General features: G+C 51.7%; 5 protein-coding genes across 22 annotated transcripts; 1 reads left to right on the top strand and 4 right to left on the bottom strand.

Annotated features, from left to right (window-relative positions):
• Positions 1-9,955: 9,955 nt before the first annotated feature.
• On the bottom strand, positions 9,956-39,968 carry C12H19orf47 (chromosome 12 C19orf47 homolog). Of its 10 annotated transcripts, none has more exons than XM_010380861.2 (10): positions 39,771-39,803; positions 38,666-38,771; positions 33,162-33,213; positions 27,402-27,489; positions 27,192-27,306; positions 24,911-24,989; positions 19,147-19,284; positions 17,061-17,213; positions 14,419-14,489; positions 11,488-12,798 (listed from the first exon to the last, which is right to left on the bottom strand). In XM_010380861.2, the coding sequence occupies exons 3-10, from the start codon at positions 33,178-33,180 to the stop codon at positions 12,304-12,306; spliced, it is 1,158 nt and encodes a 385-aa protein (XP_010379163.1). In that variant the 5' UTR covers positions 33,181-33,213; positions 38,666-38,771; positions 39,771-39,803; the 3' UTR covers positions 11,488-12,303. The 10 variants fall into 10 exon arrangements, with proteins under 10 accessions (XP_010379161.1, XP_030769263.1, XP_010379162.1 ...); XM_030913401.1 differs by lacking the exons at positions 38,666-38,771; positions 39,771-39,803 and adding an exon at positions 39,884-39,956 and having other exon boundaries at positions 11,493-11,777; positions 12,450-12,798; XM_010380859.2 differs by lacking the exons at positions 38,666-38,771; positions 39,771-39,803 and adding an exon at positions 39,884-39,968 and having other exon boundaries at positions 9,956-12,798.
• Positions 39,969-40,065: 97 nt separating this feature from the next.
• Positions 40,066-72,065, top strand: PLD3 (phospholipase D family member 3). 9 transcript variants are annotated; one of them, XM_030942464.1, is made up of 14 exons: positions 40,066-40,211; positions 56,587-56,669; positions 59,805-59,837; positions 60,684-60,775; positions 60,875-60,949; positions 61,037-61,179; positions 61,961-62,144; positions 64,134-64,254; positions 64,336-64,463; positions 65,828-66,028; positions 68,445-68,584; positions 70,234-70,399; positions 71,369-71,468; positions 71,569-72,065. In XM_030942464.1, the coding sequence occupies exons 4-14, from the start codon at positions 60,749-60,751 to the stop codon at positions 71,754-71,756; spliced, it is 1,473 nt and encodes a 490-aa protein (XP_030798324.1). In that variant the 5' UTR covers positions 40,066-40,211; positions 56,587-56,669; positions 59,805-59,837; positions 60,684-60,748; the 3' UTR covers positions 71,757-72,065. The 9 variants fall into 9 exon arrangements, with proteins under 9 accessions (XP_030798324.1, XP_030798321.1, XP_030798323.1 ...); XM_030942461.1 differs by having other exon boundaries at positions 59,805-60,185; XM_030942463.1 differs by having other exon boundaries at positions 59,805-60,185; positions 60,649-60,775.
• A 786-nt stretch (positions 72,066-72,851) lies between these two features.
• Positions 72,852-85,996, bottom strand: HIPK4 (homeodomain interacting protein kinase 4). The gene is made up of 4 exons (XM_010380850.1): positions 85,253-85,996; positions 77,620-77,976; positions 74,138-74,983; positions 72,852-73,347 (listed from the first exon to the last, which is right to left on the bottom strand). The coding sequence occupies exons 1-4, from the start codon at positions 85,715-85,717 to the stop codon at positions 73,165-73,167; spliced, it is 1,851 nt and encodes a 616-aa protein (XP_010379152.1). The 5' UTR covers positions 85,718-85,996; the 3' UTR covers positions 72,852-73,164.
• Positions 85,997-89,710: 3,714 nt separating this feature from the next.
• Positions 89,711-109,909, bottom strand: PRX (periaxin). The gene is made up of 7 exons (XM_010380849.2): positions 109,787-109,909; positions 104,198-104,241; positions 104,016-104,114; positions 103,765-103,890; positions 99,575-99,731; positions 94,449-94,645; positions 89,711-93,801 (listed from the first exon to the last, which is right to left on the bottom strand). The coding sequence occupies exons 4-7, from the start codon at positions 103,789-103,791 to the stop codon at positions 89,911-89,913; spliced, it is 4,272 nt and encodes a 1,423-aa protein (XP_010379151.2). The 5' UTR covers positions 103,792-103,890; positions 104,016-104,114; positions 104,198-104,241; positions 109,787-109,909; the 3' UTR covers positions 89,711-89,910.
• An 8,592-nt stretch (positions 109,910-118,501) lies between these two features.
• SERTAD1 (SERTA domain containing 1) lies at positions 118,502-122,249 on the bottom strand. Its single transcript, XM_010380848.2, has 2 exons — positions 122,094-122,249; positions 118,502-119,547 (listed from the first exon to the last, which is right to left on the bottom strand). Exon 2 carries the CDS (start codon positions 119,545-119,547, stop codon positions 118,837-118,839), a length of 711 nt encoding a protein of 236 aa, XP_010379150.1. The 5' UTR covers positions 122,094-122,249; the 3' UTR covers positions 118,502-118,836.
• Positions 122,250-128,893: the final 6,644 nt, after the last annotated feature.

The raw sequence follows: 128,893 nt of genomic DNA, 5'->3' as shown, positions 1-128,893 counted from the left end.
CTCAACATTTTACAGAGTACTTGCTCCTCGGTGGCAGAGCGACCTTATCTCCAAAAACAAAAAAGAATATGCAACAAAATATGCAGTTATTTTCAAAGGGAGCTTTTTCCAATAAGGACACTAAATAAAATATGCTTAACATCATTAGCTATCAGGAAATGCAAGTTAACACCACAGTAAGATGACATTTAACACGCACTAGGACAACTATAATCAGAAAGTCAGATACCAGTTAAGTGTTGGTGAGGATGTGGAGAAAATGGGACCCTCATATACCGCTGGTGGAAATGAAAGACGATACAGCTGATGGAAAACGGTCTGGCAGTTCTTCAGATGGTTGAAAATAGAATTATCATATGACCCAACAATTCTACTCCTAGGGCATATACCCAAGAGATTTGAAAATATATGTCTATACAGAATACTTGTACATGAATGTTGATAGCAGCATTATTCACAATAGCCCAAAGTATAAACAACCCAAATGTCCATCCACTCATGGATAAACAAGTGTAATACCTCCATACAATGGAATATTATTTAGCCAATAAAGGAATGAAACTCTGATACATGCCTGGTGACAGAGCGAGACTCCGTCTCAAAAAAAAAAAGGAATACAGGCCAGGTGCAGTGCCTCACATGTATAATCCCAGCACTTTGGGATGCTGAGGCAGGAGGATCACTTGAGCACAGGAGTTCAAGACCAGCCTGGGCTGGAGTGCAGTGGCGCCATCTCAGGTTCAAGTGATTCTCGTGCCTCAGCCTCCCAAGTACCTGGGATCACAGGCGTGTGCCACCACACCCTACTAATTTTTGTATTTTTAGTACAGACAGAGTTTCACCATGTTGGCCAAGGTGGTCTCGAACTCCTGACCTGAGGTGATCCGCCCGCCTCGGCCTTCCAAAAGTGCTGGGATTAAATGCATGAGCCACCGTGCCCAGCGAATTGTCCACTTTAAATGGGTGAATTGTCTGACATATGAATTATATCTCAATAGAGCTGTTTTTCTAAAAGCTCTTTATGTACTAATATAAAACAATCTCCAAGGTATATGAAGTGAAAAAAGAAAAGTGTAAAACTATTAGATATGTAACCATCTGAGTAAGAAAATACAATTATGTTTGTAAATATATAGCATATTTCTGGAAGAACTCATAAACACGAGTAACACTGACTGCCTCTGGAGAGGGGAACTGGATGACTGAGGGACCCAGAGTAGAAGCAGAATTCTTATTTTTAAAATGAGATGCCCAAAAACACATAAAAAATAACACAATGAACACCATGTGCCCACCGCTCAGCTTTAAAAACCATTACACCAGATGCAGTGGCTCACACCTATAATCCCAGCACTTTGGGAGGCCGAGGTGAGTGGATTGCTTGAATCCAGGAGTTCAAGACTAGCCTGGGCAACATAGCAGACCCCTTCTCTACAAACAACTGCAAAAATTAGCCAAGCATGGTGGCACACAGCTGTAGTCCCAGACACTCAGGAGGCTGAGATGGGAGGATCACTTGAGCCCGAGAGGCAGAGAGTGCAGTGAGTTGAGATTGCAGCACTGCAGTCTAGCCTGGGCGACAGAGCAAAATCCTGTCTCAAAAAATAATAATAAATAAAAATAAACACAAGACGCCCCACTGTCTCGCCCCACACCTTGCTCTTTCACAGGCTCACACATCCTTCAGGTGGCAGAGTCCCTCACATGATATGATGAAGGGAGATGTGGAGTCTTGCTGGGTCACCCAGGCTGGAGCCCAGTGGCACGATCCTGGCTCACTGCAATGTCTGCCGCCCGGGCTCAAGCAACTCTCCTGCCTCAGCCTCCTGAGCAGCTGGGACTACAGACCTATACCATCACACCTGGTTAAGTTTTTGTATTTTTAGTAGAGATGGGGTTTCACCATGTTGGCCAGGCTAGTCTGGAACTCCTGACCTCAAGTGATCCACCTGCGTTGGCCTCCCAAAGCGCAAGGAGTACAGGCCTGAGCCACCATGCCCGGCCCAGTTTCCTTTTTTCACTCTGTGTTTAGGTTTATTCATATTGATATGTGCAGCATTAGTTCATTTTCATTCATGTACACTATCCCACATCCAATACGTAAAACATAATGCATCCAACGTTAGTGTCTTATTTTCCAAGATGACCACAATGCACGTTCTCATCCCACATGCTCTTCTTACAAGGAGATGTTGACTTCCTCTTATTGAAAAATGGGATCTATCATGCCTCCTCCTGAATCTGGTGAGCCAGCGACTGTGGCAGATATGAAGCCCTATGGCTTCCAATGCTAGGTTAGAAAAGGTCATACAGTTTCCTCTGGCTCTTGAGAAGCTCCTTCTTGAAACCCAGCTGCCATGTTGTAAGGAAGCACAGGCCACAGGCAGAAGTCATGTGTAGGCATTCTGGCTGGCAGCCCAAGCTGAGCCCCAGATAAGTGCCAGTACTGGTTAACCACCAGGTATCTGAGGAAGTTTTTTTTTTTTTGTTGTTGTTGTTGTTGTTGTTGTTTTTGAGATGGAGTCTCGCTCTGTCACCCAGGCTGGAGTGCAGTGGCCGGATCTCAGCTCACTGCAAGCTCCGCCTCCCGGGGTTACGCCATTCTCCCGCCTCAGCCTCCCGAGTAGCTGGGACTACAGGCGCCCGCCACCACGCCCGGCTAGTTTTTTGTATTTTTTAGTAGAGACGGGGTTTCACCGTGTTAGCCAGGATGGTTTGATCTCCTGACCTCGTGATCCGCCCGTCTCGGCCTCCCAAAGTGCTGGGATTACAGGCTTGAGCCACCGCGTCCGGCCTGAGGAAGTTTTAAGAGGACACCAACCTCAGCCAACATCTTACAAAAATCACATGAGTGCCCCCAAGTGATAACAGCCTAATTGAGTCCAGTCAACCCTTGGGACTATAAGAGATAATAAAATGATTGTTAATTTAAGCCACGAAGTTTTGGGGTGATTAATGATGCATTAGGTAACTGGAACAACTATGCCACAATCAGCCCATTCTCCAGTTGCTGGATATTTGTTTCCACGTTTATGCTATTACAAACAGCACTTCTATGAACATTCTCATACATGTCTTTTTGTGTGTACGTGGAAGTTTCTCCAGAGTATATTGCTAGAAGAGTAATTGCTGGGTTGGAAAGTGTGTCACCTTCAACTTTTACCACAATCTAACAAACTATTTTCCAAGATGGTGGGTACCAACTTACATTCCATCAGCAAAGTATATCTTCCCATTACTCCACATCTTCCCTAACACTTGAGACTTAAGGTTTTTGCCAGTCTACTGGGTGCACAATGGTCTTATTTCATATCCTTTTAAGGACTGGAATTTGGTACTGTTTACGTGAACTAATCCAAAATAAGCACTTAAACCTACAGTAATAAGTTGCTTTTTTTATTTTTAATTTTTTCGAGTCAGGGTCTCACTCTGTCACCCAGGCGAGAGTGCAGTGACATGATCATAGCTCACTGCAGCTTCTACCTGTCGTGCTCAAGTGATCCTCCCGCCTCAGCCACCGAAGCAGCTGGGACTATAGTCGTGCGCCACCATGCCTAGCTAATTTTTAAATTTTTTGTAGAGATGGAGTTTCACTATGTTGCCCAGGTTTGGAACTCCTGAGCTGAAGAGATCTGCCTGCCTGGGCCTCCCCAAGTGTTGGGATTACAGGCATGAGCCACCATGCCCAGCCCACTTTTCCTTTTTAAGGATGATTTACACGTTGGGGTTCCATATTAAGGCTTCATTTTCTAAAATGGAGTTGTCACTGGGTATGATGGCTCATGCCTGTAATTCCTACAATTACAGGCAAGAGGCAGGAGGATCATTTGAGCCCAGGAGTTCAAAGCTACAGTAAGCTATGATTGTGCCTCTGCAATCTGGCCTCAGTGACAGAGCAAGACCCTGTCTCTATAATCCCAGCTACTTGGGAGGCTGAGGCACGAGAATGACTTAAACCCAGGAGGCGGAGGCTGCAGTGAGCCGAGATTACAACAATGCACTCCAGCCTGGGCAACAGAGTAAGACTGTCTCAAAAAAAAAAAAAAAAAAAAGGTATGAAAGAAAAGAAGGGAGGCTTCAGTAGCAAACAAGCACATCTCATGCCTAGATCTTGGTTTCCACCACTGTTCTGCAATTAAAAGGACCAGGCTCCTTGGAAAAATGGTTGCCTCCAGGACTGGGGCAGGAAATATACAAGATGAGCCTGCAGCATCTCCAGAGCCTGAAAGTAAGGACACAGTAAAAACAAAAACAAAGCCGGGTGCGGTGGTTCAGCCTGTAATCCCGGCACTTTGGGAGGCCGAGGCAGGAAGAACAACTGAGGTCAGGAGTTCAAGATTAGCCTGAACAATATGATGAAACCCCATTTCTACTAAAAATACAGAAATTAGCCAGGCTTGGTTGTATGCACCTGTAATTCCAGCTACTTAGGAGGCTAAGGCACAGGAATCACTTGAACCCAGGAAGCGGAGGTTGTGGTGAGCCGAGATCGCTCCATTGCACTCCAGCCTGGGCAACAAGAGTGAAACTGTCTCAAACACAAAAACAAAAACAATGAGGGTATAACAAGTCAAAGGGGCTCTGGAACCAACTGAAAGAGCTCCCCAGGGCCAAAGTCAGACTAATGTGAGTGACAAAACAAAGAAAGTAACATTGGATGATAACCTCAAGTACAAAGTAAATATCCCTGAGGGCAAACTCATAAAAATAAATGACTGAATAAGTTACTAGATGAGAAGAGACACATTTCCTTTGCAGAACAATTTCAAATAATTTATGTAAATTCCTTGCCCCCAAGGAAGTGGATGGAGCATAAACCACCCAACTCCCTACATGCGGGGCTGTGCAGTGAATTCCTTCCAAAGAGGACAAGGTGTAAAGGGAGAAAGAAGAGTAGCTTTACAAAGTGGAGAAACTTGACAAACAGGTGACCAAGACGAACAAAAACAGCGGCAAATCATGTGAAGAGTGTGTACCCTCAGTATGTGATGAAATGACACTTCCCCTTTGAGGTCTTCCTCCAGAAAACACGTAACTCCAGTGTAATCATGAGAAAAATATCAGACAAATCCCAGCTGAGGGGCATCCTATGTCTGACCAGAACTCGTCAAAACTATCAAAGTAGGCATCAAAACCAAGGAAAGTCTGAGCAACTGCCCCAGCCAGGAGGAACCTAAGGAGACATGACAACTCCTTATTTGTCGATGTAAGTGTCTGGAGCTAGAATGTTATCAAATTTGACAACATAATGTTATATGAGATCCTGAAACAGTAAAATATATTAGGTAAAACTAAGGCAATCTGAATAAACTATAGACTTTAATTAATACTAATGGATCGATACTGTTTCATTAATTTGTGACAAATGTACCACTCAGGAGTAACTGAGTGTGGGGTATACGGCAGCTCTTTGCATTATCTTCTCAATTTTTTCTGCAACTCTAAAACTACTCTAAGGCCAGGTGCGGTGGCTCATGCCTGTAATCCCAACATTTTGGGAGGCTGAGGTGCGTACATCGCTTGAGCTCAGGAATATTGAGACCAGCTGGGGCAATATAGTGAGACCTCATCTCTACAAGTAAAAAAAAAAAAAAAAAAAAAAAAAAAACAATTGGCCGGGCACAGTGGCTCACACCTGTAAGCCCAGTACTTTGGGAGGCCGAGGTGAGCGAATCACCTGAGGTCAGGAATTCGAGACAGCCTGGTTAACACGGTGAAACCCCATTTCTACTAAAAATTAAAAAATCAGCTAGGCGTGGTGGCATGTGCCTGTAATCCCAGGTACTCAAGAGGCTGAGGCAGGAGAATCGCTTGAACCCGGGAGGCAGAGGTTGCAGTGAGCTGAGATCGCCCCACTGCACTCCAGCCTGGGCGAGAAAGTGAGACTCTATCTCAAAAAAGTTAAATTTTAAAAATTAGCTGAGCATGGTGGCGTGTGCCTGTAGCCCCAGCTACTCAGGAGGCTGAGGCAAGAGGATCACTTGAGCCTGGTAGGTGGAGGCTACAGTGAGCTGGGATCATACCACTGCACTCCAGTCTGGGTGACAGAGCAAGACCCTGTCTATAAATGAATAAATAAAGCTGTTCTAAAAATAAAGTCTATTACAAAAAAAAAGAGAGAGAGAGATTTATCCCTGATTTTGCAGAGAAATGTCTCCTCTGCTCCAGGACCCCGACAGGCCTTCAAAGTGAGGTCTATAGTTGGCGGCACTTACCAAACTAAGTTAGGTCAGATACCCAAAGGAGGAGTGGAGATGGCTGCAGCTCAATTCTTGGCTCATCTCAGCAGCAGGGGCTTGGGCACTGGAGAAAGGGGTACTGGGGCTGGCCCGGGCCTTGGCCACCTGCCACAGGTACTGTTAGTTTGCATCTGGCTTTAGTATCCACTGATGTGGGCTACCAGAGGAAGGGATGTGTCCAGAGGTGGCCTTGTCTCAGGACAACCATCCACACAGAATCACTCTGCTGGGCTGCTACAGGTCTGGTTCTGCAATTCAGCATGAGCCCTGGGCTCGCTGCACCACCATTTCCTCATCTGTTTATGAGACAAGAATGGCAAGACCCTGCCTTTCATGGTGTTGCCCTCAGGATTCGACAAGTCCAACAACTTGGCCAAGCGTTGATTTAGCACTTCCTGGCACACAGGTGGTAGTCAACGTTAGCTCTCAGCATCGTGACCCAGCAGTCTCCAACTGGAAGAGTCCAACTTCCTTTATGAAATGGGGTGGTCACTGTGTAAATAAATCACCTGAAGGATGCCAATCATCTTGGAGGAGAGGCTAGTTCAGATCTGCAATGGACTCATTATCAGTATTTGCACTTGAATAATGTAATATAATAATATGTTCTTCAAATTCACCCCTGAATTGATCCCATGTGTAAGGAAAGTTGCTCATTCTAAGACTACTTGTAATAGCACAAGGTTGGAAATAACCTGAATTTCCTTCAAACAGGAACTGGTTAAATAAATTAGACTGCTAAGACACGTGTATGCTTGTACATGGGTCCTACATGCTGTTCTGCTGTGTGTTTGTGTGTGTGTATGTGTGTGTGTACTTCACTGGAAAGATTACACAAGAAATTGGTAACACTGGCAGCCTCTGAGGAAGGGACTAGGGGGCTAGGAGAGGTGGGAAGATACTTTTCACTGTAGAGACTTTTGTATCTTTTGCATTTTGAACCATGTGAATGTATTCTTACTTTTTTTTTTTTTTTTCCTGAGACAGAGTCTTGCTCTGTTGCCCAGCTGGCATGCAGGGGTGCGATCACAGCTCACTACAGCCTCAGCCTCCTGGGCTCAAGGGATCCTTCCACCTCAGCCTTACAAGTAGCTGGGAATACACGCATGAGCTACCAAATGTGGCTGTGAATGTATTATTTATGCTCAAAAATGCCTAACAGGGCATGGTGGCTCATGCCTGTAATCCCAACACTTTGGAGGCTGAGATAGGAGAATCACTTCAGACCAGGAGTGTGAGACCGCCTGAGCACCATAGAAAGACCCTGTCTCTAAAAAACTAAAAGTAAAAAGTGCTTAATAGAGTCGGGGGGAAAAAAAATGTACCCCTGTGGGTCACAGCTGTTGGGGTGAGCGTGGGAGAACTGCCAAGTCAAATGTATAACGGGTGGGCCACTGTGACTCCGGAGCAGCTGGGAGGTGGAGGAGGCATCGGCTCAGGTCACAAGGATGTGGCTCTCAAGGCCTGCATCATCCGAGCTGCAAATGCTTCCTAGGACAAGCCAATAGGGTTGGTGCGGACATCTACACATGGACAACTCTAGAAAGTCCAAATCCACTGTCTTTTTTTTTTTTTTTTTTTTTTTGAGACAGTCTCACTCTGTCGCCCAGGCTGGAATGCAGTGGTATGATCTCTGCTCACTGCAACCTCCGCCTCCCGGGTTCAAGTGATTCTCGTGTCTCAGTCTCCCAAGTAGCTGGGGTTATAAGCGTACACAAACACACCGGCTAATTTTTGTATTTTTAGTAGAGATGGGGTTTTGTCATGTTGGCCAGGCTGGTCCCGAACTCCTGACTTCCAAGTGATCCGCCTGCCTCAGCCTCCCAAAGTGCTAGGATTACAGGCATAAGCCACCACTCTAGGTCCAAAATCACTGTCTTAAGACCCTGTCCTGCCCCTTCTCCAAAAGGGCTATGTTTCAAATCTGCAATCAAGGCAGCACAGGTGGCTGGGAGCAGTGGCTCATGCCTGTAATCCCAGCACTTTGGGAGGCCAGGGAGAGACGATCACTTGAGCCCAGGAATTCGAGACCAGCATGGGGTACATAGCGAGACCTCATCTCCATAAAATATAAAATAAAATAAAAAATTTTAAAAGGCAGCACAGGGTAGGGATTAAGGGGCATGGATCCTGAAGTCTGCTCCCTGGGGTCAAACCCAGTCCTGCCACCCGCCGGCTGGGTGAGGCCTTCAGTAGTTAACTCCCCTCTCTGTGCCTCTGTAAAGCACAACAATAAGAGAATCTCTCTGGCACAGCTAAGCCCTATGTGGTAAATGACCTATATATGTTTTTATATCATTGCAGTTCCTATTACACATTGAGAAATTACCATGGCTCTTAAATTTAGCAACTGGAACTCTTCCAGTTCACCCCAGCCGTCATTAAATTTTTTTTTTTTTTTTTTTTTGAGACGGAGTCTCGCTCTGTCACCCAGGCTGGAGTGCAATGGCCGGATCTCAGCTCACTGCAAGCTCCGCCTCCTGGGTTTACGCCATTCTCCTGCCTCAGCCTCCCGAGTAGCTGGGACTGCAGGCGCCCGCCACCTTGCCCGGCTAGTTTTTTGTATTTTTCAGTAGAGACGGGGTTTCACCATGTTAGCCAGGATGGTCTTGATCTCCTGACCTCGTGATCCGCCCGTCTCGGCCTCCCAAAGTGCTGGGATTACAGGCTTGAGCTACCGCGCCTGGCGCCGTTGTTAAAATTATGCATGAAGTGGAATCAGAGGAAATTATTAGGAAACAAAGAAGGCTGAAGCTCAGCAGGGAAAGTGTACATGTGTGAGCTCCTCCTGGTGGCAGTGACCTGAAGGGGTGGCCCCTGGAATCTGAGGGCCAGCATTTGCCATCCTTTGAGGTCAGGCCTCAGCCAGTCTCAGGAGGATCTAGCCTGGGACCCCACAGGGAAAGGGGTCTATCACTGCTCTCTACAGCTGTCCCTCATCCTGAAGTCCGGACCTTCATAACCCATCCCCAGTACCTGGGACGCTGCGTGACACACAGTCGGTCTCCAGTATGACATAACTGAAAAACTGAAAATATTGGATTTGGGGAAGATGAAAGAAGTTCTGGAGATGGATGGTGGTAATGGGTACACAACAGTGTAAATGTACTTAATGCCACTGAACGGTACAGTTTAAAATGGTTAAAATGGGCCAGGCGTGGTGGCTCACGCCTGTAATCCCAGCACTTTGGGAGGCTGAAGCGGTCGGATCACCTGAGGTCAGGAATTCGAGACCAGACTAGCCAACATGGTGAAACCCTATCTACTAAAAATATGAAAATTAGCTGGGAGTGGTGGCAGGTACCCGTAATCCCAGCTACCAGGGAGGCTGAGGCAGGTGAATCGCTTGAACCCAGGAGGTGGAGGTTTCAGTGAGCCAAGATCATGCCATTGCACTCCAGCCTAGGCAACAACAGAAAACTCTATCTCAAAAAAAATAAACAATAAAAATAAAATGGTAAAAATAGTAAATTTCACAAGATGTATATTTTCCCACAACGAAAATAAATAAACGGATGAGATCTAGTCTCATCTTTACCTGCTCTCTCATTAGTTCTCCTCCAAACCCCTGACCTTTCCTAGGCTGTCTCTTTTTGTCAGATCCTGTTCTCTAAACAGGGAAAGGGCCCCATATTCCATCCTGGGTCCCCTCCCATTTCTATGTTCCCTTTCCAGCTGGTATTACCAGGCCCTTGGCTTTTTTTTTTTTTTTTTTTAGATGGAGTCTCGCTCTTGTTGCCTAGGCTGGAGTGCAGTGGCACGATCTCAACTCATTGCAACCTCTGCCTCCCGAGTTCAAGCGATTCTCCTGCCTCAGCCTCCTAAGTAGCTGGGATTATAGGCATGTGCCACCACACCCGGCTAATTTTTGTATTTTTAGTAGAGACGGGGGTTTCACCATCTTGGCCAGGCTGGTCTCGAACTTCTGACCTCGTGATCCACCCGCCTCGGCCTCCCAAAGTCCTGGGATGACAAGCATGAGCCACTATGCTCAACCAAGGCCCTTGGCTTTGATTCCAGCTGTACCCTGCATACTGTCAGCAGCCATGAACCCCCAGTCCAGGTGTCCCCCTGAGTCCCAGCGTGGACCCTAAAAGGCACAATGTGGTCAGAACACAGCTCCCTCCTCCTTGACCTGCTCCTTCCTCCTGTCTCCCCTTCTCTGTTAGCAGCTGTTCCCCCAGATGCTCAGGTCTAATATCTAGGCAGGCCCTGTGATTCTCATCTTCTCTGGCCCCAACTTCCAACACATCAGCACATCCCACAGCTCTTCCTCCAAAGCACACCCTAAGCAGCCCAAGCAGCCCTCCTCCCTGGTCCCACTGCCACGCCCTCGCACAGCCGCCCTGGCTTCCTGCCCGGACTGCTGCAGTGGCAACCGCCCCAGCCCTCCCAGCCATTCCTTCTCCTCACAGAAGCCAGAGTGATGATCCTAAACGAAACTCAGCTCAGCACACCCCAGCTCCAAATCCTCCCGATCCAGCACTCCTGGGTCACTGTGCACATTCCTCCTCCTTGGTCACGATGTCCCCAGCCACCTAGCTCCTGCCCACCCACCTCTGCCTCGTGGTGGACACAGGACCCGCCATCACTCACAGCCATCAGCCTTCTTCCTGTTCATTTTCCCACCTCAGCACCTCTGCCCCTGGCTGTCCATCTGCCTGAAAGCTCTCCTCCTGAACTTCATGAAGCCACATTCCCAGCTCAGCCTCCACATCACCTCTTCTGAAAGGCCTTCCTGTCCCCAACCCCTGAAGTGCCCCTGGCCACTTTCTCCCCCTCCTCGGATTCCTTGGCCAGCACCACCGCTTTACCTACACCCCATCCCTGGAGAGGCCCTGCTCACTGCCTGCTACCAGCTCCTAGGACAGGCCTGGCTCAGGGGCGCTGTGCAGCAGGGAGGGGTGAGCGACCAAACCAGTGGATATTTGTGGTCTCACAAACGGAGCCCATCATTTGGAAAGATGCCAAAAGGCAGAGTGGCAGAGGCAGGTGAAATTCATGGGGGGAGGGGACAGAGTGAAGAAAGAACCACTACGGCTTACTGGGGTTGGGGGCGGCCTAACTGAATGGTGACTGTGGCCATTACTCCCCTCAACTCAGGGCTTGCAGCAGGGATATAGGCCACGTGTGTGCAGGAAGCCTGACCTTTAGAGACACAGCCCAACCCTTTGCCAGCACCCCCAGCCCACACTGCGCATAGTGTGAAACAGTCCTGCAACTCACCCTGAAGGAGGGGGGGAAATGATTTGAAAGTCACGAAAATATATTAAAACAGCAGCTGTCTTCACTCTAGGCACTGGCCGCCCTTCTCAGTGCCCCTTGCCCACCACCCGCCATAGACTTTCAGAGACAAAGACGCCCAGGGCAGGGAAACGGATGCGCCTCGGCCGCAGCCCAGGGTCTGGAGAGGTCCCTCCAGCCTGGGAGTGGAGGGCGGCTAACAGTCTCAACAGGCTCGACGCCACCGCCGACGAGGGGGCCGCTGGGAGGCCGGAGGTACAGGAGGGTCGGGCAGGACGCAGCGGACAGTCGGGCCTTGCCACAGGGACAGAAAACAGAAGAGAAATGAACAGAGTGAAGACAGGGAGAGAGAGAAGTCACAGCAGAGGCGCAGAGGAGTGAGGGAGGTCAGTGGGGAGTGGGGGAAGGGAGGCCCTCCAGGTGACACCCACTTAGTTGAGGGGGGATAGGGAGGGCTGATAAGCTGGGGTCTGAGGCAGCAGACCGTGCTCGGGGGAGGAAGGGGAATATAGGAGAGGAAGAGGCCCCCTGGCACTTGGGAGAGGTAGAAAAGTGGGTTCTGCCAAGGCCACAGCCAGAGAAGAAAGCAAAGAGGACATGAGAGAAGGGGAGTCCTGGAGCGGGCCAGGCCAGCTGCGACGACCATCCCAGGCTAGGAGAAATGGGGTGATCCCCCGAATGCTCGGGCCTAGCTCTAGAGCCCGAGGGAGACAAGCTGTGTCATCCAGGAGCTGGTGGGAGGCGTGATGAAGCCAGGAGCCTGGGGCGGCCAGGGCAGATGCCCACGGGCTCTGCTGCCTGCACCCCGCCCACACATGGGCTAGAAGGTCCTGCGGCCCAGTCTTTTGAACACGCTCACAGTGCCCGCGTGGTCCATCTGGGCACCAAGGCCCTCGCTGGAGCTGCTCCCCCGGGGCCCCACCAGAGTCCTCTTAATGGTGACCTTGACTTCGGCTGAGGACTTACTCTTGGTGCTGGTGACCTGGCTGTCCTGGGCCTCGGGCACAAGGGTAGCTGCGCCCAGTCTCTTGATGATGCTGACTTTAGACAAGGACTCCGGCTTCCTCTCAAGCCCGGACCGTGAGGAAAGCGCCAGGCGCCGCAGTGTCGGGGCAGCGGCCGTTGTCGCTGAGCTCGTGGCCTTGGCTTTGACAGTCAGTGCTGGCTGGGGACTGGCCTTGGCTGGGCCCCGTCCTAGCTTCTTCAGGACCCCGGCATACTGCAAGACAGAGCTGCTGCTGTCATTGTCGCTGTCCCAAGCCAGATCCTCGTCCGTTTCTGGGGTGGCCCCCAGGCGGCTGAAGACTCCTGTGGGCTGTGGAGGTCAGAGACAGGATGAATGAGTCACTGAGTCACTCAACACACATTCATGGAGAGCTGTTTCCTCTGTGCCTGGCCTCCTGGGACTCACAGTTGGGAGAAACACCCATCACTGACACCCCAGATAGTGGCGAGAGCCACGAAGTGGGGAGTCCAGGGGACTGGAGGAGCCCAGAGGAAGTACCTGACCTTCCTAGAAGTTCAGGGAGGACTCCCTGAGAGAGGGGACATCTGAGCTGGAAGTGGGTCTAATAAAGAGGGAAGAGGATGGGAATGCCGCACAAAGGGAAGGTCATTTGCAAGGTCAGTAGGTGGGCATGAGTGGAGATTAATCTGGTCATTCACTCCACAGATATTTTGAGTCCCAACTCTATATTGTACCTGGTCCTAGGCCGGCAGTGCTAGGGACACAGTGATGACCAAGACAGCCTCAGCTCTGCCCTCATGGGGCTCACAGTCCAGTGGGGAAGACAGGCTTGGCATCAGAAATGATACAAATAATTCTGCAAGAACAACAGTAACGCCTTCTAGACGGAGAAGGAGAGCTGGAGGGCAGAAGATAGGGGTAGCTCCTCATCAGTCCAGAGGAACTTTCCCTGAGGCACCAACTTTGAAGCCAGGCCCTCCAAGATGAATTAGCAAAGAAAAGAGCATGCGCTTTGCCCTGAAGGCAGGAAGCATAATCCTATGTATTGAGCACTCACTATGTGCCCAGTTCTTCATAGGGCTGGAACTTCCAGCCACATGATCCCGAGTGTTCTCATCCTCCTCATGGTAAGATTCTTGGAAGTGAGCAAGCCAGAGTTGCTGCACCCTGTGGAGCAGGGCACTGGCAGGCAGAAAACACAGCTGGGGAGCTCTGCAATAGTTCACCAACAGGCACCACACACCCCAGCACCATGCAGGGATGATCTTAACCCTACAGCCATCGTTGGAGGTGGGTCTATACAGATGAGGAGGCGGAAGTACAAAGGACCTAAGTGACATGGCCAAAGTCACGGAGTCAGGCCCCTGTGGGCTTCAGGGTGTACTCTGAACTACACACCATGCCTGGGGCCTGTGGAACTGCAGGCCGTGGCAGGAAGTGCAGGCTGCATCATGGGCACAGTGAAAAGCCTCTGCAGGGCTTCCAGTTGGGGGACAGGCCCTGTCCTGTGGGCTGCACACACTGCTGCTGTGGGGATAGGGGGCTGGGGTCCATGGTAGCTGTGCGAGACCATTCAGGAGGCTATCGTCCTATCCGGACAGGGAGAGGTGGCAGAGGAGGAAGAGTAGAGTCATCAGACTCACGGACAGACTGCAATGGGGAGGGCAGGCAGCCCTCAGATGGAGGCCCAGGAGAGGACTAACTTGGGGAAAGACGCTAAGACCAGTTGGGGACATGGTGGGTGGGAGGCATCCAGGAGTCACTGGACCCCCAGGGCAGGAAATTGGGAGAGAAGCCAGGGCAGAAGACAGATAGGAAAGCCGCCAGTGCAAAGCCAGGAACTGAGGCTGAAAAGGAAGGTTAGATGGCCCTGGGCTGAGTGAGGTCGAGATGTGTTAAGAGTCAGGAGCACCGCTCAGGGAAGACAAGAGCTCGCACGCCCAGGATCGCTCCCCCATCCCCACTCACTTTACTCCCCGTTGTAGTGTCTGCCTTGGTCTCAGCGCCGAGGCGGTCAAATACAGACGTCCTGTGGAGACCTGGGAGGGAAGTGAAGCCATCAGGGAGAGGCCCTGGTGGGCCAGGCCTAGGCTGAGCTCTGTACAGATACCAAGGCAGCCCAGACACCAGTAGCTCTGGGACAGGCAGGGCCAGACTGTGCTGAGTTGGGTGTTATGTCTACACTGTTGGCTCACACTGACCTTAACCCAGCCCTATCTGGCTCGAGTCAAATGTGGGAAAGACCAGCTACAACTGGCAGATTCCCTACACCTCAGCACTAGCTCATGAATTATGTGCACAGGAAGAGTTCTTAGTCCCTGCATGTTCCTTTCACTTCTTGGGGTCAGGGACCTCTGAGAGAATCCGATGAGCAGTAGTGCCTCCTCCCCTAAATTATAACCTAATAGCCATCAATAGAATGGTTACTAAATTATGGTATATAAATACTCTGGAAATAATAAACAACCATTAAAAAAAGAATGAAGAAGATCTACCTGCGTTAATATGAGAAGATCTCAACAAAAAAGTTACAGAACATGGGCCAGGTGTGGCAAGGTGCACCTGTAATCCCTTTGGGAGGCTGAGGCAGGTGGATCACCTGAGCCCAGGAGTTTGAGAACAACCTGGGTAATACAGTGAGACCCCATCTCTAAATATATATATATATATGAACAAAAATGTTATAGAACAGGTCAGGAGTGGTGGCTTATGTCTGTAATCCCAACACGGTGGGAGGCAGTGGTGGGCAGATCATATGAGCCTAAGAGTTAGAAACCAGAATTTAAAAATTAGCTGGGCATGGTGACCCAAATCTATAGTCCCTGCTACTGGGGAGGTAAGGTAGGAACCCAGGAGGTCGAGGCTGCGGTGAGCCGTGTTTGTATCACAGCACTCCAGCCCAGGCAACAGAGCAAGACTCTGTCTCAAAAAAAAAAAGAAAAGAAAAGTTAAGTCCAGGCACAGTGGCTCACGCCTGTAATTCCAGCACTTTGGGAGGCCAAGGCAGGTGGATCACCCAAGGTCAGGAGTTTGAGACCAGCCTGGCCAACATGATGAAACTCCATCTCTACTAAAAATATAAAAATTAGCCAGGCATGGTGGTGCGCACCTGTAATCCCAGCTTCTTGGGAGATTGAGGCAGGAGAATCGCTTGAATCCAGGAAGCGGAAGTTGCAGTGAGCCGAGATTGTGCCACTGCACTCCAGCCTGGGTAACAGAGCAAGACTCTGTTTCAAAAAAAAAAAAAAAGTTGTAAAACAATACTTAGATTTTAAACACAAATACTATTTGTGTTTAAAAAGGAAAAACTAGGCTGAGTGCAATGGCTCACACTTGTAATCCTAGCAATTTGGAAAGGTGAAGCAGGCAGATCACTTGAACTCAGGAGTTCGAGACCAGACTGGGCAACATAGCAAAATCCCGTCTCTACAAAAAATACAAAAATTAGGCGGGCGTGGTGGCCCGTGCCTGTAGTCCCAGCTACTCGGGAGGCTGAGGCAGGACTACTTGAACCTGGGAGGTTGAGGAGACTGGAGTGAGTCGACAAGGTGCCACTCACCGTAACCCAGCCTGGGTGATGAAGTGAGACTCTGTCTCAAGAAAATAAAAACTAAAACTAAAAAACAAAAAACTGCCTATATATGTGTATATGTACGTACATAGATGCTGGTCTGGAAAGGTTAACAAGAGACGGGGATATGGGAGTGAGGGAAAAGAGTTTGTTTTTACTGAATGTTTCTGCATCATCTGAAAGTGCTGGAGTTACAAGCATGGGCCACTGCGCCCAGCCTTTTTGATAGAGACAGGGGCTCACTATGTGACACGCTTGAACTCCTAGGCTCAAGCAATCTTCCCACCTCAGTCTCCCAAAGGGCTGGGATTACAGGTGTGCATCACCACGCCCAGCCAAGAGATTATCTCTGTACTCCAAGTCACAAGGCCTAGCTTTGGACTCTATCTCCACTCATCTCCTCTGGCTCATAGTAATGGTGCCACTTTGGGATAACTACCCTTGGCCAAGCACAGCCACTCATTTTACAGCAGGCTATCACTCCATCCTTGCTCCTGCCCCTTAGGGAAGAGGTGCCAAGGAGGCCAGCTACACTAACTGCAGGATCAGAGGGCAGAGGTGATATGTTTCCCTCCTCTGTGGCCACCATCACTATTCCCTTGGCCTATGGCTCCTGCATCCCCATTAAAGCCTGCTTCTCAGCCACTTTTTTTTTTTTTTTTTTGAGACGGAGTCTCGCTCTGTCGCCCAGGCTGGAGTGCAGTGGCCGGATCTCAGCTCACTGCAAGCTCCGCCTCCTGGGTTCACGCCATTCTCCTGCCTCAGCCTCCCATGTAGCTGGGACTACAGGCGCCCGCCACATCACCTGGCTAGTTTTTTGTATTTTTTAGTAGAGACGGGGTTTCACCCTGTTAGCCAGGATGGACTCGATCTCCTGACCTCGTGATCCGCCCGTCTCGGCCTCCCAAAGTGCTGGGATTACAGGCTTGAGCCACCGCGCCCGGCCCTCAGCCACTTTAAGATATGACGGGCCCTGTGTGATGCAGAGGGAGGGACATGGTCCCCACAGGGAAGTGTGCCCCTGATAGGCCAGCAGTACCTTTTGCAGCCTGCTGCTGCTCCAGGATCTTGCGGGTGCGGGGTGTGGTGCCTTTGGGCATGTTGATGACGTACTTCCCCTCCATCTCAGCAGTGACCCGGCGCCGCTTGGCAGGAACAGCCAGGCTCTCCTCCTCCCGGCAGGCCAGGGCTGCTGGGGGAATAAAGCAGGGGTATCAGCACTCTTTGAGATAAAACGTTCTCTCAGGATGGAGGCTGGACACTAGGTATCCTTTATCTCCACACATTCACGACTGGAATCCCTTATCTTCCCAACCACCCACATCACCACTGACCGAACCACTGAGAAACTCAGGTCTGCACAACATGAGGTCACAGAAGGTGCTCAGAATCCCCAGGTCCCCAGGCTGTGGCAGGCCTCCCAGGCTTTCTGTGGCTGTGTCCCTGTTCCAAGCAGGCTCCTGGCCCAGCCCAGCCCATGTCCCCTCGGATGGGGAACCTGCTAGGTGGTGGAAAGGTTCTAGAGCTCCAAGCAGGCAGTGCTTTATGGCTGCACTCACTTTTCAACAAGTACTTGAGCTGTGTGTAGACTTATGAGTGGTGGATTGTGCATAAGTTACACCTCAATTTAAAAAATGAATCCCCCCAAACGTGGTAAGGGTTAAAAGAGCCAATTGCTCCCAGTATCACCATCTTCGCAGTACTTTGTTACACTGATTTTAACTTTTTTTTTTTTTTAGACCGAGTTTTCGTTCTTGTTGCCCAGTCTGGAGTGCAATGGCACGATCTCAGCTCACTACAACCTCCACCTCCTAAGTTTGATTCTCCTGCCTCAGCCTCCCAAGTAGCTGGGATTACAGGCATGCGCCACCACGCCCAGCTAATTTTTGTATTTTTGGTACACATGGGGTTTCACCACATTGGTCAGGCTGCTCTCAAACTCCCGACCTCAGGTGATGCACCTGCCTTGGCCTTCCAAAGTTCTGGTTCTACAGGTGTGAGCCAATCACGTCCGGCCTATTTTTTTTTTTTTTTTTTTTTTTTTTAATGTAGAGACAGGGTTTCGTCATCTTGTGCAGGTTGGTCTTGAGTTCCTGGGTTCAAATGATTCTCCTGCCTCAGCCTCTCATAGTGCTGGGATTACAGGCGTGAGCCACCACACCAGCCTGATTTTAACTTTTTTGCTCATGGCACACAAATCAAAGGCCAGAAGAGGGTGAGGCATTTCCAAACCTGCAGGACAAAGGGGAGATTTTGTGATGGAGGTGCACGGGGCGCGATGGTAGTGGATGTCAGAAACATGAAGCGCCCTGGGCCTCAATTTCCACATTTGCCTTATGACACCATGAAGTCATTGTTGTGGGGATGGGTCCAGCAAAGGCATAAGAGCATGGTGGATGGAAAGGCCTGGGAGCCCAGGGACTGCAGGCCCATTCCCAGCTCTCTAGCTGAGACCTGGAGGAGGACAGAGGCCAACATGGAGCAGTCTGGGGAGGAAGAGTGCTCAGGCCAAGCGGTCACCAGGGGCAAAGGCCCCATGATGGGAAGGAGGCTGGAGGGGAGCAAGTGGGCATGCAAAGTGGGGCGATGCAAGAGATGAATCCACATGATGCAGGGCCCTACAGACCGTGTGCGGAAGATGCCCTTTATTACTGGAATAATGGGGAGCCCCAGAGAATTACAGCCCAGGGGGTTACAGGTTCAGACTGAAGGGTTTCAAGGATCCCTTGGCTGCTAAGAGGAAGCAAGAGGTTCTTTACCTTTGACCCCAGGCATCAAGCACAAAGCTGGGCACAAGCTGGGGGCTCGGTGAACACTTGTTCACAAATCCTGAACTCCTGAGTGAGAAGGCAATGCACACATGCCTCAACACACCAACTCAGGTGCTTCTGTCCATCCTCCTGGGTGGGGTATCACCACCCCCCATGCTACAGATGTAGAAAGTGAGGCTCACAGATGTATGGCAACTTGACCAAGTTTACAGAGGTGATTCAGGTTCAAATAAATGCTTTGTATACCTTGTGGCCTTCAAAGCACCTTACAATATTGGAAGCATGACCCCCAGCACCTCCTACCAATCCATGTTCCCTTCCAGCTCCTCCTACCATCTGCCCATGTTCCCTCACCAGTGGCCTTGGCACTCTTTGCTGCCATCTTGTTGGACACAGTGACCGAGATCTTGGAGGTGCTGGTGTCTGGGCGCCTGGGGGGTGTGCTGGGTGGGGAGTCATGGTTCAGGCTGTTGGTGATCATTCGGGAGGCAGCTGTGGGGAGAAAAGGAGAGTCCAGTGGGGTTGGGGCCTGGAAGACAGGCCTCAATCCAGCAATCTCAGGGTCAGGATGGAGAAGGTGAGGCTTGGGACTCAATGAGGTCAGCAGGTGTCACCTGTGGCTGCACGGTCCTCATGATGGGGGCATCCGCTTGGGGGCAGGGTGGGCTGCATCTCCCCAGGAACTAGCCCTTCCCTCCCTACCCTGGGAGTCTTTCCTGAGGCTCTAGACCACACTAGTTCCCATCACACCTCACCCATCAGTCACCCAGCCTCGTGCTGAGTTCACTTCGCCCCTCCCAGAGCTGCTTCAGCTATGCTGGTCTCCAGGATCTTCCTCACCCAGCAAGCAGGTGCCTCCTCAGGGACCCTGCTGTTCCTTCTGCCTGGCATGCAGTTCCCCGAGCACAGCAGGATTGCTGCGTCTCATCATTCAGGCCTCCTCTCTGATGGCAACTCCTCAGAGAAAACTTCCCTGACTACCCCATTAAAAACAGCACCTCCTCAACCTCTATCACCCTTACCCACTTTCATTTTCTTCACAGCCCTTACAACTGCTTGACATTAAACTCCATTGGTTTACTGGTAAACTCACTCACAAGAACGCAAGCTCCATGAGGAGGCCGTGTCTGTTTACTGCTGTATCCCAGTGCCTAAAGTGGTTTCTGGGGACAGGCACAAGGGCGCATGCCTGTAATCCCTGTACTTTGGGAGGCCAAGGTGGATGGATCACTTGAACCCAGTTCAAGACCAGCCTGGGCAACATGGCAAAATCCCCTCTCTACCAAAAATACAAAAAAATTAGCCAGGCACAGTGGCATGTGCCTGTAGTCCCAGCTACTCAGGAGGCTGAGGCAAGAAGATCACTTGAGCCCAGGAGGTCAAGGCTGCAGTGAGCTGTGATCGCACCACTGCACTCCAGCCTGGGCAACAGAGAGAAACCCAGTCTCAAAAAAAGGAGAGAAAAAAAAAAAAAAGAAAACTACATTAAACCATCACAGACCATTTAACAAAACGTGACCCCCAAGTACCCATCACCCAGGTCAGGCATCAGGATGTTATTGGAACCCAGAAGTCCCAGGACAGATCCCTCCCTATCAGACCTCCTCCCTCTCTACAGGAATAAATTCTTGGTGGTGTTTTTTGTTGTTGTTGTTGTTGTTGTTGTTGTTGTTGTTGTTGTTGTTTGAGATGGAGTCTCACTCTGTGACCCAAGCTGGAGTGCAGTGGCGCGATCTCGGCTCACTGCAAGCTCCGCCTCCCGGGTTCTCAGCACTCTCCTGCCTCAGTCTCCCAAATAGCTGGGACTACAGCTCCCCTCCACCATGCCCGGCTAATTTTTTGTATTTTTAGTAGAGATGGGGTTTCACTGTGTTAGCCAGGATGGTCTCGATCTCCCAACCTCATGATCCGCCCACCTCGGCCTCCCAAAGTGCTGGGATTACAGGCATGAGCCACCGCACCAGCCAGTTCTTGGTTTTCAGGCCTGTTCTTTCTCCTCTGTTAATGATATACCCCAGCGCTTCTTCAGACATCTCTCAGGTTGGATGGGAGGCTTTATGTCTAGTGGCTGCAAACTCTTTGGCTATGCAGAATCTGTCCTGTGAGAGCCTTCATTCGCAACACTCTTTACCTAGCTGAGTGCAGTAAGATCAGGATTTTCTGCTATAAAAAGCAAGCTGTTAAGAGGGCTCTGTCTCTTGTGCCGTACCCAGAGGAAAATGTGCAGCTGAAAAGATGTCAGGAATGTGATGCTTTATTGTCATGACAGGCAAGCCCCATTTGGGTGGCGGTTAAGCAACCAACTCTGTCTTTACTCTGCTGCATCTGAGTTGCAGTCAAGATATCAGAGTACAAAGAACTGTTCTCTTTCCCCCTCCTGACAGACACACATTCAATGTTCTAAAGTGTGTAAAAGTGATCTCAGGAATGTTGCTTTTGGAGTATTCTTCCCACCCCTTTCCTTCTTTGCCTGTTTCCCCTTCTCATTTACTTATTTTCATTTATTTTCTCTCGTCTTTTTTTTTTTTTTTTAGACGGAGTCTGGCTCTGTCGCTCCTGTCTGGAGTGCAGTGGCACGATCTCTGCTCACTGCAAGCTCTGCCTCCTGGGTTCACTTCACTTCATTCTCCTGCCTCAGCCTCCCGAGTAGCTGGGATTACAGGCGTCCGCCACCACGCCCGGCTAATTTTTTTGTGTATTTTTAGTAGAGACGGGGTTTCACCATGTTAGCCAGGATGGTCTCCATCTCCCAACCTCGTGATCCACCCTCCTCGGCCTCCCAAAGTGCTAGGATTACAGGCGTGAGCCACCGCGCCTGGCCCTCTTTTTTTTTTTTTTTTTTTTGAGACAGGGTTTCACTCCGTTGCCCAGGATGATGGAGTACAGTGTTGCCATCATAACTCACTGCAGCCTCAAAGTCCTGGGCTCAAGCAATCCTCCCACCTCAGCCTCCCAGGCCTCCCACAGCTAATTTACTAATTTTTGTAGAGACAGGGTCTCACTATATTGCCCAGGCTGGTCTCAAATGCCTAGCTTCAAGTGATCTTCCCATCTGGGCCTCCCAAAGTGCTGGGATTAAAGGCATGGGCCACCATACCCAGTTGAAAATTTCACTTACAAAGATTTGAAAGACTGGTAAAACTAATGTGTGCTGTTAGCGATCAGGGTAGTGGGTACCCTGGAGATGATGTGGTGGCTGGGAGAGGGTACGGGGGGATTCTGGCAGGCTAGTCATGTTTCTGTTGCTGGATGTGGGTGCTGGCTACATGAGTGTCCCGTCTGTGAAAGGTACCCACTGTACTATTATGATTGAACCCTTTTCTGAATGTATGTTACGGAGGAGCATTGCAGAAACGAACCCTAATTTGCTCAGCCTCTTTACATCTACATCTTTGGGTAGGCCCTGCCCACAATGACTCTGGACTTCTCCATGTAACTTGCTTTGGCCAACAGGATGAGAGCAAATGTTGTGCAAGCAGTGGCTTAAGAGGTGCTCTGCACACTGGGGCTAGCCCTCTTTTGCTGCTTTTAGGAACCCTGCAACCACCACTGTAAACAAGCCCAGGCTAGCCAGCTAGATAATTATGGACACAGCCAAGTCACCCTCTGGGCCCAGATAACATCAGGACAACCATCAGATATGTGAATACGGCCATCAACCTGGCTTCAACCTAGCTGCCAGGTGACCATTAAAATCAGCTGAGCTGGCCTAGAGCAGAACTGACCAGACAATCCATAAAATCATAAGAAATAAACACTCATGCTTTAGCAAGGCATAGTGGCTTGTGTGTGTAATCCCAGTTATTCAGGAGTCTGAGGCGGGAGGATCACTTGAGTCCAGGACTTTGAGGCTACAGTGAGCTATGATTGCACCACTACACTCCAGCCTGGGCAACACAGCGAGACTCCCATCTCAAAAAATGAAAATACATGTCTGTGTTTTAAAGTACAGTTTTGGGTGGCTTATTTATCAGCAAAGGAAAGCTAATGTGTATATTAAAATTTAAAAGTTTACTTTTAAAAAAGGTATTGGCCGGGTGCGGTGGCTAACAGCTGTAATCCCAACACTTTGGGGGACCAAGCCGGGTGGATCACCTACAGTCAAGAGTTCGAGACCAGCCTGGTCAACGTGGCAAAACCTAGTCTCTACTAAAAATAACAAAAATTGGCTGGGCATGGTGACAGGCATCTGTAATGCCAGCAACTCAGGAGGCTGGGGCAGGAGAGTCACCTGAACCCAGGAGGCGGAGGTTGCAGTGAGTAAAGATCATGCCATTGCACTCCAGCCTGAGCAACAAAAGGAAAATTCCGTCTCAAAAAAAAAAAAAAAAAAAAAATGGTATCATATGGCTTTTAAAAACCAAAAATAGCCAGGTGCAGTGGCTCATGCCTGCACTTTGGGAGGCTGAGGCGGGTGGATCGTTTGAAATCAAGAGTTCAAGACTAGCCTGGCAAATGAGGCAAAACCCTGTCTCTACTAAAAATATAAAAATTGGCTGGGCATAGTGGCACACACATGTTATCCCAGATACTTGGGTGACTGAGGCATAAGAATCACTTGAACCTGGGAGGCAGAGTTTGCAGTGAGCTGAGGGTGCCATAGCACTCCAACGTAAGCAACACAGCAAGACTCTGTCTCAAGAAAAAAAAAAAAGGTCAGGTACAGTGATGGCTCACGTCTATAAGCCCAGCACTTTGGGAGGCTGAGGCGGGTGGATCACCTGAGGTGTTCAAGACCAGCCTGGCCAACAGGGTGAAATTCTGTCTCTACCAAAAATACAAAAATTAGCCGGGCGTGGTGGCAGATCCCAGCTACTCAGGAGGTTGAGGCAGGAGAATCGCTTAAACTCAGGAGGCAGAGGTTGCAGTTAGTCGATATCGCGCCACTGTACTCCAGCCTGGGCAACAGAGTGAGACTCCATCTCAAAAAAAATAAAAAATAAAAAAATAAATACAGTCAATACTCATCATTCATAGATTCCATATTTGCAAATCTGCCTACTCATTCAAATGTATTTGTAACCCCAAAATCAATACAGGCAGTGCGTTCACTGTCATTCACAGACACACGCAGGGAACATTTTGAGTCGCTCCAGACATGTTCCCAAACGAGGACAAAGACGGCATTGTCACCCTCTTGTTTCAGGTCCCGCTCTATAAACAAGTTCCTTTGCCCAGTCTACTCGATGTCATGAATGTGAACATTTTTCACACTTTTGTTGGTGATTTTGCTGTTTAAAATAGCCCCCTGGACGGCAGCGGTGGCTCACGCCTGTAATCCCAGCACTTTGGGAGGCCAAGGCAGGCAGATCACTTGAAGTCAGAGGTTTGAGACCAGCCTAGCCAATATGGCGAAACCCCGTCTCTACTAAAAATAAAATTAGCCAGGCGTGGTGGCAGGCGCCTGTAATCCCAGTTACTAGAGAGACTGAGGCAAGACAACTGCTTGAACCCAGAAGGCGGAAGTTGCAGTGAGTCAAGATCATGCCACTATACTCCAGCCTGGGCAACAGAGACTCCATCTCAATCAATCAATCAATCAATCAATCAATCAATAAAATGGCCCTCAAAAAATATTTTACATCCACATCTTTGGGTAGGCCCTGCTGAAGTGCTGTCTGGGTTCCTAAATGCAAGAAGGGTATGATGTACCTGATCAAAAAAAATGTGTGTGTGAGATAAGCATCATGCAGGAATGAGTTACAGTGTTGCTGGCTATAAGTTCCCAGTTACTGAAATCAACATTATATATTAACTACAGTGCTTTTAAAAGGAGACACACATAAAATAAAGCTATATATTTGACTACAGGCTTGCAGGACCCTAACCTAGTATTTTCCATAGGAGCAAATTGCTCTGTATTTCGTCTAGGAGCTAAGAATTGACTAAGTGTACACGTTGACTTCACAGAACTTAACGACTACGGATGACAATTGACTGTGTGTATAGCCATTCACTACCCAGTTTATTTTTTCCCCTAAGAGAAGAGTAAGAGTGCCTCCGATGGCGTTGTTTCTACCTTTGCAAATTACGGGCAGGGATGGGATGGCCAGACGTGTCCCCTTCACTGACAGGGTAAAAGAATCAAGGAAAAGAGGCCAGAATAGTTAGGACTCACCACTAGTGCCACGGCGAATCTCGCCTGCAAGGGGGCTGGGGCTGCAGGGCACTGACTCAGTGGCAGCTTTGCACATGTCCTATAAAAAAAGAACAGGCACCTGGGTCACCACAGAAGAATCATGCATGGACCTAGAGATCTAAGCAACACCATAAGGATCAACACCTGACTGACAGAGAAGATTCTAACACATTTTACTCCTAACCATAAGAAAGCATCAGACACCTCCAAACTGAGGGACACTCTATAAAATATCTGACCAGTACACTGCAAAACTATCACGGTCATTGAAAAAATAGGCCAGGTGTGGTGATTCACGCCTGTAATCCCAGCACTTCGGGAGGCCAAGGCAGGTGGATCACCTGAGGTCAGGAGTTAAAGACCAGCCTGGCCAATAGTGAGACCCTGATCTCTAGAAAAATTAAAAAATTAGCCAAGCAGGGTGTCACGCACCTGTAGTCCCAGCTATTCAGGGCTAAGGTGGTAGGATCACTTGAGCTCAGGAGTTTGAGGCTGCAGTAAGCTATGATTGTACCACTGTACTCTACCCTGGGTGACAGAGTGAGACCCTGTCTCGAAAACAGATGAAAGATGGCCAGGTATGGTGGCTCACATTTGTAATCCCAGCCTTTTGGGAGGCCAGGGGAGGTGGATCACCTGAGGCCAGGAGTTCAAGACCAGCCTGGGCAACATGGCAAAACCCCATCTCTACTAAAATTACAAAAAATAGCTGGGCATGGTGGCGCATGCCTGTAATCCCAATCACTGTGGGGGCTGAGGTACGAGAATCTCTTGAACTCAGGAGGTGAACGCTGCAGTGAGCCAAGACAGCATCACTATACTCCAGCCTAGGCAACAGGGTGGAATTCTGTCTCAATAAAATAAAATATGAAATGAAATGAAATGAGAAATGAAAAATGAAAAGAAATGAAATGAAATGAAATACAATACAATAAAATAAAAGAGGCCAGGCACAGGGTCACATGCCTATAATCCTAGCTACTCAGGAGGCTGAGGTGGGAGAATCACTTGAACCCGGGAGGCAGAGGTTGCAGTGAGCCGAGATCATGCCACTGCACTCCAGCCTGGGCAATGGAGTGAGAACCTGTCTCAAAAATAAATAATAAACAAGTGAAGGAAGGGAGGAAGGAAGGAAGGAAGGAAGGGAGGGAGGGAGGGAGGGAGGGAGGGAGGGAGGGAGGGAGGGAGGAAAGAAAGGGAGGGAGGGAGGGATGGAGACAGTGCCTGGCAGGTCACAGCAAGTGCTTGGTGTTAGCTATTATATCAATCACTTAATGAGTCCAACACTCTAGGTCTGGTGCTCAGGGCCACGTATACTATCTGGTAGGTGGCCATAGCCACACTAGCAACAGGCTGTGTGAAAAGCCCATTTCAAAAAGATCCAGGAAGGTGGGTCACTATAAGTGGAGGTGTCAAGACTGGAACACCCAGGCTGTGAGCCAGGCTGCCATCTGGGTCCCACATAGGAAGCTGCTGTCCTGGAGATAATAATTATCACAAGGAAGTTGTGAAGCAGCAATAAGTTATCATAGAGGGACCCGAATACAGGCAGTTTCCACTGTGCTAGTACTTCACATAACTTAATACTCACAACCAGGGCTGGGCACAGTAGCTCATGCCTGAAATCCCAGTATTTTGGGAGACTGAGGCAGGAGGATGGCCTGAGCCCAGGAGTTCGAGACCAGCTTGGGCAACATGGCAAGACACTGTCTCAAAAAAAAAAAAAAAAAAAAAACCACCCTTCAAGATAGGTTTGTCTCTCTATTTTTTTTTTTCTTGAGACGGAGTCTCGCTCTGTCGCCCAGGCTGGAGTACAGTGGCACAATCTCAGCTCACTGCAAGCTCCACCTCTCGGGTTCACACCATTCTCCTTCCTCAGCCTTGCAAGTAACTGGGACTACAGGCGCCTGCCACCATGCCCAGCTAATTTTTTGTATTTTTAGTAGAGACGGGGTTTCACCATGTTAGCCAGGATGGTCTTGATCTCCTGACCTCGTGATCCGCCCGCCTCGGCCTCCTAAAGTGCTGGGATTACAGGCATGAGCCACTGCGTCTGGCCAGGTTTGCCTCTCTTTCACAGATGCAGAAAATACAACTCAGAGAGGTTGGGCCATGTGCCCAGTGTCACACAGCAAATGGCCAAACCAGCCCTGGAACCTGGATCGGCCTGCCTCTGCTTCCAGGCCTCCCATTGGCTCTGCAACTGACCCTCCACCGCCATGCCAAACCCAGAGACAGAGGGGCTGGGCACAGCACCCACCTGACGGTGCACCACTTTGGCATGCTTGAGAATGGCGATGATGTCGCCCACCACGGTCACGCCCAGCTCATTCATGATCTCCTTATTGAGATCCAGCAGCATGCTCTTCTGAATCCTACAGGGGAAGGTCAGTGGTGAGGCCCCAGGTGGGCCAGAGTGGGTGGGCCAGTCAGCTCCCCACCACCCCATCCCCAAGTTCTGCCTCCTCACCTATTATCCACAAACATCACGGCATAATTGACAGCAGGTCCTGGAGGAATGCCGGCTTCCTTAAAGAACTGGATCCACTCGGAAGTGGCTGTGGGGTTGGACAGGGCTCATTATTCACACCATCCTCTTTAGAGAATAGCATTAGCAAAACCACAATCACAGCAGCTCCCACAAATTAAATGCTCATCCCATGCCAGGCCCTGTGTGGAGTGCTCCACACACACATGAAGGAACTGAGCCTTCCTGACCCTATGAGTTAAGCAGTATTAAGACTCCCCTGAGTTGCCAAGGAAAATGAGGCAGGGAAAGGTTGGGCAACCCACCCCAAGCCACAATGCTAAACAAGGGACAGAGCTCCCAAACCCTTACCACAGCCTTTCTCCTTACAGCTCCACCCCGCCCCAGGGCTGGCTCTCTGCATCACTACACACGCTGGGCCCATGACTGATGTAGGGTAACTGGGACTCTGGGTTCCCTGCCCTAGTCCCCATCAGCCAGCCTAGGCCCAGAGGATGACAGGATCCACAGGTCATCCTCTGTGATGGAAAAGAAGCATCACAGAGCCACCCCATGAGCCTTGGCAAGCCCCCTACCCGCCACAGTAGCAAACCTCCCTCAGAGAGAGGCACAGAAGTTACTAACATGGACTTCGGAGCTTGGGTTCGAATCCTAACCCTGCGATTTCCCTATGGAGGGACTGTGGGTAAGTTAACTCTTGGTGCCTTGGTTTCCTCATCTGTAAACCCGGGATAACAGATTTGACAAGTGTTAACCCAGCATTTGGCAAAGGACAGGTCCTGTCCTATGCACTGGAGATACGACAAGGCACAAGATGAAGTCCCAGCCCTTGTGTAGCTGAGATTTTAGTGATAACAGCACCAGTGTCCTTGGGCCACTGTGCAGACTCAATGAGAAACTCCATATAAAAGGCTTTAAATGATGCGTAACCCAGAGGATATCCTCAAACCATGTCAGCTATTATTATTATTATTATTATTATTATTATTACTATTACTCCCATCACCACTAAACACAGAGCCACGGCCAAGACCAGGCAGACCCCACCTATGAATTTTATTCTTTCTAAATGTTCTTGGCTTCTTGGTGGGTTTGACCCTCAAACTGACCCCAGCCTGCCAGGCCAGGAGGTAGCTAAGATCACTGATTCAAAGCAGAACTTTTTTTTTCACATTTTGACATCCGAAACTAGGATCCGAAACTAGGATCTACTTCATGACTGATGTTGTGCCATGGTTTAATTAGCAAACTGTTTTTCTTTCTCAGTATATCCAACAATCCATGCTATTTTAGAATAGAAGCAACCTGTTATTACCTCACCCATTTTGCTTTTAAGACAATAGAGACTCAGAGCAGGGAAACAGACACACTGTGGGTCAGGTGTTACATGAGTGGCAGTGCGGGGCTCCAGTGAAGCCCCATGGGTCACATCTCCAAGGAGGCCCCTGCCCAGCCAGCCACAGGCCAGTTACCCAGGGTGCTGATTGGCCCTTGGGGACTGAGGCTGGCGAGGAGCTCATGTCCTTAGGATTTCCTCCGCCAGGCCATAGGAAAGGGGTACCATTTCCCTATATTGCACAGGCACTATCCACCTGCTAAGCCATAGGGCCCTGGGTCCCACTGGCCAGAAGCATGCATCTCTAACTATCAAAAAGCACCACATAATGATTCCATGTATATGAAATGTCTAGAATAGGCAAATCTAAAGAGAAAGTAGATTAGTGGTTGCTAGGAGGACGGGGAAGTGACTGCTAATGGGTATGGGGTTTTAATTTTTTTGAGACAGGGTCTCCCTGTGTCACCTAGGCCAGAGTGCAGTGGCACAATCATAGCTCACTGCCATCTTAACTTCCTGGGCTCAAGCAATCTTCCCACCTCAGTTTCCCAAGTAGTTAAACTATAGGCGCATGCCACCAGGCCTAGCTATTTTTTTGTATATATACACACACAAGTTACATATATATATACACACATTTTTTTTTTTTGAGATGGAGTTTCACTCTGTCACCCAGACTGGAGTGCAGAAGTGCAATCTTGGCTCACTGTAACCTCCACCTCCGGGTTCAAGCGATTATCCTGCCTCAGCCTCCCAAGTAGCTGGGATTACAGGCACGCTCCACCATGCCTGGTTAATTTTTGTATTTTTAGTAGAGACGGGGTTTCACCATGTTGGTCAGGCTGGTCTCAAACTCCCGACCTCGTGATCCACACTCCTCGGCCTCCCAAAGTGCTGGGATTACAGGCGTGAGCCACAGCACCCGGCAATTTTTTATATTTTTTATAGAGACAGAGTTTCACCATGTTGCCTAGGCTGGTCTCAAACTCCTGGACTCAAGCAATTCACCTGCCTCAGCCTGTCAAAGTGCTGGGATTACTGGTGTGAGCCACAACACCCTGCTAAGGTATGGGGTTTCAAGAGAGAGTGATAAAGATGTTTTAAAATTGATTATGGTGATGGCTGCACAACTCTGTGAACAGAGAATATAAAAACCATCGAATTGAACACCTTAACTAGGTAAAACGTATGATAAATGAATTATACCTAAACTAAGCTGTTATTAAGGGGAGAAAAAAATACCACGTAGGTTGGAGGTAGCTTTCTGAGCCAAAGCCTGTGATTGATTAATTGACTGACTGATTTTAAGGTTAGTCAAGTGAAGTGGTGGGAAAGGAGAAGGAACAAATAAATCTGTAACTGGTTGTGATCAATTAGTTGTAAAGACCAATCAGTTCACAGGGACCAGCCAAAGCCTGTGAATTTAACCAAGAGATTACTGAAACCCAGTATTTGAGGAATTGAAAGAGTCCCCACATTCAGCACACACCATCATTTCATGTATTGCTAAGGAAGGAAAATATGCAGTCAACTAAACTGTCATAAGGCACCGGCAGTAAGATATACCCCTACTTCAGAAATGTTAAGTTCTGCAATGATGTGAGTCTTGGAATCAATGAGATGTGGCTTTTTGCACACACCAGGAGACACGTACAAGAATATGCACGGTAGTTTGTCTGTGATGGCTCCAACCCAGTAATAATGCAATATCCACTGACAGCAGCACGATAAACACATGGTGGTCACTCTCAAGGTGAAATACTATACAGCAGTGAAAAGAAAGTCAACATAAATAACCCTTAGACATTATGTTGAGCAAAAGAAGCCAGATACAAAAAAACACAAGGTATGATTTCATTCATGTAATTTAAAAACCAAAGTCTATAGAATAGGAATGTCCCATTGATAACACAACTATAAAGGCAAGGAAGGCCAGGAGCGGTGGCTTACACCTGTAATCCCAGCACTTTGGGAGGCCGAGGCAGGTGGATCACCTGAGGTCAGGAGTTTGAGACCAGCCTGACCATCATAGAGAAACCCCATCTCTACTAAAAATACAAATTTAGTGAGGCATGGTGGGGCATGCCTGTAATCCCAGCTACTTGAATCGGAGGCTGAGGCAGGAGAATCGCTTGAACCCAGGAGGCAGAGGTTGCAGTGAGCCGAGATCACGCCATTGCATTCCAGCCTAAGCAACAAAAGCGAAACTCCACTGTAAAAAAAAAAAAAAAAAGTAGGTAAGGCAAGAAAAGACGTTCACAAAATGGTTTATTCCATATGGAGAAGGGAGGAGAGTGTGATTGGGGTAGGACTCTCATGGGGCTGACAATATTCTCTTTTTTTGATCTGGATGGGTAACAGGGTTTGGATTTTTCAATCTCTTTACAGAACTATAATGTACATGCAAAAAAAGTGCACAAGTCAATAGATCTTCCTAAATCAGACACACCTATGTAATCAGCACCCAAATCAAGAAATGAGATATTTCTAACACCTCAGAACCCCTTATATTCCCTTCGGAGTCTCTACTCACTCCTTCCCAGATGCAATCACCACCTGCTAACAAAATAGACTGATTTTGCGTGCTTCTATGCTTTATATGAATGGAATTATAAAGAACACAGGCAGCTAGGCGGGGTGGCTCCCGTCTGTAATCCCAGCACTTTGGGAGGCCGAGGCAGGTGGATCACAAGGTCAAGAGATCGAGCCCATCCCAGCCAATATGATGAAACCTCGTCTCTACTAAAAATACAAAAATTAGTTGGGCGTAGTGGTGTGCGCCTGTAGTCCCACCTACTCGGGAGGCTGAGGCAGGAGAATCACTTGAACCCGGGAGGCAGAGGTTGCACTGAGCCAAGATCGTGCTACTGCACTCCAGCCTGGTGACAGAGCAAGACTCTGTCTCAAAAAAAAAAGGAATACAGGCCAGGCGCGGTGGCTCACCTGTGTAATCCTAGCACTTTGGGAGGCTGAGGCAGGAGGATCTCTTGAGCACAGGAGTTCAAGACCAGCCTGGGCAACATGGTGAAACCCCATCTCTACAAAAAATATAAAAATTAGCTGGGCATGATGGTGCGTCCCTATAGTCCCGGTTACTCAGGAGGCTGAGATGGGAGGATCACCTGAGCCTGGGAGGCGGAGGGTGCAGTGAGCCGAGATTACACCACTGCACTCCAGCATGGGCAACAAAGTGTGAGACTATCTCAAAAAAAAAAAAAAAAAAAAAAAGATCTACTCAGACTTTGCTTCTTAATTACTCTTAAAACTATACACATATATTTTATGGGCCAGGCATGATGGATCATGCCTGTAATCCCAGCACTTAGGGAGGCCGAAGAGGGCAGATAACCTGAGGTCAGGAGTTCGAGACCAGCCTGGCCAACATGGTGAAACCCTGTCTCTACTAAAAATACAAAAATTAGCTGGGTGTGGTGGCACACGCCTGTAATCCCAGCTTCTTGGGAGGCTGAGGCAGGAGAATCACTTGAACCTGGGAGGTGGAGGTTGCAGTGAGCCAAGATCGTGCCACTGCACTCCAGCCTGGGCAACAAGAGTGAAATTCCATCTCAAAAAATTATATATATATAATATATTTTTCTACATTATAATAAATGTGAACATTTTTCTTTTTTTTTTTTTTTTTTTTTTTTTTTTTTTTTTTTTTTTTTTGAGACGGAGTCTCGCTGTGTTACCCAGGTTGGAGTGCAGTGGCGCGATCTTGGCTCACTGCAAGCTCCGCCTCCCAGGTTCACGCCATTCTCCTGCCTCAGCCTCCAAGTAGCTGGGACTACAGGCGCGCACCACCACGCCCGGCTAATTTTTTGTATTTTTAGTAGAGACGGGGTTTCACCGTGTTAGCCAGGATGGTCTCGATCTCCTGACCTCGTGATCCGCCCGTCTCGGCCTCCCAAAGTGCTGGGATTACAGGCTTGAGCCACCGCGCCCGGCAATAAATGTGAACATTTTTCAAAGCTACCAACTAATCTCTGTGCCTTAGCAATCCCCAAATACAGAGCTTAAGGCTTGTGATAATAACAACACCTAAGGTTTGTTTAGAACTACGCCCAAGCTTTTACATGCTATAATCTCCTTAATCCCAGGACGTGGGACTCTCATTTCCATTTCACAGGTGAGAAAACCAAGGCTCTGTGAGGCCACGTGGGAGACCTGCTGGACTTCATAACCCACGTTCTTCACAGCTAAACTATACAGTCAGGAGAGAGATCCGGCGAGGAGGCAGGCAGGCCTCAAGCAGTTCCAGCCCCACCCTGCCACAGTCCTCAGAGTACAGCTGTTCCTGCCAGTGACCCAGCCCTCCCTCCCCCACCCCATCGTCCCCCACCAAGGCCATACCTCAAAAAGGGCAGTGGGGAGAGGGGGCCCTGGAGAGAAGGCCACAGACTCACCCATAGTCACGGAGACCATCGTCTCCCTGGCCCTGACACTGCTCCCTGGAGCCTGAAAGAGAAGAGAGGAGAGGGCCCATGAGTTGCTGCCGGCTGTGAGTGTTTGTCGCTCTCCTGTGCCTGTCTGCCTGCATGCCAGAGGAACGTTCCTGGGCTACAGGGTCACCGCCCAGGAATAGCCTGGAGCAGCTGGCAGGAAGTCAGCCTGGGACAGAGCTGCCACCACCATCATCGCTTGTGCCTGAGACAAGGCCCAGGGACAGCAAATGTCCACAGTTCCATTCCTACACACCCCAAAAGGTTGGCTGGAAAAGGAGTGCAACAGAAATAAGATACTTCTGGCCAAAACTTTAGCAATAAATACCAACCAAGCGTGCTGGCTCATGCCTGTAATCCCAGCACTTTGGGAGGCCAAGATGGGAGGATCAATTGAGGCCAGGAGTTGAAGACCAGCCTGGACAACATGGCAAGACCTGTCTCAAAAAAAAAAAAAAAACAGGCTGGTCCAAAGGTAATGAATTACCTCAATTGACTGTTCATAGTCCTTTACAGATGGAACTCCTTATTCTACTCTTTCTCCCTTTCTCACTACTGCACTTGACTAGTCTCCAAACAAACAAACCCAAAACCCTATTCACTGAGAACCTACTATGTGTAAGGCACTCTTAGGGATATCAAGGTGAACAAAGCCATGGAACTTAGCAGCTAGTTGGGTACAGGCGACGGGAGACAGAGAGTAAACAAGCCAAACAGTTAGTACAGTACATTAGGAAGCCTTTAGTGCCACGGAGAAGACATGGAGGACCTGGGAAGGGAGTGGTTGTAATTTTCAACAGAGTGATCAGGGAAGACCTAAAGCAACATTTAGAGAGCTAAAGGGAGGGAAGCAATGAGCCATGTGGTTTTACAGAGAAAAAGTGTTCCAGAAGAAGGTACAGCAAGTCCAGCGCCCTGGGCCAGTGGCTCATCTGGCATGCTGGAGGGAAAGCAAGGAGCCAGTGTGGCTGCAGTGGAGCGAGCAGGGAGGGCATTGGGAGGAGACAGGTCACAGAAGTGGTGACCTGATCAAGAGGCGTCCCAGAGAAGACATGGAAAACCAATTTTCCCTTACATTAGCAGATGGTAGAAAGGTGGTATTAAAGACATTTTAGCACCAATGGAGACTATCTCCATTAAAAGCAGTGTTGAATGGGAACTAAAGGAAGTAACTTTTTCATGTGCTGATTCAACGCTATCCAACTCCAAGATCATGGGGCCCACACTGTCCTGGCCAAAACTTCCTACTTAGCCCTCTGCCTCTTCCCTGACCCGGGTCCTCTGCCCTCTCCCCTCACTCTGCTCCCTTCTATCTACTGCAGCCCCCAGTACTGATCCTCCCTCACCCCTCCATGAGGTGCAGAAGCCCTCTGTCCCAGAACCTTCCTGTTTACAACCCCATAAAATCTGTCCCATCCCCTAACAGATTTTGATGGTATAATGGAGTGGTCAAGAGTAAGAACTCTGCAACCAGACTGTAGGGTTCAAATCCAGCTCTACCACCTATGAGCTGTGTGATCTCGGCAAGTGACTTCACCAGTCGGGCCATGGTGTCCCCATTTGTGAATTGGGAGGGTGCAAACATGACTTACCTTAGAGGACTGCTGTAAAAGCTAGATGAGTTTCTATGAATAAAAGCACTTGAGACAGTGCTTGGTGCCTACTAAGCACCCTGGAGGTGTTGTGCCTGGTCTCATCCTCCAGGCCTCCTTCCCCACACAGGTGCTTTGCCGGCCTCCCGTTTTTAGAGGATGTCACCTGTGCCTGGAATGCCTGTCTCCTCCTGGCAACCTCTCCTTCCTTCTGCTCCACTGCCATCTACTTCGTGACCTTTCCCTAAGTCCCCACATATGAGACTCTCTTCTCTATCCTCAGCATTGTTACTCTTGCCCTTCCCTGGCTTCTGCTCAATTTTTTTTTTTTTTTTTTTTTTTTTTTTTTTGAGACAAAGTCTCACTCTGTCGCCCAGGCTGGAGTGCAGTGGCGTGATCTCGGCTCACTGCAACCTTCGCCTCCTGGGTTCAAGCGGTTCTCCAGCCTCAGCCTCCCGAGTAGCTGGGACCACAGGCACCTGCCACCACACCCAGCTAATTTTTGTATTTTTAGTAGAGATGGGGTTTCACCATGTTGGTCAGGCTGGTCTCGAACTCCCGACCTCAAGTGATCTGCCCACATCAGTTTCCCAAAGTGCTGGGATTACAGGCACCTGGTCTTCTGCTCAATCTCTTATTGATGAGTATGACCACAGACATCACTCTGTCCTGTACTCAACACTCTTAGATCCAATTTCCCTTCTGAATTTTACCACTGGCCAAAGACAACACAGGCCAGGCACAGTGGCTTATGCCTGTAATCCCAGCACTTTGGGAGATTGAGGCGGGTGGATCACCTGAGACCAGGAGTTTGAGACCAGCCTGGCCAACATGGTGAAAACCCATCTCTACTAAAATACAAAAATTAGCCGGGCGTGATGGTGGGTGCCTGTAATCTCAGCTACTCCGCAGGCTGAGGCAGAAGAATCGCCTGAACCCAGCAGGCAGACGTTGTAGGGAGCTGAGATCGTGCCACTGCACTCTAGCCTGGGTGACAGAGCAAGACTCTGTCTCAAAAAAAGAAAAGAAAAGAAAATACAACATGCATCTCTCAAAGAACAGAGCATGGAGAGGTCTCAGTAAGTCAGACAGAACATCTCACAAACCAAGCAATAACTATGCATGAGGACCAGGGCCAAGCATCATGCAGATGCATCCCAACAGCTCAGTGAGTGAGGACTATTATTAGCCCTGTTTTTACGGATGAAAAACCCCAACTCATTGCGGTGCAGTCATTTGTCAAATGGCACATTTAGCAACTAACCTTATTGGGATTCAAAAACAAGTTTTTCTTGATTCTGATGCCCATGGAGTAACTCCCATTGCGTGTTTACTATGCACCAGGAACTGAGCATATACACATCTCAGTGACTCCTCACAACCAGCCTCAGAAAAATGGAAAAATGAGTCCCAAGTTACAGATGAGAATGGCAGGTCCAAGATCACACAGCAAAAGGCTGGGCGCAGTGGCTCAGGCCTGTCATCCCAGTACTTTAGGGGCAGGAGGATCCCTTGAGCCTAGGAGTTCAAGATCATACAGCAAGTAAAGGCAGCAGCAGGACTGGGACCCCAGGCAGTCCAATGGCTATGGTTCATGCCGATTGAGGGATTACTACAAGCCAGGTACTATGGTCTGTTTTTCAGTGTCTCAGTTAATGCTAACCAGAATCCTTAAAGTATTGGTATTCTTCCCCAAGTGCTACAGACCCTACTGGTTTCAATTTCCTCTCTCCACAATCCTAAAAGCCCATCTCCAACACTGACTTTCTGAATAAGGAAAGTTATAGTAACAGTCATTTTTAAAGAAGGCAGCTCCCAAAACTCAAGGAATTACCACATACCAGGCTCCATGTGCTAAGCCTTTAGAAGACCTGTATCCAAATCTCAATTTTACCACGTCCTAATCCTGACTCTGGACAAGTAGCTTAACCTTTCTGACCTCACTTCCTCAACTGCACCATAAGAATGGTAAGGCCGGGTATGGAGACTCACACCTGTAGTCCCAGCATTTTGGGAGGCCGAAGCAGGAGGATCTCTGGAGCACAGGATTTTGAGGCCAGCCTGGGCGATACAGTGAGACCCTGTCACTGTTGAAAAAAGGGGAAAAAAAAAAAAAAAAAGCCGGGCACGCCGGCTCATGCCTGTAATCCCAGCACTTTCGGAGGCCGAGGCGGGTGGATCACCTGAGGTCAGGGTTTCGAGACCAACCTGACCTCCTGGCCTGGCCAATATGGTGAAGGCCCATCTCTACTAAAAATACAAAAATTAGCCGGGCATGGTAGCACATGCCTGTAATCCCAGCTACTCGGGAGGCTAAAGTGGGAGAATCACTTCAACCCGGGCGGGGCAGAGGTTGCAGTGAGCCAAGATTATGCCACTTCACTCCAGCATGGGCAACAGAGCGAGACTCTGCCTCAAAAAAAAAGAAAAAGAAAAAGAAAGAAAAGAAAGGTGGCTGGGCACAGTGGCTCATGCCTGTAATCCCAACGCTTTGGGAGCCCAAGGAGGGTGAATTACAAGGTCAGGAGTTTGAGACTAGCCTGGCCAACATGGTGAAACTCTGCCTCTACTAAAAATACAAAAAATTAGCCGGGTGTGGTGGCTAATCCCAGCAATATGGTGAAACCCTGTCTCTACCAAAAACACAAAAATTAGCTGGGTGTGGTGGCGGGTGCCCGTGGTCCCAGCCACTCGGGAGGCTGAGGCAGGAGAACCGCTTGAACCCAGGAGGCAAAGGTTGCAGTGAGCCGAGATCACACCACTGCACTCCAGAGGTTGCAGTGAGCCGAAACTGCACCACTATACTCCAGCCTGGGCAACAGTGAGACTCCATCTCAAAAAAAAAAAAAAAAAAAAGTGAGAGTACCCATTCCTGGCCAGCACGGTGGCTCATGCCTGTAATTCCAGCACCTTGGGAGGCCAAGGCAGGTGGATCACGAGGTCAGGAGTTCGAGACCAGCCTGGCCAACATAGTGAAAACCCATCTCTACAAAAATTAGCCAGGCATGGTGGTGGACACCTGCAATCCTAGCTACTCAGAAGGCTGAGGCAGGAGAATTGCTTGAGCCCGGGAAGCAGAGGTTGCAGTGATCCCAGATCGCACCACTGCACTCCAGCCTGAGCTACAGAGTGAGACCTTGTCTCAAAACAAAAATAAATAAAATAAATAATAAAAAATGAAAATAAAAAAACACCATCTCAAAATTAAAAAAAGGTTTTTTTGTTGTTGTTGTTGTTTTTGAGATGGAGTCCCACTCTGTCACCCAGGCTGGAGTGCAGCAGTGTGATCTCGGCTCACTACAACCTCTGCCTCCCAGGTTCATGCAATTCTCCTTCCTCAGCCTCCCAAGTAGCTGGGATTACCACCACCACGCCCGGCTAATTTTTTGTATTTTTAGTAGAGACAGGGTTTCACCGTGTTAGCCAGGATGGTCTCGAACTCCTGACGTCATGATCCGCCCGCCTTGGCCCCCAAAATGCTGGGATTACAGGTGTGAGCCACCGCACCCAGCCAAGGACCCATTCTTAACGGTGTCACAGGGATTAAACGAGTTAATAAACAGAGTCCTTAGAACGAAGATGCACAGCAGGTGGTAAGTGCGACGTTAAGAGTGCATCAAATACAACAAATCTTCAGTGATCTAGGGAAACAGTGGGACAGTCACTGACTTAATGCTAGTTGTATACAAAGGGTGAGCTGGGAACAAGTATAAGGACAACTTGATGGGGGTCGATGGGATCTGACAACAGGGAATCACACAGTACAAGTTCTGAACAGTATTCCTATTCAAAGGGAATACGTAGTATTCCTTTTTCGATTATCTTTCCATTTCAGTGTACAATGTAATGGGCTGCTCAGTTTCCATTGTATTTTACCTGAACTTTCCTCTCATGGCCAGCAATGCTAGTTTTTCATTGAAGACGGCAATGCGCCGGGCACGGTGGCTCCCAGCACTTTCGGAGGCCGAGGCGGGCGGATCACCTGAAGTCAGAAGTTCGAGACCAGCCTGACCAACTTGGAGAAACCCCATCTCTACTAAAATACAAAAAAATTAGCAGGGCGTGGTGGCGCATGCCTGTAATCCCAGCTACTCGGGAGGCTGAGGCAGGAGAATCACTTGAACCCGAGAGCCGGAGGTTGCGGTGAGCGAGATCGCACTCCAGCCTGGGCAACAAGAGAGAAACTCGGTCTCAAAAAAGAAGAAGAAAAAGAAGACAGCAATGCAAATTTGCCTTCTCAAATTAATTTACTGGGGAAAGAAATGCACTAGTCACGATCAAGAAAAAGAAAAAAAACTAATACTTCAGGACTCAGCAAAATTGGTCAAATAGTAAGTGGCAGGATGTCGATTTTCTCGGCTCCAGTCCTAAGTTTTTCCTATTGCTGTCTCTGAGCTTTCTGCCCCTACTTCCCTGGAATTTCCAGCTACACCAATGACTCTCAGAATCATTATCATTATAGTCCCAATCCGCGAGCTCTCACTGTGCCAGCCCCTCTGCTTAAAATCTCTACACACACACGCTTCGTCAGAATCCTCAAGACGACCCTATGATACTGGGACTATCTGCTCTCACTGTGCAGATGAGAAAAAAAGGAGTTCAAGGAAGCGAAGACACAGGCCCCACTGCCTCACAGTGGAGCGGGACTTGAACCAAAATCCGACGGCTTCCAAACCCAACAATTTTTCATACTAAGCGCAAACATCAATACTAACAATAATAGTATAGTAACGAAGTGAGCGTTATGCGGAGGCGCTGAGCTAAGGGATCCAACGTACACGACCTGACTTCTCACTCCCATTTATAAAACCGGTGATACAGTCAGATTGTAACCCCCATTCCACAGGGGAGGAAACTGAGGCTCAGAGAAACAAATCGTACGTCCGAAGTACAGCGGAGCCCGAACTGAGTCCAGAGCCCCGGACGCCGCCCGTCCCTACCGCAACCGGCCCAGTCCCACCACCCCCGGCCCGCGCCTCACCTGGCCCACAGGGCCCGCGCCCACACGCGCCGCCCGCCCTCCCTCGCGGCGGCGCCAACTGTCAGACACTCCACCCCCGGCCCGGGCTGCCCGCCCCGGAAGCACCCCCTCACCGCAGGAAGCTGAACTGACCCGCCCGCGGCCGCTCTAGCCCACCAGGCTGCCACCAGCGAGAGTGCGGCCATAACCGTCACGTGACCACCCACCGTCACCAGCAGGAGTGCGGGCGTATACGTCACGTGACCGCCCACCTTCGCCGGGCGCTCCCCTCAGCCCGTCGCCAGCGAGCGGCGCGGCCAATGAGAAAGGCGCATGCCTGGCCCCCGCGGGCCCGCAGTCTAGCAGTAGTGCGCCTGCGCGCGGCTGGGGGCGGTCAGGCGGGGATACATCCTGGAACTTGCGTGTGGGGCTGGGTCCCGGAGTGAGAGACGTGGAGTGCAGGTACTGTGCGATCTAGGGGCGCGGCGCCTCGGTTGCCCTCCTCGTGTTGTCCTCCCCGCTATAATGCATCGCCTCCCTTATGTCGTCCTCGGTCCCTTTATGTCACTATTCCTCTCCTTCTGTCTCATCCCACTTAAATCCTCACAACTCCCCTTCTGTCGCCATCACCCTCTTTAAAGTCGCCATCAGTGCCCTTAACTCGCTTTCCTTCCCCGTAAGCCCTCTTTGCCACCATAGGTCGTAATCGCTCCCTTTAAATGCGTCATCGCCATATGTTACCTGCATCCCGCTTTTGTTGCCATTTCTCCTTTATAAAATCCTCATTTCTCTTAAACCCTCATCGTACCCCCAAGTCACCTTCGCATGGCTACTGTCCCCATCGCTCTTCTTAAATCGCGTTAATGCAGCCTTTATATCATCGTTACCCTTTATGTCTTTGTCCCTCCCTTGGCATCACTGTTCCTGACAGTCACCATCCATTCCTCATGTTTCCAGCGCTCCCCATAAGGAGCCACCCAGCCTTACAGTTATTTTTCTTCCCTCCGTGTCTTCGTCATTTCCCTGTATCACAGCTCACATAACATACAGGGTACTGCAGCCCATTACCTGGGGTGTGTCAGAATCCCAGCCCCACCACTACACCTCTGGATACCTTGACTACCTTATGGCACCTTTCCAATCCCAGCTTCATCTGCAAAATGCACGTGGGGACGTGCACATCAGGGCTGAGTGTGACAATTCTGAGTTTATTCTTGTGGCAGGCTGAGCTTGACATGGTTTTTTTTTTTTTTTTTTTTTTGAGATGGAGTCTCGCTCTGTCGCCCAGGCTGGAGTGCAGTGGCGCGATCTCGGCTCACTGCAAGCTCCGCCCCCCGGGTTCACGCCATTCTCCTGCCTCAGCCTCCCGGGTAGCTGGGACTACAGGCGCCCGCCACCACGCCCAGCTAATTTTTTTTTTTGTATTTTTAGTAGAGACGGGGTTTCACCGTGTTAGCCAGGATGGTCTCGATCTCCTGACTTCGTGATCCGCCCGTCTCGGCCTCCCAAAGTGCTGGGATTACAGGCGTGAGCCACAGCGCCCAGCCTGACATGGTGTTTTTAGCTAATATTGTTACTAACCATGCCACCCTCCACCGGGTGCAGTGGCTCACGCCTGTAATCCCAGTACTTTTGGAGGCCAAGGTGGGCAGATCACCTGATGTCGGGAGTTCGAGACCAGCCTGATCAACATGGAGAAACCCCGTCTCTACTAAAAATACGAAATTGGCGGGGCATGGTGGTGCATGCCTATAATCCCAGCTACTCCAGAGGCTGAGGCAGGAGAATGGCTTGAACCTGGGAGGTGGAGGTTGGGGTGAGCCGACATCGCGCCATTGCACTCCAGTCTGGGCGACAAGAGCGATACTCAGTCTCAAGAATAATAATAATGGCCGGGCGCGGTGGCTCAAGCCTGTAATCCCAGCACTTTGGGAGGCCGAGGCGGGCGGATCACGAGGTCAGGAGATCAAGACCATCCTGGCTAACACGGTGAAACCCCGTCTCTACTAAAAAATACAAAAAATAGCCGGGCGAGGTGGTGAGCGCCTGTAGTCCCAGCTACTCGGGAGGCTGAGGCAGGAGAATGGCGTAAACCCGGGAGGCGGAGCTTGCAGTGAGCTGAGATCCGGCCACTGCACTCCAGCCCGGGCGACAGAGCGAGACTCCGTCTCAAAAAAAAAAAAAAAAAAAAAAAAAAAAAAAAAAAAAAGAATAATAATAATAATAAACCATGTCACCATCACCCTCATCCAGTCACCTTCATCGTATCCTCATGGTCACTCTCCCCAGCTGCCCTGGTCATTCCTGGGGTGTCGTCATGGACTTCGTATCAGGACAGATACTCTGCCACAGCAGCCACACCACCTCACAGTCTCCATGTTGCCCTCACCTCTGCCACGTCACCACACCTGTGGCAGTGGCCCATTGGCCATTGTGAACCTTGCTTCTGCAAATACTTAATCGCTATCTCGTTATCTTATGGGATTGAGTGATTTCCTCCACTCCCAAAAATGAAAGCATTTAGCTAGTGCTGCGAGGGTTGAGGAGGGCTTGATGAGGGGGAAACTGTAGGTAGCTTAGGCCCAGAATTCCCTGGGCTTTTAGAATTAGGGCTACGGAGAGATGAAGCCTGTTTCTCCCACATTTAAGTCACACCTCATCAGTCCTAGGCCGGACTAGGTGGCTGTTGCCTGTAATCCCAGCATTTTGGGAGGCCAAGACAGACGGATCACTTGAGGCAAGGAGTTTGAGACCAGCCTCTCCAACAGGGTGAAACCCCATTTCAACTAAAAAAAAAAAAGAAAAAATTAGACAGATGTGATGGCACATGCCAGTACTCCCAGCTGGCTACTCAGTAAGCCGAGGCGGGAGAATCCCTTGAAGCCTGGAGGTGGAGGCTGCAGTGAGCTGAGATCGCCCTACTGCCTTCCAGACTGGGCAACAGAGCGAGACTGTCTCCAAAAAAAGAAAAACGAGGCAAAAAACAAAACAATACAAAAACAGACCTGCCTGGGCAAATAGCAAGACACCATCTCTACCAAAAAACATTTTTTTTAAAATTAAATGGACACAGTGATGTGCACCTGTAGTCGCAGCTACTCAGGAGGCTGAGGTGGGAGGATCACTAAACCCAGGAGTTTGAGGCTGCAGTGAGCTATGATTGTGCTACTGCACTCCAACTTGGGTGACAGAGTGAGATACCATCTCTAAAAAAAATTATTATTTTTTAAATGGTTGGGTGCAGTGATTGGCTCACACTTGTAATCCCAAAACTTTGGAAGGTCAAGATGGGAGGATTGCTTGAGGTTATGAGTTCAAGACCTGCCTGGGCAACACAGCAAAACCCCATCTCTACAAAAAAAAAAAAAAAAAAAAAAAAGGAAAAATCTTCTCAAAAAACATTTTTTTAACTCAAAAAAAAAAAAAAAAAAAAAAACAGCCAGACGTGATTGCTGACACTTGTAATCCCAACACTTTGGGAGGCCAAGGCAGGCAGATCATTTGAGGCTAGGAGTTTGAGACTAGCCTGGCCAACGTGGTGAAATACCATCTCTACCAAAAATAAATTAGCTGGACATGGTGACACTCACCTATAGTCCCAGCTTCTCAGGAGGCTGAGGCAGGAGAATCACCTGAACCCAGGAGGTGGAGGTTGCAGGGAGCCGAGATCGCGCCACTGCACTCTAGCCAGGATGACTGAGTGAGACTCCATCTAAAAAAAATAATAATAATAAGTGGCAGGGCACAGTGGCTCAAGCCTGTAATCCCAGCACTTTGGGAGGCCGAGGCAGGCGGATCACAAGGTCAAGAGATCGAGACCATCCTGGCTAACACAGTGAAACCCCGTCTCTACTAAAAATACAAAAAATTAGCCGGGCATGGTGGCGGGCACCTGTAGTCCCAGCTACTTGGGGAGGCTGAGGCAGGAGAATGGCGTGAACCCGGGAGGTGGAGCTAGCAGTGAGCCGAGATCTTGCCACTGCACTCTAACCTGAGCGACAGAGCAAGACTCCGTCTCAAAAAAAAAAAAATACAAAATACAAAATTAGCCGGGCATGGTGGCACATGCCTGTAATCCCAGCTACTCAGGATACTGAGACAGGAGAATCACTTGAACCCAGGAGGCAGAGGTTGCAGTGAGCCGAGATCGCACCATTGCACTCTAGCCTGGGCAACAAGAGCGAGACTCCGTCTCAAAACAAAAAAAAAAAAAAACAAAAAAGAACTACATGATCTTGGGCAACTGGCTTAACCTCCCTGTGCCTCAGTTACTGCATCTGCAATATGGGAATGAAAACACAAATTAATCATTCTGCACATAATTCTTAAGCATGTGCTGTCTATGTACCTAACACTGCTAGGCATTGGGGACACTTTAATGAACAGTACAGACAAAAATATCTTAGCTGTGCGCAGTGGCTCACACCTGTAATCCAAGCACTTTAGGAGGCCGAAGCAGGTGGCTCACCTGAGGTCAGGAGTTTGAGACCAGCCTGGACAACATGGTGAAACGCCATCTCTACTAAAAATGCAAAAATTAGCCAGGTATGGTGGCGCACCCCTATAATCCGAGCAACTCGGGGGGCTGAGGTGAGAGAATTGCTTGAACCCGGCAGGCGGAGGCTGCAGTGAGTTGAGATCGTACCACTGCACTCCGGCCTGGGTGACAGAGTGAGACCCCGTCTCAAAAAAAAAAAAAAAAATCTGGCCTTATAGAGTATCCTACACTCTAGTAAGGGTAAGAAGCAGTGGGTAAATAGGAAAGTAGATTATTGGATGTAATAGAAGAGGCATGGGGAATGTGGGGTCAAGGTTGTAATTTTAAATAGGGTGATCAAGGAAAGCTTTCTGAGAAAGTGACATTTGAACCAAAGACTTGAAGGAGAAGAGAGAGTGGGGCCGGGCACAGTGGCTCATGCCTATGATCACAGCACTTTGGGAGGTTGAGGAAGGCGGATCACTGGAGCTCAGGAGTTTGCAACCAGCCTGGGCAACATAGCGAAACCCCATCTCTACAAAAATTAAGCAGGTATGGTGGTGTGCACCTGTTGTCCCAGCTATGTGGGAGGCTGAGAGGTGGGGGGATCGCTTGAGTCTGGGAGTTTGAGGCTGCAGTGAGCCATGATTTTGCCACTACACTCCAGCCTGGGCAATAGAGGGAGACCCTGTCTCAAAAATAAAAAAACAACAAAAGAAAACAGCTGGGCATGGTGGCTCATGCCTATAATGCCAGCACTTTGGGAGGCCAAGGTGGATCACCTGAGGTCAGGAGTTCGAGACCAGCCTGACTAATATGGTGAAACCCCGTCTCTACTAAAAATACAAAAAACTTAGCCAGGCATAGTGGCAGACACCTATAATCCCAGCTATTTGGGAGGCTGAGGCAGGAGAATCGCTTGAACTCGGGAAGCGGAGGTTGCAGTGAACCGAGATTGTGCCATTGCACTCCAGCCTGGGCGACAGAGTGAGATTCTATCTCAAAAAAAAAGAGACAGAGAAAGAAAGAATGAAGAGAGAAAGAAAGCTCTTCCCCTCTGGGGAAGAGCGTGCTAGGCAAAGAGAACAGCAAAAGCAAAGGCATTGAGGTAGGAGCAAGCTTGGAATATTTAAGGAATAGCAAGGAGGTCAGTGAGAGAGGAGAGGGGCAAGAGATGATGTCGGAGGGGCGATGGGGCACATTGTGGAAGGCCTTGTGAGCCATGCAGAAGACTGACTTTTACTCCAAGTGAGGTGGGAGCCACAGGAGGATGTGGAGCCGAGGAGGGATGCGGTCCAGTGTGACATGAAGCCATCACCCTGAGCTGCGGCAGCTCCAGAACTTCTACCCAGGATCGACTAGTGAGAGGCAGACTTGTTGGAAAGAGAGCCAGAATCTTCAGTCCGCACTCACATATCCTTTATGTTGGGAGAAAATTTCAAATATCCCTGTCAAAGATTGAGGCCGGGCATGGTGGCTCACGCCTCTAATCCCAGCACTTTGGGAGGCTGAGGCGGGCGGATCACTTGAGGTCAGGAGTTCGAGACCAGCCTGACCAACATGGTGAAACCCCATCTCTACCAAAAGTATCGTTGTGGCGGGTGCCTGTAATCCCAGCTATTCAGGAGGCTGAAGCAGGAAAAGCCCTCGAACCTGGGAGGTGGAGATTGCAGTGAGCTGAGATCACACCACTACACTCCAGCCTGAGCGACAGACCAAGACTCCAACTCAAATAAATAAATAAATAAATATTAATAAAAAATGGAGAGCAGGCTGGGGAAATGCTAATGGAGTTTTTGAGAGGCCAGCGCCACCACGGGGTTCAGCTCTGTCCTGGAGGGTGGGGGGGCAGGCAGCAAGGGATCTACAGATGACGAATAACAGGAGAGGCAGCTGTCATGGGGAATCTGTCCCTGGAAGCTTGAGGCAGCTTGGGTTCAAATCCTTGCTCCATTTCCTCTTCTTTTTTTTTTTTTTTAACCAAAGTCCAGGTCCCAGGCTTACCCATATACTGTCTGTGTCTCTTTGTACTTGTGACTTCACCTCTCTGGATCCTTAATTCCCTAAGTGGGAGTTTTAAGAGGACTATTGTGAAAATTAAATATATTAAGTCCAATTTAAAACAATAAAACGAATATATTAAGTGCTTTGAGGCCAGGCCCAGTGGCTTATGCCTGTAATTCCAGCACTTTGAGAGGCTGAGGTAGGCAGATCACTTGAGCCCAGCAGTTCAATAGCAGCCTGGGCGATGTGGTGAGATTCCGACTCTACGAAAAAATTAAAAACTAGCTGGGCGTGGTGGCACACACTTGTGGTCCCAGCTACTCGGGAGGCTGAAGCAGGAGGACCACTTGAGCCCAGGAGTTCCAGGCTGCAGTGAGATGTGATCCCACCACTGCATTCCAGCCTGGGCAACAGAGCAAGGAGACCCTGTCTCAAAAAAAAAAAAAATCAAAAATAAATGCAAGAAGCCCCACTGTCTCACTCCACACCCTGCACTTTTATAGGCTCGTGCCTCCCTCAGGGTCCCTCACGTGATGTGATGAAGGGAGATTTTGCATTGTTTGTTCATGAATTAGTTCAACAGTGTACTGCCCTGGAATACAACTGAGCTCTGGGTTCAAATTCCTGGCTGATGCCTATAATCCCAGCACTTTGGGAGGCTGAGGTGGGCAGATAACTTGAGGTCAGGAGTTCGAGACCAGCCTGGCCAATATGGTGAAACACTGTCTTTACTAAAAATACAAAAATTATCCAGGCATGATGGTGGCCACCTGTAATCCCACCTACGCGGGAAGTTGAGACAGGAGAATCACTTGAACCTGGGAGATGGAGGTTGCTTTGAGCCAAGAGCCTGCCACTGCACTCCACTCTGGACAACAGAATGAGACTCCGTCTCAAAAAACAAACTTCCAACTGACAAACCAATGCTGTGCAACCTAAGCAGGTAATTTCCCTGAGCGCTGCCACCTCATCTGAAAAACAGATGGTAACACTGCTTTGCCCTAAACTTACCATGTTACTATTTTTCTTTTTTTTTTTTTTCTTTTGTTGTCTTTTCTTTTCTTTTTTTGAGACGGAGTCTTGCTCTGTCACCCAGGCTGGAGTGCAGTGGCGCGATCTCGGCTCACTGCAAGCTCCGCCTCCCGGGTTCATGCCGTTCTCATGCCTCAGCCTCCTGAGTAGCTGGGACTGCAGGCGCCCACCACCATGCCCAGCTGATTGTTTGTATTCTTAGTAGAGATGGGGTTTCACCGTGTTAGCCAGGATGGTCTCGATCTCCTGACCTCATGATTTGACCGCCTCGGCCTCCCAAAGTGCTGGGATTACAGGTGTGAGCCACTGTGCCCAGCCCTGCCATGTTATTATTTTTCTTTCTTTCTTTATCTTTTTGCGACAGGGTCTTGCTCTCTCACTGAGGCCGGAGTGCAGTGGCGCAGTCATGGCTCACTGCATACCCAAACTCCCAGGCTCAAGACATCCTCCTGCTACAGCCTCCCATGTAGCTAGGGCTGCAGGCATGTACCACCATCCCCAGCTAATTTTTTATCCTTTTTATTTATTTTTTATTTTTTATTTATTTATTTATTTAGAGGCAGAGTCTCGTTCTTTCACCCAGGCTGGAGTGCAGTGGCATGATCTCGGCTCACTGCAACTTCCACCTCCCGGGTTCAAGCGATTCTCCTGCCTCAGCCTCCTGAGTAGCTGCAATTACAGGTGTGCACCACCAGGCCCGGCTAATTTTTGTATTTTTAGTAGAGACGAGATTTCACCATGTTGGTCAGGCTGGTCTCGAACTCCTGACCTTGTGATCCAACCGCCTTGGACTCCCAAAGTGCTGGGATTACAGGCATGAGCCACTGCATCCGGCCTAGCCTTTTTATTTTTTTGTAGAGACAAGATGTCAATTTGTTGCCCAGGCTGCCCAAGTCCCAAACTCCTGGGCTCAAGTGATCCTCCTGCTTTGGCCTCCTAAAGTGCTGGAATTACAGGTGGGAGTGAGCAACTGTGCCCAGCCATGTTATTATTATTTTTTTATTTTTCATTGAGACAGTGTCTCGCTGTCACCCAGGCTGGCATGCAGTGGTGCGAACTCAGTTCACTGCAACCTCTGCTTCCCGGGTTCAAGCAGTTCTCCTGCCTCAGCCTTCCAAGTACCTGGAATGACAGGTGTGCACCACCACGCCTGGCTAATTTTTGTATTTTTAACAGAGACGCAGTTTCAGTACATTGGCCAGGCTGGTCTCCAGCTCCTGACCTCTGGTGATCCGCCTGCCTCGGCCTCCCAGAGTGCTGGGATTACAAGCGTGAGCCACCACTCCTGGCTATGTTATTTTTGGTTTTGTGTTGTTGTTTTGAGACTGAGTCTCACTCTGTCACTCAGGCTACAGTGCAGTGGCGTGATCTCAGCTCACTACAACCTCCACCTCCCAGGTTCAAGCAATTCTCATGCTTCAACCTCCCAAGTGGCAGGACTATAGGTGCGCACCACCACACGCTGCTAATTTTTGTAGTTTTAGTAGAGACAGGGTTTCACTGTGTTAGCCAGGGTGGTCTCGAACTCTTTACCTCAAGTGATCTACCCACCTCCCAAAGTGCTGGGATTACAGGCATGAGCCACCACGCCCGGCCCTATTATTATTTTTGAGCTGGGACATCAGCCTTTGGAAGTTGTGATGCCACTGTCTCCCTCCCCTGCTCTATTTTTTTCCAAGGCACATTCCATGTATTTCACTCATTTATTGTCACTCCCTTAAGAATAACATCTTTAGGAAGAATTTTTTTCCTTTTTTTTTTTTTTGAGACAGAGTTTTGCTCTTGTTGCCCAGGCTGGAGTGCAGTGGCGCAATCTCCGCTCACCGCAACCTCTGCCTCCCAGGTTCAAGCAGTTCTCCTGCTTCAGCCTCCCAAATAGCTGGGATTACAGACATGCACCACCACGCCCGGCTAATTTTGTGTTTTCAGTAGAGACAGGGTTTCTCCATGTTGGTGAGGCTGGTCTCAAACTGCCGACCTCAGGTGATCCACCCGCCTCAGCCTCCCACAGTGCTTGGATTACAGGTGTGAGCCACCATACCGGCTCCTTTTTTTTTTTTTTTTTTTTTTTTTTTTTTTTTTCTGTAATCTCAGTTTCTGGAGCAGGGCTTGTCAGCAAGTCATTACTGATTAAATATTAGTTGAATTAATAGATTAACTGGCCACTGAGCACCTGGTATGCACTTTCCTATGTTCCATGGCACTGGGGACATGGCAGTGAGTTAGACAGCCTAGCCCTGCCGTCATAGGGCTCCCAGTCAAATAGGAGAGACGAACCCATCACTAGGCATTGCCAGCAGCAAGCACTGCCAGCTAATCACAGCACTAATTTTGAGCAGGAGTGGGACAGCTTAGGTTTTTGTAGTTCCAGTTTAGAAGTATTCACCATTCATGATACTTTTTTGGATCTATTTAACTGTTTTTCAGACTGATCGTCTTCTCTCCCTAGGAGGCATAGGTAGAGGGATCAGGTCTGGGAAAGGGAGGCCCAGGGGACTGTGTGAGCCCAGAGGGCTTCATGGAGGAGATGGTACGTGAGTGGATAGAAATGAGCAAGGTGTGCTCGGCAGGAAAAGCAGCTGTGGGAGGGTCTGGTGATGAAAGTGATTTGGTTCAAGGAACTGAAAGATCATAAATATGGCTGGGGAAGAACAGTGAAAGAGTAGACCAAAGAGGTCATTCGGGGAAGATCAGTCAAGGCCCTGGCAGCCACAGTGAGGAGCTGAGACTGTGTTTTTGAGCAGGAGAGGGATACGTCAAATTCATGTGGAGGGGGATCCAAGGGAGGTGGCTGGACTGGGGACCCAGGTGGGAGAGACTAGGTCAGAGCTAGTGGGGAGGGTGATTTGGAGAGACCCTCACAGGGCCAAGTTGACAAGTAGTTGGGGTCCAGGACAAGGCCCAGGGCTGGGGGCAGTCAAGGAGAGCTTTCTGGAGGAGGAGGCACCAAAGCTGAGACCTGAAGGATGGGTTCGACAACTCTCCTTGAAATGGGGAACTGGGGGAGGAAGATGGTAAGGACAATTGGGGACATAGAAGGTGTGGGAGTCTGGGGATACCTTGAAGGAGGTGTCTAGGGGGCCATGGGACCTCCAGAGCTGGAGTTCAGGGGAAAGGAGGAAACCAGACAGAGCTTTGGGTTGAGAATGAGGGAACTGAAGCTGTAATGATGGAGGAAGGTCCACAGGGGCCTGTCCATGTAGGGCTCTGTAGGACATGGTAAGAAGTTTGTATTTTGTCCTGGAGACAATGGGGAGCCACAGAAGGATATTGAGCACGAGTGGGACAGCTTAGGGTTTTTTAGTTTCAGTTCAGAAGTATTTATCATTCATGATGCTTTTTGGACCTATTTAATTATTTTTCGGACTGACTGGCTTCTCTTCCTAGGAGGGGCACTTATTTTAAAGGGTCCTTTGAAATAAAGGATCTAACTGCTGAAAATGAAAAAACAGTTTGCAAAACCAGTGTTCTGTTCTGTTTTCTGTAGACAATTGATGGTTCAGTCCAAAGAGGCCAGAAACAACTGATGGTTTAGTCCAAAGAGGTCTACACCATCTAGTGAAAATCAGCACCATTAAACATGAGAACATTTCTGTTTTAAACCATTTGGAAGCCCCGTGAATTTGTTTTTATTTTGTTATTTTTAAAATTAGAGACAGGGTCTCGCTATGTTGCCCAGGCTAGTCTCAAAGTGCTGGGCTCAAGCGATCTTCCCACCTCGGCCTACCAAAGTGCTGGGATTACAGATGTGAGCGACTGCTCCTGGCCAGCCTGTGGATTTGTAAATGTCTCCTGTGGTGTGATCTGCCCCATGTTTCCTGTATGTAGGCTTCAGAAGCACACTCTGCATTCTCAGATGGCTTGAATCAGCCTTGACTTTTTCCCCACTCTCTCAGCCTTAATCTCAGGCTGAGATGCCATTGTCTGCACCCACCCTGTATGCTCTGGGCTTAGAACTAATACTAGCCAGTTATCATTCTGTATAAAAGTGCCACTAGGTATAGAGAGACATCTAAAATAATCTCCTCTCAAATTTTTCTATTCTGCTGCTCCATTTCTTCTGCTTTCAATATTTTTTGAGCAATTACAATGGCCTGGGCCCTAGAGCTAGAGGAATAAATCAGACACGGATGTAGCAAGGGACACATATAAATTGATTATGTGTGACTGAAGTGTATACAAGATACGAGGGCACACACAGATCTCACCAACCAGCATGTTTCAAGGGCTTACTCTGCTTCCTGGCTTCCATGGATGACCTCATTGACTTCCCAGCAAATGTGAGGTTGGTATTATTAATCTCCACATTGTTCAGAGAATGAAAGTGTGGCTTAGAGAAGGGAACCTCTTTTCCCAATTCCACAGAGCTGAGATCTGAAGTCTGAGCTGTGGGACTCTGAGACCCACCCCCTTAACCATTCAGAGATCCCCCAGCCACCACCCTCCAGTGCATATAAGATGATACTCATTTTATTTGTTGTTTTGAGATAGTGTCTTGCTCTGTCGCCCAGGCTGGAGTGCAGTGGCACAATCACGGCTCACTGCAGCCTCGAACTCCCGGACTCAAGCAGTCCTCCCACCTCAGCCTCCCAAGTGGCTGGGACCATAGGCATAGGCATGGGCCACCACACCTAGCCAGTTATTATTATAATTTTTTTGTTTGTTTTTTGTCTTTGTTTTTTTTTTTGAGACGGAGTTTTGCTTTTGTTGCCCAGACTGGAGCACAATTACGCAATCTCGGCTCACTGCAACCTCTGCCTTCCAGGTTCAAGCGATTCTCCTGCCTCAGTTTCCCGAGTAGCCTGCCACCACGCCCAGCTAATTTTTGTATTGGTAGAGACGAGGTTTCACCATATTAGCCAGGCTGGTCTTGAACTCCTGACCTCAGGTGATCTGCCCATCTTCGCTTCCCAAAATGCTGGAATTACAGGCATGAGCCACCCTGCCCAGCCACCTAGCCAGTTTTTTAAGCTTTTGTAGAGATGGGGGTCTCACCTTGTTGCCCCAACTGGTCTCAAACTCTTGAGCTCAAGCCATTCTCCCGCCTTGGCCTCCCAAAGTACTGAGATTATAGGCATAAGCCACCGTGCCCTGCCAATATGGCTAATACCGGTTTATAGATGAGGCCAGCAGGGCTCAGAAGTAAAGCCCTATGCTCAACGTCACTTGGCAAGAAAGTGGCAGAGGTGGGATCTGAACCATGAACTCTCCAATTTAAAGGGCTGCTGTAAGGCCGGGCGCGGTGGCTCAAGCCTGTAATCCCAGCACTTTGGGAGGCCGAGACGGGCGGATCACGAGGTCAGGAGATCGAGACCATCCTGGCTAACACGGTGAAACCCCGTCTCTACTAAAAATACAAAAAAAACTAGCCGGGCGAGGTGGCGGGCGCCTGTAGTCCCAGCTACTCGGGAGGCTGAGGCAGGAGAATGGCGTAAACCCGGGAGGCGGAGCTTGCAGTGAGCTGAGATCTGGCCACTGCACTCCAGCCCGGGCGACAGAGCGAGACTCCGCCTCAAAAAAATAAATAAATAAATAAAGGGCTGCTGTAGAGGAGGAATCAAATCTCCCACTGCCACCCTCCCCTGGGGGTGGGGTGTTCAGGGATCTGTAACCCAGTGGGTTTTACTTCCTCCTTTTTGCGGGCTGTGGTGTCATACCCCAAGGGGGGCAGGACCACAAGGCAAGGGGACTCGGGGGTATTCTGTGGGCTGGGAGATGGCACGCTTCCTGGCAGTGCCCTCTCCCAGATGAGACCTGATCTCTTTTCTTTTTTCTTTTTTTTGAGACAGAGTTTCACTCTTGTTGCCCAGGCTGGAGTGCAATGGCGCAATCTTGGCTCACTGCAGCCTCCACCTCCCAGGTTCAAGCGACTCTCCTGCCTCAGCCTCCTGAGTAGCTGGGATTACAGGTGCGCGCCACCATGCCTGGCTAATTTTGTATTTTTAGTAGAGGAGGGGTTTCACCATGTTGGTCAGGCTGGTCTCGAAATCCCGACCTCAGGTGATTTGCCCACCTCAGCGTCCCAAAGTGCTGGGATTACAGGCGGGAGCCACCGCATCTGGCCGAGATCTGATTTCATCTCATGTCATACCAGCGAGGAGGCAGAGCATAAGTACCACCCTGGATGGGGCGTGCTGGGAGCCCCATGGGGGTTCTAGGGTCCTGAGAACACAGGCATTGAGACAGGCTGAGGAGGAACCCCAGGACCCAGCTGCCCATGCCCACCTTCAGTTTCACCCCGCCCTGCTCCCACAAGGATCTGAGCAGTGGGCTGAGGGGCCTGATTTCCTTCTCCAGCTAAGGCCACAGTCCTCTGGAGGCTAGGATCTGGTGATGGGGCACCCTACCTAGGAGCCTGAGCCTCTTTATAGTTTAGTTTCCATAAAAGTTATATGTGCATTTAAAAAAATTCAATGCAAGTATAAAGACCTATAATGAAAAGCAACCGTCTTGTCTCTGGGGGTGGGATAGGGGATGCCTTTGCATGGGGAGCTGTTAGGAACCTTGACAGTCACCTTTGCTGAGAGCCTCCTGCATGTCAGTGGCTCTTCTGTGTGCATTATATGTGTGTTAATTCCGTTTTTAAAATTTAGCTTTACTTTTTGTAGAGGTGAGTCCTGCCATTGTGCAGGCTGGTCTTGAACTCCTGGCCTCACATAATCCACCCTGCATCTTAGCCTCCTGGAGTGCAGGGATTACAGGTGTGCGCCACCTTGCCCAGCCTGTTAACTCCTTTAGTTCAGAGGAGTCAGTCAGATTTTAGACATCTCAAATGTTGTATGTTCAAAACCAAACTCCTGGTCTTTTCCCCAAACTTGTGCCTCCCTATGTTGCCCAATCAGCTGTTGACACCTCTAATCCTTGCACTTTGCCAAAACTCAGTCATCCCTGATTCTTTTACTGCTCTCAAACCCACATCCAGCCTAGAAATGCCATCCCCTCCACCTTCAAAATGCATCCAGACCCCACCCTTTCTTTGACACTTGGCTGCCCACACCCTGGTCCTGTCCACCCTTGGCTCCTGTCTGGATGCCCCCAGCAGCCTCCTCGCTGGGCTCCCCGGCCCTGCCCCAGTCTGTTCCCCACACATAGCCGCCGGGGGATCCTGTAACACCTGTGTGTGTTTCTTCGGGCTGCTGTGACAAATTGCCACCAAGTTGGTGGCTCTACACAACAGAATGTATGGCCAGGCGCAGTGACTCCTGCCTGTAATCCCAGCACTTTGGGAGGCCGAGACAGACGGATGACTTGAGGTTGCGCCACTGCACTCCAGCCTGAATAACAGAGCAAGACTCCATCTTAAAAAAAAAAAAAAGAACAAACTCATCCTCTCAGTTTTGGAGCCAGAAGTCCAAACTCAAGGTGTAGCAGGGACATGCGCCTCCAGAAGCTGGAGGGGAGATTCCATTCCTCACCTCTCCCAGCTTCTAGTGGCTCCAGGTGTTGCTGGTTTGTTGTTGTTGTTGTTGTTGAGGTGGAGTCTCGCTCTGTTGCCCAGGTTAGAGTGCAGTGGCGCGATCTCCGCTCACTGCAAGCTCCGCCTGCCGGGTTCATGCCATTCTCCTGCCTCAGCCTCCCGAGTAACTGGGACTACAGGCACCTGCCACCACGCCCGGCTAATTTTTTGTATTTTTAGTAGAGACAGGGTTTCACCATGTTAGCCAAGATGGTCTCGATCTCCTGACCTTGTGATCCGCCCACCTCGGCCTCCCAAAGTGCTAGGATTACAGGCGTGAGCCACTGTGCCTGGCCACATTGCTGGGTTTATGGCCACATCACTCTAATCTCAGCCTCCCTGTTCACATGGCCTTCTGCCTGTTCTATCTCTGAGGACAGTTGTGACTGGATTTAGGGCCCCTCCAGATAGTCCAGGATGATCTCATCTCAAGATCCTATTTCTGATTACAATTGCAAAGATCCTTTTTCCAAATAAGGTCACATGCACGTAAGTTCCGGGGATTATGCTTGTGTGGGACATATCTTTTTTGAGGCCACCATTCAACCCACTACAAAATCCAACTGAAACCCATTGAAGTGGCTCGTGCCTGAAATCCCCGCACTGTGCGAGGCCAAGGCAGGAGGTTCGCCTGAGGCCAGGAGTTCAAGACCAGCCTGGGCAGCATAGAGAGACCCTCATCTGTTTGTTTTTTGTTTTTATTTTTGAGATGGAGTTTCATTCTTGTTGCTCAGGCTGGAGTGCAATGGCACGATCTTGGCTCACTACAACCTCCACCTCCTGGGTTCAAGCAATTCTCCTGCCTCAGCCTCCCAAGTAGCTGGGATTACAGTAGCTGCCACCACGCCCAGCTAATTTTGTATTTTTAGTAGAAACAGGGTTTCTCCATGTTGGTCAGGCTGGTCTCGAACTCCCAGCGTCAGGTGATCCGGCCACCTTGGCGTCCCAAAGTGCTGGGATTACAGGCGTGAGCCATTGCGCCTGGCGGAGATCCCCGTCTCTTAAAAAACATCTAAAGCAGATCACATTGTCCTTCCCTGCTGGGAACCTACATGTGACCCTGTCCTACTCATCACAGTCCAGGCAGCCCTGCAGGATCTGGCCCTGTCACCTCTGTGACATTTCCTCTCCCTCACCCCCAGCCCACTCCACTGCAGACATACTGACATCCTCACTCTTCTCCATCCACACCAGGCACATTCCTCCCTCGGGGCCTTTGTACTGATCATTTTCCCCACAGATGTCCATCTCACCTCTCCTTGAAGTTTTTCTTCAGGTATCCCCTTCTCAGTGAGGCCTTTTCTGACCTCCTTATTAAATATCACAAACGATTCCACCCTCACCCCCTTCCCTGATCCTCTATGGCACTTACTGCGTTCTAACATTATATTATTTATTTATTATTTTGTTTATTATACCCCCCTCCTTTTTTTTTTTTTTTTTTTTTTTTTTTTTGAGATGGAGTTTCCTCTGTCGCCCACGCTGGAGTGCAGTGGTGCCAACTCACTGCAACGTCCACCTCCCGGGTTCGAGCAATTCGCCCACCTCAGCCTCCCAAGTAGCTGAGATTACAGGCGCCCTCCTACACACCTGGCTAATGTTTGTATTTTTAGTAGAGATGGGATTTTGCCATGTTGGCCAGGCTGGCCTCTAATGCCAGACTCAGGTGATCTGCCCACATCGGCCTCCCAAAGTGCTGGCATTACAGGCGTGAGCCACCGCGCCTGGCCTGTTTTTCCCTCATGTCTATTTTGTTCACAGCTGTATCCCCAGTGCCTAAAACAATACCTGATGCACACAAGACAACCAGTAAATGTGTGTAAAATTAATGAACAGCAAATGCTATTGTTACCATACCCATTTTGCAGATGGAGAAACCAAGAGCACAGAGGCGTTGTCACTTCTCCAAGGTCAAACAGTCACTAATGCTGAAGCTCAGATTCAGTCTCAGGTATCTGGCTCTAGCACTCACTGTATTGTCTCTCATCCAATCTAAATCGCTTCTCCAGTACTAGTTTTTATTTGTTTTTTATGACAGGCTCTTACTCTGTCAGCTAGGCTAGAGTGCAGTGGTGCAATCACTGCTCACTGCAGCCTCCACCTCCCAGATTCAAGCAATTCTTCTGCCACAGCCTTCCAAATAGTTGGAACTACACGTCCACACCACCATACCAGGCTAATTTTTTTTCATTTGTTGTAGAGATTAGGTTTCACTGTGTTGCCCAGGCTGGTCTCAAACTCCTGGGCTCAAGCAGTCCTCCCACCTTGGCCTCCCAAAGTGCTGGGATTACACGTGTAAACCACCGTGCCTGGCCCTCCAATATTAGTTTACTTTTTAATCAAAAGTTAATACAATAAGAAAAAAATACAATTAAAACATATCAAAAGTTAAAATTAATCATTACAGACCTGTAGTCACTGTACAATTTGAAAGCCAAAATATCACTGACAATTTGAACGAAGTCCATCTGTTTTCTTCCTATTTTTATTTCATTTTTGTTTTTACTTTTCATTTTGTTGTAGAGACTGGGCCTTGCTATGTTACTGAGACTAGTCTGGAACTCCTGGGCTCAAGCGGTCCTCCCACCTCAGCCTCCCAAAGTGCTGAGATTACAGGTGTGAGCCACAGTGCCAGGCCCTTCTCCCTATTTTTGGTTTATTAGTGACCATCCCAGTTCTCCAGCCCTGACGCTGCCAGTCCTGTTACTTCAGATCTCCATGCCCCACCTCGCCTTCGGTTTTGTTTTGATTCATCTTGGCTTCCCTAATTTCACATTGCCTGCTGTTACAACTCCATATTCTTCAATAAAAATATTTCTTACCAAGGCCGTCAAAGAAAACTGAAGGCAAGCATTTCCTGCACTCCCTCCTGCCTCCTCCACCCACAATGCTGTGGTCAACTGCCTCTAAGACTGACATCTTCTGCTTCTCCTAGTGACCTCTGGAGTTTCAAATAACCTTAGTCTGTTGCTGTTTCTTGCTAGATTTTTTTTTTTTTATTTATTTTTTGAGACAGAGTCTCACTCTGTTGTAACCCAGGCTAGACTGCAGTGGCGCGATCTTGGCTCACTGCAACCTCTGCCTCCCAGGTTCAAGCAATTCTTCTGCCTCAGTCCGGAGTAGCTGAGATCACAAGCACCCGCCACCACGCCCAACTAATTTTTGTATTTTTGGTAGCGACAGGGTTTCACCACGTTGGCCAGGCTGGTCTTGAACTCCTCACCTCAGGTGATCCACCTACCTCGGCCTCCCAAAGTGCTGGGATTACAGGCGTGAGCCACCGCACCTAACCTGCTAGATCCGTTTTAGGCGTCCCCGTTTGTCTTCCTGCCATGGAAAGGGGGGGGATCTAGCATGTTCTACCCTCACCAGTCTGGGATCTGACATTGGTAGGGAGGAGTTTGCAAGTTATCCCTACAAATCTAGGTTGGATCTTGGAGTTAGGGGAGAACCTAGCTGTCTTTGAGTTTTCTTTTTCAAAAAAGGAGTAATGCACGCCCCTGATTTTTTAAAAGGTGATGAAACTGGCGACACCTGTGTATGCTTTATAATTATTTCTCAACCTACACCGAGATATTTTCTATACTTCTCTGAAAATAGCTTATGTTTCACAATTTTAAAAAATAAAATAGGCCAGGCACGGTGGCTCATGCCTGTAATCCCAGCACTTTGGAAGGCCAAGGCAGGCGGATCACGAGGTCAGGATTTCCAGACTAGCCTGGCCAACATGGTGAAACCCTGTCTCTACTAGACATACAAAAATTAGCTGGTCGCGGTGGCAGACGCCTGTAATCCCGGCTACTCAGGACGCTGAGGTTGGAGAATCGCTTGAAACCGGAAGGCGGAGGTTGCAGTGAGCCAAGATTGCACCACTGCACTCCAGCCTGGGTGAAAGAGCGAAATTCTGTCTCAGAAAAAAGAAAATAGGGGCCAGGTGTGGTGGCTCATGCCTTAATCTCAGAACTTTGGGAAGCCAAGGTAGGAGGATCACTTGAGTCCAGGAGTCCAGCCTGGGCAATAAGCAAGACCCTGTCTCTACAAAAAAAAAAAAAAATTTAATTAGCTGCAGCCTGGCGCGGTGGCGCATGCCTGTAATCCCAGCACTTTGGGAGGCCGAGACGGGCGGATCACGAGGTCAGAAGATGGAGACCATCCTGGCTAACACGGTGAAACCCCGTCTCTACTAAAAAAATTTTTAAAAAGTTAGACGGGCGTGGTGGTGGGCGCCTATTGTCCCAGCTACTCGCGGGGGCTGAGGCAGGAGAATGGTATGAACCCGGGAGACGGAGCTTGCAGTGAGCTGAGATCGCGCCACTGCGCTCCAGCGTGGGAGAGACAGAACGAGACTCCGTCTCCAAAAAAAAAAAATTGGCTGGGCATGGTGGCACGTGCCTGTAGTCCCAGCTACTTGGGAGGCCGAGGCAGGAGGATTGCTTGAGCCTGGGAAGTTGAGGCCGCAGTGAGCTATGATCGTGCTGCTGCACTCCAGCCTAGGGAACAGAACCGCTGACACTAAAAAAAAAAAAAAGGAAAGAAAAGAAAATAGGCTTACCATAAAAAGCAATGTTGACCTACCCCAAAATCCCACTCCCTTGAAGACAACCACTTCTGCCCTGTTGCTTCTCTTAGTAAAACTCCTTTTCTGCAGTTATCTCTTGACTTCCTGCCATATGTGTTTGGGGGAGCTTGAGGGAAGAGAGTGTCCCTGTCTCATTGAGAAAGGTGCCACCCTCTCTCAATTAGGAGATAAGGGATGAGAGAGGAAAGGGGTCTCCAGTGTGTTTGTCCAGCCGGGGCCTTGAATCCCTCTTGGGAGACATGGGATGGGGTGGATCGGAAAATAAATTTTTTAAAATCCCTATCAAAATATCAGCTGGCTTTTTTTAAAAAATCAAATACCGAAATCCAAGTAGACTCCAACAGAAAATTCACCATCTCCTCTCCCCCTTTCTTCCCATCTCATGCCGTGAACTGTCTTCTGTTGACTTTATCGCTACATTTCTTCATTCTATTATTCAACCTTGATCTTTCCGTTTCATTTTATAAGCGTTTTATTAATTTTATTTATGTATTTATTTTTGACTAGGTAATGCATGTCCATGGTACACAAATTCACAAGGTTTGTAGACAAGAAAAGACGTGAGGTTCCTTTTGTTCTCTGCCTGTGGCCTCCCTGCCCCACACAGGAACTCTAGGGTGGAATGTAGCAAAACCCATCCACCAGCCATGTACTACCCCTCAACCCGGCCAGTTTGGAGCGGCCGTGTCTGGGCAGCCGAGCCCCCCTTCTCGCTGCAGTGAGCCCGGACTGAGGCGTGCACTGCGCAGACTCCCCGCTGCAGTGGGCGGAGCTCCCACAGGCCCCGCCCCCTCCTCCTCCCACCCCTGTTCAGCCTGTCCGGGCAGAAGCTGGGGCCCCGCGGAGGTAGCAGCAGACGCCTGAGAGCGAGACCGAGGCCCCTCAGGGGTAGGTGGGGGGAGGCTCGCTGGGGGGATGGGCAGCAGGGTGGCAGGGAGGCCCCGATTATCCCCGGCTGAGCTGTGTGGTGTGGGGGTACCTGAGTGAGGGCGGAGGAGCCACCTAGAATATACCCGCTGTGTAGTCCCAGGGCTGAGAAAAGCCAGGCACAAAGACCTGGGGCTCCGCTGACCTCATCCAGCGCTGTCTTTCTAGTAGTGTCTAGAGGTTGGAGGAGGGAGAAGGGGGCTGCTAGAGGGGAGCTGCGTGGGTGCTGATGGGGGCAGGGTGGGCACTGCAGAGTGATGAGCAGGCAGCAGAGCCGTTGGATTTTAAGGGATTTCGAAATCCTGCTGACCAGTGACCAGCTTCCTCTTTTTGGGGTGGTTGGCAGTATGCCAGTGGCCCCCATGATTATGAATAGCCCCAAGACTAATCACCCTTCTGTGATGTCTGTCCCTCGAAAGCGTAGAACACCCCACACAGTGCCTACTTTTGTTCTGCCAGTTTGGAGACCCTGACACACCCACCTTCTCACCTGGGCTCTGTGTATCCCCCAGCCTTGAGGGAAGATGAAGCCTAAACTGATGTACCAGGAGGTAGGTGAATTGGGGGACTCAGCAGGGTAGAGCTGGGTGAAGTGGGGGTGGGGGTTCTGAAGAGCCACCTGTCACCCCTGCTGTTGTCCCCATCCCCAGCTGAAGGTGCCTGCAGAGGAGCCCGCCAACGAGCTGCCCATGAATGAGATTGAGGCGTGGAAGGCTGCGGAAAAGGTAGGAGCCCTCCGCCACCCTCGCCCTGCCTCAGGGACAGGCTGGGCTGCCCCCTCGGGCTGGCTGACTACCTCCTCCTCCCCACAGAAAGCCCGCTGGGTCCTGCTGGTCCTCATTCTGGCGGTTGTGGGCTTCGGAGCCCTGATGACTCAGCTGTTTCTATGGGAATACGGCGACTTGCATCTCTTTGGACCCAACCAGCGCCCAGCCCCCTGCTATGACCCTTGCGAGTAAGTGGGGGGCGCTGCAGGTGGTGGGGGGAGGGGCCTGCCAGACCAGGGACACTTAAGCACACACTAAGCAGGGCCTGCACTCAGCCCTACCCAGTGCTTGCGACAACTGAGGAGGTTGCAGGCTCCCAAGTGCTCGCCCGCCCCCTCCTCCTCCACACACATAGTTTCTATGGCAGCCACAGCGTCATCTTCTATCCGCCCGTGAACAGACACAGCATCTTCCACCCACATCTGTGGACTCACACACACACACACACATCTAAATACACGACCTTCCTTCCACACCTCTAGACAGACACTCAGAGGATCATGAGTCCAGGCACACATTCAAATACACACAGTTTTTTTAAAAATTTTTAAGAGAAAATAAAAACTCAAATAGAGTTTAGCCAGGCTTGGTGGCTCACGCCCGTAATTGTGACACTTTGGGGGGCTAAGGCGGGAGGATTGTTTGAGCCCAGGAGCTCCAGACCAGCCTGGGCAACATAGGCTCCATCTCTACTAAAAGTAAAAAAAGTAGCCAGGCGTACTGGCGCACACCTGTAGTCCCAGCTACTCAAGAGGTTGAGGCGGAAGGATCGCTTGAGCCCAGGGGTTCGAGGCTGCAGTGAGCCGAGATTGCGCCACTGCACTTCTAGCCTGGGCGACAAGGCGAGACTCTGTCTCTAAAAAAAATATATAGTCTGTCCAACACACCCATGGACGGACAGCTGGGCACTCACCTCCCAGCCGTTGCTCTCCAGCACCCTATGGCTGATAGCATCCCCCACCCCCCCAGAGCAGTGCTGGTGGAAAGCATTCCTGAGGGCCTGGACTTCCCCAATGCCTCCACGGGGAACCCTTCCACCAGCCAGGCCTGGCTGGGCCTGCTCGCCGGTGCACACAGCAGCCTGGACATCGCCTCCTTCTACTGGACCCTCACCAACAATGACACCCACACGCAGGAGCCCTCTGCCCAGCAGGTACCTGCAACCTTGGCCCTGGCCAGTAGCAGGGGCAGGGGGTGGGAGGCAGCGGGGACTGTGGGGGATGAAGGGGTTTCTCCTGTAGCCCAGGAGACAGATGGGCATGTCTCACACAGCGGATTGGACACAGGTGTTTGCAAGCAGCTGCCTTCACATGGTTCTCTGGACCGGAGGCGTTTGTCACGGTCATCTGTAGGCCTCTGAATGTCAGAGTGCGGGTTTGGTTACAAGGGATTATTAGGCTGGCGGATGTCACTCACCTACAAGCTGCCCTGACCCCGTCACACAAAGAAATGGAAGAGTGGAGTAATTAACAGCCCAGCATCAAGACAGGGGCCACCTTCCAGCTGTGTGACCCCAGGCAGGTCACCTGTTCTCTCCGGCTTCAGTTTATCTGTAAAATGGGGTCAATTTATAGCACCTGCTTCTTAGGGCTCTTGTGAGGATGAATGGACTAATCCAAGCAAATTTTAGCCCAGTGCCTGGCACAGAGTTAGCCTTTCTGTCTCCTGTTACTATATCCTGCTATGGTCTGCAGACAAACTTAAGAACGTAAAAGCTTCACCATTTGAAAAGGAACAGCCTACATGGATAACCTCTTCCACTGAAAACCATGAATTTGTTCCTTCTGTTTTCTTCTCCCTACTGCCTCTTTTTGTGAGAAGTTATCTTAAAACTTAACTAAAATTACAAGGCTCCTTAAGAACTGCCTGCAAAAAAAATAATTATGGCCAAGTGTGGTGACTCACATCTGTAATCCCAGCACTCTGGGAGGCCTAGACAGGAGGATCACTTGAGCCCAAGAATTTGAGACTAGCCTGAGCAACATAAGGAGACCCCCGTCTCTACTAAAAAAAAAAAAAAAAAAAAATTAGCAGGGTGTTGTACGCGCCTGCAGTCTCAGATACTCAGGGGATGGAAGGCGGATGGCTCGAGCCCAGGAGTTGGAGGCTGCAGTGAGCTGTGATCATGCCACTACACTCCAGCCCAGGCAACACAGCAAGACCCTGTCTCAAAAAAAAAAGAAAAAGGAATAGTAATAATTACAAAAGTTAAAAACCAAAGCCAGGCATCGTGGTACACACCTGTGGTCCCAGCTACTTGGGAGGCTAAAGCAGGAGGATGGCTTGAGCCTAGGAATTGGAGGCTGCAGTGAGCCATGATCGTGCCACTGCACTCTAGCCTGGGCAACATAGTGAAACCCTGTCTCTAAAAAAATGTTTTTATGTTAAAAAAAACCATATGAGCTCCCACTCCCTACTGGCTCCCTCTGAAGTAGTTTAAAACACAGATGTAGGAGGCAGATGGTCTGGGTTCAAATCCTGCTCCATAGCTGGATGTGGTGCACTCTTGAGGTACCAGCTACTTGGGAGACTGAGGCAGGAGGAATGCTTGAGCCCAGGAATTGAAGATCAGCCTGGGCAACGTAGCAAGACCTGTCTCAACAAACAAACAAACAAAAACAAAATCCCACTCCACTACTGAGTTCTCCATGGGGATTATAATTAAACCAGCCTCACCGGGTTGTGAGGATTCAGTGAGTTCACTGAGAAGGGGTCTAGAACAGGGCCTGGCACACAGTAGGTTCCAGGGCATCCTTGATCGTTGCTGTTGTTGGCATCATCGTGCCTCACCCGATACCTTCCGGGACCCCCTGCCTGAGCCTCGCCCCCACCATCCTGGAAGATGCCTGGAGGCCCTGCCTTGATGCTGAATTTTGAGAAAGTCCCTGGAGGGGCAGGAGGGGGCAGGAGGGATCAGGAGGCCTTGGAGGGGGATTACAGGGCAACTAATTATTAAAGCAGATAAAGATGTTTAAAACAGATAAGGAAGTCTTTTAATATTTTAATCTGTAAAGTCTTTATACAGGCTAATGTAAAGCCTGTTTACTCCTAATCATGTCTCAAAATAACTCCACTGGGCATTACCTTGTGGGGTTGGAGAGCTGGCTGGTCCAGCCCCTCAGAAGCTCTCCCCTCCCTGCAGGGTGAGGAGGTCCTCCGGCAGCTGCAGACCCTGGCACCAAAGGGCGTGAATGTCCGCATCGCTGTGAGCAAACCCAATGGGCCCCAGCCACAGACGGACCTGCAGGCCCTGCTGCAGAGTGGTGAGCTGGGGCCCAACTGGGGCTGGTCTGGGCCTGGGGGTACCCAGCCTGGTCCCTGATCACTGCCCCTGCTGGTCACAGGTGCCCAGGTCCGCATGGTGGACATGCAGAAGCTGACCCATGGCGTCCTGCATACCAAGTTCTGGGTGGTGGACCAGACCCACTTCTACCTGGGCAGTGCCAACATGGACTGGCGTTCACTGACCCAGGTCTGCCTGCACCCTGTCTACCTTCCTTCCAGGCCAATCCCTGCCCCACAGGGCACCCAGCCTCTGACTGCACAGGCCTCCCTAATTCAAGTTATGCACGGTGGCTCACACCTGTAATCCCAACACTTTGGGAGGCCAAGGTGGGAGGATCGCTTGAGCCTAGGAGTGGAGACCAGCCTGGGCAACATAGTGAGACCCCATGTCTACCAAAAAAAAAATTAGCCAGGTGTGGTGGCACACACCTGTGGTCCCAGCTACTTGGGAGGCTGAGGTGGGAGGATCACTTGAGCCCAGGAGTTTGAGGCTACAGTGGGTTGTATTCATGCCACCGCACTCCAGCCTGAGTGACACAGTGAGACCCTGTTAAAAAATGAAGAATCCCCAAATGGAGCCCTCTGCTGCCCTCTCCCTGCTCCTGGAAGCCTGGGGCTCCCTCTGATCCCCAGTTGCAGCTACCAGCGCCTCTGCAGGGCGTTCAAGGACCTGTGCACCCATTTGATATTCATTGTGCATCTCTGTGTGCCTGCTCTTAAGTCCAGCCCTGTCCCGGGTAATGTTGGGAACATGGTGGTAACAGATGGACCTCATGGAACTCCCAGTCCAATGGAGACTGGCCTGTCACCTGACAGTGACAGCCCAGAGGGGTCAGGGCCAGGGTTGGGGAGACACAGGCAGAGGGTCAGGGCCAGGATGGAGGGAACAGAGGGTTGTAGAAGCTCAGAGACCCCAACCTGGGGTATTGGAGGGTTTCCCAAAGGAGGTATAACTAATCTGATCCCTGAAGGATAGGGAGGAATTAGCCCAAGATAGGGAACAGAAAACAGCTTGGGGAATGAGGTGAAGATAAGACACACATTAACTCATGAATTCATTTCCTCAACAGAGAGCTCCCCTAACCTTTAATCTCAGCAATTATGCAGGGAGATGCAGATACAGCTGTGACTGAGACATCCCTGGTACCTGTCCTCGCAGCCCAGTGGGAAGACCAATTTGTCACCAGAGAGAATGAGGAAGGAATCCCAAGGGACTATGAGAGCCCGGAGGAATGCCTGACACAGGCTGGGTAGTCACGGGAGGCTTCCTGAAGGAGGACATGTGTCAGCCTAGACCTACGAATGAGTAGAAGCTAGCTCAGTGGAGGGTAGAAGCAACAGCAGATTGCAAATGTTCAGGAAACCTGGAGCTTTGGAATAACTGATTTTCATCAAAACTTAAGTTGGTAATCATGCTAGGACTTTAGCTACTGGAGCTGGGGTGGAGGGGTACTGAGGGACAGGAGGATAGCCAGAGGTCAGACTGGGGAGTGTCCCTGTCATCTTGAGCACCAGGCCACTGTCCCTGAGCTCAGCACTGCCCTCCTACAGGTCAAGGAGCTGGGCGTGGTCATGTACAACTGCAGCTGCCTGGCTCGAGACCTGACCAAGATCTTTGAGGCCTACTGGTTCCTGGGCCAGGCAGGCAGCTCCATCCCATCAACTTGGCCCCGGTTCTATGACACCCGCTATAACCAAGAGACACCAATGGAGATCTGCCTCAATGGAACCCCTGCTCTGGCCTACCTGGCGGTGAGTCTGGGGCAAGTGGGGCCTGTCATGTCCCAGCCCCATGCTGTCACTCACAGGCTCCATCTGTCCCTGTCTGGTGATGATAGGGAGGGTGTATCCTGACCATCAGTTCTCACCCCAGCTCATTCTGCTTGGTCAGGGGCCTGGAGTAGTTCCCAACATCCCTCGGCCTCTATTTCAGTTAGAAAATGGGTAACCTGTTAGTGCTGCTGGGAGAGGCACCCTGCGTTCATGCACACCAAACCTTTGGTGCTCTGTGTCATCCAGTATAGCCACAGGTGGCTCTTTCAGTTTAAGTTCATTAAATGCAATTAATAATTCAGGTCAGATGGGGTGGCTTATGCCTGTAACCCCAATACTTTGGGAGGTTGAGGTGACAGGATCACTTGAGGCCAGGAGTTTGAGACCAGCCTGGACAACATAGCAAGACTCTATCTTTACAAAAAAAAAAAAAAAAGCTGGATTGGGTGGTACATGCATGTAGTCCCAGCTACTCGGGAGGCTGAGGCAGGGGGATCACTTGAGCCCAGGAAATCAAAGCTGCAGTAAGCCATGATCACACCACTGTACTCCAGCCTGGGTGACAGCCTGTTTCAAAAAAAAAATTTTTTTCAAGGCATGGTTTCTCATCCCTGTAATCCCAGCACTTTGGGAGACCAAGGCCAAGATGGGAGGATCACTTAAGGCCAGGAGTTCAACATAGGGAGACATCGTTTCTATTCTTTTTTTTTTTTTTTTTTTAGTCTTTTTATTGCTCTAGACAGGATACCAAAGAACTAGGGAGACACCGTTTCTACAAAAACATAATATTAATAAAAATTAGCCGGGTGTGGTTGCGTGCGCCTGTAGTCCCTAGGGAGGCTAAGACAGGAGGATCACTTGAGCCCTGGAGTTCGAGGCTGCAGTGAGCTGATTGTAACACTGCACTCCAGCCTGGGCAAGAGGCTGCTGCTCTGTCTCTAAAAAAAGACAAAATTCAGTTCCACATGCAGTAGCCACATTTCATATGCTCAGTAGCACCTGTAGCAAGTGGCCACCATATTGGACATTTCCATCACTGAGACACGCTCTATTGGACGACACTAGCTCTTGCCCATGGCAGACACTGATCCCTCTGGACAAGGCACTGATGTTTCTAGCTCTTAGATAGTTTCACTAGTTGAGGCAGGCAACCCAGGTCTCCCTAGGTCCCCCTGAGCAAGTCACCTGTCCAAGTCGAGTCATCATGGAAGGCACGACCCTAAGGTGTGGACACAGGGAAGCATGACTCATTGGGGTCTTTCACTACGAGGGCCTCCCACAGGGGATCACGGCTCTCCTCATTACCACTTCCCCGTTTAGAGCCTCAGTTTCCTTGTCTGTTGAGCATTAAGGGAGATGGGGGGCCAGGTGTGGTGGCTCACGCCTGTAATCCTAGCACTTTGGGAGTCCGGGATGGATGGATCACTTGAGTTCAGGGGTTGGAGACCAGCCTGGTAGATGTGGTGAAACCCCATCTCTACCAAAAATACAAAAATTAGCCGGGAGGGGTGGCGGGCACCTGTAATCCCAGCTACTCGGGAGGCTGAGGCAGGAGAATCACTTGAACCCAGGAGGTGGAGGTTGCAATGAGATGAGATCATGCCACTGCACTCCAGCCTGGGAGACAGAGCAAGACTCCATCTCAAGAAAAAAAAAAAAAAAGGGCCGGGCGCGGTGGCTCAAGCCTGTAATCCCAGCACTTTGGGAGGCCGAGACGGGTGGATCACGAGGTCAGGAGATCAAGACCATCCTGGCTAACACGGTGAAACCCCGTCTCTACTAAAAAATACAAAAAAACTAGCCGGGCGAGGTGGCGGGCACCTGTAGTCCCAGCTACTCGGGAGACTGAGGCAGGAGAATGGCGTGAACCCGGGAGGCGGAGCTTGCAGTGAGCTGAAATCCGGCCACTGCACTCCAGCCTGGGCGACAGAGCAAGACTCCGTCTCAAAAAAAAAAAAAAAAGAAAAGAAAAAAAAAAAGACTTGAGCAGAGGTCCTCAAACCTGAACGTCCCCCAGAATCAGCTGGGGGCTTGTTAAAACCCAGATTCCTGGGCCCCATCCCAGCACTCTGATTCAGTAGGCCATGTGCAGTGAGGCCCAAGAATTTGCATTTCTAACAAATTCCCAGGTGATGCGGTTGCCGCTGGATCAGGGACTGGGTTCAAATCCTGGCTCCATTTATCCGCTGTGTGACCTTAAGTAAGTCACTTACCCTCTCTGAGCTTCAGTTTCCTCACCTGTGAAATGGATGTGGTGATTGATCCTCCTCTTCATGGAGGCTGAGGATTCGTTGAGCTCCACAGTACCTGACTTGTGGTGAGCTGTCCGTATGTGAGATCCACTGTGACGATGCCCCTGGCAGGGCATGTGTCTTGACTGTCCCCTCGCCCTCAGAGTGCGCCCCCACCCCTGTGTCCAAGTGGCCGCACTCCAGACCTGAAGGCTCTACTCAACGTGGTGGACAATGCCCGGAGTTTCATCTACATCGCAGTCATGAACTACCTGCCCACTCTGGAGTTCTCCCACCCTCACAGGTACTGCTGGGCGTGGAGATAGGGAGCCACTGCAGGGGGCCAGGAGACAGGAGAGGGAATCATGGAGACCAGAAAGCTGGTGGGAGCTCCAGGCAAGGGGACAGATGGAAGAGAAGCCACAGGGAGAGACAGTCACCAGGAGGTGACTGGGAAGAAGGTATCTAGGTACTTGAGACAGAAGAAAGAGATTACGGAGGAGACAGGGATGAGGTTTCAGGATGAGGTTTGAGGAAACAGAGAAAAGGATGAGAGGGCTGCGCCCGGTGGCTCACGCCTGTAATCCCAACACTTTGAGGGGCCGAGGTGGTTGGATCACTTGAGGTCAGGAGTTCAAGACAAGCCTGGCTAACATGGTGAAATCCCATCTCTCCTAAAAATACAAAAATTAGCCGGGCCATGGTGGCATGTGCTTGTAATCCCAACTACTTGGGAGGCTGAGGCAGGAGAATTGCTTGAACCTGGGAAGTGGAGGTTGCAGTGAGTTGAGATCACGCCACTGCTCTCCAGCCAGGACGACAGAGCGAGACTCTGTCTCAAAAAAAAAAACAACAAAAAAGAACGCTCAGAATGTTGGGGTTGAGGGCAGGAAGCCTGAGGCAGGGGTGCAGGATGTGGGATTTGGGGAGGTAGGAGGCATGCGCTGGAAACAGGATGAGGGGTTGGGGAATGGGGGCTAAAAGTATTTGGGTTTAGAGTAGCAAGCTTGGGGATATGTGATCCTGGGATAAGAAGGATAACCATACCCACTGCAATGTCCAGGTGAATGATGGCGCTTGTGGGGCTCAAAGAAGGTATTCTAGGGGCAGTAGATAAGACAATGGGTCCAAGGCATGGTGGCTTATGCCTGTAATCCCAACACTTTGGGAGGCCGAGGCGGGAGGATCACTAGGAGTTTGAGACCAGCCTGGGCAACATAATGAGACCTCGTCTCTACAGAAAAATTTGAAGATTAGCCCAGCGCGGTGGCACTCACCTGCAGTCCCAGCTACTCAGGAGACTGAGACAGGAGGATCATTTGAGCCCAGGAGTTGGAGGCTGCACTGAGCTATGATCGTGCCACTGCACTCCAGCCTGGGTGATAGAGCAAGAACCTGTCTCAGAAAAAAAGAGGATGGACCGGGTGCAGTGACTCACGCCTGTAATCCCAGCACTTTGGGAGGCCAAGGCGAGCAGATGACCTGAGGTCGGGAGTTCGAGACCAGCTTGACAAACATGGAGAAACCCTATCTCTACTAAAAATACAAAATTAGCTGGGCGTGGTAGCGCATGCCTGTAATCCTAGCTACCCGGGAGGCTGAGGCAGGAGAATCACTTGAACCCGGGAGGCAGCGGTTGCAGTGAGCCAAGATCGCGCCATTGCACTCCAGCCTGGGCAACGAGAGCGAAATTCCATCTCAAAAAAAAAAAAAGAAAGAAAAAAAGAGGATGACAAGACTGTGTTTTGGAGAGCAGGAATGGGAGCCACAGCAGAAAGAGGAAATATCCCGTAGGATTTATGGAGGCAGGAATGGGGTCTGGGAGCCAGTAATGAGGACGTCCTCTGAATAGTTAACGCTGGGCCCAGGCTTGGTTCCCCAAAGCTGAGGGCAAAGCCTGTGGACACAGCCACCCTCTGCATCCTACCCCACCTCCTACACACTCGTCCCCAGGTTCTGGCCTGCCATTGACGATGGGCTGCGACGAGCCGCCTATGAGCGTGGCGTCAAAGTACGCCTGCTCATCAGCTGCTGGGGACACTCGGAGCCATCCATGCGGGCCTTCCTGCTCTCCCTGGCTGCCCTGCGTGACAACCATACCCACTCTGACATCCAGGTGGTAAGCACTACCCCTCGGCCCCTGTGCGGGGCAGTCCTGGGGACACAGCCCTCATGGGGCTCATCTGTCAACTGACAAGGACAGCCCAGAGTAAGCCCTGTCACAGTGGGGAAACCATGGGTCAGGGCCAGGGTGGTGGGGGCACAGGGAGAGGGGCCAGGGCTGGGATGAGGGGGCACAGGCAGAGGGGTTGGGGCCAGGATGGGGGTACACAGAGAGAGGTGTTGGGACCGGGACTGGGGACGTGGGCAGGTAGAGGGGTCGGGGCTGGGATTTGGGGGCACAGGCAGAGTGGTCAGGGCTGGGATGGGAAGGCACAGGCAGAAGGGTTGGGGCCAGGGTGGGGGGCACAGAGAGAGGTGTTAGGGCCAGAGTGGGAGGTACAAGCAGAGGGGTCAGGGCCAGGATGGAGGAGGCCCAGGCAGAAGGGTGAGGGCTGGAGTGGGGGGGGCACAGGTAGAGGGGTCAGGGCCGGGGTGGGGGGGCACAGAGAAGGGTTTGGGACCAGGACTGGGGGAGTGGTCAGGTAGAGGGGTCGGGGCTGGGGTGGGGGGCACAGGCAGAGGGGTCAGGGCTGGGATGGAGGAGGCCCAGGCAGAGGGGTCAGGGCCGGGAGGGGTGCACAGGCAGAGGGGTCAGGGCCAGGGTGGGGACACCCAGAGGAAGCCCCTGCCCTAGCGAGAAGGGCCAAGGAAGATGTTCTGGAAATGGGGGCATCTGAGACAAAACCTCAGGAATGAACAGGAGCCATTCTGTAGGGAACGGTGTTTTGCAAATGAGACCACCGGGGCCTCCCTTTCAGCTTTCATTCTCAGAGTGCCCCTCCACTGGCCCTGTTCTGGCCCCCAGGGATTCTGTGGGAAGTAGTGAAGTCCCACAGATCTGGCTCCATGCCCCGCTCCCTGATCCCGGGGTTCCTCCGACTCCCAGTGCCTCACACACTCCTTCCCATCCTCCCCTCCCACTCAGAAACTCTTTGTGGTCCCCGCGAATGAGGCCCAGGCTCGAATCCCGTATGCCCGTGTCAACCACAACAAGTACATGGTGACTGAACGCGCCACCTACATCGGTGAGTGTCCTGAGCACCACAGGGCACTGAACAAGAGGGGGTTCAGACACCCCAGGCAGCCCCCTGAGGGCTCCCTTACACTCCACCCATTCCTCTCTAGGAACCTCCAACTGGTCAGGCAACTACTTCACGGAGACGGCGGGCACCTCGCTGCTGGTGACGCAGAATGGGAGGGGCAGTCTACGGAGCCAGCTGGAGGCCGTTTTCCTGAGGGACTGGGACTCCCCTTACAGCCATGACCTTGACGCCTCAGCCGATAGCGTGGGCAATGCCTGCCGCCTGCTCTGAGGCCCGGTCCAGCGGACAGGCCAAGGCCTGCTAGGCCCCCAGAGACCCAGATGCTCTGGGTCATGGTCCCTGTCCCCGTGCCCCCGCTTCTGTCTGCCCCATTGTGGCTCCTCAGGCTCTCTCCCCTGCTCTCCCACCTCTACCTCTGCCCCCACCGGCCTGACGCTGTGGCCCCAGGACCCAGCAGAGCTGGGGGAGGGATCAGCCCCCAAAGAAATGGGGGTGCATGCTGGGCCCGGCCCCCTGGCCCACCCCCACTTTCCAGGGCAAAAAGGGCCCAGGGTTATAAGTAAATAACTTGTCTGTACAGCCTGTGCCTGACTGAGTGGTGTGAGATGGGGTGCAGGGGTAGGGGACAGCTGGCATGGGCCTCAGGTGGGGACATCTTTGTGTGCTGAGCCCTCGATATGTCACTGGCATGTGCTGAGCCCTCAGTGTGTGACTAGTGTGGGTTAGCATGTACTGAGCCCTCAGCATGTGCTGGCGTGGGTTGGCATGTGCTGAACCCTTAACATGTAGTGTACATGGGCTGACCTGTGCTGAGCATGCAGCGTGCCACCCTGTGGCCTGGCATGGACTTCACACTCGTAGCCAGCATGGGGTATGTGCTGCACAGAAGCATGTTCCCAGATTGATCAGCAGAGACCAAACCATTGCTACATCCCAAGGGTGAACAAGCATGGCTGAGCACCGGAGCGTGCACCAAGTGTGAATTTAGGCCTGCCAAGTGGATTTCCACCCAGCATGTCCCAAATGTGGATGAGTGCATGCCAACCCCATAAACATGTAGGAAGGACAGGTCAACAGATAAGGAGACCCCAGCGTCTGGCAAACTTGATTAACACATACTGAACACATGCATGTTCGAAGGGTGGATTCCCAATGTGCCAAGTACATAGCGTATTATAGGACATGGGTTAGTCAACCAAGCACAGCTTTTCCCTCCTAGTGTGACAGTAGCCCAGGCTCCAGCCTAAGCCGGTGGTCAACTGGGCCTAACATCGCAGAGCAAGTCACTGGGTGCCAGTCTGGAGCCCCCATTCCCCCCAGGGCCAGTCCAAGCCCGAGGCAGTGAGAGCAGGCTTGAAGCAGGACTGCTGAACAGTTCTATATTGAAATAGAGGCAGCAGGGCCGAGGGCGGTCACAGGGCCAGCGGGGTGCAGCCCCCCTCCTGCTGTCCCTCTGGCCAAGGAGCATGGGCCAGACTCCAAAGTCCTGCTGCGTTTAAGCGAAGTGTGCAGGCACACACCGCACCGCAGACAGGGGGAATGGAAATTTCCGGATAACTATCTTTCTGTAAGAATAATTTGTGGGTTCGGGAGATGGCTTTGAGGAGCAGTTCAGGTTGGGAGGGGATGCCAGCTCAGCTAGCGCAGCCCTCAGTGATGGGCAGGGGTGGAATCACCATCAGTGGTGCCCGGTGACATGCTGGAGGAAACTGGTGGCTCCCCGGGGCACACCATGCTGGTGGGAGTGGCGGGGTGGGAGCCCCTGAGCTCGTGGGCCCCTGACGCCCTCCAGGGTCCAGTCTGGCTCACTCAGCCATTCTCCAGGACAGCTGCTACGGTCGAAGAGCTCAGGGTCTGGCCTCTGTGGGGGAAGAGGAGAGGGGCATCAGCCAAGCAGTGTTAGTGTGTTAGTGTCTGCTGAGCCTCTGTCACCTCTGCCTGATGAGGGTGAGCATGTGCTAGGGTCTTACCAGTGCTGGGCCTTTATCGCCTCTTTGCAGTGATGCGATGACAGCTCACTGCAGCCTCGACCTCCCTGGCTCAAGTGATCCTCCCACCTCAGCCTCCTGAGTAGCTGGGACTACAGATGCATGCCACCAAAACCAGCTAATATTTCTAATTTTTTGGTACAGATGGGATCTCACTATGTTGCCCAGGCTCTTTATCACTTCTTATAAGTAGATTACTGTGCCCTGAGTTTTTGTCACAGCCTGGAAATAGCTGAGTATGTGCTGAGCCTTACCATATCTTGACGGTATTAGGTGTGTACTGAGCCTCCTCACACCCTAATCATATCCTGAACGTGGGTAAGTGTGTGCTGAGCCTCCTCACACCCCAATCATAACCTGAGCATGGGTGAGTGTGTGCTGAACCTCTTCACACCCTAATCATATCCTGCATGTGGGTTGAGTGTGCTGAGCCTCTTCACACCCTAATCATATACTGAATGTGGGTTGTGTGTGTTGAGCCTCTTCACACCCTAATCATACTGAATGTGGGTTGAGTATGCTGAGCCTCTTCACACCCTAATCATATACGGAATGTGGGTTGAGTGTGCTGAGCCTCTTCACACCCTAATCATATACGGAATGTGGGTTGCGTGTGCTGAGCCTCCTCACATCCTAATCGTATCCTAAATGCACCCAGCTCACCTCAGCCTCCATGGTCATGTTGTCAATGTTGGGCCCATCCCCATCTCGCTGCAGGATGGCTGGTGGCTCAGCAGAGGCCCCAAGATGCTCTCCTTCCTCCCAGCTGCTGCCCCGGCAGGGCCTGTCATCCTCAGGCGAGACCTGGCTCAGCCGGATGAGGTTGCTGAAGTTGGAGTCGGACTTGGAACCCGCAGGTGGCTTGCGGGCCTTATGACGGCCCACCAGGCGGCTGCTGTAGAAGGCCAGGATGGGCTCGGGGCCCGAGTCGGGCATGTGGTGGCCAGTGATGGCTGCCTTGAGGGGGGCCATCATGTCAGAGACCACATTGGTGCAGGTCTCACCCCATAGCCCATGCCCAGCCTCCTGCAGACTCAGGTCGTCCAGCTGGTCGATGGCTCTTTGCATACCTGGTGCCTTCTCCTCTCGGAAGAAGGGGCTGCTGCCGGCCACACTGCCCATGCCCGCAGCTTCCTTCTCCTCAGCCAGACGGTAGTAGGGGGTCCCATCTTCTGCAGCCACGACGGGCGCGGGGGGCTTGCCCTCCACCTGCAGCGAGAGGCGGTAGCTGCGCAGCGAGAGCTGGTAGTAGTGGGTGGTCTCGTGGGCATTGCGCAGCTGCTGCATGGACACGAAGGGGTGGCGCAGGGCAGCACTGGGGCTGATGCGTTCATGTGATTCCCAGGTCAGCATGCGTTTGATCAGCTCCACCATGCTCTTGAGGTCGGCGTGCTCTGCCAGTGCCTCCCGGTCGGGGAAGGTCAGCCGACTGGCCACACTGCCACCATTCACTGTCTCGATCTGGTCCAAGGACTTGAGCATATACTTGCGGCGCTCCAGTGGGCGCACCTGGCAGGGCATGGAGAAGGGAGCAGGGTTGACCCTTGTGCAGGGCTAGGGCCCTGAGCACTCCTGCTGTGGCACCCACATGTAGCCCCAACTTCCAGGTCTGCCCATGATCTGCCTTGGAGCTCTCTGGCTGCTAGGAGGGCCACCCTGGATCCGTCACACCCGAGCCCCTCTAATCTAACCCAAAGCTTTCACTGGTCCAAGTTCCACCCCTTGCCCCAGACCTCCAGTCCCCCCCCAGCACCATGGGTGCAGCCCCTACCAGCAGCTAGCAGAGGGGCTGCGCGGAATCTCTAGTCCTCCCTGGAATCAAATCCAGGTCCCTCTTACTGCCACAGCTCCACGCTTGATCCCAGGCCTCCCGGTGGTGGGACCCAGACCCTTCTTGCTACACTAGTTTATGAAACTAGTTCCCTGCTATGGAACTGCCATCAACTTTTAGTCTCACCTGTGGTCCCATCCAGACCCTTCTTGCTGTGAAATCAAGACTTGTGACCTCAAACTCCTAGTCCCAGGCTCTTGCTGCACAGATTGGAGGGGCAAACCCATAGAGGTAGCAGACTGGCTGCTGCCCCAAACCTCTAGACTCATCTGAGGTCTCACTCAGAAAGTTGTTTTTTTTTTTTTTTTTTTTTGAGACAGTTTCACTCTTGTCACCCAGGCTGGAGTGCAATGGCGCAATCTCGGCTCACTGCAACCTCTGCCTCCCAGCTTCAAGCGATTCTCCTGCCTCAGCCTCCCGAGCAGCTGGAATTACAGGCATCCACCACGATGCCCAGCTAATTTTTGTATTTTTAGTAGAGACAGAGTTTCACCATATTGGCCAGGCTGGTCTCAGACTCCTGACCTCAGGTGATCCACCCGCCTTGGCCTCCCAAAGTGCTGGGATTACAGGTGTGAGCCACTGCGCCTGGCCTCAGAGCCTTTTTTTTTTTTTTTTTTTTAAACAGGATCTGTTTAAAAATCTCTGCTCTGTCGCCTAGACTGGAGTGTAGTGGTGCAATCACAGCTCACTGCAACCACCAACTCCCGGATTCAAGTGATCTTCCCACCTCAGCCTCCCAAGTAGCTTGGAACTACAGGTGTGTGCCACCATACCTGGCTAAATTAAAAAAAAATTTTTTTCTAGAGACACAGTCTTGCTATGTCACCCAGGATGGCTTCAAGCGATCCTCCTGCCTTGGCCCCACCAAAGTGCTCGGACTACAGTTATAAGCCATTGCACCTGCCTCTTTTGCAATTCTCACAGCCAGTCTCAGTCCTCATTTTTTCTCCATGGTCTCATCCCTCTTGCCACACAAGTTGCTGACCCCAGAGCTGAAGCTGGCAGAGAAGCTGCCCCAATCTTCCTGTCACACTTGTAGTATGACCCAGATCCCTCTTGCTAGAGCAGCCCTCACATCTGACTTCCAAACATCCAATTCTCCCTGCAGTTTCTCCCCCAGATCTATCTTGCTGCAGCAGCTGACCAGTCCCACATTTGATCTCACCCAGCTCTTTCTTGCTGTGAAAATGCCCTAGGCTGACCCCCAAGTTCCAGTTCTCACTGAGGTTTAGCCCAGAAATATTTTTTTTTCAATTATTAAAAAAATATTTTTTGGCTGGGCGCAGTGGCTCTTGCCTGTAATCCCTCCGCTTTGGGAGGCTGAGGCGGGTGGATCATGAGGTCAGGTATTTGAGACCAGCCTGGCCAACATGGTAAAACCCTGTCTCTACTAAAAATACAAAAAATTAGCCGGGTGTGGTGGCAAGTGCCTGTAGTCCCAGCTACTCGGGAGGCTCAGGCAGAAGAATCTCTTAAACCCGGGAGGCAGAGGTTGCAGTGAGCCGAGACTACGCCACTGCACTCCAGCCTGGGCAACAGATCGAGACTCCCTCTCGAAAAAAAAAATTTCTTTTATTTTGTTTTTTATTCTTTTCACTCCATTCTTCTGGTCTGATAGATTTTTCTTTTTCTTTTTGAAACAGGGTCTTGCTCTGTCACCCAGGCTCAAGTGCAGTGGCATGACCACAGCTCACTGTAGCCTGGATCTCCCAGGCTCAAGGGATTCTCCTGCCTCAGCCTCCCATGTATCTGGGACAATAGGCCCATACCACCACACCCAGCTAATTTTTTTTTCCACGTTTTATAAAGAGGAGGTCTCTAGGCTGGGCGCGGTGGCTCAACCCTGTAATCCCAGCACTTTGGGAGGCCGAGGTGGGTGGATCACAAGGTCAGGAGATCGAGACCATCCTGGCTAACATGGTGAAACCCCATCTCTACTAAAATTACAAAAAAAATTAGCCGGGGGTGGTGGCGGGCGCCTGTAGTCCCAGGTATTCGGGAGGCTGAGGCAGGAGAATGGCGTGAACCCGGGAGGCGGAGCTTCCAGTGAGCCGAGATCGCGCCACTGCACTCTAGCCTGGGCGACAGAGCGAGACTCTGCCTCAAAAAAAAAAAAAAAAAAAAAAAAGAAAAAAAAGAGGAGGTCTCACTATGTTCCCCAGGCTAGTCTCAAACCCCTGGGCCCAAGGGGTCCTCCCACCACAGCCTCCCAAAGTGCTAGAATTACAGGTGTGAGCCACGTCGTCCATCCTCGATTTTTTTTCGTGTAACAGCCCCCACACTCACTGCCCTCACCCAACTTTTCCCTTACCTTCGTCTCGGCCAGGTAGTCAGCCGAGGACTTGAGCTGCCAGGGGCTGGCGGCGTCAGGGTGGGGATTGCGCTTAAAGAAGTGGTGGGCCTTGCGGGCGGCATGCAGCAGGTGCGGCTTGGGGAGGCCCTGGGTTTCGCAGATGTAGCGCACCTGGTCGTACTCATTGTTGCCCGGGTAGAGGGGCCAGCCCAGGTGCAGCTCAGCCATGACGCAGCCCAGGGACCACACGTCCACCTTCTCGCAGAAGGGCAGCCCCAGCAGGATCTCAGGGGCCCGGTAGAAGCGCGACTGGATGTATGGCTCCTTCACGTAGCGCACCTCGCTGAAAATGCTGGCAGAGCCGAAGTCAATCACCTGTCGGGTGGAGAAGAGGGCGAGTGGGCAGGTCAAGCTGCAGGGACAGCCCAGCCAGGCCACCCCTGGCATCTCTCATCTGGCATATTCCTGCATCTGCTATTTGACTCTGGCCGTCTCTGGGTCTGTGACTCTTTAGTTGCTTTGTTGGTTTTTGTTTGTTTGAGGCGAAGTCTGGCTCTTGTTGCCCAGTCTGGAGCGCAATGGCACTATCTTGGCACACTGCAACCTCCACTTCCCCGGTTCTAGCGATTCTCATGCCTCATTCTCCTGAGTAGCTGGGATTACAGGCGCCCGCCCCCACGCCTGGCTAATTTTTTGTATTTTTAGTAGAGTTGGGATTTCACTATGTTGGCCAGGCTGGTCTCGAACTCTTGACCTCAGGTGACCCACACGCCTCGGACTCCCAAAATGCTGGGACTACAGGCATGAGCCACTGCGCCCAGCCTTTGTTGTTGTTTTTTGTTTGTTTGTTTGTTTGTTTTTTGAGACCGAGTCCCACTCTGTTGCCCAGGTTGGAGTACAGTGGCACAATCTAGGCCCACTGCAACCTCTACCTCCTGGGTTCGAGTGATTCTCCTGCCTCAGCCTCCCCAGTAGCTGGGTCTACAGGTGCACACCACCATGCCCTGCTAATTTTTGTATTTTTAGTAGAGACGGGGTTTCACCATGTTGGCCAGACTGGTCTCGAACCCCTGACCTCAGATGATCCACCTGCCTCAGCCTCCCTAGCTGGAATTACAGGCATGAGCCACCTCACTCAGCTGTGGTCGTAGTTCTTAAGTCCCTATCTCTGTCTCTTCCAGTCTTTGTGTCTGGTTCGAGTGACTGACTCTGCCTCTGTTTCTCTCCACTAGAACTATGCATAGGAGGATTAGGACCCTACTCTTCCTCTTGTACCCCACACCTTGTCCATCAGTCAATAGATCTAGAATCTGCTCGCTCTGCATGCCATCCGCAGCCCCCACCCTGGTCCTATCCCACATCCTCTCCAACCTAGACTAACACAGGGGCCTCCTCGCTGGTCTCCCTGCTCCTCTCCTCTGTCCCCTAGTCTGTCTCTTACAAGCATCCAGGGGGATCCTGTGGTCGCCTGGGATAGATTGGGTCCTCCCCTGCTCACAGTCACATCCTGTGACAAAAGCCAAGGTCCTCACGGTGGCCCACAGGTCTCCAATGTCTGCTCTGTCACCTCTCTGCCACATCTCCCACTCTCCCCGTCACTCACCCTTCTCCAGCCATAAGGGCCTCCTCACTATTCCTTGAATAAGTCAGACATTCCCAGTTCAGGGTTTTGCACTGGCTGTTTCCTCTGCCTGAAATGCTCTTCCCTGCATGAGCACAGGGCTCCCTGCCTCACCTCCTTCAGGTCTTTACTCAAATGTCACGTTCCTATCAAAAGCAGAAAGGGAGGATAAAAAAAATGATCACCTTCTCAGTGAGGCCTCCCCTAATCATTCTGTTAAAGCATCAGCCTCCACCCTTCCTATCCCTCTGCCAGGCCCCTGTTTTTCCTTTTCTTTTCTTTTTTTTTTTTTTTGAGATGAAGATTTTTGAGACAGAGTTTTGCTCGTCGCCCAGGCTGGAGTGCAATGATGCAATCTTGGCTCACTGCAACCTCCGCCTCCCAGGTAGCTGGGAATACATGCGCTTGCCACCACGCTCAGCTAATTTTTACATTTTTAGTAGAGACGGGGTTTCGCCATGATGGCTGGGCTGGTCTCAAACTCCTGACCGCAGGTGATCCACTCGCCTCGGCCTCCCAAAGTGCTGGGATTACAGTCGTGAGCCACTGCACCTGGCCCCACCATCGCTCTTAATGCCATTTCACACATTATATCTTTTAATTTTTTATTTTCATTTTATTTTTTAATTATTTATTTTTTGTGATGGAGTCTCGCTCTGTCGGCCAGGCTGGAGAGCAGTGGTGTGATCTTGGCTCACTGCAACCTCCACCTACTAGGTTCAAGCGATTCTCCTGCCTCAGCCTCCGAGTCGCTGGGATTACAAGCGCTAATCTTTTGTATTTTTGGTAGAGATGGGCGGGGTTTCACCATGTTAGCCAGGCTGGTCTCAAACTCCTGACTCAGGTGATCTGCCTGCCTCAGCCTCCCAGAGTGTTGGGATTACAGGTGTGAGCCACTGCACCCAGCCCTTTTTTTTTTCTTTTTAGAGACAGGGTCTTGCTTTATCACCCAGGCTGGAGTGCAGTGACTCCATCATAGCTCACTGCTGCCGTGAACTCCAGGGCTCATGAGATCCTCCTGCCTCAGCCTCCTGAGTAGCTGGGACCGTAGGCACGCACCACCATACCCAGCTAATTTTTTAACTTTTTGTAGAGATAGAGATGGGTCTCACTATGTTGCCCAGGATGGTCTTAAGCTCCTGGGCTCAAGTGATCCTCCTGCCTCAGCCTCCCAACATGCTGGGATTATAGGCATGAGGCCTCGCACCTGGCCCTAGTCTACTTCCTTATCAAGTTCAGCATTTCTCTCCCCAGCTAGGATGTCAGTCCCACAAGGGCAAAGATTATATCCATTTTGTTCAATACCGTATCCCTAGATGCCTAGAACAGTACCTGGCACACAGCAGGGGCTCAGTAAATAATGAATGAATGAATGAATGAATGAATGAATGTACGGGCTTTGTAATCCTTCATTCTATTTCCATCTCCTGTTTGTATCTCTCTGTCTCTCTTCTGAGACAGTAGCTCACCCTGTCACCCAGGCTGAAGTGCAGTGGCGCAATCTCGGCTCAAGGCAACCTCCGCCTCCCAGGGTCAAGTGATTCTCCTGCCTCAGCCTCTGGAGTAGCTGGGATTACAGGCACCCGCGGCCACGCCCGGCTAATTTTTATACTTTTAGCAGAGATGAGTTCTCACCATATTGGTCAGGCTGGTCTTGAACTCCTGACCTCAGGTGATCCACCCACCTCGGCCTCCCAAAGTGTTGGGATTATAGGCGTGAGCCACCGCCCAGCCATCTCTCACCTTTTACTTGCAGAAAGCAGTATCATGAAATGGTTATTGATTGCAGTTCTGATCCCAGAGTGCCAGGGCGTCAGTACCCAAGAGGCTAAGTGACCCTGGTTACTTAATCCATATTTATGGAATTCATTCATTCATTCATTCATTCATTCATTCATTCTTTCTTTCTTTCTTTCTTTCCACAGAGACAGTGGGGCTAATAATGCTGGTCAGGTGCTATGGATCCGTCCTGTCTGTCCCCTGCTGTGTTTGTAGAAGTCCCTGCTTCCCTGGGTCTCTGTCCTTCCACCTCTTGGGGCAGAATAATCCACCTTTTTCTTTTTTTTTTTTTCTTTTTTTTTCTTTTTGAGACGGAGTCTCGCTCTGTCGCCCAGGCTGGAGTGCAGTGGCAAGATCTCAGCTCACTGCAAGCTCTGCCTCCCGAGTTTACGCCATTCTCCTGCCTCAGCCTCCCGAGTAGCTGGGACTACAGGCGCCCGCCACCTCGCCCGGCTAGTTTTTTGTAGTTTTTAGTAGAGACAGGGTTTCACCGTGTTAGCCAGGATGGTCTCTACCTCCTGACCTCATGATCCGCCCATCTCGGCCTCCCAAAGTGCTGGGATTACAGGCTTGAGCCACCGCGCCCGGCCAATCCACCTTTTTCTGTCTCTGTGTCTCTGTATCTCTGGCAAGCATTCATTTAGCACTGGCTCCATGACAGCAGTGCTGGGAGATGTCAGGGACACAGTGATGACTAAGTCAGCCCCAGCCTTGCCCTCAGGGTGCCCCTGGTTCAGACCCATCCAGACAGTATCAAACTCAAAAGCAGACAGAGGACTGGGCATGGTGGCTCACACTTGTAATTCTAGCACTTTGGGAGGCCAAGGTGGGCGGATTGCGTGAGCTCAGGACTTTGAGACCAGCCTGGGCAACATGATGAAATCCCGTTTCTACCAAAAAATACAAAAATTGGCCAGACGCAGTGGTCATACCTGTAATCCCAGCACTTTGGGAGGCTGAGGCGGGCAGATCACAAGGTCAGGAGTTCGAGACCAGCCTGGCCAACATGGTGAAATCCCATCTCTACTAAAAATACAAAAATTAGCCAGGCATAGGCCAGGTGTGGTGGTTTACGCCTGTAATACCAGCACTTTGGGAGGCTGAGGTGGGTGGATCACCTGAGGTCAGGAGTTCGAGACCAGCCTGACCAACATGGTAAAACCCCATCTCTACTAAAAATACAAAAATTAGCCAGGTGTGGTGGCAGGTGCCTGTAATCCCAGCTACTCGGGAGGCTGAGGCAGGAGAATTGCTTGAATGTGGGAGGCAGAGGTTGCAGTGAGCTGAGATTGTGCCACTGCACTTCCTCCTGGGTAACAAGAGTGGAACTCAGTCTCAAAAAAAAAAAAAAATTAGCCGTGTATGGGTGGCGGCACCTGTAATCCCAGCTACTCAGGAAGCTGAGGCAGGAGAATTGCTTGAACCTGGGAGGCGGAGGCTGTGGGCCAAGATCATGCCATTGCACTCTAGCCTGGGTGACAAGAGCAAGAGCAAGACTTCATCTCAAAAAAGAAAAAAAAAAAATACAAAAATTCACTGGGCATGGTCGTGCATGCCTGTAGTCCCAGCTCCTCAGGAGGCTGGGGCAGGAGGATAACTTGAGCCCAGGAGGCGGAGGTTGCAGTGAGCCGAGAAGGTGCCATGGCACTGCAGCCTGAGTGAAAGAGCCAGACCCTATCTCAAAAAAAAAAAAAAAAAAAAAAAAAAAAAAAAAAAAAAAAATGCGGACAGAGGGGTCAGCACTAGGGGCCTGTGACAGTACGGAGGAGATGCATCTGTGTGTCCAGCACAAGGCCAGACCCAAAGCAGGCATTCAGTAAATGTTTATTCATCGACAAACTGACCATGATGAGTAATACACATGCTTCCAGTTGCTCGGACCAACAGGCTTTTGTCCCCCTCTACTCCTCTCTCGCTCTGTCACCCTTCATGTAAGATCTATCAACAAATCCTCTTGGCTCTAGCTCCGAAATCTACCCAGAATCCACCCAAGTCTCCTGCTCCCACTGCCCTGACTCTGGTCCCAATCACCACGTCTCCCACGTGGACTAGCACAGTCACCCCTCTGCCTTCCTGCTCCTGCCCAACCCACCCCTGTCTGCTCCCCTTATGCAGCCAGAGAAACAAGGCTTGGGCTTGTTTCTCTGAGTCAGACCGAGTCCTCCTCTGCTTAGATTCCTCCTGTGGCTCCATCTTCCTCGGAATAAAACTAAAGTCTGTGCTGTAACCAACAAGGCCCTGCATGCCTGGCCCCATCACCTCCTTGGACTCATTTCTTCCCTCTTCACCTCATTCTTTCTGCTTCAGCCACACAGGCCTCCCCGGTGTTCTTCAAATGCATACAATTGGCACATTCCTTGATACGGTTTAGCTCTGTGTCCCTGCCCAAACCTCATCTCTAAATGTCACCGAAGGAACCTGGTGGGAGGTGACTGGGTCCTGAAGACAGTTTCCCCTATGCTGTTCTCGTGATAGTGAGTTCTCATGAGATCTGATGGTTTAAAAGTGGCAGCTTCTCCTGCACGCTGTCTCTCCTGCCGCCATGTAAGGCATGCCTTGCTTCCCCTTCACCTTCCGCCATGATTGTAAGTTTCCTGAGGCCTCTCTAGCCATGAGGAACTGTGAGTCGATTAAACCCCTTTTCTTTATTTATAAATTACCCAGTCTCAGGTAGTTTGTTTGTTTGTTTGTTTTTGAGATGGAGTCTCATTCTGTTGCCCAGGCTAGAGGGCAGTGGCATCATCTTGGCTCACTGCAACCTCCACCTCTGTGTTCAAGTGATTCTCCTGTCTCAGCCTCCTGAGTAGCTGGGACTACAGGCGTGTGCCACCACGCCCAACTAATTTTTGTGTTATTAGTAAAGATGGGGTTTCACCATGTTGGCCAGGCTGGTCTCGAACCCCTGACCTCAAGTGATCCACCCACCTTGGCCTCCCAAAGTGCTGGAATTACAGGTGTAAGCCACTGTGCCCGGCCTACAGGTAGTTCTTTATAGTAGCGTGAGAACAGACTCCTACCTCAGGGCCTTTGCACTGGCTGTTCCCTCTGCCTGGATGCTCTGTCTCCAGATGGCTACACAGCTTTCTCCCTCCTTCAGGATTTCCCTCAAAGTTACCTTCTCAGTGAGGCCTAGCTGACCACCATGTCTAAAAGCTCACTCAGCACCACCCATCTCTATGAACACCCAGCATCCACTTCCTCCCTGCTTCTCACTTGCTTATCATATTTCACTCATTTATCTTGGTGACCCTCTGTCTCCCACTAGAATGTCAGCCCCACAAGGACAGGACCAGGCCAGAGAAGCTGAGCTGAGAATGGAGCAGGACAGGGAGACCTCAGGGCCTGGAAGGGAACAGGGGAGACCTCAGGTCTGGGACAGAGAAGACATCAGAATTGGGACAAGAAGATGGGGAGGATTTGGGGGCCAGGAGCAAGGCAGAGCCGTTATGGACAGGGCCTTGGGAAGCCCTCAGGCCCCAGAGGTAGACAAGAGAAATCTTAGTGTCTGAAGAGACTGGGTACAGTGGCTCCTGCCTGTAATCTCAGTGCTTTGGGAAGCTGAGGCAGGAGGATTGCTTGAGCCCAGGAGTTCAAGACCAGCCTGGACAACATAGCAAGGCCTCGTTTCTACAAAAAAAAAAAAAAATTAATTCGCCAGGCACAGTGGTGTGTGCTTATAGTCCCAGCTAATTGAAAGGCTGAAGTGGGAGGATCGCTTGAGCTCAGGAGTTTAAGGCTGCAGTGAGCTATGATTGTACCACTGCACTCCAGCCTGGGCAACAGAGCAAGACCTTGTCTCTGAAACTAACTAAATAAATATCTTAAAAATTTTAAAAAGTAGGCTGGGCACAGTGGCTCACGCCTATAATCCCAGCACTTTTGGAGGCCGAGGCAGGTGGATCATTTGAGGTCAGGAGTTCGAGACCAGCCTGGCTAGCATGGTGAAACCCCGTCTCCAATAAGTACAAAAAAATTAGCTGGGCATGGTGGCGCATCCCTGTAATCCCAGCTACTCAGGAGGCTGAGGCAGGAGAATCACTTGAATCCAGTTGAACCCAGGAGGCAGAGGTTGCAGTGAGCTAAGATTGTGCCACTGCACTCAAGCCCGGGCAACGGAATGAAAGTCCGTCACACACACACACACACACACACACACACACACACACACACACAAAATACATCTAGGGCTAGAAGAAGCTGAGAAAAAGACAAGGAACTAGGGATGCAGCCACCCAGACGGCCTCTACTCACCTTGACCCTGAAGGGGCAGCGGGTCTGGTCCACCAGCATGATGTTCTCAGGCTTGAGATCAGCGTGGATGATCGCCAGCTCCTTGAGCCGGGCCAGGGCTCTGAGCACCTGCAGGGTGACTGTACGGATGTGGCGGGCAGGGAGGGGCGCGAAGTTGTTCTCCTTCTGGAACTCAAAAAGGTTTTGCTCCAGCAGCTCGAAGACCAGGTAGAACTTGAGGGCATCGTGGAAGAACTCAAGGAAGCGGATGACGTGGGCCTCCTCAGGGTCCAGGCCTCGCATGCAGTGCAGCAGCTTCAGCTCGTTCTTGATGATGCGGTTGCGGTAGGCGTCGTTCTTGAGGATCTTGATGGCCACCATCTCGCCCGTGCTCCGCCGCCAGCCCTTGGCTACCTCCCCGAAGGTCCCCTTGCCCAAGACCTCGATGATGTCGTAGCAGTCAGTCTCCGACTGGATGGTAGCCATGGTGCCCCTGCTGCCAGACACTGCCCTGCCCAGGCCCCTGCGCCACTGACTCTGCCGCCCAGGCCTCCCGCCTGGCCGCCGACACAGCAGGCCCCCCAGTGGGGGAAAAAGAACCGCACTCGTGCCTCCTCCTATGAGGTTGGCCCCTGCTTCCCTGGCACCCCCAAATCCCCAGGCCACACTGTCAGTCTGCCAGGAGCTCCACCCCTCCCCAAAAGCCCTCCTGGCTTGGGATGAGGGGCCCCAGGCCCCACTGAATGGGTTCCAGCGCTGTTGAGTGGCTCTGGTTCTGTTGTTGGAGACCTGAGCCCTGGCTGGAGTGGGGGTGGGGTGCCAGGCTGGGCCCCCTCCCCCGCCCAGTGGTGGAACCTTGCAAAGACCAAACAGGTGAAGTGTTGACAGAGGGGAGTCTAATCGTGGGCCTTGGGCATACAGGAACGGGGATAAGGCAGGAGTAAGGAAAGGTGGGCTTCTTGAGCTTGGGAGATGTGATGTGTGGGTGTCTGTGTTCAGAAAACTCCTGTCCCAGCCTGTGACTGCTATAGCATGACGGGTAAAAGGCCCTGAATGCCAGGCTAAGGAGTTTGGACTCTGTTCTGAGGGCACTGGGGAGCCACAGAAGGGCTTTGAGCAGGGGAGGGCAGGGTCAGATATGAGTGTCAGAAAGTTACTGTATGAAAAAGGATAGGTTGGAGCGGGTAAGAATGGAAGCCCCAAGCCAGGGAAAGAGTCCAGGACAGGGCACAGATGGGAGAGGTCAGGGAGGGCAGGGCGAGGCCAGTGAATGAGACACTCCCAAGGCCAAAAGGAGCAGCCGTGAGACTGACAGGCTGGGAGAAAGGTGGGAGCTGTCTAAGACCAGGCCCAAGGCTCTGGCATGCAGAGGCAGTTCCTGGGAAATGGACATGGATAAGGAGCAGCTTGGGGGAGATGTTGAGGCCAAATTAGAAAATGTATTTATTTTTGGCTGTGTGCAGTGGGTCACGCCTGTAATCCCAGCACTTTGGGAGGCTGAGGAGGTCGGATCATGAGGTCAGGAGATCGAGACCATCCTGGCTAACATGGTGAAACCCTGTCTCTACTAAAAATACTAAAAATTAGCCGGGCGTAGTGGCGGGTGCCTGTAGTCCCAGCTACTCGGGAGGCTGACGCAGAAGAACAGCTTGAACCCAGGAGGTGGAGATTGCAGTGAGCCGAGATCGCACCACTGCACTCCAGCCTGGGTGACAGAGCAAGACTTAGTCTCAAAAAAAAAAAAAAAAAAAAAAGTGTTTATTTTTCTTCTTTTAATTTTTTGTAGAAATGGGGTCTCACCATGTTGTCCAGGCTGGTCTCAAGTGATCCTCCTGCCTCAACCTTCCAAAGTGCTGGGATTGTAGGCATGAGCCACCACTCCAGCCAAATTAGAATATTTAACACTGGGCCGGGCTCAAGTGGCTCATGCCTGTAATCCCAGCACTTTGGTAGGCCGAGGCAGGTGGATCACCTGAGGTCGGGAGTTCCAGACCAGCCTGACCAAGATGGAGAAACCCCATCTCTACTAAAAAAAAAAAAAGTAAAAGAAAACTTAACATCAAAACTTTAAACAAGGATGAAGTGCTTTAGAACTCTTATCTGATCCTTACAACATACAGAGTAGGGATTTTATGGAAGAGAAAATCAAGGTAAAAAGAAGTTTTTTTTTTTTTTTTTTTTTTTTTTGAGATGGAGTCTCGCTCTGTCACCCAGGCTGGAATGCAGTGGCACGATCTGGGCTCACTGCAAGCTCCGCCTCCCGGGTTCACGCCATTCTCCTGCCTCAGCCTCCCGAGTAGCTGGGACTACAGGCACCCGCCACCTCGCCTGGCTAGTTTTTTGTATTTTTTTTAGTAGAGACGGGGTTTCACTGTGTTAGCCAGGATGGTCTCGATCTCCTGACCTCGTGATCCGCCCGTCTCGGCCTCCCAAAGTGCTGGGATTACAAACTTGAGCCACCACGCCCGGCCAAAGAAGTTTTTAAAATGTCTGGCCAGGAGCGGTGGCTCACGCCTGTAATCCCAGCACTTTGAGAGACCAAGGCGGGCAGATCACCCGAGGTCAAGAGTTTGAGACCAGCCTGGCCAACATGACGAAACCCCGTCTCCACTAAAAATACAAAAATTAGCTGGGCGTGGTGGTGCACACCTGTAGTCCCAGCTTCTCTGGAGGCTGATGTCGGGAGGCTGAGGTATGAGAATCACTTGAACCTGGGAGGTGGAGGTTGCAGCAAGCCAAGATTGCTCCACTGCACTCCAGCATGGGCGACAGAGTGAGACTCTGTGTCAAAAAATTAAAATAAATACATAAAAAATAAAATAAAATGCCTAAGGTCACCCAAGTGACTGCCAGAAACAGCCTCTGACCCTGAGCAGCCTGGTTCCAGCACTAAGCTCTGAACCACCACCCACATAACTTCCTAAAGACCAGGAGACCTCCGGGGAAGGCGTGCAGAAGCTGCTGGGTCCCCAGGGGGATGCAGGAGAGAGTCTGGGAGTTGTCAGCACAGAGAGGAGGCGTAGAAGCCACTGGGGGGGTGGTGACACACCCCAGGGAGGGTGTGGGGGCGGACAAAGGCCCAGGAGGAAACTCGAGTGCCCAAGGAGCACGGGGAGAGAGAGGTGTGGGGAAGAGAGGAGCAAGTGTCAGGAAGATGGAAGGGGCCTTGAAGAGTCAGGACAAGAGAGACAAAGGAAACCCTAAGGTGTGGCCACAGGGAGGTCACTGCTGACACAGACAAGGTAGGAGGAAAATCCCAAATGTTGGGATCTTGGAAATGGGTGTGCACCATGCAGCGTAGATAACTCCCGCCATGTTTGGTGGGGGCAAAGAAAAAGTGTGTGGTGAGACAGTGACCCGAGGAGGGCCGGCTTGAAGGGACAGGGTACTCAAGTGAGTGGGGGATTCTGCCAGGCCCCTCACCCAATGAGACAGGATAGGGAGATGTGAGGAGAGTGGGGGGCTGTCGGGGTGAGACTCGGAACTGGATATTGAGTCTCCTTAGTCCAATGTGAGACATCACAGAGAGGACGTGGAGGAGGCTGGAGGCCCTGGTGGGAACCTGGGGACTTAGATCCTGAATTGGGATGACAGGGATGGATGGCCCATGGTCCCTGGGAGCTGAGACCAGCACTGACGGGTGCTGAGGACCCTGGGACCTAGTTCCAAGAGGCGGCTGTGTGTTTGGGGTAGAGGCTTTGAACCCAGAATCCTGAAAAGGGGAGCAGGAGTGGCCTTCCTGGGTGGGGCCAGAGTGGACAGGGCAGTCAAACCAGCCAGACAGCAAACAGAAGGCCAGGATGTGCAGAAGTGCCCACGCTGGCAGAGGGCAGGTGGGGAGCAACCAGCCTGGTAGGAGTGGGTCCCCCAGGACAGGCAGGCTCCCTGGCAGAGGGGTCCCGAAGCTGTGCTCTGCCAGGGAATGTCCCAGAGTCCTCTTTAACAACCCCTGGGAATTCTCAAGGGCTAGGGACGTCTCCCCTCCCACCAGGGCCTGCCCCAAGGCCACCCTGACTCTTCGTTGTTGTTTTTGTTGAAGCAGAGTCTGGCTCTGTTGCCCAGGCTGGAGTGCAGGGGCGCCATCATGGTTCACTGCAGCCTCAACCTCCCGGGCTCAAGTGATCCTCCCACCTCAGCCTCCTGACTAGCTGGGATTACAGGCACAGGCCATCATGCCTGGCTATTTTTTGTAGAGATGAGGTTTCTCTGTGTTTCCCAGGCTGGTCTTCAACTCCTAGGCTCAAGCAATCCTCCTACTTTGGCCTCCCAAGTGCTGGGATTACAGGAGTGAGCCACTGCGCCCAACCTACCTTGACTCTTCTCAGACCAGGTATGACCTGTTTTTCCCTCACACCAGATGTTCCCCTCAGGCCAGGCTCAAGTGACCCCTCGTCTTTGGAGACTGCCTTCTCTGGATCTCCCCTATACCCACTCCTGCCCCTCCCCACCCCCTGTGCACACAGAGGAGACGAATACACAGCTACTTCCGGATTATTTTATTCACATGGCTTGGTGGGGTACAGGCACTCCTGCCAGAGAGACAGGAGCAGGCCTCCCCGCCGGCCATGGTCAGTCACCCACCTCCCAGCCCTCTTAGGGTTAGTGCTAGTTATCACACACACAACAGCGAGGGGGTAGAGAAAGGAAGGCAAGAAGGGATCCCCATCTGCCCAGGGGCTTCAGACGGCCGCAGCCTGAGCCCCCTCCATCCTGGCTGGGCCTGGAGCCCCTGTCTCTGAAAACCCCACGCTGGGCAGCCGCACCCGGAACCCACCTTCTTCCTGGTCCCCACTCCCACTCCGGGCCTTGGGGCTTAGGGACACCCTAGGGAAGCGGAACTTGGGTGACTTCTCTCTCACGGGGGACTTGGGGGCTGCATCGCCCTCCTGCCCCCGAGAGGCTTTAGAAGGGGCCGCCAGGCCTACACGTGGCAAGCGGACCCGGACCCGGCCCCGGCGCCCCAAGGCCCCTTCCCCACTGCCCTCTTCCTCCTCCTCCTCCTCGGGGCTGGGGGAGCCTTCCCCAGTCACCATCTCACTTTGGCTGAAGCCCACACGGGGCAGCCTGAGTTTGGGGCTCTTGGCCTTCTCACCCTCCTCGGCCCCCTCCTTGGCCCACGCCAGGCCAAACCGGGGCAGCCGTACCTTGAGCTTGTGTCCAGCCTCCCCCTCCCCGTCTGCCACCTGGTACTCAGCGTGGTTGCCCCCGGGTGGCGAGAGCTCCACGTCGGGCAGTGAGAGGCGGAAGGTACGCTCATCCCCTGGGGGCTGCTCCTGAGCACCCTCGCCCCCCACCCCAGCTCCGGCCCCCAGCGTGGGCAACTTCAGCCTCAGCCCACCCTTGCCTGTGGCCACCTCGCCCGCCTGTGCCTCTCGGCTTAGCCCCACGTCCAGCTCAAGCTGGGGCACTGTCACGGTGGGCATCTTGAAGACACCCTCACCCACCAACAGCTCCCCACCTGCAGCCTGGGCTCCAGGCAGAGACAGGGTCACCTGGGGCACCTGAACCCTGTAGCCTGCTGTGTCCTCTGCTGAAGGGACTGTACTCTCAGCTTGCTGCCCTGGGGTACCCACCTCCCCAAAGCCAGTCAGCTCCACCTGGGGCAGGGAGATGCCCAGCGGAGGCATCCTCAGCCCCGCCTCATGGCCCTCCATGACCGCCTGCCTGGCTGTGGACACCTTCAGGCCTGACAGCTGCATTCCACTGACGGCCACAGCCCCCTCTGCCCTCCCTTCCTCCTGGGCACCCAGTGTGACCAGCTCCACCTCGGGGATCTTAAGCTGCACAGCGGTGGACTCAGCCTTTTCCCCTGGGCTGGCACGCTCACCTTGAACTTCTGCTTCCTTCCCTCGAGCCAGCCCAAAGGAGGGCATCTTCAGCTTGGGCATCTTCACCCTCCCATCCCAGCCCCAGCCCTTGCCCTCCAACTCAGCCATCCCCGGCACTAGTTCTGCTGCCTCAGTGTCCCGGCCTCTGACCCCAAACTTGGGCAGAGCAAACCTGGGCCCCTTGAACTTGAGGTCGGCACCTGCCACCTCTACCTTGCCTGAGGGCAGGTGGGCATCCAGACTGAGCTGTGGGATGGATAGATCGAGGGCAGGCAGCAGGCCTGCCTCCCCAGTCCCTTTGGCCTCAGCCTCAGCCCCCACCCGAGCCTTGGGGAGTGAGATGGCAAACTTGGATACCTTCAGCTTGGTGGCTCGCCCAGCCCCCTCAGCCTCTGCCTTAGCCACCTTTGGCCCCGAGAGTCCAAACTTAGGTAAGGAGAACTTGGAAGAGGGTTTGACTTTCATCTCCATCATCTCCAGCCGCCCTTCCTCAGTTTCCACAGCGGGCAGCTGTGGAGTGACAATTTCAACAGAGGGCACTCGGAAGCCCACTTCCCTGACCCCTGCTGCCACCTCGGGGCCCTCCGCCCGCTCTACCTTGCCCATTTCAGTGGCTGGGACCTGCCCCTCCAGGCCAAGGGCTCCTGGTAGGTCTAGCTCCACTGAGGGCAGAGTGAGAGAGGGGACACCCACATGAGCCTCACCATCCACCTCTGGCTGCAGACAGGGAAGTGTTACCAGCTTCCCTGAGACCTCAGCACCCGCCTCGCCTGGCTTTCCCCGTGATGGGGACTCTGCCCTCCCTAGCTTGGGCATGGTCATCTTGGGCATCTTGAAGCCAAATTCCATCCCTTCTGCCTGCTCTGCCTTGGCGGCCTTTAGCTGCACCTCTGGAGCCCTGGGCAGCTTCACCTCTGGTGCCTTCGGAAGATGCACATCGGGAACCTTCGGTACTTGCATTTCCGGCAGCCGAATCTCTGACACTTTCGGCAGCTGCACCTCAGGGAGGTGCACATCGGGCACGGTCATCTCAGGCACCTTAGGGAGTTTTATCTCTGGGAGCTTCACGTCAGGGACTTTCATTTCGGAGACTTTGGGCAGCTGCACCTCTGGGAGGTGTACATCGGGCACAGCCATTTCGGGCACCTTGGGGAGTTTCATCTCTGAGACTTTTGGCAGCTGCACCTCGGGGAGTCGAACCTCTGGCACAGCCATCTCAGGCATTTTAGGGAGTTTCATCTCTGGGGCTTTCGGCAGCTGCACCTCTGGGAGGTGCACATCGGGCACGGCCATCTCAGGCACCTTCGGGAGTTTCACTTCAGGGAGTTTCATTTCAGGAAGTTTCATCTCAGGCACCTTTGGAAGCTTCATCTCAGGGACTTTCATCTCTGGGACTTTCGGCAGCTGCACCTCTGGAAGCCGCACCTCTGGCACAGCCATCTCTGGCACCTTTGGGAGTTTCATCTCTGACACTTTGGGCAGCTGCACCTCCGGAAGCCGCACCTCTGGCACAACCATCTCTGGCACCTTGGGGAGTTTCATCTCTGACACTTTGGGCAGCTGCACCTCCGGAAGCCGCACCTCCGGCACAGCCATCTCTGGCACCTTTGGGAGTTTCATCTCTGACACTTTGGGCAGCTGCACCTCTGGAAGCCGCACCTCCGGCACAGCCATCTCTGGCACCTTTGGGAGTTTCATCTCTGACACTTTGGGGAGCTCCACCTCTGGGAGTCGAACCTCTGGAAGAGCTGCCTCAGGCACTTTTGGAAGCTTGACCTCAGGAGCCTTGGGGAGCTTCACTTCAGGTCCCTTGGGCACCTTGACCTCAGGCCCTGACACTCCGATGCCAAGGGAGGGCATCTTGATGGTGGGCAGCTTCAGCTTGCTCTCTACAACTTCAGGAGCAGCAGGCCGGGGCTCCAAGAGGGAAAGCCCAAAGGTGGGCATTCGAAGCCTGGGACCTTTCACCCTGGCCTCAGGGATGCCCTTGGCTACCTTGGCCTCAGCAACTTCCTTTGCTCGAGCCCCAAATCGGGGGAAACTGAGGCGGGGCATCTTCAGGGCCACCTCAGGTGCCTCTCCCCGGGCCTCCACCTCCGCACCCGGCAAGGCCAGGTCCACCCCCACAGTCGGTGCTGCCACATCCAGGGTGGGCACCACTACCGACACAGCCCCTTCCCGGGTTTCTAGGCAGGGAAGTGGAGGCAGAGCGGGCAGTGAGGGTAAGGCAGGCAGCTCCACCTGGGGGACCTGAATCCCCACGGCTGGGGCCTCCACAGCAGGCGGAGCCGGGGCTCCGAGCCCAAGGGTTGGTAGGTGGAGGGCAAAGCCACCAGCTGCCTCTGCAGAGGGGGCAGCCTTGGGGGCTGAGACCTGTGGGACACCCACCTCGGCCTCTGGCAGCCGGGGCCCAACCAGCTCCACCTGAGGGGCTGTGAAACGAGCCCCTGCGGCCACCTCGGCCTCCACCTTGGCCTTCCTGGGGGGAGGAGCAGCGGCGGCCAGCCGGGCTGCCTGAGCCTCTTCGGCCACTTCTCGTACACGCAGCCGAGGCAGCTGGAGGCGCCGGCGGGCAGGGGCGGCCGGGACAGGACCCTTGGCAGCCTCAGCTTTGAGGCCCCGGCGCAGGCGGGAGAACTTGGGAAAGGAGAACTCGACGTCAACAGGGGCCAGGTCAGCGGGGACCCCCAGAGCCCCAGGCACCATCTTCTTCTTCTTCACAGGGGACAGACTCTGGATGTTCTGGGGAAAGAGGAGAGAGGCGGGAGGCGGTGGGACAGTGGGAGGCTGGGAGTGGACAGGAAAAGCCCCACCTGGTATTGGACCAGACTGGGGATGCCCTGGGTCAAGTATCTTGTCCCCCAAACATCATCCCCACTTCTTGCCTGCCTTTTCACCATGAGTGCCCAGGAAGGCAGGCAGCCATCTAGAATCTCCAAATGAGTCAACAGGAGTATAGGGACTGGGACCCAAGACTTCTAGGTCCTGATCTGGGATTTTCCCCAACATCCTCATTCTAGAGATGGGGAAGCCGAGGCCCAGGGAGGGAGATAAATTTGTCCAGGGCCACTCAGCAGTAATTGGGCCGCACTCAGGCTGGAATCTGGCTTCCCTGGTTCCAAGTAGCCTGGTCAGGACCCCTAGCAAGCTTGGATCCGATGGTGGGGACGCCTCTCCGAGGTGGGTGAGGGCCCTGGGCTGGGGTGGGTCTGTCCCTCTCCCTGGGGAAGAGTTTGGGGCAGAGAGGAAGGGGCAGAGGGTGGGATTAGCTTGGGTTAGTGACAAGACAGAGGGCAAAGCTGGCCCATGGTGGCCGGGAATGGGGCTCACGGCGCAGAGACCGGATCGCTGGGGCAGTCCAGGGCCGGGGCCGGGCTAAGCACGCGTACCAGCTTGGCCACCTTGGCCCGCGGGCCCTTGATCTCGTAGCCAGACACGGTCCCGGGCCGCAGCGCCAGGTCCCCGGTGGGCACAGTGCGCTTCAGGCAGAAGGAGACTTTGTAAGGCTCGGCGCATTGCAGCAGGCGTAGTGCGTCCTCGTACTTGAAGTTCTCGAAGAACACTCGGGCACTCAGCAGCTGGTCCCCTGCAGGCGAGGTGGAGGTGCGCAGCACGTGGGCATCTCCCGGCTCCACCCGGGCCTAGTTCTGCCCACTTGCGCGGAGGCCCGGCGGTGCGGCCCCGCCCCAAATTTTAGTCTCTCCAGTCCCCAACGCAGGATTGAGTCGCAGTTACGCTAGTCCCTGCCCTATGACCTTATCCCCGCCCCCTGCAATGAACAAAGCCGCGCCCTCTCAGGTCACGCCTGCACCTTGTCGCTCCCCTACCCATCCTTACGTTTCAGATACTGACTTGTTTCTTTTTTTTTTTTTTTTTTTTTTTTTTTGAGGCAGAGTCTCGCTCTGTCGCCCAGACTGGAGTGCAGTGGCGCAATCTCGGCTCACTGCAAGCTCCGCCTCCCGGGTTCCCCCCATTCTCCTGCCTCAGCCTCCCAAGTAGCTGGGACTACAGGCGCCCGCCACCTCGCCCGGCTAGTTTTTGTATTTTTAGTAGAGACAGGGTTTCACCGTGTTAGCCAGGATGGTCTCGATCTCCTGACCTCGTGATCCGCCCGTCTCGGCCTCCCAAAGTGCTGGGATTACAGGCTTGAGCCACCGCGCCCGGCCCTGACTTGTTTTTTTTACCGAGAGAACAGAATCAGAAGGGAACTTCCAGAAGCTCCCACATTGTCTGTTCACCCCCTTTCCCCTGCGGCAACTTACTCCACTCTCCTGTTTCTGGGGATGAACTAACCCCACTCCTAGCTCAGGGCAATCCCTCCACCGCCTTCTCAGGGACATCCTCCAGCAATTCTCTCCTCTTCCCACATCATCAGTTGTCCTTCTCGTCTACATTATTCCCATCAGCATACAAACATTATTATTTCTCCCATAAGAAAGGTTGTCGACTGGGCGCAGTGGCTCACGCCTGTAATCCCAACACTTTGGGAAGACGAGGCGGGCGGATCACGAGGTCAGGAGATTGAGACCATCCTGGCTAACACGGTGAAACCCTGTCTCTGCTAAAAATACAAAAAAAAAAAAAATTAGCTGGGCATGGTAGCGGGAGCCGGTAGTCCCAGCTACCTGTGAGGCTGAGGCAGGAGAATAGCGTGAGCCCGGGAGGTGGAACTTGCAGGGAGGCCAAGCTTGCAGTGAACCGAGATGGCGCCACTGCACTCCAGCCTGGGCGACAGAGCAAGACTCCGTGTCAAAAAAAAAAAAAAAAAGGTTGTCATGGCCTCACTCTCCCGGAGCTCCTGCCCTATTGATCTGTTCACCTTAATAGGCAAAAAGTATTGAGTTCTCCAGTAGCATTGTTACCAGTTCTTCAATCACACCTCTGACCCTACTTTCCCACACACACGTCTGAACTGCTCCTCTCAAGGTCCCAGGCAGTGACCTCTGTGTAGTAAGTTTAAGGGTCAAGTCCCAGGCCTCATCTGCTTAAACCACTCAGCATTTGATCTAACTTCACTCTCTCATACACTTGCTTCCCTTGGCTTCCAAGGTGCCACACCCTCTGGAGCCTCTCTAGGGGCTCCTTGTCAGTCTCCATAGATGTTTGCTTTCTCTCTCCCTGATTTCTTTCTTTCTTTTCTTTTCTTTTATGAACAGTCTCACTATGTTGCCCAGGCTGATGTTACCCAGTCCAGTCTCAAATTCCTAGGTTCAACTGATCCTCCCACCCCAGCCTCCAAAAATGCTGATATTACAGGCGTGAGCCACTATACCCAGCTTTCTTTCCTTCTTTCTTTCTTTCTTCCTTCCTTCCTTCTTTCTTTCTTTTTTGAGATGGAGTTTTACTCTTGTTGCCCAGGCTGGAGTGCAATGGCACGATCCCGGCTCACCACAACCTTTGCCTCCCAGCTTCAAGCGACTTTCCTGGGACCGCAGGCACGCGCCACCACGCCCGGCTAATTGTGTATTTTTAGTAGAGACAGGGTTTCTCCATGTTGGTCAGGCTGGTCTCAAACTCCCTCCTGGGCTCAAGTGATCCTCCCACCTTGGCTTCCCAAAGTGTTGAGATTACAGGTGTGAGCCACCCCATGCTTGACCATACTCTACTGTTAATGCAGCAGTTCAGCACAGTCAATTCATGTTTCTCCTCTGCTCACAGCCCTCACAGAATAAAAGCCAAAGTCCTATAAAGCCCTCTAAAGAGTCCCTACCTCAGGGGATCTGCCCGCCTTGGCCTTCCAAAGCGCTGGGATTACAGGCGTGAGCCACCATGCCCAGCCTCTTTTTTTTTTAAAGACAAGATATCGCTCTTTCACCCAGGCTGTAGCACACTGGTGCAATGACAAATCACCGCAGCCTTGAACTTTCAGCCTCAAGCAATCCTCCTGCATCAGCCTCCTGAGTACCTGCGACTGCAGCCCCATGCCACCACACCCAGCCTCTCTGGCCTCTTAAAGACACACTACCCCAGACCTCAGGACTTGGACCTCCTCTCTGTCTACATGCTCAAGTCACCCCTTGGGAATTCTTGGGAAGCTCATCCAGATTGAGGAGTTTAAAGATCATAAATCTGCTAACAATACCTGAGCATATCTCTGCAGCCCAGCACTCTCTCCTCCACGCTAGACTCACATCCAACATCTCCATCATATCTCCACGTGGGTGTCCAACACCACACCTCTCCTTTAACAGATCCAAACTGCACTCCTGGTCTTCTCCAAATGAGTGCTAGTCTCAGTGTGCTCCTTTTGAGAGACCAGCAACTCCATCCTCAGTCAAAAATCCCTGGATCCAACCTTGACAACTTTCTTTCCCTCATACCTAATATCCAGCCCTCAAAGCTCCTCCTTCAAAATATATCCAGAATCCAGAATATATATATACATACATACCTCCAAAACCTTTTGGTCCTGAGCATCCTCATCTCTTACCTGGATAATCACAGTAGCCACCTTGTTGGTCTCCCTGCTTCTAACCCTGCCCTACTGTTTGATGTTATTGGCTTTGTTTTTGAAACAGGATCTTGCTCTGTTGCCCAAGCTGGAGCGCAGTGGTGTGATCATGGCTCATTGCAGCTTCAATCTCCTGGGCTCAAGCGATCCTCCCAACTTGGCTTCCCAAAGTGCTGAGATTACAGGTGTGAGCCATCCCATGCTTGACCATACTCTACTGTTAATGCAGCAGTTCAGCACAGTCAATTCATGTTTCTCCTCTGCTCACAGCCCTCACAGAATAAAAGCCAAAGTCCTATAAAGCCCTCTAAAAAATGCCCTCCCCTTACCTCTCTGGGCTCCTCTCTTACTTCCCTCTTCACTAACTCAATTGCATAGACACTGGCTTCCTCACTGTTTCTCCTGCAAGCTAGGCATGGTCCCACCTTGGAGCATTTTTGCTAGCTGTTCCCTCTTCCAGATGGCCTCATAGCTTGTTCCCTTATCTCATTTAGCCTTTTCACCCTTTCCAGCCCACCCCATTTTTTTTTTTTTTTTGAGACGGAGTCTCGCTCTGTCGCCCAGGCTGGAGTGCAGTGACCGGATCCCAGCTCACTGCAAGCTCCACCTCCCCGGTTTACGCCATTCTCCTGCCTCAGCCTCCTGAGTAGCTGGGACTACAGGCGCCCGCCACCACGCCCGGCTAATTTTTTGTATGGTTTTTAGTAGAGACGGGGTTTCACCATGTTAGCCAGGATGGTGTCGATCTCCTGACCTTGTGATCCGCCCATCTCGGCCTCCCAAAGTGCTGGGATTTTCACCCAGGCTAGAGTGAAGTGGCACGAACTTGGCTTATTGCAACCTCAAGCAATTCTCCTGCCTCAGCCTCCTGAGTAACTAGGATTATAGGCGCCTGCCACCACATCCAACTAATTTTTGTATTTTTAGTAGAGACAGAGTTCAAGGCCAGTCTGACCTCAGGTGATCTGCCCACCTTGGCCTCCCAAAGTGCTGGGATTACAGGTGTGAGCCACCGCGCCTGGCCAAGCCCACCCCATTTAAAAATGCAGCTGTAGCACATTTTGTCCTCCTGGCAACTGTAGCACTTATTGCTTTCTAATTTACTAGATATTTTACTTAATTTGCTTAAATATGTCTCTCCTCACTGGAATGTAAGCTCCATAAGTACAAGGACTGTTGTTCACTGTTTTATTCACTGCTGTAGCCCAAGCACCTAAGATAATGTCTGAAATAGGGCAGGGCACGGTGGCTCACGCCTGTAATTCCAGCACTTTGGGAGACCGAGGCGGATGGATTATTTGAGGTCAGGAGTTCGAGACCAGTCTGGCCAACATGGTGAAACCCCGTCTGTACTAAAAATACAAAAATTAGCCGGGCATGGTGGCCTGCGCCTGTAATCCCAGCTACTCAGGAGGCTGAGGCAGGAGAATTGCTTGAACCTGGGAGGCGGAGGTGGCAGTGAGCCGAGATCGCACCATTGCACTCCAGCCTGGGCAAGAAGAGACAAACTCCGTCTCAAAATAAATAAATAAAGTCTGAAATAGAAGACACTAATAAATAGTTGTTGCATGAATAAATCACGCCAGCTTCATCTATGTTTCCCAAAACATCCTTCACTTACAAAGCTTCTCTTCCCAACCCCTCCAAGTGACTCACTCCACCCTTTTCTCCTGCCCCAACAACAAAAACATTTACTAGCACTCACGTAGTTAAGCACTATGTGCCACTTAGCTATGTGCTAAGTGTTTTCACATACTGACTCGTTTAATCTACAATACATAATAACCCCATACTAGAATAAGTCCCATTTCAGAGATGAGAAAACTGAGGCACAGAAAGATCACAAGCTAGTAAACGGGGGATGTGGAACTCGCACCCAGACAGTGAACCTCTGGAGTTTGCTGTGAACAGTCAGCAAAGCCCCGCCCCAAGCCCTTAACCCCGCCTCTTGGTCGCCGGTCACGCCTCCATCCCCTGGTCAGTTTCAGCTTCTCTTCGGACCCAAGGCAGATTCCTAACCCCGCCCCCGCAGTTCGACCCCGCCCCATATCCCGGGCCGCCCACCTTCCTGCAGGCTGAGGTTCCTGGCGGCCGGTGAGTCCTCGCGCAGCTCTCGAACGAAGATTCCCTCTTTGCCGCCGCCAGCTACGTTGATGCCGCTGACCCCGGTCTGCGCCTCTGTCTCCACGATAATTTCCACCAACTCCGCCCGCCTCAGCTCCTGCAGAGGGCGGCGAGGTGTAGCGCTGGGGCTCTAGGGCCAGACCTCGCCCAGAGCCCACCATTGCGCTCAACAGTGGCTCATATACATATATTATATACATATATATGTATATATTTATATATATTTAGAGACGGGGCGGGTCTCGCCACATTGCCCAGGCTGGTCTCGAACTCCTCCTCGGCCCAAGCGATCCTCCCGCCTCGGCCTCCCAAAGTGCTGGGATTACAGGCGTGAGCCACCGCGCCCGGCCAGGAGCGGCTGTTCAGCGGGGCTTCAGGGCACACGCCCCTCGGCGCTGCGACGTCGGGACACACCCACTCCGGCCTCTCCCCTTTAAGCAAGCCCGCGGGCGACTGGCTTTCTAGGACCCGCGGAACCGTTAAACAGCTCCGCGGGCCGGCTGGCCTCTCTGAGGCTCTAGAGCTGCAGTCGAAATGGTTTAGGGGAGGAGACGGGATTGTAAGGGGATGGACTGCGTCAGAGTGGTCTGGAGAGAATTTGAGTTGTGATTGAGAGATTGGCCCAGGATCGTGGGGGCGTGGTCAGGTCGGGAGGGCGGGGCTGGGGGTTGGTGCGGGTAGGAGGGGTAGGAGAGCACAGGCCTGGGAGGAAGAGCCGAATGAGGTATAGAAGCGTGCCAAAGATAGGAGTGTGGCCGGAATTTATGGGGGGTTATTTGGAGATGGGATTGGAGACCCATATTATTTTTTTGTTGGGGGGGACAGGGTCTCTCACTCTGTCCCCAGGCTTGAGTGCGGTGTGATCATGGCTCACTGCAGCTTGGACCTCCTAAACTCAAGCAGTCCTTCCGCTCCAGTCTCCCAAGTAGTTGGGAACACAGGCATGCGCCACCATGCCCAGCTAATTTTTAATTTTTATTTTTTAAGAGACAGGGGTCTCACTGTATTGCCCAGGCTGGCCTCAAGAGATCCTCCTGTCTCAGCCTCCCAAAGCGCTGGGATTATAGGCATGAGCCACTGCATCTGGCCCCGAGACCCATATTCTCCAAGCTGGATTGAACTATGGGGGAGGGGCTTTAATTATAGCAGAACAAGAGAATAGTTGAGGATGGGATTCTGAGGAAGGGGCTGGCTGGACCTTCAAGCCGTCTGGGATTCGGGGGACAGGGAGTGGGATTTGCCTCCCTGCAGGCTTGAATGTGTGTGAGAATGTGCTCTATTGTAAATTCAATGACCCGAAGACCTGCGAAACGCCCACAGGAGAGGGAATCCAGTGAAGGGGGTCTGCGTGGGTAATGAATGGGACTGGCAGACATGGCATTCCCGGTATTTACTGTAAATGATGCAGATTGGACCTGGCCCAGAAGCCACTGTGGGATTCACAATAGGGCTTCCCAGAAGAGGCACTGACAAACCTGGATCCTGTCTAGGAATCCAATCTGTTGTGTGTCTTAGGAAGAATCTTACCCTCTCTGGACCTACTTCTCTGCTGCAAAATAGGGTAACATAGGCATACTGGAAGGAGGTTGCAGCAGGGATCTGAGAGGACGCTGTCACTTCCAGTGCATCGGGGCCAGCACGGAGTGGAATTGAGCCCAGGACTTGGAAGGAGAGCAGGTCTAGGCCAGATGCCCCACAGCAGTGGCCCCGAGGGACTAGGGGGCTGAGCAGGGCAGTGTGGTTAAGAAGAGTTGTGGCTGGGGCTGCAGGAAACAGCATGACCACCAAGTACCACCCTTTGGCTCAGCAGGCCCTGGACTCAGCATTTTATGTGCAGGATCTCTTTTTTTTTTTTTTTTTTTTTTTGAGGCAGAGTCTCGCTCTGTCACCCAGGCTGGGAGTGCTATGGCACAATCTGGGCTCACTGCAACTTCCGCCTCCCAGGTTCAAGCGATTCTTCTGCCTCAGCCTCCCGAGTAGCTGGGACTACAGGCACGTGCCACCACGCCCAGCAATTTTTGTATTTTTAGTAGAGGTGGAGTTTCACCATGTTGGCCAGGATGGTCTCGATCTCTTGACTTCATGATCCACCCACCTCGGCCTCCCAGAATGCTGGGATGACAGGCATGAGCCACCGCATCCAGCCTCTTTTTATTTTTAAGAGTCAGAGTCAGGCTGGGCGCGGTGGCTCATGCCTATAATCCCAGCACTTTGGGAGCCCAAGGTGGGAGAATCACCTGAGGTCAGGAGTTTGAGACCAGCCTGGCCAACATGGCAAAACCCCATCTCTACTAAAAGCCCTAAAATTAGCCCAGTGTGGTGGCAGGTGCCTGTAATCCCAGCTACTCAGGCGGCTGAGGCAGGATAATCGCTTGAACCTGGGAGGCAGAGGTTGCAGTGAGTCAAGATTGCACCACTGCACTCTAGCCTGGGTGACAAGAGAAAGACTCCGTCTCAAAAAAAAAAAAAAAAAAAAAGTCGGTTGGAGTCTTGCTGTTTTGCCCAGGATGGTCTCCAATTCCTGGGCTCAAGGGATCCTCTGGCCTCAGCCTCCCAGAGTGTTGGGATTACAGGTGTGAGCCACCGAACCCAGCCTGCAAGATCTCATTTCATCCCCTCCCCACAGCCTTGGGCAGTCACAGAGGCCTAAGGCCCAGAGAGATAAAGTGACTTGCCTAATGCCCTGTAGCAAGTTAAGTGGCTGGGACTCAACCTTAGGTCTGTGACTCCAGAACCCATAGGCCATCCCATAGGCAGAGAACTCCTGGCGCTCTACCTACTGTCTCTCACCCCTAGTATCAGCTTGGCCCCTGTAAGAGTAGACCCGCTCTGTGCCTGGTAGACAGTAAGACACGGTCGATGCCAGTCCACCATCTCAGTAACAGTGACAGCAGCTGCCATTCAAAGAGGCTTCCTCGGCACCAGACTCTGTGCAAATGGCTCAAGCGTGAGTTCTCAGAGGTGGAGATCATTACCTCCCTTTTTTTTTTCTTTAAGACGGAGTCTCGCTGCGACCCCCAAGCTGGAGTGCAATGGTATGATCTCGGCTCACTGCTACCTCCGCTTCCTGGGTTCAAGCGATTTTTCTGCCTCAGCCTCCCGAGTAGCTGGGGCTACAGGCATGCACCATCATGCCCGGCTAATTTTTGTATTTTTAGCAGAGATGGGGTTTCACCATATTGGCCAGGCTGGTCCCAAACTCCTAACCTCAAATGATCCGCCCGCCTTGGCCTCCCAAAGTGCTGAGATTACAGGTGTGAGCCACTGCGCCCGGCCCCATTACCTCCATTTCACTGATAGGGAAACAGAGGCTCAAAGAGGTGAGTTCATCTGCCCAGGGCCACACAGCTGAAGTGGTAGGGTTGGGATTTGAGCCATGGGTCCAAGCCCATGTCCTTAATCCCTACATTATATGCCCTTGTGTTTTTTTGTTTTTGGGGTGTGTGTGTGTGTGTGTGTGTGTGTGTGTGTTTAGACAGGGTCTTTTTTTTTTTTTTTTTTACTTTGTTTTTCTTATTTATTCTTTCCACACAGGAGACTTTAATGCGACAGGATCTTGCTCTTTTACCCAGGCTGGCGGGCAGTGGTTCAATCATATCTCACTGCAACCTCAGCCTCCTGAGTTCAGGTGATTCTCCTACCTCAGCCTCCTGAGTAGCTGGGACTACAGGAATGCGCCACTAAACCTGGCTAATTTTTTTTCCCGGTAGAGACAGGGTCTCCCTATGTTGCCCAGGCTTGTCTCAAACCTCCTAGGCTCTAGCGATCCTCCTGTCTCGGCCTCCCAAAGTGCTGGAATTCCAGGCCTGAGTCACTGCACCTGCATTTACTGCCTCTTCTGATGAAGGGTTTCTGCTGGATTTTCTTTAGCTCCTTATTAACTTAGCTCCTTTATGCACCAATGAATTCACTGCTTTGAGTCTTAGTTTGCGCCAGACACTGCAGTAAGGACATTACATATGTTAATTTTCTTCCCCTCACAGTGACCCATAAAATGGACCCTGTTACTATTTCCATTTCACAGATGGAGAGAATGAGGCACAGAGAGGCCAGAAAGTGCCTCCTTGCTGCCCTAATCTGTGCCTCCCCATTGTCCTCAAGTGCGCCTTGCAGGACACGTGGGCACTCACCTCTGCGCTCCGGCTCCTGGCCTCCATGGCGTTGCTGGGAGGCACCTGCACCCCAGGCTCCTGTGTCCTCTCCCCTTTCTGCTGCAGAACCAGCTTCAGTTCTGCATGGAGCAGCTGCCTCTGAGCCTGCGGGAGGACAGCAGTGGAGGCTTGAGGCCAGGAGGGGATGAGAGGTGGAGGCCATACTTACAGGGAGACAGCAGGGTGGGTATTGGAAGGGGAGAAGGGCCCCACCCCAGCTGTCCTCTCACCGCTGCCTGGGCGCAGGCACTTTCTCCTAACAGGAGCCCAGCCCTAGGTACCGCACAGCTGTCTGTAGGGCTCACGCCCTTCCGCGGGGTTCTTGCTGCCTGCCAGGGAAAGACCAGGACATGAAGCTCTAGGCAGGCGAGGGAGGGGTGGGGAGGGGCATGTGGCACCAGCCAGCACTCACCTGAGGGTCACCTCCAGCTCCTTGGGCCTCCTGGGTCTGGGGCTCTAAGAAGAATAATGAAAGCAGTGTTATTGGCTAACACCCACTGATGGCTTCCTGAGTGCCTTACCCTGCTGTGTTCTGCTGATACCCTATCCCCATCGCGCAGGTGGGAAACTGATCCTCAGAAGACCTTTACCCAGGATGACTCAGCTGGACAACACACAGTAAAGCCAAAACTGACTCTGAGGCTTCTCTGGCAGCAGGGCCCCTGTGCCAAAGATTTTGGCCAACTGAGGGGGCCAAATTCACTAAAAAATAATTGCTTTTTGAGACAGGGTCTAACTCTATTGCCCAGGCTGGAGTGCAGTGGTGCAATCACAGCACACTGCTGCCTCGATCGCTGGGCTCAGGCGATCCTCCCACCTCGGTCTCCTCAGTAGCTGGGACCACAGGTGCAGGCCACAACACCTGGCTACGTGTGTGTTTGTTTGTTTGTTTGTGAGAGAGTTTTGCTCTGTCACCCAGGCTGCAGTGCAATGGCGTGCTCTTGGCTCACTGCAACCACCAACTCCTGGGTTCAAGCCATTCTCCTGACTCAGCCTCCCGAGTAGTTGGGGCTACAGGCATGCACCTTGGGACTACAGGCACGCACCACCATGCCTGGCTAATTTTTGTATTTTTAGTAGAATCGGAGTTTCACCATGTTGGCCAGGCTGGTCTTGAACTCCTGACTGCAAGTGATCTGCCCATCTTGGCCTTCCAAAGTGCTGGAATTACAGGCATGAGCCACCGCACCTGGCAACACCAGGTTAATTTTTAAAATTAATTTATAGAGATGGGGTCTCCCTAGGTTGCCCAAACTGATCTCCAACTCCTGGGCTCATGTATCCTCCTGCCTCAGCCTCCCGACACTATAAAATAATTATAGCCACTCCCATGTACTCCCAGTGAGTAAATCACAGCACCTCTCTATGCTTCAGTTACCTCATCCATAAAATGGAGAGAATAAGAGCTCTTACCTTGCAGGGCTGTTCCGAGGATCAAATGAGTTAATAAGTATAAAGTGCCAGGCACCTAGCAGGTGCTTTATAAATACTTGCTATTATTATTATTTATTTTTTTTGAGACAGAGTCCCACTCTATTGCCCAAGCTGGAGTGAAGTGGTACGAATTCAGCTCACTGCAACCTCTGCTTCCTGGGTTCAAGTGATTCTCCTGCCTCAGCCTCTCGAGTAACTGGGATTACAGGTGCCCACCACCACGCCTGGCTACTTTTTTGTATTTTTAATAGAGCTGGGGTTTCACCATGCTGGCCAGGCTGGTCTCGAACTCCTGACCTCAGGTTATCCACCCGCCTCGGCCTCCCAGAGAGCTGGGATTACAGGCATGAGCCACTGCACCTGTCAGGCCATTATTATTACTAAGAACTTCCTATGGCCTTGACCTTCTGCCAAGCGCCCCACAGGCACCACTGCACGTGGCCCTCAGCACAGCCTTGTGCAATCAGCTACTACTGAGCCCATTACAGAGGAGACAACTGAGGCTGGGGGAAGGGATATCACTAGTCCAGATCACAAATGGTCAAGCCAGGACTTGAACTTGTCTGAAGGCTCCAGCCCTTTATCTGGGTAATAACTGATGGGTACTGAGTGGTTAGTATTTGCCGGTCCCCGTGCTAGAACTTCAGCTTCTATCTCACCTCGGAAAACCCCATTTCCTGAGAGGCCAAAAGAACTTGCTCAAGGCCTCATAGCACAGCCAAAGGAGGCAAAGCTGAAATTCACATGCAGCCATCCGCCAGGCCCATCTGGGAAAATGGAGATGAATACTGTCTCCCCCAGCTCCCGACTCTGGGCTTGTCCCCACAGCCCCCACCTGGCATGCCAACCCGCCAACCCCTATTGCACAGGGAAAGGTCAGGCCTCACGCGGCACATTCCCTCACACAATGGCCCGTCTGCTGTGCTCAGTTGCATTCCGCCCCTGCCCACCCACCCTGGCCACACAATGGCCCTTCATAGCCCATCACTAGGCAGGACGGAGGACATGTGGACCCCTTAACACTCCCACAGCACCCACGCCCCCCCACAGTGTAAGAGGGCTTCTTTCTGCATCTCCTAGGGGTCCTGGTCTCTGTGGCCTTCCTGTGAGGCCCCTGCCCCTTCCAGGCTGAGCCAGGACTTGAACTTGTCTAAAAACTCCAGCGCGGGCTGGGCACGTGGCTCAGGCCTGTAATCCCAACACTTTGGGAGGCTGAGGTGCGTGGATCACGAGGTCAGGGGTTCGAGACCAGCCTGGCCAACATGGCGAAACCCCGTTTCCACTAAAAATACAAAAATTAGACAGGCATGGTGGTGTGCGCCTGTAATCCCAGCTACCCGGGAGGCTGAGGCAGGAGAGTTGCTTGAGCCCGGGAGACAGAGGTTGTGGTAAACTGAGATCGTGCCACTGCACTCCAGCCTGTGCGACAGAGCGAGACTCCATCTCAAAAAAAATAATAAAAATAAAAATAAAAAAAGCTCCAGCGCTTTAACTGGCCAATCATAATAACAACTGATGGGTATTGAGTGGTTAGTAATATTAGCTGGTCCCGCACTGAGACCTTGTCTGCCATGTCTGGGGCATTTCCTCTGAATTGGGCCATGTGCTAGCACCCATAGGCCTCAAAATCACCCTAGATGTGTCTGTTACAGGGGTGGAAACTGAGGCTCACAGAGGGGTCACTCAGCCAGAAAGGGACAGAACTAGGACCCGTGCCTGCCCTTGACCCCTGCTTCACCTTAGTTTGTGTTGGTGGCTCTGCACACTGGGGCAGGAGCTGTGTTGGGTAGGAGGGGGTCAGCGGTACTAGAAGCACACCCAGGCCGGGCGCGGTGGCTCAAGCCTGTAATCCCAGCACTTTGGGAGGCCGAGACGGGCGGATCATGAGGTCAGGAGATCGAGACCATCCTGGCTAATACGGTGAAACCCCGTCTCTACTAAAAAATACAAAAAACTAGCCGGGCGACGAGGCGGGCGCCTGTAGTCCCAGCTACTCGGGAGGCTGAGACAGGAGAATGGCGTGAACCCAGGAGGCGGAGCTTGCAGTGAGCTGAGAGCCGGCCACTGCACTCCAGCCTGGGCGACAGAGCCAGACTCTGTCTCAAAAAAAAAAAAAAAAAAAAAAAAAAAAGAAGCACACCCAGGCCAGGTGCCGGGCCTGGGCCGGGCAGGCGCTTTACATACTTGTGATACCCCATTTAACTGATGAGTCAATGAGAGTTAAGAGACTGGTGATCACGGTGACAGAGTCGAGTCTTGAGCCCGGGTGCGAAAGCGAACTCAGTTCCCTTACCCAGGACTGAGACACAGCACAGAGTCCTGAGCTGGGGGCATGAGAAGCCTGGACCTTGGTGGTGGTAGTGGAGGGGGTCTCCTGGGTCACAAGCTGTCTGTCCCAGGCCCGTGGCTGTGAGGGTCATGCCCGGAGCCTGGCACAGGAAGTTCAGGCGGGGCAGGGACAAGAGAGAGTGCCCTCCTTCTTCGTCCCTCTCTGGGACAGGCACCCAGCCCAGGTTATATTTAGCCCAACTGTGCCCTTCCTGAGCCACGTACCCAGCTCCTGGGGTAAGGTGGGGGCAGCTTCGGAAGGAAACCCACAGAGAGGACTCTTGCGTTCCCACCTCTGCCTATCCCATGAGGGAGGGGAAGGAGGGGTGGGGAGGCTCCTGGCAGGGCGGTCCCTGCCTAGTATTAGGAGCAGATCTACTGGGACCAGGCAGACACTCCAGGTGCCAGCAGCCTATTTCTTGGGCGGTTACTGTGGCGTGACCCTGGCATACGCCAAGAGTTTTCAGAATCCCCAGGGTCCTCATTTCTTGAGCACCTACTATGTGCTAAGTAAGATCCTTCCTGTCTTGGCTCCTTAAATCTTTGTAACATCTCCCTGGAGTGGGTACGACTGAGATATCCATTTCAGATGCGATTCATGCCCTTCAGAGCGGCTGGGAGCGAGGGGTTGTCATTTGGAGGCTGCTGAGGGATCGGCTGAGGGCATTGCCCTTCTGGCCCTCTTTCCCTGGTGACTGCCACCAACTTCACTTGGGAACTCTGCCTGCTCAGAGCCTCAGCTTTCCCCAGCCACCAGCGTGATCTCCCATAGTAATGGGGGTCGGGGGTTGAGCTGACTCATCCAGACCTCTAAACTTTATCCGAGGCCATCTAGGGAGTCAGGGGGAGTTAAGGCGGTGACCTCTGGCTGCCTCAGTTAGTCCCTGCTCCAGCACTTCCCAGGTGTGAGGACTTGGGCAAGATCCTTCATCTCTGGGGCCTCAGTTTCTCCATCTGTAAAATGGAGCCAATAAGAATGGCTTTGAAGATTTGTGAGAGAACAGCGGGTGCTTAGAATATCCCTCGTGTATAGTAAGTGTTTAATTAATATAAACTCGTCTCTGACAGCAATAGGGAGAGTATGGAGGGAGGGGGCTGTGCATCTCACAGTGTTGCACATCCAACCTTTGCTCCTCAGTGGCCCCCACTTTCTCTGCTACCAGAGGGGAGCTTTGGCTGAGAGACAAAACCCAGCTCAGGCACCAGCCTCCCACCAACAGGATCCATGCTGCCTCCCTAGCATCCTACTCCAGGGAACCACCCCAGACAATCTGCCCCAGCTCTGGTGTTTTTTTGTTTGTTTGTTTGTTTTTTGGAGATAGGGTCTTATTCTGTCACTGAGACTGGAGTGCAGAGGTGTCATCACAGCTCACTGCAGCCTCGACCTCCTGGGCCCAACTCATTCTCCCATCTCAGCCTCCAGAGTAGCTGGGACCACAGGCATGCAACACCATACCCAGCTAATTTTAAAAAAAAGAAATTTTTTGGCCGGGCGCGGTGGCTCAAGCCTGTAATCCCAGCACTTTGGGAGGCCGAGACGGGCGGATCACGAGGTCAGGAGATCGAGACCATCCTGGCTAACATGGCGAAACCCCGTCTCTACTAAAAAATACAAAAACTAGCCGGGCGAGGTGGCGGTGCCTGTAGTCCCAGCTACTCAGGAGGCTGAGGCAGGAGAATGGCGTGAACCCGGGAGGCGGAGCTTGCAGTGAGCTGAGATCCGGCCACTGCACTCCAGCCTGGGCGACAGAGTGAGACTCCGTCTTAAAAAAAAAAAAAAAAGAAAGAAAAAAGAAATTTTTTTTTGTAGAGATGGGGCCTCTCTATGTGGCCCAGGCTGGTCTCGAACTCCTGGGCTTAAGCAGTCCTCCCTCCTCGGCCTCCCAAAGTGTTGAGATTATAGGCATGAGCCAACATTCCCGGCTGCCCTAGCTCTTTAAAAGCAGCAACTCATTTATTCTGGTGCCAGCCCTGTGAGGTGGCCTGGGGACATAAGCCCATTTTAGAGATGGGGAAGCAGAGGCACAAAGGATGAAGTATCTTGCCCAAGGCTGCACAGCCAGAAAGGAGAGGAAAGGGGATTTGAACCACTGGCTCCAAAGTCTGTACCTTTCACACACCTACAACACATGGCTTCCTGAGCCCCCAGGCCCCCTCCCAGCACCTCCCGGGACCCTGAACCTCATTCCCACAGTGTCTCAGCCTGGCCAGGGAGGGGACTGGCCGGCTGATCTCTTACCGCTGAGCCTCCAGACACCTCAAGAGCTCCTGGTCCCGTCTGTCAGCCCCAGCCCTAGGCTGGGGGGAAAAAGGAATGGGGAGGGGAAGGAGAGAGAGATCCCAGCCATTGGCTGGGGAGGTGTGACGTCACCAGAGGGTGGGTGGTAGAGAAACAAATATCCCCCTCCTCCAGCTACATCTATCCACAAGCAGTGGGGGCCAAGAGACAGCCACCAGCCGCCTCTCTCTTGCCTGGGCCGAGACCTCTGCCATGAGCTCAGCTTCAGGGATTTGCACATTGACTTCCTCAACTTGGAGAATCAGGACTCCACCCCAGCCCCACCGTTTCCTGGCTCCAGGACCCCGGCCTGGCCAATGGCCTCTACCGTAAACTCCTTCCACTCCCTCTCCCTGTCAACTTGAGTTCAAATCACAGCTCGACCACTTCCTGGCTGGGTGACCTGCCGCCAGTCACAGCTTCTCTCTGTGGATAGTAAGGGTACCTACCTTATGGGGTTGTGGTGAAGATTAAATGAGTCAAAAGAGACTGAAAATGTAAAACAATGCCTGGCACAGAACGAGGGTTACTAATGAGTATTTGGTATTATTTTTCACACAAATTAAGTGGCTAGCTCATCTTGCTGGGGGGTTTTGACCCCTTTTGAGTGAAACTGGGCACAGGGGACCCCCAGTTCTCTGTCTGATGGAGTTACTGTTTAGGGGGACACCTATTATATACTAAGTGCCATGCTCAATGCTCAAGCCCTGCTTTTGAATCAAGGGTATAAAATGGGGTCCTTATGCTCCCCACCCTTTTTTTTTTTTGAGACAAGGTCTTGCTCTGTCGCCCAGGTTGGAGTGCAGTGGTGTGATCATGGCTCACTGCAGCCTCAACCTCCTGGGCTTAAGCAATCCTCCCGACTCAGCCCCCTCAAGTAGCTGGGACTACAGGCATGCACCACCATGCCCAGCTAATTTTTGTATTTTTTGTAGAGATGAAGTTTCACCATGTTGCCCAGGCTGGTCTTGAACTCCTGGGCTCAAGCGATCTTCACACTTCAGCCTCCCATAGTTCTGAGATTACAGGCGTGAGCCACCGTATCTGGCTATGCCCAATTTATAGCTATGTGGCCAGGAGGTGGTGGAGCTGAGGTCCAACCCCTCTTCTCCTGGACCACAAAAATCCTGCTACACTCTTCTGCCCCTTCCACTTTGCAGACAAGAAGGCTCAGAGAAGGTAAGTGACTCTCCCAAGATCACCATAGCAGGTTGTTGGCAGGGGCTCAGATTTGAACCCAGACCTGCCTGACTCCCAAGCCAAGGCTACCAGGCCTCACCCCCATCCCCTAGACCCTGGCCCAGCCCCCAGCCTGCCCTGACTCACCAGACCCCGGGGGGCGGCACAGGGAGCACAGGTACCCCCACATACCACTTGAACCCACCCGGCTGCTGCCTCGGAAGCTCGTCGCTCTCTGAACCCAGGCCCCAAGCCTGGGCTGGGCTGAGGCTGGGGGATTACCCCCAAAGCGCGTGTCAGCAGCTTCTGCCCCATTGTCCAGCCAGGCACAGACACCAAGCCCTGGCCTCCGTCGGCACCGTTGTCCCTCACACCAGCCTGGGTGGTCCCTCTGCAGACCTGTCCCCCATCTCACACCAAGGGGTTGGGGCCTACTTCGGAGGGCATGGGGGACCAGGCCAGGATGGCAGGATCCCGGAATGCTGGGGGCCTCCCTCCCTTCTCTCTGAAATGCCCCCTGCCCACTCTCAGCCACCGAGGAAGGCAGGAATGTGCTGAGCTCTGGGAAATGCCTTCCAGGCCTGGCAGCAACCAAAGGTTGGGGTGTGGCCAGAAGCCAGCCAGAGCCCTCCTCCTGGGAGGGGTAGAAGAGATGGTATGGTCGGGGCTCCCGATGGGCCTGAGGAGACCCTTACCTCGTTGCATTCTCTCTCCTTCATTGATTCACGCAAACGTTCTTTCGTTCCTGTATTCATTCAACAGACACTCACAAGCCCTGTTTAGTGGTAGGTCTTTTGCTGGGCACAGGGGACATCAACAGATCTAACTCCACCCCAGCGGGGAAGGGGCAGACTCAGGAAAGGATCCTGCAGGAGGTGATATCTGCAGTCAAACTGAATTAGTGGGGCGTGGTGGTGGGCACCTGTAATCCCAGTTACTCGAGAGGCTGAGGCAGGAGAATTGCTTAAACCCGGAAGGCAGAGGTTGCAGTGAGCCGAGATTGTGCCATTGCACTCCAGCCTGGGTGACAGAGCGAGCCTCTGTCTCAAAATAATAATAATAATAAATAATAATAAAATGAAGTCAAACTGGAAGATTAAGGAGGAGGGAGCTAAGGAAATAAGGAAGGAAGGGGGTTCCAGGCAGAGGGACAAATGTGGGCAAAGGACGAGGTGAGAAACAGAGCAGGCCTTTATTCACCGTCAGCAAACATTCAGTGAGCACCTGGTCTTGTGTCCAGTCCCAGGCTGGATGGTGCTGGGGACGCAGTGTGACTGGGACAGCTCAGGCCTGCGTCCACACCATTCACAGTCCAGCAGGGAACAAACCCAAAAAGAGGAGGGTTGTGATGGGGCAACCATAGGCAGAGAGGTCAAATTATTGATGGGGAAGTCCAGAAAAGGTGCCTGCCCCAGCCTAGGAAGAGAAATCAGAGAGGGCTTCCCGGAGGAAGTGGCATTTGAGCTTGCACCTGGAAGATATATAGGAGTTAACCCAAAGCCATGGGTGGTGAAGGAATGACAGTGTGTTTCAGGTAGCAGGAACAGCCTGTACAAAGGCCCTTTGGAGAAATGGTTAAGGTGAGAGTGTGAGGGAAAGGTAAGAGGAGGTCCAGGGGTCAGCAGGGCCATGAGGAGGGCCCTGAGGAGCTATTGGAGAGACATAGTATTAATAGCACTGAGCTTTTAGGTACGTGAGGGCAGAAAGAGGCTGAGCTATCAGCCAGGCTAGAGTGGGGAATAAAATCTCCCTCTCTCTGCTCAGGATCAAACAGAAAAGGGAGGCTGGTACATACCATCCCCTCTCTTCCCTTGTCTCAGAGAGCAGAGATCTTTGCTTGTTCTCAGGCTTAGGAGAGAGCATTTAACCTTTTGACATTAAGTAGGACGTTAGCGGTCCGTGTTTTGTAGATACGCTTTATCAGGTTAAGGAAGCTCCTTTCCCTAGTTTGCTGTGAGTTTTTTGTTTTCGTGTTTTTGAGAGATGCAGGTCTCACTATGTTGCCCAGGCTGGCCTCAAGCGATCTTCCTGCCTTGGCCTCCCAAAGTGCTGACATTATAGGTGTGAGCCACTGTGCCAGGCCCTGGCCTGCTGTGAGTTCTTTTCTTTTTTTCTTTTTCTTTTTTTTTTTTTTTGAGACAGAGTTTTCCCTCTCTCGCCCAGACTGGAGAGAAGTGGCATGATCTCGGCTCACTGCAACCTTCGCCCCCTGAGTTCAAGAGATTTTCCTGCCTCAGCCTCCCGAGTAGCTGGGATTACAGGCACCTACCACAATACCCAGCTAATTTTTGTATTTTACACTTGATCTTAGCCAAAAGGCCAAGAAGCAATAATTTTGTATTTTTAGCAGAGATGGGGTTTTGCCATGTTGGCCAGGCTGGTCTGGAACTCCTGACCTCAGGTAATCCACCCGCCTCGGCCTCCCAAACAGCTCGGATTATAGGCAGGAGTCACCACACCTCACCTGTTGTGAGTTTTTATCACGAATGGTGTGTCTCTCTGTGTGTCTCTATCTTTGTATCTCTCTGTTCTCTTTCTCTCTGTCCTTATTCTCTCTGTGTCTTTCCTGGTTTCTTTCTGTCTCATTCTGTCTGTGCATTTCTCTCTCCCTCTCTCTCTCTCTTTGTCGTGCTTTCCCTTACCCGAGGGGGTGTGGCCATGGGAAGCTAAGTTGGGGGTGGCACCGGTGTCCTGGTTCCGGCTGTGGCCACCGCAGTAAACACAGGACATCCTGTGAGGCTAGGGAAGGAGGTGGACGCTTCTCCTCAGGGACCACCCTCTCCGGACCCAGTCTGAGCCAAGCAGGAGCCTTGGCCTGCCCTGCCCGGCCTAGCCACTCCGCCTCACCCAGTCCAGCCAAGGGCCACTGGTGTCTCCCTCGAGCCCACCCTTCACGCCCACCCCCGCACCCCAGTCCTCTCTCCTGAGCTCCTGGCCCAGGGCCCCAGCAGCTCCATGCCTTCCCTTGGGTGTCTCCCCAGCCTCTTGCACCCCCTGGGTCCCTCCCTGGCCTCAGCCCCAACCTCAGACTTGCTTCTCTCCCCAGTTGCCATCATGCTAGGACTGCATACCATAGGTGCTCAATAAGTGTTTTTAAAATTTTGTTTGGTTTGGTTTTTTTGAGATGGAGTCTCGCTCTGTCACCAGGCTGGAGTGCAGCGGTGCGATCTCGCCTCACTGCAACCTCCGCATCCCAGGTTCAAGTGATTCTTCTGCCTCAGCTTCCTGAGTAGCTGGGACTACACGTGCGTGGCCACCATGCCCAGCTAATTTTTGTATTTTTTAGTAGAGACAGGGTTTCACAATGTTGGCCAGGATGGTCTCAATCTCTTGACTTTGTAATCCACCCGCCTCGGCCTCCCAAAGTGCTGGGATTACAGGCATTAACCACCACGCCCGGCTGCCCAATAAGTGTTTAACGAATAGGGACAGAGGTAAAAGGTGAGCCTTGGGCCGGGCGCGGTGGCTCAAGCCTGTAATCCCAGCACTTTGGGAGGCCGAGACGGGCGGATCACGAGGTCAGGAGATCGAGACCATCCTGGCTAACCCGGTGAAACCCCGTCTCTACTAAAAAATACAAAAAAAAACTAGCCGGGTGAGGTGGCGGGCGCCTGTAGTCCCAGCTACTCAGGAGGCTGAGGCAGGAGAATGGCGTAAACCTGGGAGGCGGAGCTTGCAGTGAGCTGAGATCCGGCCACTGTACTCCAGCCTGGGCGACAGAGCGAGACTCCGTCTCAAAAAAAAAAAAAAAAAAAAAAAAAAAAAAAAAAAAAAAAAAAAAAAAGGTGAGCCTTGGAAGATGCAGAGTTCAGACCCCAGATAATTACAGTAATAAGGGCGCAGGGGCAGGGGAGAGATGTGCTCAGATTTACCCTTTACATAGATAGGCACAGAGTAGGTATGTGCTCATAAATTTTTGCTGAATGAGGGACAGGAATAAGGGAGGGAGGAAAAAGAGACCAGATAGCTGGTCACAGCTCTTCCATGTGTCAATGTGAGTGTGTGTGTGTGTGTGTATGTTTGGGGGGTGTTCCTGTGAATGCCATGGAGGAAAGCTGGCCTAGGGAGTGTCACGGCAGGCATACACAGAGGCTCTGTGAAAGGTGGCAGCAGCGCCAGGGCTGGTGGCTCAGCTAGGAATGGTGTGTGCCCTGGAGTCTGCTGGCCAAGGTTGTGTGGCCTCCTGAGGTTGAGCCTGAGGGTGGAGCAGCACACCAGAGCCAGGGAGCCTGCACAACCCATCTGGGGGTCAGACATGGGGAGAGAGGGGCGGGTCCTCACGCATGAGCCATTCATAAACCTGAGGGCACCAGGCAGATGGGACCAAGGCTGATGTAGCTCATATGGTACTTTTGTGTAAAAGACATGCCCCTTCCTGGAGGCACTTGACTTCCATCTGCTGGGAAACTTGTAATAAATATGTCAATGCAGGGTACCTGGAACATGTGTGGCAGCCCCTTACATATAGAGTCTAAATGCAGTGCACAACCTATGCAACTGTACCTAGAGGCTCTGGGGAGAGGGGCCATCACTGGCAAAGCAGGCACAGGGGCAGATGGAAGGATCAGTTCACTGCATATTGGGCCTTGGAGACATCAGAAACAGGTCCTTAGCTGGGCACAGTGGTTTGTGCCTGTAGTCCCAGCTACTCCGAAGGCTGAGGCCAGAGTATCCCTTGAGCCCAGAAGTTCAAGGCTGTACAGCACTATGATCACTCCTCTTTACAGACACTGCTCTCCAGCCTGGGCAACATAGTGAGACCCAATCTCTTTGAAAAAGGGGATAAAGGAAATAATAACAGGCCCATGGGAATCCCAGCACTTTGGGAGGCTGAGATGGAAGGATTGCTTGAGCCTAGGGGTTCGAGACCAGCCTGGACAACATAGGGCAACACTGTCTCTACAAAAATTTTAAAAAATCGGCTGGGCGCAGGGGCTCACGCCTGTAATCCCAGCACTTTGGGAGACCGAGGCAGGGAGGATCACTTGAGATCAAGAGTTCAAAACTAGCCTGGTGAACATGGTGAAACCCTGTCTCTACTAAAACCACAAAAAATTAGCCGGGCATGGTGGCGGGCACCTGTAATCCCAGCTACTCAGGAGACTGAGGCAGAATTGCTTGAACCCAGGAGGCGGGAGCTGCAGTGAGCCAAGATTGCGCCATTGCACTCCAGCCTGGGCAACAGAGCGAGAATCAGTCTCAAAATAAATAAATAAATATAAAAATAAAAATCAGCTGGGCGTGGTGGCACGCACCTGTAACCCCTGCTAATCGCGAGGCTGAGGCGGGAGGATCGCTGAAGCCCAGGAATTCGAGGCTGTAGTGAGCTATGATCCACTGTCCAGCCTGGGCGAAATTCCATCAGGGAGAAGGGAGAAGAGAAGAAGGGAGAAGGGAGAAGGGAGAAGAAGGGAGAAGGGGCCCACAGAGTGTTGTAAACAGAGGGCATTCATGATCCCTCGAAGAAGGCGGCATCGCAGAGCCCTATTAGGCACCAGGGGGCGGTGCTGAGCTCAGCCCAGGCGCCCAAGTTTTGAGTCTGCGGTAAAGCAGTCCGAGGCCCATTTGCCCAGGGGCTGGAGTCACTCGGGGTTGGAGTCAGGCGCCTGGAAGACCCTCAGCCTGGACGCCAGCTCCCCGCAGACCATTTTCAGCCCCTTCCACGGCCCGTCTCATCCACTGCCAGAAATGGGCACAACTTCCTCTGCTCCTCCAGGAAGCGCCACTCTGCCCTCCCCTTCCCGGACCCTGGGGCCGACCCGGGCTCCCCGTCTGGCCCAGCTCCACCCCACCTCTGCCTTCCCGAGGCTTCTGGCCAGAGGAGAGGCTCTGGGACCCCACGATGGCGGCGTTTCCCTCACTCAAGGCCCTGCTGGCCCCTCAGGTCACCGTTCTGCCCCTCGGGTCACCGTCTAGCCCCCTGCGCCTCTCTGCAAGCGCACCCGCAGTTTTCACGGTGACACTCCCTCCCCTCCGTGCACCCACCCTAGGCTCCGCCCTGTCCCTGCGGCCGTCAGGAAGGACGCAGCCTGGGTCCCGTGCCAGGCCTCTGAGTGTGCGGCCCCTCCCAGCCAGGCCTGGAATGCGGCTGGACCGCGGGGGCGGCCGCTGACACCCGGCGCTCCAGGCAGGCCCAGCACACGGGCAGGTGGCCCCAGCTCGCCCAGGTCTGGGTTTCTTCTAGAAGGAGGGCACAGCTGCCTGCCCTGAGCGCCCTCTCTGCAGTCCAGCTACCAAGCCTAGTGGCTTTATTTCAGACACAGCCTCCAAGCGGCCCTATCCTTTGCCCAAACAGAGATTTGAGACCGGGAGTGGATTTTGTTTTTAAAAATGGGCTGTTGTCCCCCTTTCCTTCCTCATTTTCCTGGAGAGACGACTCTCAGGGCTCCTTGGAGAGGATCTGTCCAAGATCCAGGTTTTGTGTTTTTATTTCCGGGCCATTCTGAAAGCAACCTCCCCTTCTCTCCTCAATAAATACAGGTAGACTCCATGCGAGGACTTGCTTTCATTTTTAAAAAGTGGCCTTGACTTCCTGCTAGCAAGGAAAATAAATAAAATTTAAAGAAAAAAAGGCCGGGCACAGTGGCTCACTCCTGTAATCCCAACACTTTGGGAGGCTGAGACAGGAGATCGAGACCATCCTGGCTAACACGGTGAAACCCTGTCTCTACAAAAAATATAAAAAATTAGCCGGTCCCAGCTAATGGGGAGGCCGAGGCAGGAGAATCGTTTGAACCTAGGAGGTGGAAAAGGTCACGCCACTGCATTCCAGCTGGGCGACAGAGTAATATTCCGCTGGGCGACAGAGTAATATTCCGTCTCAAAAAAAAAAAAGGCCTGGGCGCGGTGGCTCATGCCTGTAATCCCAGCACTTTGGGAGGCCGAGGCAGGTGGATCATGAAGTCAGGAGATCGAGACCATCCTGGCTAACACCACCGTCTTACCCTGTCTCTACTAAAAATACAAAAAATTAGCCAAGCATGGTGGTGGGCACCTGTAGTCCCAGCTACTTGGGAGGCTGAGGCAGGAGAATGGGGTGAACCCAGGAGGAGGAGCTTGCAGTGAGCCGAGATCGAGCCACTGTACTCCAGCCTGGGCAACAGAGCAAGACTCCGTCTCAAAAAAAAAAAAAAAAAAAAAAAATGTGGCCTGGTAGGAGGATCGCTTGAGCCCAGGGGTTTGAGGCTGTAGTGAGCCATGATGGGACCACTGTACTTCAACCTGGGCAACAGAGCAAGACCTTATCTCAAAAAAAAAAAGAAACGTAAGTTCATAATTTAAAACTCACCTCAAGTGATAATCTTGGAGCCTCGGTTTTCTCACCTGTAAAATGGGGATGATAATAATACTACCGATCTTGTAGGGCTGTTATAGGATTAAATGAGTTAACACAGTCAAGTACTTACAACTGTGCCTGGTACACAGTCTACACCCAATAAAATGTTTGATGTTTTTATCTCGCCTTCACATTTGCCCAGAGACAAAGAAGCACACGGATTTGAGATTTCCCAGGACTGGTTTTAATTTGAAAAATCTGATTGGGATCTCTTCCCATATCAGAGAAGGAACAGCCCAAGCTATGACCCCAGGGCCAGGGGATTCAGTCCGCCACCAGACCCTGTCATTCCATCACTAGGGGGTAATCCCAGGCTCCCCCGCAAGCCCTGAGACAGGAGGACGGATGTGAAGTTGCCCAGGACTGGATTCTGTCTCTCCAAAGTGGCCCAAGCCCTGTTCTCTGTACTAGGGAAGCCAGCTGTGTCTTTTCGAGGACAGTTGGTCCAGCCAGCAAGCTCAGTTCAGACACCAGAAAACCATCCCAGCACAAGGGCTCAGCGCCCTGGCCCCGGCGGCCGCTCCAGTGCCTGTGTGCCCACCAGCACGTCCATGAGGTAGTCCAGTTCGGCCTCGTCCAGCTCCGGAGCTTCCTCTTTGCCCGGCCCATCCTCAGGACCTGGTTTGAGGCCCTCTGAGGCTGGTGCCCAAAGTTCATTGTCATACATAGAGGTGTCAATATCCTCAAACAGGCCCTCGAGCCCATCGTCTAGCAGACAGCCAGTGGCTGGGCCCAGCAGGTCCAAGGCACCCAGGCTGGGTGCTGCTCCCCCGATGCTACGGCCTGGTGGCGCCTCATCTGCCAGGGGTTGGGGAGCCTGACTCAGGCCCTCGATGTGGCTGAGGTCCTCCAGGAGGCTGGCCATGGAGGCTGAGAGGGCAGCGTCTGAGCTTGCCAGTAGGTTGTCAGCCACACTGGGGGCAGCAGGTGGGCTGGGCACAGGTGGCAGGGCAGCCGCGGGTGCCATGGATGCCTGGATGCGCCGCAGAGTGTTCACCACCAGCACAAGGTGCCGCAGGTCCGGCTCACTCTGCTGCAGGCTGTGGTGGAGCTTGAGCACCGAGAGGTCAAAGAGGGAGCTAGAGGCCACAGCTGGGGCTGCCTGTGCCACAGATGCGTGGCCAGGATCCAGCCACCAGGCATCGACTGCCAGAGGTTCCTTCTCCTCCTCCTCCTCCCGTTTCCGCTTCAGACCCTTGCTCAGCATCTGCAGAGGGCAGGGAGTTATGGAGTTATAGTCAGTTATAGAAAACAAATGTTAAGTTCAAAGCCTGGATCTGACAGTTGCTACAGGTAGGATCTTGGGCAAGTCACTTAACCTCTCTGTGTCTAGCTTTTCTTAGGGAACTTTAAAGATATAGACAATTTTTATTTAATTGTATATGTATATTTATAGATTTTTTTTTTTTGAGATAGAGTCTCGCTCTGTTGCTCAGGCTGGAGTGCAATGCCGTGATCTCAGCTCACTGCAACCTCTGCCTCACGGGTTCAAGTGCTTCTCGTGCCTCAGCCTCCCCAAAAGCTAGGATTACAGGCGCACACCACCATATCTGGCTAATTTTTATATTTTTAGTAGGGGCGGGGTTTCACCATGTTGGCCAGCCTGGTCTCGACCTCCTGGACCTTAAGTAATCTGCCCACCTCTGGCTCCCAAAGTGCTGGGATTACAGGTGTGAGCCACCACACCCAGCCTACAGACTTTTTAAATTTTTTTTTTTTTTTTCTGAGACAGTCTCTCTCTCTGTCGCCCAGGCTGGAGTGCAGTGGCGCGATCTCCACTCACTGCAAGCTCCGCCTCCTGGGTTCACGCCATTCTCCTGCCTCAGCCTCCCGCGTAGCTGGGACTACAGGCACCCGCCACCACGCCCGGCTAATTTTTGTATTTTTAGTAAAGATGGGGTTTCACCATGTTAGCCAGGATGGTCTCGATATACTGACCTCGTGATCCGCCCATCTCGGCCTCACAAAGTGCTGGGATTACAGGTGTGAGCCACTGCGCCCGGCCTTAAATTTTAAATTTAAGTATATTTATAGACTTTTTTTATCTGAAAAAAGAGATGGGGTCTCACTATATTGCCCAGGCTGGTCTCAAACCCCTGGCCTGAAGCGATCCTCCCCCCTCAGTCAATAAACACTCTTTTTTTCCCCCCTTTTATTTTTTGTAGAGACAAGGTCTCACTATGTTGCCCAGGGTGGTCTCAAACTCCTTGCCTCAAGCCATCCTCCCACCTCAGCCTCCCAAAGTCCTGGGATTACAAGTGTGAGCTGCCAGGCCCTGCCAATAAGCACACTTAATGATAACATTATTATTTCTTCAGTGAACCATGTGGAATGACCAATATTCAACATTTTCCCCTACAAAAGCAGCTGTTTCACATATTATAATAACGTTATAAATAATTATATCTAAGTAAGTTATATTATAAATACTAAACTAGTTTCACATAGTTTAACACTTATTGTCTACTATGACTATGTTTCAAACAGTAAATAAATAAGCAAACACAGGAAATGTACAGAGAATTACAGGAAGACACTAAAAGGTCCTGGAGACCTTTTAGATGATCAGAGAAGGCTCCTGTAAGGAGGTGACATTTGAATGGAGCCCTCAGGCCAGAGAAGTCAGCCATGGGAGACCCTGGGAAAAGCATTCCGGGAGGAGGGAACAACAAAAAAAGGCAAAGAAAAGCCCAGCGGCTGGGGGAATAGGCACAAGCCAGGTCACAGAAAACCACATATGCATTAGTAGGGAGTTTGGATTTTATCCTGAGTGTGGTGGGCAGTCATTAAAGGAATTTGAGCACGGAGGGAATGGGGGTGTGAGCTGATTAGGTTTCCGGAAGATCCCCCCCATGGCTGCTTCCAGGAATACTGTAGGGGGCAAAAAGAGGGGGGATCTGAGACCCACTAGTAGGCTGTACTCGTTTGGGACTGACGATGGTGATGGCCTGGAGCAGGAGCTGGTAGTGGGCATGGAAGGAAGTCGGTCGAGTCAGGATTTCTTTGGGAGGCAGACTAGACAGGGCTTGTCGAGAAATCGTAATCGGCACCGGGGTCAGTCACTGAGATTAAGTTTGAGGGTCCACTCTTTTCTTAGAGTGGCGGGGGTAGGGCTGGATGGAGTTTTGGACCCCTGGCGCTACCTACTTTTTTGGGCCAGGAAGACTTTAGAGTCCAGTTCCGGGACCCTGCCTAGCAAGATTTTAAGAGTGGACCACCACACTACTCAAAACTGGGTCTTCGTCCCCTTCCCCGCAGTCCGGGGAGTCCGGAACCGCAGGAATTCCGCCCCCACCCCCGACTCCGCCCCCGAGTCCCGGCGCCCCCTGGCGGTGCCCAGGCCGGCTTTCCCCTGGGGATTCTGGCCCCTCTGACCCCAGAACCCCTTCTACTGCCCCTCTTCCCGGCTGTGATTCCTGCAGGCCTCCCGGCGCCGTGCGAGCCGGGACCCTAGGCGGGCTGTTCTCTGCGCCCGGCCTCCGCTCGCTTCCGGCAGTGGAGGCGGCTCCTCCCGAAGCGGCGGCGGCGGGGGCGGGTGAGTCACGCAGCCGGAGCCAAGGAGCCGGCGCCTCCGCCCCCTTCTCGGACTGCGGCGTGATTCACCCGGCCCGGCCGGGGTAGAAAGCACGTAGAGGCCCGTGCGTCTCGATCCCGGGCAGCCCCGGCGGGAACCTGTCGGACCCAGGGATCGAACTCCGTGAAGGACCCGGCCGCTGATACCCCTTTTCTTCCCAGGCCCCTTCATTTACATACCCTGCTCACTAGCGGCCAATCAGAACGAAGAGGTAGCCACCCACAACCAATCAGGAAACGGCAGCGGCAGCATCGCTTGCTCGCTCTCCAGCAACCGGCGCCTGGGTCGCGAGACGCAGCTCTGACTTCGGCTCACGACTCCAGACTCCTAACTACCCTTAGCGACCGCCCACTCTCGTGGCTGCCCCGCCCTCCGCCCCAGGGATTGGCCCTCGACGGTGACGGGCGGAGCCTGTAAAGGGCGGATTCTGAAGGAGGGGCTTCTGGGCGCATGCCCGGGCAGCTGCGCGAGTGAGGGGTGGAAAGAGGTGGCTTTTTACTCTGGGGGACGGTGGCAAGTGGGGGCTTTGCCTCTCAAAGTACGAGCCCCTCACAACTACCCATGCACCTGCCAAACCCGGCAATTAAGCTTCTTACACATCCACCCCCGGCAGGGGTCTACACTACAGATAAGCCCAGGTTCAAATTCCGACTCCGGATTCCCCACTCACTCGATGCGTGACCTTGGAAAAATGATCAACCTCTATAAGCTACACAAAATTAAATGGGGATTTTCTTGCCTACCTCTTGACAAGAAAGTTTAAATAGGATCGTATCTATAAGAACACAATACCACACTCAAGCAATGCTGGACAGTTGGACTTAATTGTGGTTAAGGGCGGGAGTGAGGTGGGAGTGCGGAATCACATCCCGGGCTCCATTCCCTAAGCAGCTGTGTGACCTGAGGCAAGTGTTTTAATCCCTTCGGGTCTTTTTTTTAAAATGAGAGAAAATAGCCCCTAGTTTAGAGGATTGTTTTAAGGATTAAATAAAACAATTCATGCAAAATCCTCAGAGTGGGGTGCAATGTGTTTTGTGCTTTTTTTCATTTTATTTATTTATTTATTTATTTATTTATTTATTTGAGACAGATTCTCACTCCGTCGCCCAGGCTGGAGTGCAGTGGCACGATCTCAGTTCACTGTAACCTCCGCCTCCCAGGTTCAAGCAATTATCCTGCCTCAGCCTCCTGAGTAGCTGGGACTACAGGCGTGTGCCACCACGCCCGGCTAATTTTTGTATTTTTAGTAGAGATGGGTTTTCACCACGTTGGCCAGGCAGGTCTCAAATTCCTCACCTCAGGTGATCCGCCCTCCTTGGCCTCGCAGAGTACTGGGATTACAGGCGTAAGATACCGCGCCCAGCTGCCTTTTTTATTTTTTCTTTACTTTTTATTTTATTTTATTTTGTTTTTGAGACAGGGTCTCGCTCTGTCACCCAGATTGGAGTGTAGGGGTGCCATCTCAACTCACTACAGCCTAGACCTCCCGAGTTCAAGCCATCCTCCTGCCTCAGACCCCCAAGCAGCTGGGACTACAGGTACATGCCACCCTGCCTGGTTAGCGACATGTTTCTTTGTTAGCAGTAATAGCTGTTGTAATAAGATAAGCTTTTAGTTCAAGGTGAATAGATATGCAGGATGGGGCTAGAGGTAGACAGGGTATAATACTCCTCCCTTGGCTGGATGCAGTGGCTCACACCTGAATACTCTCTCACCTAGATTTAATTGATAGTTGTTGGCCAGGCAACAACTGTAAAGGCAGGAGGGTCACTTGAGTCCAGGAGTTCAAGATCAGCCTGGGCAACATAGTGAGATCTCCTCACTACAAAAAAATTTAAGAATTAACCAGGCGTGGGCTGGGTGTGGTGGCTCACGCCTGTAATCCCAGCACTTTGGGAGACGGAGGTGGGCGGATCACGAGGTCGGGAGTTTGAGACCAGCCTGGCCAACATGCTGAAACCCTGTCTCTACTAAAAATACAAAAAATTAGCCAGGCGAGGTGGCAGGCACCTGTAATCCCAGCTACTCAAGAGGCTGAAGCAGAAGAATCGCTTGAACCCAGGAGGCGGAGGTTGCAGTGATCCGAGACAGCACCACTGCACTGCAGACTGGGCAACAGAGCAAGACTCTGTCTCAAAAAAAAAAAAAAAAAAAAGAATTAGCCAGGCGTGGTAGCATGTTCTTGTGGTCCCAGCTGCTGGGGGGGCTGAGGTGGGAGGATTCCTTGAGACCAGGAGGTCAAGGCTGCAGTGAGCCATGTTCATGCCACTGCACTCTAGTCTGGGTAACAGAACAAGACCCTGTATCAAAAAAAAAGAAAGAAAGAAAAAGTAATAGTTGGCTACATTGTGTGAAGTTGCCTTTATCTACATATGTATATATATTGTTTCTTTTGCTAAACCTTTGGAGGGTAAGTTGCAAGCATCTTGATATTCTACCCTTAACAGCTCAGCAGGCATCTCTTAAGAATAAGGACATTAGGCCAGGCGCGGTGGCTCAAGCCTGTAATCCCAGCACTTTGGGAGGCCGAGATGGGCGGATCACGAGGTCAGGAGATCGAGACCATCCTGGCTAACACGGTGAAACCCCGTCTCTACTAAAAAACACAAAAAACTAGCCGGGCGAGGTGGCGGGCGCCTGTAGTCCCAGCTACTCGGGAGGCTGAGGCAGGAGAATGGCGTAAACCCGGGAGGCAGAGCTTGCAGTGAGCTGAGATCCGGCCACTGCACTCCAGCCTGGGAGACAGAGCGAGACTCCGTCTCTAAAAAAAAAAAAAAAAAAAAAGAATAAGGACATTAGGCCCTGTGCTTTGGCTCACACCTGTAATCCCAGCACTTTGGGAGGCCGAGGCCAGTAGATCACCGGAGGTCAGGAGTTCGAGACCAGCCTTACCAATATGATGAAACCCCGTCTCTACTAAAAATACAAAAATTAGCTGGGCATGGTGGCATGTGCCTGTAATCCCAGCTACTGAGGAGGCTGAGACAGGAGAATCGCTTGAACCTGGGAGGCGTAGGTTGCAGTGAGCTGAGATCGCATCATTGCACTCCAGCCTGGGCAACAAGAGGAAAACTCCATCTCAGAAAAAAAAAAAAAAAAAAAAAAAAAGAATAAGGATATTTATGTACAAGCCACAAAAAATACTATTTCACATCTAATAGAATCAAGAGTTACACAATATCACCTAATATCTAGTCTATATTCAACTCTCTCCAACTGACCCAAGAATGTCCTTTATAGTTGCTTTCTTTTCTCCAAAATCAGAATCCAATGAAGGCTCACATGCTAATTTGGTTGTAATGAAATGAAGAAATTACATACTGTATTTTATTCTCGAATATTCCCCCACCAAAATCCTTTTTTTTTTTTTTTTTTTTTGAGACAAAGTCTCAATCTGTCGCCCAGGCTGAGTGCAGTGGCGCGATCTTGGCTCATTGCAACCTCCACCTCCCAGGTTAAAGTGATTCTCCTGCCTCAGCCTCCTGAGTAGCTGGGATTACAGGTGTGTGCCACCACGCCTGGCTAATTTTTTTTGTATTTTCAGTAGAGACAGGATTATGCCATGTTGGCCAGGCTGGTCTCAAACTCCTGACCTCAGGTGATCTGCCCGCTTTGGCCTCCCAAAATGCTGGGATTACAGGCATGAGCCACCACACTCAGCCCCAAATCATTTTTTATGTTTTCTTGACATCGAATTTCTGGCAAAACAGCCTAGTCATGCTGCATAGTGTCCCACATTCTGGATTTGTCTGACTGTGTTTAATTTGTTCCTCTCTTTTTCCAATAAGCTGGAGGTTGGGTCTAGAGGCCTGGTGAGATTCTCCTTATGCAGTGAACAGGTAGACTCCACAGGGTATGTCCTAATCCTTATTAATCACTTCCTAATCCTAATGCATTATAGTAGGTGGCACCCAGTGTCAGGATGTCCCACCATTGGTAATGCAGAGTTTCATCACATGATTAAGATTGTGAGGGTTTGGCCAGCTGCAGTGGCTCACGCCTGTAATCCCAATACTTTGGGAGGCCGAGGCGGGTGGATCACGAGGTCAGGAGTTCAAGACCAGCCTGGCCAACATGGTGAAACCCTGTCTTTACTAAAAATACAAAAATTAGCCAGGCATGGTGGTGCGCGCCTGTAGTCCCAGCTATTCATGAGGCTGAGGCAGGAGAATTGTTTGAATCCAGGAGGCAGAGGTTGCAGTGAGTCGAGATCATGCCACTGCACTCCAGCCTGGATGATGGAGCGAGACTCTGTCCAAAAAAAAAAAAAGATTGTGAGGGGTACATCATAAAATACATTTATCCTTTCTAGTTAGCAAATAACCTTTGGGATGATGCTTTAGAGCCTGTCAAGTGCCAAGGCAGGAGCTTGAGCTCAGGAGTTTTTTTTTTCTGAGATGGAGTCTCACTCTGTCGCCCAGGCTGGAGTGTAATGGCGTAGTCTTGGCTCAGTGCAACCTCTGCCTCCCAGGTTCAAGCAATTCTCCTGCCTCAGCCTCCTGAATAGATAGGACTACGGGCGCATGCCACTATGCCTGGCTAATTTTTGTATGTTTAGTAGAGATACGGTTTCACCATGTTGGCCAGGCTGGTCTCAAACTCCTGACCTCAGGCAATCTGCCTGCCCTGGCCTCCCAAAGTGCTGGGATTACAGGCGTGAGACACCATGCCTGGCCTTTTTAAAATTTTTTTGAGATGAAGTCTCTCTGTCACCCAGGCTGGAGTGCAATGGCACAATCTCAGCTCACTGCAACCTCTGCCTCCCATGCTAAACGATTCTCCTGCCTCAGCCTCCTGAGTAGCTGGGATTATGGGCATGCACCACCATGCCTGGCTAATTTTTGTATTTTTAGTAGAGACGGAGTTTCAGCATGTTGGCCAGGCTGGTATCGAACTCCTGACCTCAGGTGATCCGCCCACCTCAACCTCCCAAAGTGCTGGGATTACAGGCGTGAGCCACTGTGCCTGGCCAGAGCCCAGGAGTTTGAGACTAGCCTAGGCAACACAGCAAGACCCAATCTCCACAAAATACTGTGTGTGTGTGTTTTTTTTTTTTTTTTTTTTTTAAAGACAGAGTCTTGCTCTGTCGCCCAGGCTGGAGTGCAGTGGCGCAATCTTGGCTCACTGCAAGCTCTGCCTCTCGGGTTCACGCCATTCTCCTGCCTCAGCCTTCCAAGTAGCTGGGACTACAGGAGCCCACACCACTCCCGGCTAATTTTTTTGTATTTTTTAGTAGAGATGGGGTTTCATTGTGTTAGCCAGGATGGTCTCGATCTCCTGACCTCGTCATCTGCCTGCCTCAGCCTCCCAAAGTGCTGGGATTACAAGCGTGAGCCACCGCGCCCGGCCAAAATACTGGTTTTTTGTTTTTGTTTTTTGTTTGTTTTTGAGATGGAGTCTTGCTCTGTTGCCAGGCTGGAGTGCAGTGGCACTATCTACAGAATACTGTTTTTAAAAACTTTTGCTAGCATGGTGGCATGCACCTGCAGTCCCAGCTTCTTGGGAGGCTGAGGTGGGTCACTTGAGCCCAGGAGTTTGAGGCTGCAGTGAGCCATGATTGCACTAGTGCATGCCAGCCTGGGCAACAAAGTAAGACCCCCAAAAGATCCTGTTTTCTACTAACTTTTCACCCAATGGTTTGAGCATTCATTGATAATTGGTGCCTGAATGAACTACTGTAGTTAGCATTTTTGTGAACTAACTTTGGCCAGGAGCTTTATTCAAAACTAAAAGCTCTTCCCACAGCTCCGGAATTAACAAATGAGCTACTTGAAGAAGGTAAGTCTCATTGTCAGTTTATGGGATGATTATTTTTTCACTCTTGTTGCCCAGGCTAGAGTGCAATGGTGTGGTCTTGGCTCACCACAGCCTCTGCCTCCCAGGTTTAAGCGATTGTCCTGCCTCAGCCTCCCGAGTAGCTGGGATTACAGGCATGCGCCACCACACCCGACTAATTCTGTATTTTTAGTAGAGACGGGGTTTCTCCATGTTGGTCAGGCTGGGCTTGAACTTCCGACCTTAGGTGATCTGCCTGCCTGGGCCTCCCAAAGTGCTGGAATTACAGGCGTGAGCCACCATGCCCAGTCCACGCCTGGCTAATTCTTTTTTTTTTTTTGAGACGGCGTCTGGCTCTGTCGCCCAGGCTGGAGCGCAGTGGCCGGATCTCAGCTCATTGCAAGCTCCGCCTCCCGGGTTTACGCCATTCTCCTGCCTCAGCCTCCCGAGTAGCTGGGACTACAGGCGCCTGACACCTCGCCCGGCCAGTTTTTTGTATTTTTTTAGTAGAGACGGGGTTTCACCGTGTTAGCCAGGATGGTCTCGATCTCCTGACCTCGTGATCCGCCTGTCTCTCGGCCTCCCAAAGTGCTGGGATTACAGGCTTGAGCCACCGCGCCCGGCCCACCTGGCTAATTCTTAAATTTTTTTTTGTAGTGACGAGACCTCACTATATTGCCCGGGCTGATCTTGAACTGCTGGACTCAAGTGACCATCCTGCCTTGGCCTCCCAAAGTACTGGGATTACAGTTGTTCCCTGGCCAACAACTATCAAATAAACCTAGGTAAGATAGTATTCAGATGCTCAGAATACTTTTTTTCCCCATCGTTTCTATGTGCTTGAATTTTTTATAATAAAATTAAGGTAAGATGCTAATTAAAACCAGGCCCCTGCTAGGCAAATTTACATTTTCTGCCCTCCAGAATCCATTTTTACGGCTGGCAAAAAGGAGGCCTGGACCTGGAGTCTCCCAGTGGCTCACTCCAGCATACACTGAAGGAAAGGGAAAAAGCTCAGAGTATTGGCTCATGCCTGTAGTTCCAGCTGCTTCAGAGGCTAAGGTGGGAGGATGGCTTGAACCTGGAAGACAGAGGTTGCAGTGAGCCAGAATCAGGCTGCTGCACTCCATCCTGGGCGACAGAGCAAGATTCTGTCAAAAAACAAAAAAAAAAAAACAAGAACAAGAACTCAGAGGAATCATCT

This window comes from Rhinopithecus roxellana, chromosome 12, assembly GCF_007565055.1.
Source record: "Rhinopithecus roxellana isolate Shanxi Qingling chromosome 12, ASM756505v1, whole genome shotgun sequence".
Taxonomy (NCBI): domain Eukaryota; kingdom Metazoa; phylum Chordata; class Mammalia; order Primates; family Cercopithecidae; genus Rhinopithecus; species Rhinopithecus roxellana.
Note: the sequence above shows the minus strand (reverse complement) of the source record. Positions and strands in the feature narration are given on the sequence as shown.

Excerpts from the sequence above, each read along its gene's own strand:
- C12H19orf47 (XM_010380859.2), bottom strand. The coding sequence starts at position 39,955 with ATGGCCGCACTCTCGCTGGTGGCAGCCTGGTGGGCTAGAGCGGCCGCG. Across the intron at positions 33,214-39,883 it reads GGTCAGTTCAGCTTCCTGCG|GCTCCAGGGAGCAGTGTCAG; the intron begins GTGAGGGGGTGC and ends CTTCTCTTTCAG. Across the intron at positions 14,490-17,060 it reads GCAGCAGCAGGCTGCAAAAG|GTCTCCACAGGACGTCTGTA; the intron begins GTACTGCTGGCC and ends CTTCCCTCCCAG.
- PLD3 (XM_030942464.1), top strand. The coding sequence starts at position 60,749 with ATGAAGCCTAAACTGATGTACCAGGAG. Across the intron at positions 60,776-60,874 it reads CTAAACTGATGTACCAGGAG|CTGAAGGTGCCTGCAGAGGA; the intron begins GTAGGTGAATTG and ends CCCCATCCCCAG. Across the intron at positions 66,029-68,444 it reads CTGCTCTGGCCTACCTGGCG|AGTGCGCCCCCACCCCTGTG; the intron begins GTGAGTCTGGGG and ends CCTCGCCCTCAG.
- PRX (XM_010380849.2), bottom strand. The coding sequence starts at position 103,791 with ATGGAGGCCAGGAGCCGGAGCGCAGAG. Across the intron at positions 99,732-103,764 it reads CCAGGAGCCGGAGCGCAGAG|GAGCTGAGGCGGGCGGAGTT; the intron begins GTGAGTGCCCAC and ends CGCCCTCTGCAG. Across the intron at positions 94,646-99,574 it reads GAACCTCAGCCTGCAGGAAG|GGGACCAGCTGCTGAGTGCC; the intron begins GTGGGCGGCCCG and ends CCTCGCCTGCAG.
- SERTAD1 (XM_010380848.2), bottom strand. The coding sequence starts at position 119,547 with ATGCTGAGCAAGGGTCTGAAGCGGAAACGGGAGGAGGAGGAGGAGAAG.
- HIPK4 (XM_010380850.1), bottom strand. The coding sequence starts at position 85,717 with ATGGCTACCATCCAGTCGGAGACTGACTGCTACGACATCATCGAGGTC. Across the intron at positions 77,977-85,252 it reads GCTGCCCCTTCAGGGTCAAG|GTGATTGACTTCGGCTCTGC; the intron begins GTGAGTAGAGGC and ends TCCACCCGACAG. Across the intron at positions 74,984-77,619 it reads ACTACCTGGCCGAGACGAAG|GTGCGCCCACTGGAGCGCCG; the intron begins GTAAGGGAAAAG and ends ATGCCCTGCCAG.